This window comes from Rhinolophus sinicus, chromosome 4, assembly GCF_057876585.1.
Source record: "Rhinolophus sinicus isolate RSI-liver-muscle chromosome 4, RSI-T2T, whole genome shotgun sequence".
Classification (NCBI taxonomy): domain Eukaryota; kingdom Metazoa; phylum Chordata; class Mammalia; order Chiroptera; family Rhinolophidae; genus Rhinolophus; species Rhinolophus sinicus.
Genome location: NC_142504.1, coordinates 90180828 through 90325006, shown reverse-complemented (window position 1 = coordinate 90325006; position 144179 = coordinate 90180828).

Here is a 144179-nt window from a genome sequence, read left to right as displayed (position 1 = left end):
TCGTCTCCCTGACACCTGTATCTCACTTGTAAAGAGGACTTACTTATTGAGAGCATTTGTACCATTGAAACTTTAAAGGTCATATTTGGGATGTTTTAGATCGGCTCTGCTCAATAGAAATACAATGTCAGCTTTATCTATAATTTCAGATTTTCTCAAAGCCACATTTAATTTTTTTTAAATAAACCAGGTAAAATTAATTTTAATTATGTTTAATCCATATATCTAAAGTACTTTGATTTCAACAATCAATATAAAATATTAATGAAATACATTACATTCTTTTTTTCATTCAGAGTGCTTGAAATTACTGTCCTTTTTACCCTGACACTTACAGCAATCTCAGTTTGGACCTGCCTCATTCTGTGTGATCCCCTGATTCCTGGGGCTCACAGGTTCTCTATTAGACGGCACAGTTTCAGAAAATAGCTTCTAATGAAAAAAATGCTGAAGTCTCATTTGCCTGCTTATTTGTGGTTAAGTATACATCCATACATATATGTGCATACATACGTACATATATATGTACGTATGTATGTATGTATATACATTTGTTTTGTTTGATGTGTTTGTTTTACAGATTGGATCAATTCTGTGATTCACCAGTACATCACAGGTTTCAGTTATTTTTCTTTTAGTGTGAATAGCTCTGTAACTGTCCCTTTTACATTTTATTCCATCCCCACTTTTACCAAGGATTCCCAACAATGGCAGATACTGAATGATGTTTCCAATAACAAGAAAAGCAAAGGACAAAGGGTCTTCTACTATATTGAATAATAAACACTTTTCTTTCTCTCTCTCTCTCTCTCTCTCTCTCTCTCTCTCTCTCTCTCTCTCTCTCTCTCTGTCACACACACACACACACACACACACACACACACACACACACACCTCCTATTCTCCATGAATGGCAGAGAGGTGTAAACGTGTTATGAAATCCATGAACTTCTCTCAATTTAAACTACTGTGAGGCATCAACAAATGGTTTTTGAATATCTACTACATGCATAGTTTTGTGTGGGCAGCAAGCAACAATAAGCTGGGAGTTAGTAAGATGCTTTCAGATCGTTCATTGGGAGACAGAATTGTTTGTTCGACACTTGGTGAGAAAATGCATATTGACATTCAGTGCTTATGCTTATGGATCTGAGAACAGGAGCCTTAGATTCATTGCGTATTGTGGAATTCCAGGAAGCTACGAGGGCTGAGCTAATACTTTTTAACCACATATACTTTTAGCTTTGAGTGGCACTGCCAATCAATTGATCTGCTGGATACTACTACCATTCCTTTTATACTCGTTTAAGCATGGTGGGATCTAGTGTATCTATGGACAAATGGGAAACTAGACTTTAAAGATTTTTAGGGAATTACTCTAAGTGGGACTAGAACCCTGGGGTTCTTGTTTCCAGGCCTTTTTTTTTTTTTTTTTTTTTTTGTAACCATGTTTGGCGGAAGTACTTAGAAATTTAATTAGTTGATAAATTTAAGAAAATATGATTTTTTTTCAGCTGTCATTTCTCTGAAGGCCCCTCTTAAGTGAATCTTAAGTTGGCACGTGACTCCCATTGAGTGTCCCGTCCTTTGGCGGGCCTTTCCATGAACCCCTTCCCCATTCAAGAGGGTCTAATGATATTTTTACTGGACACTCATGAATGCACACTCCCCACCTGTCAGGTAAAGGTAGCCCTCCCTCTCCTCCACCGGCTTGAGAGTAAGTGCTGCGAACAAGCCACTTCTCTCCACAGCAATACTCAACTGTGCTCCTCGCACAGTAAAGTTCAAACCCGGTGTGGTTTGACTGACACTGATTAGGAGTCTGGGGAAATGAGGTTTCCATTTTCCAGTGACCTTCCAGTGGACTCAGCATGAACTCCCCTGCTCACTGCCAGTCCATTCACAGCCCCAACATGCTTATGTTCAGAAGGGCGTTTCATGGAACTTTCCTGATCTTCCTGTTCTCAGCGCCGCAGGAACGTGTATATCACAATTGACTCCAGCTTCACATCTACCTGTGCCTCTCCAACTTTTCTGTCCTTTTGCCTTTGCCATGAGACTCCTATTTCAGCCCCAAACACTGGGCTGTAATATGGTTTTTGACATAGATACAAGACAGGCATGTCAAAAGGAGGATGCCCTAAACACAGAGTATCTGGATTTCAACTCGCTATTCAGCTATAATTCTTAGATTATTTTATATAAATGTGAACTGGCTTGTCGCTAGCTGGATGACCACACACAAGGGCTTCTAATCAACAGATATGCATTAACTTGAAGATAGATCTCTTGTGGTCTGCAATGAGTTCTGCCCTTGGCCTTGACCTGTCCAACACTTCATCACTTTATCATTTGCAGATTGAATTGTCATTTGAAGTGTTTCACAAAGGTCATGGCCTCAGAGCACCAGCATTGCTTGGAGTTGTATAGTAAGAAGCAGAAATGGCACCAGAAGCACATTTTCTGAATCGGGAAATGGAAATTTTAGTGATTACTAACTGAATTAGACTTGTCCCTGCTGAGTATATCAGTTCAGACATGAGAAGGTAAACAGATGGCCCAGCAGGCAGATGTACCTGGATATTCTTCAGGTGGACAATATCACACCCTTTCATGAACATGCCTTGGAGCTGGATTCTGCCTTGGCTTTCCATATTTCACTCAGTGGTGTCATCTTTCAGACAGCCCCCCAATCAGACACCTGAGTGACACCCTCCTGTCTCTCCCTCTCCCTTTTCCCTGCATTCAACTCGACACACGTCATGATGATCAGACTTTCTCAATGTCTGACAAACCTATTTCGTACAACAAGGGTATATTACAGAATTGGGGCAAGAAATAAAGTTTGGAAAATCTCCACATATGACTCTCTGTTAACTCACCCACCTCCCTCAGCTGGGTTTAGAAACACAGTATTATGGAATGTTGTCTCTGTAGGGCCCATTCTTCCTTGGGTGAGTCAGTCTTTACAAACACATTAGGGTTCTGTAATAACAAGCTAAAAAACAAAAGAGACCTGAGGATCCACTGAAAACCTAACGTGTATTTCTATTGCCTCTGAGATTTGTAAATATGTTTGTAAACAGGAAACTATATGAGGGATTTTGAGCCCTCCACCCAATTAAAGGTGAATGTGAGCCCCCTGCATCTCAGAGGCGATGGAGTTTGGGAGTTCCTATCACAGTAAGAAACACCAAATGCAGCTTTTTCTCTAGTTATTATTCGCTTGTTGAGTTCCAATGTACCGCTAGGGGCTGAGGAGATTGCACAACAATGCAGATAATTTTCAAGGCCAACAACTGTTGAACTGTATAGACTTTGCAACAATTCAGACATCCAAAGAATGGGAAAAGAAAATGGCCTGAAGAAGTGATGTTAGAACACATAAGCTCTGGTGCCCATAGAAAGTAGAAAAGGATTTGGACCCTCCCGCAAAGTTAGGATCCGGAGGCCATCACTTACGTCACCCATCTTGTGTTTCTGGGTGGGCAGTAACCATGCTCCATGTCATATAATGGGCAATCTGGGTTGAGGAACAGCTAGCAGAACAGCTAGCAGAATGTACAAAGGGGTTTTGATGCTAGATTTGCAAATAATCACCCCAGTCTCAGGCCAACCTTGGATCTGCTGTTCTGACTCTTGAAAGTCATGCATACTTGACACACACTCAGTTGCCCTCTACAAATGCGGTTAGTTACACAACGAGATCAGGGCCTGCAGCACACAGAAGAGTCTATTTCCAGGAGGAAGTAGAGATCCTAGTCTTACCTAGAGGTCAGAGAAACCAAGCAATAACAAGACTCCCTTTTACTTCTGGGCAATACCCTTTAAGAATTAGAATTATAGCTTACTCCTGTATGCCTTGCAGAACACAGCTCCCAGTCCCGCTCACCAGAATATTTCCAACATTGGGATTCCCAACTCCACTGGAGCCAAAAACAAGGGTCCCCTACATCCCACACTCCATAGCCTTATGCAGCAGCTTCCATGGAGGGGCTGGTAGAGCAAGCCCCAAGCAAGGAGCGCCCAGCTAGAGTTTCAACATTCACCCATCTGAAGTCTTTGATCTTTTCCCAAAATAATGCTTAAAAATGCTTGAAATAAAATGCATATCGTTAGCAAGGACATCTATTATTTTTGAAATTTAGTTATATCCATGAACACTTTGGGAGCTTCAGAACGACTAGAAGGGTTCATGGCAATAAAAGAGTTCCAGTGGCTGAGATCTCCTGCCTATGAGGTGAAAAACCTATGTCTATGGCTGGCAGAGTGGCTTAGGACTCATCCACGCCTGGGGTGACCATAGATGACCATAGGTGTGCGTAAGGGGAAGCAATCCATTCAGCTACCTATACTTTCTGCATTCTAAGGTCACCAAGAGTTGGGGTGGGAAGATAATTGTGTCTGTATGTGGCCAGTTGAGTCCTTTCATGGGTAGAATTCTAACCTGTAAGAGTTCAAGATGACCATTGGGGGACCATTTGGCTGAGTGTAGAGGAGGAGGGACAACCAGACCTTATTCTTAATGTGGAGTCCTACTGCATCTATGCCATAAATAACAAAAGATGGAGGGTGGGGGTGGTAACTTTGGGAAAATAAGCCTCCATGACTAATCCTGAATGTCAAGTTAAATACCTAGAACAAGTCACACGCCAGGAGGTCCACCTCCCCACCTAACCTGGTTTATCCCTGTGGTGGATGCAATGATGGATGAACCCCTACACAAAAGTCACTACACAGCAGTGCCCCCATCTTGAGTTTTGTACAGAGGACTATATCAAACTGTTGGTATTATCTATTGCTTTGCTTATACAGAAACTGGGTCCTTGGTGTACATATCTTGGGACCTGTAATCTTACAATTGTTTGTAAAACCACAAATTCCTCTTCAAGAAGGGAAAAAAAAAAAAAATATATATATATATATATATTTTATATTATATATATATATATATATATATATATATATATATATATTCCTGTTATTTATTTATGCATTCATTTTGTTTACTTTAATTTCATGTATTTCTTAATCTGGTATTAAAGTCACTCAAAGCAAACAGGAATCAAGAAAACCTTCCTTTATCTTAGGAGAGATAACTTTGTTTTTCTAAAATAAAAGGCAGTCCCTTTACTATAAAGCCTGGCACGCACATATTCCTGAGTTCAGGCTTTGCTATGTATTGGAATGCCCTAAGGAAGCAGTCATCTACAAAACCATAAACAAACTCTCCGAACACCAAATACTGAGGATAAGCTTTTTGTTATTCTCCTTTTTTCTGTGGGTTTGGCTATTGAATTGCAATGACCACTGTTTCTTTTTTAATGCACTTTATGCTGCTTCCCATCACTGCTCATTTTTATCATCTCTTTTCACTGATAGAACTTTCCAAAGTCACTGCTTCGGCCCTTCCCTCAATTCTCTCTCCCACAGTGAAGCGTGGTGATTTCTCACAGTACCTGGTCAGAGACTTGGAATAAGGAGCTATTATAGCTTCAATTGGAAACTGTGGAAAAATAAGAAGAAGTCATTCTCAGATAGTTAACGGCATTTGGTCTGAGATTAAAGTGCGTGAAATGGAGCATTTGGGTCATTGGATAGATGTGGCAAATAGCAAAATATAATAAACAGACTCCAGTCTTCCCATCCAAGATTTTCCAAACAAAAGAAGTGCTTTGCATGCTGCTGCAGACACCCAAACAGGCTTTTTATTTCTAGATACGCTGATCAATTTTTCAAGTGCCCAGGACTTAGGGATGCCCCAAAACGTAACTGCCCAGTGAACTTCTGTAAACTCACATCTTCATTAGGAGTGATATAATCTATACGACTAGATTATATTGCAGATCCATTTACCCCTAGCCCATCATTGTTGTTTGGTAGGAGCTGTTTAGGGCCCCTGAAACTCTGAGCTATTTTAATTAGTCATTTAAAGCTTCTTTCTGTTTCTCTGCACAAACGAAATAATGCATTGAACTACAGGATACTCTCTTAACTGCCAGCTACTCTGGGTCCTGTTTTAGATACAAAGACCACACAGGACAAGTCACAGGCACACTCTTTCCGTGTTTCTCTATGTTACACCCTACTTGAAAAGAAGCATTAAGTCACCACCATTGTGTACTTTATTAAGCAGCAAAGGGTGACTTGAGCTGTGCTTTCAGTACTCAGCCCTGATCACATCTCTCCTGGATGGGCCCAATGATGAGGGAGGGAGAGAGCCCAGGGCTCTCCGTTCCCCCCCCCCCACTCCCTTTATGGGCAGAGGATTCCTCTGATGTGAAGCCTATGTGAAGCCTACCCTCTTCCCCCAACTATCAGTCATGAAGGATTTCTTTTGCTCTGTTGCTCTATCAGGAAATTACTTAGAATGACCTCCTTCTGTAAACTAGTGAAGCCCATAGAATACCTAGAAATTCCTGCCCCCTAATAAAAATATTTGGCATTTAATATGTCAGTCTTGACGCCAAGTCCTGTCTTGCTTGACCATGAGCTGGAGAGACAGTGCACCGCTACACTGGAACCAGGGACAGGTCTGTGGGTGTCCCACATGCCCAGCCTGGGGAAAAGACACTGGCCTCACCCCGGCAGACTCCCCACCACCACCCCCCACTGCAGTAAAGGAAAAGGTAAGTCTTGTGAATCCCTTTATCCATAGAGGCGACAAAGAAGAAGTGACCCCTATGGGGGAAAATGCTGTGGAAATGACCTTCATTAACTATTTTTTCCCTTAAAATATTTTTTTAAAGCTATTTGTCTAAAACTTCTGAAGGGAAATCAGCTAAACCGATTTCACTACATTGTAATCTCCTAAGTTACATATATTTTGATAAATGCCATCTTTCTGCCTGAGAGAAGTTTCCTATACACCATAGAACAATCTCCAGGCAGGAAAGGCTCTGAGGTGGTCACCATGACCCAAATTATAAAAGGAAACAGAGGGAAGGAAAAGTGTAGTTTCCTACTGAAGAGCACCCACGTCTCCCTGGGGCAGAGTGAAGAACTCCAGAGGGAATTCTGTGTTTAAGGAGCCGGAGGATAATGGGTGCAGGAGACTGCTGTAGAAGAGTTGCACTTCATGAAAATACTTATGGGCTCAGGAAGGCTGTGATGGAGTAAAACTGCTCAGACTGTAAAACCTGTGTTTGGTATCCCCCCTTTTTTATTATTTCTGGTCCTAGAACTGCTCAGCGTTCCATCCAGGCTCTACTTCCGGGCTGTGACCTCTCTTCCACCCCAGCTTTCACAATTGGTTCATGTTCATTGGCAAGAACAGGATAAGAGTACTCACTAAATTGTGCCCACTGTGACCTGTGGTTATACCAACACAGGCATTTAAGAAAATAAAATGTCAGGGTGAACTGTTTGCTCTGTCACACACCAGCTAGGACACTGGGGAGTTACTTAACCACAAGGTGGAAATTCCTGTTTCCTTATCTATAAAATAGGATGTAGTAATACCCACCTCAGTGGCTATTGTAAGGATTAAAGGAGATAATACAAATGTTTAGTAGAGTTTCTTGCATATCCTAAGCCCTCCATAAATGTGAACTACCATCACCATGTTTATTAAATGATTATGGCATTGTTTATGACATCTCTCAAGGGAATTTATAAGGATTTAAATTCTTGAACCCCAAAGTACTGGATTTCACTGGTTGATTTCCAAACACCTTGTAAAAGAAGTCTATGGGGATAGAGGTTCAGGTTTTGTGTTTTTTTTTGTAGTCACCAAATTATAATCCACTCTGTCTTTGTTTAACTTTACTAATGGATCCAGTGTCTAAGATTGATTTTTTTTTTTTTTAATTCCATCTTTGAAGACAATGTCTAGTTTTCAGTGTGACTTGACAATGTAGGGGCTCAGCAAGCGATGCCTCATCCCAGCTTTGAGCAGCATCAGACTATAAACAAATGCACTGAGGCATGTTACAAAAGGCAGGCTCCACATCTCATGAAGGGGCACTAATTCATTCTTATGCAAGGAAGTCCTTTTCCTATTATTAATGAATATTTTTAATTCTGAAAATATCACTCAGACTTAGTCACACATGACTGCACTCATTTTGTTTCAAAATTTAAAGAAATCATTTTGACTGAAGTTAATCCTTGCTTTTTTATTTTTTTTCCCCAGAACAAAGAAAGTGTAGTATTCTTAACAGAGGCAACTATAAAAATGTACCAACTATTTTAAACATGGTCACAGATAAAATGCCAGTGTTTTAGTTTTAGTCCATACATCTATATTGATCACCTTCAATATTTTCATTTATGCATTTCTTTATTAATTCAATCATTCTCAGTACACATTTGGCCTAGTAAGGGCTACAAAAAGAGGTAAACATTATGAATTGGAAAAGGAAATCCTTACAGAAATGCTTAAAAATTCAAATAATTCAAAATTTTAATAGAAAGAGGGTCATTATAAAAGTAATATCCAGATGGATTAAAACATTTTTGACACAGAAAGGCCAAAATCTATAAGAAAGTAGAAAAAATATTTGACTATATTACAATTATTGTTTTTGTGTGTTCAAATACACCATAAATGACAGCAAAACATAAATAACAGATTAGGAAAAATGCAGATGACAAGCAGGTTAATATTATATTCATGGAGTTCCCTTAAACCTATGAGGAAAAATAAAATTCCATTCAAAGGACTGCCCTTAGGTTGTTTTCAAACTATGTGAACCCACATGATGAGATGGTTCAGATATTTCTAGCCATCGGTCAGAGTGTCGGCAGCGACAAAGTTAGCATGGAGATGAGGTGAAGGAAAAACAACGTGAGCAGTCTAGGTGCTTGAGAGCCTGTATCTGTTTATTTGCTTTCAAAATGACTGATTTCTCCATTTTAAGGAAAATATTTCTTGTTTCTTTAACCTCCACCAATCCAGGAATCTCATCCGTTGGGACCATTCACGATTTTTTACATAGACATTGTAACCTCGTCCCACCCAGCGTCAGGCTTCACAGGGGGGGATATAGGTGCCTATCTTCATAATGTGAAATGCACTCCCTGCTGGGAAAATCCCTCCCCTTCCTAAAAGAGTACATTTTACTCCTTCTACGTGCCCGAAATATGAATTAGAGATGTGTTTGTTTTACTAGGCTCACTTAAATCATGAACCCTTGTAGGCTGACGCAGGGCGTCCATTAGTCACTCTAATCATACTGGGAACTCACCTGATCATATGTCTGTTAAATACCAGGCCGGAAGTGACTGCCTTGCTGGTAAAATTGTAAAAGATACTTCATCTTAAAGCCTGTGACACTTTTGGATGCCACCTAGGCATGCCAGGGTGAAGTGTCACGGAGGGAGACTTCCTACAGGGCAGCAGAATTTACTATCAGAAAACTGAAGGGTAGAAAAATGCCAGCGTATAAGAGGAGTATTAAATATGATATAGAAAAGAGACAAAAACAAATTGTACAACTCGGGTCTGTGCTATAAGACTTGTCCTTCCCCAAATCTCACTGCTGTTACCCCATCACAAAGTTCTAATCGCTCTCTGAGGAATGGTGACTTATGGCCAAGGAGAAACTAACCGTCAATGCCGTCTGGGCTTTGGAAAACATGAAAATTCTCCTCGTATTTGTGTAGTCATCATTTTCCAATTTCCTCTGATCCAAGTTATTTATGAGCTTTTTAGTGTGGCCAGCATGGGGCTGAGTACAGCCCCTAGAAAAATGTGGTTATAGACCTTGATGCCTACTGGTTAAAAATACACAGGACTCTTATAAATACACAGACACTGCCTCTGGTCACTCACAGAGCTATTATCCAGACTGTCCCTGCTTTACCTTGTGGAAGTCATTCTCAGATTACAGACTTCACTGTCCTTTCTCTGACCATGTAGGGAATATAAGAAAAAGGCAGAAGGAAATGAAAGTATGAAACCAAACTTTAGCCTCCCACAGATCACAATGGGCAAAGAAAGAATCATGTCCATGTCTAGTAGGACTAGGCGGTTGGCTCAGGAGGGCCAAGGTAGGGAGGAGTCAAGCTCGAGGAGGGAATGAAGCAGAATGGGCAGCTCTGGTGATACAATCAACGAAAGTGTAAGTGGATTTCTGAAGAGGGAAGAGTAAGCCAATCATAGTAAATGTGACTATATGTGAAATACCACCACTTCCCACCCTACTCTCTGAAATGTATTTGAATTGTTTGTTTGCTTTTTCCCATTTTATACTCCCATTCACCATGAAGAGAGTCAATGTTAAAGTGAATTAATGGAAAACTGATTTTCATCAAGATTGCAAGACTAAGATTTTAGCTTTTATAGGAAGTGGCAGCACCAGGTCTGGCCTTATTTATGCATGTGGGAGTCACACAGATGGACCTGGCATTGGAGAACACTGGCCTTTACCCAGCTCAGCCAGGAGCTACTGAGCAGTCCCATGCTGGGCTGATTTTCAGGGCAAGCATTGCCTAAGTGGAGCTCCTCCAAAAAAGGACATTTTACAAGGGGGTAGATAATATTTTGAGAAGGAGAAAGCAACAGAAATTCTTAATAAAGTGATTACAATATTCTGGACATTGTCCTAGACACTACGGATGAACTATCATGAACAAAAAATAGAAGACTTCTTGCCGTCATGTGGCATAGACTCTAGTGGAAGAGAAGGGGGTGACAGTTGATGATAAGTGCTATAAAGCAGTCACAGCAGGGTGAGCAGATAAGAACTGATGAGGGTGGTCACGGAGTCTCCTTGGAGGAGGTGACATTTGAGTGGAAACCTGAGTAGGATGGGGGTACACACTTCTGGTATTCAAGAGAGCCCTGCAGAAGGCTTCTTTCCCTATCCAAATTCAGAACCAATTAAAATGTGTGAAGTATCTGAGTGAGGACCCTGGCCAAGATGATGTGGTACCCTTAAATGGGTATTCAAAGCTGGTTTAATGAACGGACTATTAACAAAGGCATAGAATGGGTAAAGGACAACCAACAAAGTGTCCACCACCACAGACCTGACAAAGGCGGGAAATCACTACCCATAGGTCTGTAGGAGGCGGGCTGTTATTAGAATTGGGCAAGAGAGAGGATTGTTGGGTAGAAGCTGCGGCCTTCAGTACAGGGCTGTAACTGCTGCCAACTGGTAGCCCAGCAGGAGGAGGATGGGAGCAAATACCCCATCCTCTTCTTTCTCTCATCTTACGCTAGTGTCTCCCAGTTCTCTGACCCAATGGGGAACCAGTAAGCAAAGGAGCAAAGGTGAAAGTTAGAAAGTAGATCAGGACAAATGAAAAGTATCCAGTACGAACAAGGAGTAAAGCATGTAGCATTTGAAATACCACTGCTGATACTTATAATGCTGATATTAAAGAATGTGAAAAGGGAGGGATGTGGATTCTAATGGGGAGGAGAAAAGAGAGTTCTGAATCAGTGGGCAGGGGGCGCTAGTGCTGAAAGGGAGCATTGAGAAGGAGTGAAGAAAGAATAGAAACAGAAACTAAAAACAAACGTCATTTTCTCTGCTGGCAATGTTTTCTGGAGCTGGCTGGCTGAGGCAAGGGGAAGGTGGATGGTGACCGACCGCGACGTTATAAGCTGTGTTATTTCCAGCTGCCTCTGAAGCCATGGGGTTTATCTCTGATCAGCAGTGTGCTGTCATGTTCTGCGATTGTAATAATAGCAGCAGAGATAAGCACTTTTTGAAAGAGATCGCTCTGGAGATGAATAGATCGGATGGTTTCACAGCACCTTTCCCAGTTACAACTTTCATGTTAACTGCTTTTTCTAGTGCAAAATTTCCTTTATTTAAAACACACTGGGGTATCAAAAGAAAGAGAAAAATTATTCTTACCTGGACTTTGATTAAAATAATGAGTATATTTCATCTATTTCCACTGGCTAAAACAATTACATTTTAAAAAGAAACTTAGTTACCCCAAATTAAATGACTGCTTCTAATTGAAGCATATGGGCGCAGTTCAAGTAAGCCCCATAGCAATGACCTCAAACAGAACTCTTAATCCTTTCTCCTGTTGACTTACACAAAAGTTTTGTCAGCTAAGTGGTAACAAAACTGGACCTATTTAGGAAGCCCATGTGTTTTAGTGAATAAAGACTAATCCATACAATCCAGGCAGGCACTGGACTCTCACTCTGCCAGATGGGCTATTAACCCAATCCTAGACATTTATCAAATACTTACTGTGTATCAGGAGAAGAAAGGAAAGCTCAAGGAGTTTAATCCTAACTGACTCAGTTATTAGCATCCAGGGACAAGAACCTGGAAAGTCTCCATCTTAGATCGAGTTTTCTCACAGCACCTGACCACCTTCAGATTTCACAATTCACTACCATTCCTGAAGATTAATGGAGCACAGGTATTTGCCCCCAGGAGCCAGTCAGGAGATATAAATGTGTCTCTCAAAGAATAAAAGGGTAGGAATGGCGGGGGCCTGTGGCAAACTGAGGAGGGCAAGCCTTGCACTCTAATATGCACATTCAATTAAAAACATAAAAGAAATCAAAAAACCACTTGGTTGGCTGCAGCATGTCCATTGGCTGCGCTCAGCCTGGGATCTGCCAATTCACCCTTGGAATCCAGGCTCTCAGGAAGTGGTCCTCTTTACCTATTATTGTGCAAAATCCTAACTGAAAGCTTTCTCTCTTTCTTCTTGTATTCTCTTTCTCCTTTGTTTATTTAAATACTTCATGTTTCTTATCACTACACTTTTTTGTTGATATTAGCAATTTTTAAGGATAATCCATTTTCAAAATGGGTGCCAACATGATGACAGAAAGAGAAAAGTAGGATTGATTACGCGTATTTACATAAGGTTCCAGTGTTCTTGAAGTTTATGGTACATTTGCGTATGTAAAAGGATGGAGCCAGGGGGAAAATGTACGACTTAGTATCCCTCCTGAAGCATAAAATTCAACAAAAATGCAGTAGTGCCGTCAAGGGCCAAATATGCAGGTCATGTGTTAAACAGGAAGTAGTAGTAGTAGCTTCAGGAAGAAAACCAAATGAAACTTTAGAGCCATGCTGACACATAAACCCTAATGATTTCACACCTCTGCACTTTGCCTGTCTGCACTAGAGTACTACATCTAAGAGATATAGCTAAAGTAGGTTACAGCTAAATTAAAGTTTTGGAAATAATCAAATCTTCATATGAATATAATTACAGCCTTGGAAATTGTGTTTGTTTTACATGCCTACCGGAGTGATCAACTAAAACAGAGAAAGAATCAAGTGTTCCTTAGACAACTCACATCACAATAATAAATTGAAGAAATGAGCAACTTAGGCATACAGATGATATTTAAGGGACTAATCTTCAAGTCACAGATAAACACACTCACACTCACACACACAGCTATTGCTCAATTTTTCTGGAAATACTCAGTCTTTAAATTATACCAACTCTAAATTGAAGCATGGAATTTTTAAAAAGCTCATAATGTATGAAATTTCACCCTCAAACATTTTTAAGCAAAGTTTTTCACTGCAAATGCCTGGAATGTCTTAAACCAACATCCATATTTTCATAGTTGATAAATGCAAAATATTTATTGATTGTTGAACATACTGTCTGCTCTGAAGATGAGAGCAATGGTTACGCCTCAGTTTTGTCTTCAAAATGTTCACAATTTAGTTAAGAAGACTTGAACATAGTAAAATGACTACATTTATGTGTTTAATTGTTAAATGAACAGTATAAAAAATAAATTCTACAGGCATTCCGAGATAGAGTCTTGTGGACTAGCTCTATCTGCATTTATTTGAAAAGAATGTGTCAGATTTCCATGTTCCAGGGAGTATGTTAGGCACTGCAGTGATAACAATAAAAAAAAAATAATAATAAAAAAAAAAAAAAACAGAAAAACAAAACAAACATACAAACAAACAAAAAGTGCAGTACAAGTCTCCAAGAAGAAAGGAGGGTGTATAGTGGCTCTTGAAAGATGTTTATTATTTGGTTAACTAAAAAGAGGATGAGGAGGGCATTCTGGTGAACAGAACAATGGAACTAGGTCACAGATGTGAAAATTAATAAGTGAGATGGACTTGGGGAATTACATGGTTAGAGAATTTATTGGTGGGACAGGCAAGAGGTATGTTTATAAGGACTCAAAGTCATATTGCAGACGAGCTCCTTAGATTTGATACTTTTATCCACCATTTACCTACCAGAATCTTTTTTGAAGCCCAATTCATGTTCATTTTGCTCTTAACATCAGTGATCAGTAAAATAATGGTGATATTATTCATAATGAATATTGATAATGATGCGTATAGCACCTTTACTCTTTCAAAGGGTTTCAGTGCATTGTTTCATGTTGTCATCTAAATAAGACTTGGGAAGATGGATAGCCTGTTCAGATTAGTGGGGAAAAATTAAACAGAAAAGAAATAAAGAAAAACAGAATCATCTTGTTTATAGACGTGGGACCGAGTACAGATGGCTAAACTCCAAATCTAATACTTTATTTGGAGAGGAACACAAAAATCTCATGATAAGGAATGTGTGTCAAAAGAAACATATACATTCATAACCATCACTGATTTTTAAAAAATGAATTTCAAATTTCAAACTGAAAACCTTAATTTTATATATTTTTCATTCTCCTTTATATGGAATCAATATACACTGGAAAGTCTTAGCATTGCTCCCATCCCAGCAGCAGCCCTACTCCAGCTGAGAAACAAGTGAATTGTTTATTCTGAAAATCTCCACCCCAACCCCACAATCATACATCATTAGTTGGTTCTTATTTCTCATTGGGTTAATACAGTCTCCATGTGTGGGAGAGAGGTTACCAAACAGAAAAATTCCTTAAATTCTATCCTTGTTCGATCTGTCCTAGAATCCAACACTTTCCAAAACAACCCAACTAAGATAGTGAGAGGTGGGGATGGGAGGGAAGGTCCATATGACAATAAATAACCCTATCCAAACTGTGTTACAGGGTTGAGGTAGAGATTCATTGAGATACGTGTGTGGAATTACATGATACATTTCAATGTAGGAAGAATAATAGGGAATCCATACTTCTAGCTCTCTCCAAGGAAATAAGAGGATTGTGATTTCTAAATAATATAATGTAACCAAAAGTGACATCACTACTGCTAGAAGGAAAATAAAACTAGTTTTGAAGAGTCAAAGTTTCCATATTATGGAGTTCTTTCATTTCTTATTTTATTGAAAGGGGCGATATAAAAAGTCATCGGTGACTACATTTTAACTAAATATGATGTATTCTGAGAAAACCTGTTTGCATTTTGAGTGAATTAAAATCAGCCATTTTTTTTGTTTCTGATATAGAGACAGAACTGAAATTGTAACACCTGCCTTACCTTCAAAATAGAAATTTCAATGGATATGGAACCTAATTCCACCATCTTCAAAATCTCTCCATTAGTATTTGGCAAAAAATTTGAAATCCAGTTTATAAGAAACAAGGTGGTACCTAGGGACTCCCCCCGTCCTGTGATGAGATGTGGAATTTTCTCAGGAGGACATTCCTCCTGAGGAAATTGAAAGAAAGGGTCCTGTGCAAAAGAAAAAGAGAGGCAGAGAGAAATTAAAAAAGGGAGAGAGACAGAGACAGACAGATATAGTCCAAAGAAGAATAAACACACATGGACATCTGCAGTCATAGATAACTGCTCAGTAGGCAACCTGAGGAAACCTTGATTTCCTGATTCTAGGAATCCTTCCATAAACTGCAAAGGAGTTCTCTCTGAGGAGATAGCAGAGGAAGGCTCTCCCACAATGAGGTCATATACCTAAAGATAAGTTATTATTTCTATTTTTATTAACAATACTAAACGTGAAATTGTAATTTGAGGGCAGTGAAGAAAGATTTGGTTGGAAACTGAGTCACTATCGGTGGTAATGATTTGGTAGGTCTGTATTCATATTCCATACCAAAGAGATCCAAAATCAACCTATCAGGAATAGACCATCACTAACTATTTTCACCAAAGAACAAAATGGAAAACAGAATTCTGAATTATATACTTTCAAGAAGTCAGAATGAAAAGATTCATGTACACTGAAGCACTACAAAATTATACTTACTGAGGGTGATAGGAATAGTAGCTAACACTGAGTATACTAGGCACCGGCCTCAGGACTACCCATGAATTAACTCACTTATTTCTCACAAAGAGCTTATTTGGGAGCTCGGTTGTTATCCCCATTTTACACATGACTAAATGAGGTACAGAGATTAGCTCACATGCAGAATGAGACCCATCTAATAAGTGAATAAGCCTGGATTTAACGTACGTGGTTTGGCTACCTAAGCATTCTACACGCACGCCGATCTTGGAACTAATGGAAAAATTGAGCCCCTACCTGATGAAAAGAAATCTGGAACTCATCCTCACATATTACCCAGGCAACAGTTCCTGCAGAGTCAGTGCAACAATGTATGAACCAATGTTCACCAAACCTGTGCCCGCCAAACATTGCTGTCCAGTAGAACAGGAAGCCTGATTCCTCTGTTTGTCTTTGTTTTCTCATCGCCTTGCACAGGTAGGCCTGCTGTACATGTTTGTAATTCATGGAGTTGATGAATCAGTAATGTCACTGAATGAATCAGATATTTAAGCCGCTATAGTTTACCTGAAGCTATTATAGTGATAGAAAAGGGGTTTGGACACCCCTTAACTACCCATATCATTTTATGTAGAATACCATAAAGAAAGATAAGTTTCCCTATACTTTTCTTTTCCTTTTCCCTAATTTTATTCTAAATGTTCTGGAATGATCTTATTGTCGCCTTATCACTCAGAACAAGAAAGCCACAGAGCTCTCATGATTGTTTTGTTTTGTTTTCCTTTAGACTGTAATATGCTTATTGACTTGTAGACTAGCTAGATTTCCATAGGTAATCTTTTGCAAGAGTTGTATTTGCATGTCATCCACATAGGGATCCATTTAGAATCATCATGAATCGATTTGCTAGAGCTTACATTTTTTTCAGACTTTGGAATTATATCCTAGGAAAACAGAAAACAAATTCTCCTGCTGTATGAAATATGCAGGAGACTACTTTGGGTTACAATGCTCTTTTGCATTAGCACAGATGCTGAAAAGCAAATTCTCAGCTGGTTGGTCTCACTCAGAAGGTGTGCTATACTAATAACTGTGTATGGGGGAGCATTGCGGACTCACAATATAACAAGTTAAACTGCATGTTGTATTAGCATTATTCTTAATGCTAATGTAATGTCTATCCACTAAGGCAGCATTGTTAGATTGTTAGTACTGTAGATTGTAATGACAAAAGGAATTAGATGGGTTTTCTATGTTAAATCAATCATTAAGCAGTGCTATAATTATTTGCTGTTGGGAACGCTCTTTTTTTCTATTGTAAAATTGACACAGTCTATGAACGTAATTGCTGTGTTTTCATCCTAGGGCCCTTTAAGATTAGAGTCTGGGAGGAAGATGTGGCACTTCTAATCCTTCTGACATTTCAGAGGGACTATTCTGGCAGGAATAATATCACATCACCGTGTAATTAATCAGTGCATTTTCCTGTGGTCTGTGAAGACTGTGTTTCCCTCTGCATTTGAGAGACAGAGAGGTGGCATGTACGAGCCTTCTGCGGCTTTAATTACAATGTGATGTTGGGTCCAATTATATTCTTGGGCTATTTGACCTTTTCGGGTTGTATATATTCAGACCATTTCACTGATACCAGGGTGGAAATTTTTAGACACCAGTGTATGTGGGTTTGAGATCACTGGATACCCGTTTCCCTCATTTTCCTGTGAATAAGGAAGTCTCACAGAGTATAGCTGGTAATGATGACATTAAATTAAAAAAGACAAACCTTTATTAGCTGAAATGGCATCCCTTTATCTTACAGATGATAAGGCCAGCTCAGCAGGAACCTTTGTTAAGGTATAATCTCCCTCTTTCTAGATAGATAGACAGATAGACAGACAGATATATGTGTGTGTGTGTATATATATATATGTAAATATACAGAGGGTGCCAAAAAAATGTATACACATTTTAAGAAAGGAAAACTGTATTAAAATTGTAATTCTCAATATATACCTTGTTTCCCAGAAAATAACACCTAGCCGAACAATCAGCTCTAATGTGTCTTTTGGAGCAAAAATTAATATAAGACCCGGTATTATATTATATTATATTATATTATATTATATTATATTATATTATATTATATTATATTAAGACCCACTCTTATCGTAAACTAAGACTGGGTCTCATATTAATTTTTGCTCCAAAAAATGCATTAGAGCTGATTGTCCAGCTAGGTCTTATTTTCAGGGAAACACGACACTGATAACAAAAGATGAATACAAGTCACATTTCATTTCTGCAATTATAAGAGGTGCTCAAAGTGGTTACCATCAGTGTCCAGACACTTCTGATTATGGCAACCTACTGTTTGAGAAATGTTGACCAAAGTGTCCACTTCTATACGTTTTTTTGGCACCCCCGGTACACACACACACACACACACACACACACACACACACACACAAGTTCTTAACTTGTTGCAACAATGTTGCTAAACTTTTTTGACATCAGAGGGATTGTTCACTATGAATTTGTACCAAGTGGACAGTTAACCAGGTTTACTATTTGCAAGTGCTGAAAAGGCTGTGTGAAAAAGTTAAGATGACCTGAACTTTTTGCCAACAATTCATGGCTCTTGCATCACAACAATGCACCAGCTCACATGGCACTGTCTGTGAGGGAGTTTTTAGCCAGTAAACAAATAACTATATTGGAATACCTTCCCTACTCACCTGATCTGGCCCCCAATGACTTCTTTCTTTACCCAAAGATAAAGGAGATACTGAAAAGAAGACCTTTTGATGACATTCAGGACATCAAGGGAAATATGATGACAGCTCTCATGGCCATTCCAGAAAAAAAGAGTTCCAAAATTGCTTTGAAGGGTGGACTAGGCACTGGCGTTAGTGCATAGCTTCCCAAAGGGAGTACTTCGAAGGTGACCACAGTGACATTCAGCAATGAGGTATGTGGCACTTTTTCTAGGATGAGTTTGCACATGTAACTGTCAGACCTCATATATATGTGCATATATATATATATATATATATATATATATATATATATATACATATATATACACACGCACACACACACACACACACACATATATATATATATATACACACACACACACACACACACACACATACACACACACATCTATTTATCTATGTTTATCTTTTAAATAAATGTAAAGAACCTATGTTTTATGTACCTATATTTGGATTTAAGAAAAAATAACCTGTGTTTGCTCCATGGACAATTTATCCAAATGACTCAGCAATGTCATAAGATTAATTAACCACCTGAGACAGGTGCACAGAACTATGTGTGATTCCAGCCTTGCATGCAATTATTATCAATATTAATATCAATAAAAATGGAGGGGTACTTTTATTTGCACAGCAATAGAGTAGGTGCTAGGGGAGATACAGGAGAGGAAGACATTTCCGCTCCCCATCTCCAGATCCCAAAGAAAAATATGCAGGACTACATAGCTAGAGTAGAGAAGAAAATGTGATATGGTAATAGGAGTTGTACATATATGAATTCAGAGTAGAACAAAATAATATGTGTTGGGTATTCAGAGATGATTTCTTGGAAGGAGTGAGATATTTACCTCAACCTTGTTCTGTAAAAAATGAGGAACTAATGGAAGTTTTTAAGCAGAAGCATACTATGTTAGAAGTAGTGATTTTGTGAGATTAGCTTGAAGTTAATGATGATCCAGGGGTAGAAGGCAGAATAAATGGAGACTTCTACAAAGCTGCATTCTTAGTAGTACGGGTTACGTGATCATGGAATTAGCTGAATCTGAAAGAATAAAACTGCATGCTGACTGAGAACTGAGCGAGTACTCCAAGCAGATGCATGAAGCATGCTGAGTACCTGTCATTAGAAAACTCTTCAAAACATTAGCTACGTGTGGTAGTTACACATGTAGTTTACATATGTAAACTACAGACGGTACCAAAAAAACATATACACATTTTAAGAAAGGAAAAAACTCCATAAAAATTGTAATAGTCAATACATACTGATAACAAAAGATTAATACAAGTCATGTGTATACATTTTTTGGCACCCCGGTGTACATGAATAGTATATGCAAACATTGGGTGTATATGTGTACGTATCAGATACCACACAATTTTTTATGCATTTTATTTTATTCTCACAATTCTGTAAAGTGGTTAACATTAACTCCACTTTACAAGCATGGATAAGAAAATCCAGTCGCTCAAGTTCAAGAAACCAAACCAAACTGAATCACAGAGTGGAAGGAGCTCAAACCCAGGCTTTTTGATTCTGTGAATCATATTCTTTCCACTCACAGTTTCCAATTTCCAAGTCAGGAAAGGTAAATTTATTAAGTCTCTATATGCAAATGTGAAACTTTTCATTGTTAGTTATTTTTCAAATCTGTGCTAATGAGAGATGGGGAAGCAAAAATATGGGCTTAATTGCAGTTCGCAGGGTGAAAATGCATAGTGACTGTAAAGGGTGCTTGTCTGTGACAGGTGCTCCTTAATGATTCATCATCAATTAAGGCAAGACTGTGGAAATGTACAATAAGGCTGTGATTTTCAGGAATCATAATTCAATTTTTCAAGGAAACAGAATAGATGGTATGGAAACTACGAGAAATTCAGAAATATTTATGACTCTTTATTTGGTTGACTTTCATTTGATTGTTTTTCACTTTGCTGTTCCCTCCCTTCACCTCACAGTCAAGGATTCTCCATGCATATAATTTCATATGCCCATCAAAGGATGTCTGACTGGCCTTCCCAAGAGCAGGTCTCTGATGTCCCTGCATTGTGTGATTTCTTGTGTATCCTTAGCTCTCTTTTCGTTAAGGCCCCTGCTTTCCTCGGCTCCTCTGCGCACCTCATATCACCTGCAAATCTTCCTAACTGCAGTCGCAGCCCTACCCAGGGCATGAGTCAGGAACCTCAGGGCCTCCCATGGTGTGGTGCTCAAGAGAGAACTATCACTGCTATTAGGTCAACCTAGGAATTAGTAGACAAAGACTTACTCCCCGAACTCCCATATTATTCCTCAGGTCCAGTTCAACCTTACCCTGAAATGTCCTGGATCTAAGAATGGAGTTCCTGACCCTAAGTGCCCATGTCTAATGCCCTTTGTGGTCTTCATGCTCGGACTGACCTGCTTCAACTCATGTCTAGGATCTTATTATGTGAAGAACTGTGCTTTTTGATTTTTCTTGGGGAGCAGAAAATTTCTCATAAAACTCCCCATTGGCACAATGGACAAGGCGCTACATGCCCATGTGAATTCCTCTCAAAGGGCTGTAAAAGGAAGAGATATTGACCCTGAGACTTCTTCTGGTTTTGCCATAAGGGACACCCAGTGAAAACAGCAAGGAATGGATATATAAATATTTCACAATACCTTTTACGTGATTTCAAATTACATGAAATAAAACACCAGTCCACAATTTTACAACAATTACAAACAGAACAATACCCATTAACCGCAATGGAATTGTTGCAGTTCCTCTCTGGTAAAGCGTACAAAGAGGACTGAGAATGGGTGATAGTGGTAAAAGCCAGTCTATCAATCAAGAAATACCTGTTGTGGCCAGTGACCATAACATAACCTTATGTGAGTATCATGACTGAGTGGAGCCTCTGACATCTAAAATAACAAAACAGAAAAAAAAAATGAATAGTGATGATTTATTATTGTACTTTTTCCTAAATTTCAATTTATCTTTCAATTCTAATTCACCATTTAAAGCAGGTAAATTCATTCTGCAAATATAATCAAGGGATGTTCATATTGCATTAATAGATTGCTTTAGTTTTGTACTTCTCACAACTTAATTATTTAGAGCCCAATTCCCTTATTCAACATTAGCATATTAAGGCGAAATCTAATTTGCAGTAAGCAGCTTGAGGCCACAGAACCACAGAAGAGAGTAAATGGAGGAAAGTGAATATGTTGAATTTTTTATCTCATCAATGCATCCCGTAGCTGACGGATATATTCTCCACTTGCATCTTTTAGTATTTTAGTTCAGTAAAATAATGTGGATATTTTGGCAGGTTTGCTTGCATTTTAAGAACTTTTATTAGTTTCCCTTCTAAACAGGGGGTAGTGTCTGTCAGGCTAAAAATAAATAAGATAAGAAAGGAATGAAAACACAGGAGAAAGGAAATCATACAAGTGAAAATAGTGAATCACATTTTGCCCTGTAGATGACTGGTGAATATTTAATCATTTTATATTTGAATCATTTACACTTCTAGGCTATTTATTAGCTAGCAGTATTGAACTTGTCAACCTACCCTTTACCCTCCCTGGCCAAACTGCTGTGTGGTCCACTTCAGAATGAATTCTAAGACCAGGATGGGGATTGTTGAATTAAGTAAAAGATAAATGAATGAAAATTAGAAAACATCTCTACAGAATACCTATTATGGTCCTGATCATTCGCCAGCCACTATAGTTGCTAATAATTAGAAGAAAAATGTCAACTGGCCCTCCGCTCAGTGTTCTTGGGGTTTAGATAAGCACTATCTTCCACACATTAAATAGTAATATGACAATGTGTTAGTGTAGAGTTAAGAATGGACTTGTGTCTACACAAAATTCTGGAATTGCTAGAGGACTTAGAAGAAGTCAGGAAGTCAACGTTCAGGGAAAGTTTGCTCTCAGCTGCTAAGTAAGTAGACAGCATGGATAAGGCCATGGCTAGGCAAAAAGAATGGAATAACCCTTGCATTTGGATTTGGAGGGAGGGGTGTGGAGGAGAGATCAGCTTGAAACTCAAACACTTTATGAAGCCATATGAGTTTGGCCATTAAAAAGATAACACCCACAGATAATGATTGCCTCCTCTTAAAATGAGATCTGAGCTCCAGTTTGAAACTCCAGTGATGGGTAATTCAGTGGAAGCTGCCTTCGGCAATTTGCAAAGAGCTGTCTGCAGATACAGCATTGCTCTTCCTTAATGATAATATTTGTCTTTAAGAAGAAGAAATGAGTCATGGTCAAATTTCACAAGTTCATGCATTAGATTGACTGACTCATCCACTATGTCCAGTTTCTAGCCTCCTCTAACTCAGTTTAATTGACAAAGAAATACAGATTTTGAGCGATCCCAAAACAGATCACTAATGGGAAGTCTGGGAGACAGACTTGAAAGCAACTGTCATATTCCTATTACAAGAAAGTTTACAATCAGCAAGTACTATGTTTAGATAAGACTATTACGTGTTTTAAAAAGTGACCATGGTAGCTCTAGGAAATTGTTCACTGAATTCACACACTACATCTCTATCTTGGCTTTCAAAGCATATGCTCTTTCAGTCTTCACTATGGAACACCAGAAACAGTAATAGCTTTGGAGACAGACAGCCATTGCTTTAAATCTTTACTCTCCTCTTTGTCATTTATTATCTGTGTTACCTTGGACGTATCTATTCAATTGTTTGAGTTTCAGCATACTTATCTGTTACAGGGTTGTCATGTTTATTAAGTGCACTAGTATGCTTAACTGTTCAGCACAGCGACTCAAAGAGAGTAACACCTGAACAAATATTAGTTACAATCATTATTGTTGTTATTAGTATTACTATGTTTATCGAACATTATTGTCATTACACTTTTCTTCCTTGAAAGCAAAACCCCAATTTTCTGGGAAGTCCAGCTCTTCCCAGCATGATTCAGATAAATCCAGATAATTTAAGAAATTTGTCATAGTCCAGGTGACTTTGCCAAAGTCTAAGTTAGTGGTTTCCCCTGGTCAATGAAGAAGGAGGGGAGGTCACTTCCGGGGAACTTTTTTGAATGGTTCTTTGACTCGGACAAAGACACGTGAGGAAGAAATAGCTCATCTTCTCTTGCATGTTCTATTCCTACATATGACACTTAGGACTGAGAGAGCCATGCACGGCAGTAAAGGACAACGGGCAAAGACAAAGGCAACATGTAGAGAAATGGAAAAAAAAAAAAAGTAAAAAGAAACATGTAAAAGACAGAAGCAACCCAATTTACATGTCAACATGGAGTTACTGAGTTAACTTAGTAATAGAGCTGAGTACTTACTGTTTTTGAGAAACTTCTTTTTCTTCATTTTAAATGCTAATTTAAAGCATATTTGCTGCTTCCTGCATCCTCAAACATCCTAAATGATACATTTTTAAATAAATTTATTTTTTCTCTTGGCCCTATGCCTTCCATATATAAATGTGCATTCAAAGACATACATAAGTACATACACACATGTATATGTACTTATGTATATATATATATAAGACTGACACACAGGAAGGCCAGTCCCATGTCTGAACCAACTGAATGGTCAGCTTATTGAATAACAATTCCATTGTATTTTATTTGTCTACAATTGACTAAGAGCCTGCTATGGTAAATGATCACGGGTTGTACAAAGATAAATAACACAGTCTTTTCTCTCAACTGACTTATAGTCATGCACAGAGAATAAGAACATAAACAACTGTCATCCAAGGTTTGGTGTAGTATGTATCTTAGAAGAGGTATAAGGTTGACAAAGGTGAGAGCACAAGAGGTAGGTCATGATCTCTGATAGTGGAAGGATCCATGTGTGTGACAAATAATATGCATTCATGTTCCGTTTATTTGGTACTATAATCAGTACCTTTAGTCTAATAGAAATGTTGTCCCTTCTTAGGGACAGTCACCCACATCTAATTCTAATCTTCTCTCAGATATTTATCTTCCCCTCTAACTCATTTAATATTTATCAAGTCCAGAACAGAAATACTGGCTCCATACATTCATCCTATATCTATTGTTTATGCTATAGATTGAGTTTTGAGATTGAAAAACCTCTTCTTCTCACTTTGAGTTATGAAAATCTTAAAAACAAACAAACAAACAAAACTGAAAACCTGAGAATTGACTTTTTGGTCCTCCACTATTCTACTGTGTCTTCCCATCCCTGGGGCAGAAAACTTAGATGTGTCCTGGATACTGTAAGAAATGGAAGTGAGGTAGGGAAGGATCATGAGAACACAGGAATTTTGTAGAATAAAAAAGACATACAATAATGCAAAATACCATCTCTCAACACATAAACAAAGGAACTGGAAAATATGAACGAGTGGCAGTGGAAAACATCCTAGAGGAATTGTGTAGAGTAGATTCTTGAATTAAGACCGATAGAAAAGAAGACAGAGGCTAATCTTGGAAGAATGGGTAAAGGCACCAGGAGGGTGAATTTCCTGTGACAATCTGGGAGCTCAGTGGTATATAGTCTCATTTTGGGCAACCTTTTTGAAAATAGTTGCTGAATAGAATGTAAACTTGTTGTGCCTTAATTCTATGTAACAATACATCCAGGTAAAAATATTGGGAGGTCAACATGGCAGGATCTGGACTATATTCTATTATACAAACAGGGATCTGGTGAGACTATCCCAAAGCCCTAAGCAGAATGTCCTAATTGCATGAAGTTGACATGGTAGGAATGAGCAATAGATAGCTTTGGAATGCTATAGAGAATATCTAAAAAGGTGGAGTGAAGGCTGACGTACTTTGATTTGAACCACGAACTTATCTGTCCATTAATGTATCTAGATATATGCATTATCTTTCTCTGATTCATCTTGTCTGTTGTCTAAGCCAACTTTTTCAGAGATTTTGAATGCAGCTGTTTTTTGCCTCGGTTTTCTTCACTTCAAGATAGAGACACCCTAAGAACATGTTCCAGTTCTCTCTCCCAGGCTGCTACAGCTCTTTAAGTAGACATTTGAAGAACTGTCAGAATCAAGAGACAGAAAGCGGAAAGGGCAGACAAGGAAGCAGAAGGCAGTGCAAAAAAATAGGAAGTGCTGCGGTTGCTGGCCATTGTGCCAATTTCATGCTTTCACACCTTTGAATGAGTGTTCAAAGTGTTTCATTTTGGGAGCCTCAGACAGTGGAGCAGTGATTGCAATGGCTTCAGGCATTTCAGGGCACAGCTGGCCACTCGGCCACCCCTGTGTCCATGGCAGTTTTCTAAAAATAAGGGAAATAAAATATAGGTTATTTTCAGCTCTGATGGGTGAACCTCACTGTGAACGACTGCAGGATCAGTATTGTTTTTTTCCCCCCCTTTCTTCATTTTCTTTTTTCAAACATAGCCCAAGCCACATCGTCTTTGAGGGATACGATACTTCTTTCATATAGTGTGGAGGAAACAGCAAGAAAGACAGATGCCATTTAAGATAAATAATAGCATGTTCTGATTCTGGGCTATCCCAGTGGTCTAGCCAGTCCCAAATTTTGTCTTAAAGAAAGAAGCAAAAAATAAAAAATAAAAGCTGAAGAAGGGTCAGACAAACATTCTGAAAATAGCTGTATTAAGTCATGTATATGTTGATATGTTATACTTGCTAAAAAACAAAAACTAATAAAGCACTTTTAGATGAGTGGTTTTATATGAAATTATGGTTTGTTAAATATAATTACATTTTGATTAAACCTATTTAAATGTTTATCCACATTACCTTTTAGAATAATGAATGTGGCAAATAATGTCCCCAAACTGTCTCTTCTTCTATACTGTCCATTTCAGAGCTAGATGTCAGAAGACCTGAGTTCTAGACATAGTTCTTCTGCTTACTGGTTATTGTACTGGTATTGCAGTTGGCATGCCACTTAATTTCTAAAGGACCCCAACTTACTTATCAATAAAGTGAGGATTAAAATGTCTGCTTTCATAGAACATAAAGTCACAGAATTAGTTAAAACTTGAGGAATTTTAGAGGTCATTTAGTTAATTTATTTTATTTTACAAATGAGAAAGTTACCGGGTCACACAGCTGGTTAGTGGAATAATTTTAATGAGAACCCAGCTGTCCTAATTACTGACATGTGTATTTTATACATTATTATTATCATTATTTTTTGCTTCACACATAAATCTTCTATTCCTAGAAATCTGGTCCACGCATCCCTACTCCAACCATCAATATCACAACCCTTCTTATCTATTTCCCCACAGTTGGCCACCTTTTTGGAAATCCCTCAGGTATCGCATTAATATATATCTCCCTCCAGGATCAAACTAAGGACATACTCATACTGGCAGCCTTCCCTGACTGCCCTTGCAAACACCGTGTCTTCTCCTTTAGCGACTGCATAGTGCCTAACAGCATTATCACTTAAATCATCCATCTACAAATCAGTGACTAACCCACACAGCAGCATAGACATGACAGAGGACACTAACTCACACTTATACTTTGTGTTCTCAGCAACTAGAACTGTGTTTTGAGCTGTAATTTCCTTATATGCAAAAGGGGATCATAAAGGTATGTATATTATAGGAATTTTGTCAAGTTTTAATTTTATATGAACATATCAACTTAGAGCAGTTCTTGATACATTATATATTATTTGTTGATGATGATTATGCTTTGGGGTGGTAAAAGTTGTCTTCTGGAGGAGTGCTAACCAAATCTCCAAACACCATTCCTAACAGGAACATGCTAGAAAGGAAATAAATTATTAAGCTAAGTGCTTCTTCATTTTTCTTTAAAGAGTATTCCACTTAATTCCCTGAATGCTTGAGATTGCCTAAATTTCTTAGAGCCAAATTGAAAATACAATGGGATGTATATTTCTAGAGCAATTAAGCTTCCAATGCTTTGCCTTAGGGTTCTGATTTCTTATACCTTTGGTTTATAGGTAATGTGAGTTGAAGATCAGTGACATTTCCAGATCTTTTTGAAAGTACTTGATCCTCGTAAATTCTAAAGACTTCTACATGCACAGTTATAGGGGGAATATAGGGTTTCTTTTACATTTGAGGAAACATTGGTACCAGAAATTTATTTCCTCACACCTAGAGATGCTGGAAACTTTAGATACTAAATTTGCAGCCACAATCATGTATTTAGTTATGATGGGGGCACATTGAGAGGCAGCATAAAAAGTACACTCAACTAGAACTCAGGATATCAGAGTTTTATCAGAACTCTACTTCTGAGTATATGACAAACTCATTTCTTCCTTCTGAGCTAGTGTCCTCATATGCAGTGTCCTCATATTCTGGGGTCCACCTTACTTTCTAAATTCTAAATTCTGAAAAAAAGTATGTTTAAATAACATTTAATAGACTGGTTTCAGGTCCAATTAGGGCTAACTTTATGCTGCATAACACTGTAGGTTTTCCCAGTAATGGACCAATGTTTTTGTAGCATCAACCCTGTTCTTAGAATTATACGTTTTGAAATATAAAATTTTATAAAAAATGAAAGGAGGAAAGATATATCATCTTACTGCCCTCATTCTATATCTCTAGAGCATGACAAAGACATCTTTTGTGCCTAGCACCAGTTAAACAATTAATTCATCAACACAATGTGACTGAGTATGTGCAGGGACCTTAAAAATTGTTGAGTGTGCAAAAGGGTGACAGGAAAAGAAAGAAGTCTTTTTTCAGAAGGTATCTTGTTTGACAGAAAACACTTCAAAATATGAAAGTATATACAGTCCTTCATTCCTTTCTCTTTCTTTATATTGCAAGTACATTTTGTAGCCATAAGTTGGTTTAGGTCACTGGTGTAGAATAGTCTAATGCTTTTATATCATATTAGAGTGGGGTCATTTGAAGAATTGGTCTGTTACTACATAGTTAATATATTTTTGCATTTTTTGGAAACAGTCATTGATCTCTTTGTAGATATTTATTCTGAATATCTATAGCACTTCATCTATAACTCTCTTTAAAAATAATTTATCACTTTATAGTTATGAGTTTATATATACGACCTTCCCAATACACTAAATCAACTTTAAGGATAAGAAATAGTTCCATTTTTATGTATGTTCTCTAAGATCTACCACGTTATCTGATACATAAAGTGACCATATATCCCAATTAGCCTTAAAAAAGTACTGATGCATGCTGATGGTCCTAGCACAATTATAACTAGCACCTTCTTTCACAAAGAAGAAAGTTCTTGTTAGATGATAAATTGCTTTTGATTAACCTACTTATACATGTATGTTCCCCATAAATATTTGTAAATGATGAGTCCCCAGAAAGAGACCACCCCTTTTTTGAGTCCTGTGTCAACACTCATTTTCTGTCTTACAAGGTTATCATGGAGCTCCTGAGAGCAGAAGGCATGTGATGAGAGCAACCAAGAGAATTACTTCAGGAATTATAAATATGTAAAGTTTGATGCAAATTGAATTTGGAAGGCTTTTAATTTTCTGTTCAAAGCAGAGATTCTTCTACAGATTTCCCAAAGGTGGCCATATATCCTTAGCTATTTTAGGAATTTAATGTACGTGTGTGTGTGTGTGTGTGTGTGTGTGTGTGTGTGTGTGTGCCAGGCTCTGTCCTAAGTGCTGAAATGCAGCTGTGACGACAGCAGACATGTTGCTGTCATTCATAAAACATAGAACTCAGTGGAGTAGGCAGACAGTCCACAAAATCATCAAGCACATAAACATGTAATAGAATTATGATACTTGCTAGGACAGTGTCAAGGTGCTATAAGATTAAATATCAAGGCACTAATGTAGATGAAAGTGTCAAGGGGTCAGTGCAGGCCTCTCAGGGGAAGTAGCATTGATGTTTGGATTTAAATGGTCAATAGGATGAGGCATGCAAAGAGTGCGGAGGAGGAGTGTTCCCAGATGAAGGAATAGCGTACAGTGAAGTTCTGAAGTAGAAAAGAGCTTTGAGATTAAAAAACAAACAAACAAACAAAAACCTGAAGGATGGCTAACAAAGCAGAGCAGAGGCCAGTGATGGAGATGAGGGTTGGTGCAAAGTGTTATTGGAATGAAACTGAAAGGACAAAGCCAAGTCATGTATATGTGGGGCCACAGCTGTTTCTTGTAGCAGCCCATTCTGCCCATTCTCTAATTTTACCACAACCCTGTTCAAATTAATAGGGCCAGAAACTACGCCAGAGAAATACTCATATTTATAACTCACAGACTTTCCTCACCTTTAGTGTTTTCTTAACATTAAATATTCATTCACTCAAAGGGAGTGGGGGAAGGGGTAGGCACTTGGGAGTAGAAGCAGAGAGTCAAAAAGAAGGCCAGATTTATTATATCAAGGAAAACCACTCCCATCACTGGGACTATCTACTCATCCCTTGTTCCTCTTCTTCTTCTCCTTACTCTTCCTCTTCTTCTTCGTTTTTTTTTTGTGTGTGTGTTTTTCTTTTTTAATTAAAAAGGGCGTCTACATGTGAATTGGATCTTTATTCCTTGAGAGTCCTTCTGCTCTTGTAAACTCTTCCTAAACCTCAATCTCCAGCTTGAAACATCACTGTTGAGTGCAGTGGAAAGACAGTGATGTCACAAATGCGAGATTATGATTCCAGAAGGAAAATAAGAGAGCAAGACAGACAGTTTTAAGAGGCCAACATCTTTTATTTTTGAGGATGACTCTATTAATCAAAAGGGGAGAGAAATACCAAACACATATAGAAAATGACAGCAGAATTGTAGCTAAATAAAATGTTCTTCAAAATTATCCTGGCACTGTCACTTTCTCTTTAGAGAATTTCTGAGAAATGCTATCGCACAGGATAGGTTTGAGATTCTGACTCTCCCTATCCTTGGTGCTTGAGAAATACTTAGCCCTGGAGTAATCAAAAGCATAATCAGGACAGAGCTCTGCCATGTTTTGCCTACAGTATATAGTGTGATGTTACCCATGGTCCCTTGGTGAAGTTCTTTAGTTAGGTGATTGGAAGAGCTCTCCTCCACTCCCTTTCGCCAGTAAAAGCACTTGGTTCTGAGATGTATTGTTTCTTTTGAAAGATGTCAACTACAAACTCAATTTCTTTAATAGATGGAATACATTCAAGTAATATTTTTTTCTTTTTGAGTGAGTTTGGGTAGCTGTGACTTTAATGAACGGGTCCCTTTCATCTAAGTCATTGATTGAATTTATGAATGTGGTATTGTTCATAGTGTCCTCTTACTATCCTTTAATGTCTATTGGATCAGAAGTGATGTTTCTGCTTTTATCCCTGATATTGGTAATATGTGTCTTCTCTTTTTTCTTGATCGTACTGGCTAAAGATTAATCAATTTTATTGTTCTTTTCAAATGAATGGCTTTTTCTTTATCGGCTATCTGATTTTAGACCTTTTTTCTTTTCTAATATATATACATAAGGCCATAAGTTTCCTGCTAAGTAAATGTTGGTAATCTCTATTTTAGTTTTTATGTAATTCAATTCAAAAGCCTTAAGAACACTTTTCCTTTGATATTTTCTCTTTGTGCTATTTGTGGCTATTTAGCACTGTGTTGCTTAATTTATAAGTATTTGGAGATTTTATAGATATGTTCCTGTTATTGACTTCTAATTTAATTATACTATATTCTGAAAACACTTTGTGTTATTTTTATTTTTAAAATTCTGTTAGGTTATCTTGGTGGACGTCCCCTGGTCATTTGAGAAGAATGTATATTCTGTTGTTGCTTGAGTGTTCTATAAGCCTCAATAAGATCAAAGTGGTTGATAGTGTTTTTAGGTAATATATATCCTTTCTGATTTTACTGTTGATTTGTTCTACAAATTATGGAGAGAGGGATGTTAGTCTTCATCTATAATTGTGGATCTGTGTACTTCTCCTTTCAAATCTACCTGGTTTTGCCTCATGTACTTTGCAACTCTGTTGTTTTGTTCATAGATATTTAGGATTATCATGACGTATTGAAGTCGTTGTAATTATACGAGTATAAGCCCTTTTCTCTCTCTCTCATATTCTCTCTTGTCCTGAAGTCTAATTTGTCAGAATAAATACTCCCACTATCTTTTGTGGGGGGGTACTGAATAAGAAAAATAAACGTTTTTATTTTACCTTCACTTATTCCTTCTTTGATGTTCTTTCTTACTTTATGTAGATCTGAGTTTCCCACCTACATTATTTTTCTTCTCTCTAAAAAATCTTGTTTTAACATTTCTTGTAATGTAGTTCCACTGGCAACAAATTCTTTCAATTATTGTTTTGTTGTTGTTGTTGTTGTTTTTTTTTTCTGAGAGTCTATTTCTCCTTCACTTTGGAAAGATAATTTTACATGGTACAGAATTCCAGGTTGATGTAGTGTCTCTCTCAACACTAACTATTTCATGCCACTTCTTGCATGCAAGTTTTCTGAGAAGTTGGATGTAATTCTTATCTTTTTCCCTTATCGGTAAGGTGTTTTGTATTGTTTTCCTTTCCCCTCTATTTTTATGTTTTATTTTTTTTTTGTAATCTTTGTAGCTTGAAAATGATATGCCTAGATATAGTTTTGGGTTTTTTTCTTTCTCTTGGTGTTCTCTGAGTTTCCTAGATCTGTGGTTTGATATCTGAATTAATTTGGGGAAATTTCATTCTTTTTTATTTTTCAAATATTTCTTCTTCTGTTCCTTTCTCTCTTTCTTCTTCTGATATTTCTGTTATGCATATGTTACACTTTTTATATTTGCCACACAGACCTTGGATATTCTGTTCTTTTTTCCCCAGTCTTTGTTCTCTTTGCTTTTTGCTTTTTGAGGATTCTGTTGATATATCTTTTAGGTCAGAGATTCTTTCTTCAGTCATGTCCATTCTATTAATAAGTCTAGCAAAGTCATTCTTCATTTCTGTTACAGTGTTTTTCTTTTTTAGCATCTCTTTACTTTTCTTTTTTTTTTTTTTTTTTTTTTTTTGGTTCCTTTTTTGGATTTCCATCTCTCTGCTCACATTGCCCATGTGATCTTGCATACTATCTACTTTATCCATTAGAGCCCTGAGCATATTAATCAGAGTTGTTCTAAATTCTCCGTCTGATAATTGCATCATCTCTGCCATGTCTGGTTCTGATTCTTGCTCTGTTTCTTCAAATTATGGTGATTTTGTTGTTGTTGTTCCTGGTTGTTTTTTTTGTTTGTTTGTTTATTGTTGTTGTTTTTTTGCCCTTCAGTATTTCATATATATATATATATATATATATATATTTTTTTTTTTTTTTTAATAGTCAGACATGATACATTAGGTGAAAAACAATACTGTAAATAGGCCTATAGTAGTGTATTGATGAATTGTGGGAGGAAAGGAAGAATTCTATAGTCCTATGATTAGGTCTCAGTCTTTTCGTGAACCTAGACCTGTAAACTGTGAATCTCACTAGTACTTATCAGTTTTCTCCCCCCTTAAGTGGGACAAGAGGGCTAGAGTGTGCTTGAGTTGGGTATTTCCATTTTCCCACATGGTACACAATGCTGACTAGAGTTGGGTATGTCCCTTCCCCCAGGAGAGTTAGACTCTATAATACCTCTGCAGGTTAGGATTCAATTAGTGAGTTTTCCCTGAGGGTAGACCTTGCTAAGAAGAACAGAGTGATATGGCATATTTCAAAATGGTTCCTGTTCCACTGCCCCTGCCAGAAGCATGATGGGATTTTCTTCAATACTTACTGTACAAACCTTGTCAATCTCCTTGAAGTAAATCTCACAGTATAGTGGGGCCCCCCATGACTGGGTCCCCCTGGAGTTTTTAAGTCTCGGACTTCTCCGTACTGATCCTCCACAATACAGTTAAGGTTTTCCTATCCTGACATTGGATTCTGTGATGGTTCCCACTTCTGAGTCTCTGTTCTGAGACGCCATGACTCCTGTATTCACCTGTCTGTCTATCCATCTTGGGAGCACGAGTTTGCCCTGTGTCCTTTTATCATCTTCAGGGTTTAAGAAAAGTTGTTAACTTTTTCAGTCTGCAACCTTTTTACCTGTTAGAATGGAATGGTGACTTCCAAGTTGCTTACCTGTGGAGCCAAAAAACATGCTTATCCCTTTATATTTTGACTAGTGTTGTCGTGGTATATCTTTCTTCAACCTTTTACTTCTAGATTATCTATTTCTTTGTACCTGAGGTGGCTTTTTGTACAAAGTAAATAGACTGTTCCAGCTTTGGCTATTGGGAACTTTTTCAATGGCCCTTTTGACATATCCTCACAATCTTTGTTTGTTCATTTGTTTTGGCACTTCTTTATATTCTGGTACTCCAAGATGTTCCAGGCTCATCTGGTGTATTTCCTACCCATGTACTAGAATCAGTCATTTCTTCAAAGAGCCCTGTTTCCTTTTATTGAAGAATGGGATTGGAAACCAAGACCTGGGAGCTAGGTGTGCATGATGCTACCAGAATGTCTTTGTCCCTAGGCCTTTTTAACTGATATAGGAAGAAAATATATGCCTATGTATATACATATAAATATTTCTATATGTAAACATCTGTTTCTCTAGTAAGTGAAACACCAGTTTATACTGATGTATATAACTCTAATCCATTGCCAAATGGTTTTTTTCTAACATTCCTTCCTTGCTTATCTGTAACTTCCCATTCTAACAGTAAGAAACATAGATCCTATCATCTGTCATCCATTTAATTGTTCCATTACAGTATAGTAGTTTTAGAATTGTTAACTCATACCTCTGATGGACACACATTTGTAAACTAATACTGTATTTATGAACAGTTTCTTTTGCTTTTATTCTAATAAACTCCACTCATTTCCAAAATTACTTAGGTCAGGACCTTTTCCCCCACTACCTTTAGCCACATTGCTTTATAATTTTATTTTAAAGGAACGTTTATCAAAATTGAGAACTTTCCCTGTATTTCTATGTTGCTAAGATTTTTTTTTTTTAATCATGAATATGTGTTGGGTTTTGTGAAATCTTTTTTCTGTGTCAATGGATAAGACATTTTTCTTCATTTAGCCTGCTGCTGTAGTAAATTTCAGTAATTGATTTTGAATGCTGAACCAGCCTTGCATACTAGATTGTGGTGTATAATTCTTTGTATACATTGTCCGATTTTATTTAAAGGTTATTTTCACTAGGTATAGTATTCTGGGTTGGCATTTTCATTTGACACTTTAATTCTATCTCCTCTTACAGAAGTTTTTACAACAAGTTGCTATAATTATTATCCATTTTCTTCTGTAATCAATGGAATTAATTAATGTAATCAATCACTATCCTTTTCCTTCTATAATGCATTAATTAATTAATTAATTAATACATACATACATACATACATACATACAACCTTTCAGGATGCCTTTAGGATTTTTTTATTTATTTTAATCTTTGCTTTGCAATAATTTCAGTAAGCCAAACTTTGGTATGGCTTTTTTGTTAGTTATTCCTCTTGGCATTCTCTAAATCTTCTCGAAACTGTAGTTTAATGTATGTTATTGCTTTTGAAAAATTCTGGGCCATTATTTCCTGTTTTTTTTAACTGTCTCTGTTCTCCTTTTGGGATCCCAGCTGCACATATATTTCACAGTCTGGTGTAACATAATTTTTAGAAAATGTCTTTTGGTTTTTTTCCTGTTCTTGTTTTACTCATATTTCAATTAGTAATTTCTTTGACCTATCTTCATGGTCTCTGATTCTTTCTTCAGATGTGTCAAATCTGATGGGCCTATTGCAGAAATTCTTCATTTATCTAATTGTGAATTTTGATTTGTAGCATTTCTATTTGAAAGCATTTCTATTTGATGATTTTTTTAAATTTTTTTATAGATTTCATTTCTCTGCTGAAATTACTTATCTGACCTTACATGTTGTCTCTCTTTCCTATTCAGAGTCTTTATTCATTTTAAATTCCCTGTCTGGTAGTTCCAATATCTTGTCAATTTGAGTCTTGTTCTAAAGTTAGTTTTATCTCTTCAGAGTGTGTTTTTTCTTGCTTTTTTACATGTCTCATATATTTTTGTTGTTGTTGTTGTTGTTGTTGTTGTTCAAAGCTGGACATGTTATACAGAACAACAGATACTGAAATAGTTTTACATTTGGAGTTGAGCATATCTTTCCTTCTGTTAGGTTTTTAGTGTTGGGGGTTGTTTTAATCTAGCCAGGAGTTGGGCTAGATTTGAGATTTGTTTTTGCTATGAGTATTGTCAGTGTACTAGAGTCTTCAAATTTCTCTAGTGACACTCTGTTTTTATTTCTCCATCTGACTTGGGTTCTTCCCTTTTCATTGCTCGGCAGAGAGTCTGTGTTTTCTATTTTTCACAGCTATATCACACTGTTATTTTTACTAAGTGCTTATTAGCATATAGTGGTGGTGTGGGAGAGAGCACATTATCTAATATTTTGATTAAGTCTTCATTTTAGGCTGATTTTGTGAACATGTTCTTGGGAATGTAGTCTTCACAAATGTTCTTGTACCTCTTCCAGATGCAATGGTGGGCATAGCATTTATTCTGCCTTATCTGCAAGGGTAGAGACTTTTTAATTTTCCTTTCTTTGCCATATCCCACCCAGGTGAAATGGATTTCCTCCAGTGACCCCATTCTACAATTGTGGTACCTTCCCTCATGTACAGTAAGATTTTTTTTTCCTTAGTTGCAATAGAGGAGGTAGACCTGGAAGGATGTTTCACTGGTTGCCTCCATTCCCCAAATTCTAGCTGCTACGGGGTTCCACAAGTGTCCTTAGGATACAGTAGATGATGTTTTCTCTGTAGGTTATGGCTTTTGTTCCTTAGGGACATTAGATAAATGAGTCTGGATGCATGTTTAGTGATTGCCTTTATTCACTTCCCCTCATTTCCATTGACCCCACCAGTGCTCTCAGGCTACATATTTTGATACTCTCTCTGTGTGTATATCAGAGCTTTTGTTCCTTAGAAAAGATAGAGGAGATAGATAGACTTTCATGTCTAGCCTTCAGTCCCCTTTCCCACCAGTGCCATATGGCTATAGGTTTTGATGCTATTTCCACTCCAGATGAATGATTTTATTCTTTGGGGGAGATAGGTGAGACAGGTCCTGGCAGAGTTTTATCAGTTGCTGCCCTTTCCTTTCACTGCAGACATCATTAAGGAGCTTCCTCAGAATTTTCTCAAACCTTTCCTCTATGTACATGGTTGGGGGGGGGGGAGGGGAGGTTCAGGGAGGAAAATCCTACCAGAATGTGAATCCCTGTGGTCTGTGCTCTATGTCTGTGGTCCTCATAGGCTCTATACTCTCACGATAGACCATGCTCTACTTTCAGCTATAAATTGTTTCAAAATTTCTATATAAATTGATTTACAGGTTGATATGTTGTTAGGTGGAATCTGACCCAGGTAAACAAATGCTCAATTGTTTCTGCTTCTTTCAGGTACCCATTTCTCTCTCTATTTTATGTGAATTGTGTGCTCTACAATCTCAGCTCTCTGAAGGTTTCGATAAAATTCATTAATTTTCTGTTTTCCCAGCTTTTTTTCTTGTTGTAAAGGTGAACATGGTACTATTCACAGCTCTTTATGTCTAAACTAAAACCAGAAGCCTCCAAAACTGTGCTTGTCCTCTAACTAATTGAATGAAAATCCCTACTGCTCACCACCAAAAAAATCACATAAGGTTTATATACATATGACTATGTGCTGACTGTTGATTTAAGAAAAAACAAACAAGCAAACAAAAAAAATAGGTTTAAATGTTTTATCATTCTCTCCAGATCAGCTTTTTTGGAACTGTTTTTTCAAATTCATTACTATAATATGAGCTCTTGGCTTTGATGAACCTTGATAGATGGACAATGCAGTGGGACAAAAATAATAAAAGCCTAAAATAATCCTCATATTATGAGAATCATTGGGCATTGGAAAAAGTAGTTTAAATAGGAATATTCATCACTCAAGCATCCCCTCCTCCCCAAAAAGAACATTCAACACAAGAACCACTTCAAAAGAGCTGATAGAAATGTATGCAAAAATGTTTAGCTAAATGTGGGACACATTCTAAAATCAGAAACCAATTTAGGATTGGATCAATTAACATGTTGATAACTTAAGATTCTAGAATAACAAGATTTTAAATATCATTAATTAGACAACAACAGAAAAGCAACAGCAATACTAACTACAACAACAAAAAATGTTATTTGGCCTCTAGCCCAAATCTATTGGTTTAGCTGAGTTCAAACATAAACTCTTTCATAAAGGCTTCCTTAATCTTAACCAAAAAGAAATAATTGCTTTCATGACTAAAGTACTTATTTTCTTTACTGCACCTAATCCTAATCTGAATCTAACTACATTGTGAATTAAAGGTGCAGAAATAAACACAGACCAATTAAATGAGAACAAGCAAAATCTATTTATTTAGAGCTTGCTATAACAAGGTAGTCAGCCACCATCTCTTGGGTTTGGCAAAGACTCAAAACTCAGGCACATCAGTGAGAAAACTTTATAGTAGAGAAAAGGAAGGTTTCAGGTAATTCCTGGTTAGAGGTTGTCAGCATGGAAAAACGGCACGTGAGGTAACGACAAGTAAGGCATCCTATGTGATTGGTTGGGGGTGCATATTTGCTTTCTCTGGTTGGTCTTTAACTAGAAATCAGGACAAAAATTATAGCTATCAGTTATTAATCAAATCCTGGCCACTCTGGGCCAATTGTGATAGGAGTTATTTTTTTTGGCTTCCTGGATTGGTACTAGAGTTAGTGGTCTGATTTCCTACACGTATGAACTATAGATAGATAGCAGGTTGGTTTCTTGGTTACTGTACATAGGAGGTTGGTTTCCTGGGCTGGCTGTCACAGGTTATGAGTCAGAGTTCTATTTTTTATATATGGTGTGGTGATTGCCTGGTTGCATATTCAGTCTCTCAATGGTAAAGAAATAAAAGGCCCAAGTCCCGAGATCTGACCTGTTCAAAATTACCCATCCCTGGCCCTCCTCCCAAGCAATACACAGCTCCAAGTCTCAAAATTAAACTTGAACCAGAGTCATACTCATTAGGCCTCTCAGTCTTTGCTGAAGAAATGGCGTGCAGGAAACGGTTTCAAGAAGCCCTATGTAAGTCAGAGGATCTGTATACTCATATTAATAACAACGTTGTGTTAGGAAAGTACTTCACATTGGTTAACATATTACTTAAATTAGCTATTTTCCTAACTTTTAAATCTTGGATATTTGACTTTGAAAATGAATTTACAGAAGATCAGTAGTTTTGCATTCAGACTCTACAAAAATTATTGAAAATCCATTAGTTATTTTCAGTATTTCATGTAGCTTAACAGAAAGAAATAAATACTGCTATCAAGCTGCACAAGCTAATAAAAATAGTACATACCAATCATTTTTCATAATGCATTAATTATACATGATAAGCCTTTGAATATTAGTAACTTAGATAATTCTTCATAAATATGGAAGATGCAAATTATTTCAAATAAGGAATCTCTTATGTAAAAGACACAGTTGTCACCTAATAGTAAACAGTGAAAAACCTCTTGACAAGGAACTTTAAGGTCTATTATGATTTCCACAATTTTATGCCTATAGAAGATTAGTGGTTCTAATATTTTTTTTAAAATATGAAATAAAGAGAACCATCTTTAGTGGGATTTATTAAACACAATTAGAAAATGCAGTTAACTCTAAAGAAATATAATCAATCCAAACACACATAAATTTCAGTTTGAAGTTGTAAAATTTGAAGTTGTAATGCACATGAATTCAAAATATTTGTCTTAAAGGAATAGAGAAGTAGCCAAAATAGCATGTTGATTTCTTTTCAAATAACTCTTTTAGGAAGCTACTTTAATGAAAATTTAAGATCTGTCATTAGGTGTCTGAGTAATAAAATGGTTGCTCTAGAGAGTTTATCAATTGTTTCACTCCCTGATATTTAAACATTCTTCTTAGATTGAAATTTTAGTATTGATTTGATCATTATACATTTTGCTATTAGAAGGCTAAAATGTAAACTTCCAAAAATCATTGTGATTTCCCAACAATGAAGTGCGGAACGACAATGCTCAAAATGCATTTATTTGTTAGCATAGTACACAGACTTCCCATTTATGATGCTATATTTATTGAGTTAAAATGTTAAGAAATAATCTATGCCCCTCCCTCCACTCCATTCAACATTTGGAATTAACATCCTCCTTCAGGATCTTTTCCACATGACCATAGTCAAACGAGATTTGCTTTGCTCTCCTTGAGCACGGAGGAGAGAGAATCTGGGAGGAACCCTTAACAGAAAAACTTTCAAGCTTTAAGCCATTGTCTCTTATGATGGCCCCAAAGTAAGTGACAGAAATGCACTGAATGCTCGCTTTTGCACATTGAGAGAATGGAGAATACAACTTGCAAGTTTCTACCTGCCACTATTTTAATAATAAAGTTACATACAACTTTTGAAACCATAATCAAGAAGAATTCAAGACCTGGGGGAATTGATTTTGTAAAGGTGAGCTCCTTTTTCCTCTGTAAGATCCAATAAAATGCCTTCACAGAATAAAATGACACATTTCCAGACACAAACTGCAATATCCAATTGTACGTTATCATTTCATCTTCACACTAATGTTACCAATATGTTAACAAAAATAAAAACCCTCAAGACACAAATTCCTCCAAAATGGATAAAGGTACTACACAAATAGTGATTACCTTTATTCTATTAGCTCTGAAGATGTTCTTAATGAAACCTATAATTTGGGGCATGAACTGTAGTACTAGGCGACTTTGTACATATGATTTCAAAATATAGTAATTCAAGGTGATCTTGTCATTGATTCATTATAGAAAACAAGAAATGATTAAGTGATATAACTTGTTGGTGTGTGTTTTACTCTGTTCATATAAACCAGTGAAGCAAGATCAATTTGTTTCTCGGTTGAATTAGTTTTCTTGTAGGCACCTCAAGCATACATTGAAGAGCAGTTTCCAAGAAACAAATTTATTTTCCTGAAATGATGGTCTTTATTGGCAACATCTAGTTCTTTTAATTTTACAGTTGGTTTCCCAGTTATGATCTCTGTTTTCATGAAGCATGAGAAAAATCCTAGAACAGTTAAATGTGCTTACCATATAGTTTATGAAGTAGTTGCTTCTTCAAATTGGCAAAAGACATAGAATAAAACTGCACTCTCCGCAACTCAGTCCTTCTTTTCCTGACTCTCCCTGAATAGTAAACTTATTCGTCTCACATGCGTCAGAGCTTGGTCATGGCAGGTAATAAACTATCACTGATACACACACACACGCACGCACGCACGCACGCACGCACACACACACACACACCAATGAGAGAGAGTTAGGGAATCCCAATTTTAGTCCTGCTTCAGACACTAATTCATTATGTATCTTACAGATATCAAGATATCATGTAAATGCCCTAAGTCTTGGGTTTTGGGAAACTCAGAGATAGAAACACACTTTAAAAAGGTAGAGTATGTATTGACCATTATTTAAGGGAGTGCTATTTTTCTCTCTGATATTATAACATTAAACAGCTCTGATGAAACTAAGACACCTGTGGGTTGTATTTGGTGTTTCTAACAAAGGAAAAATCTCTCTTTTTGGTGCCTTTTGGCTGCATTTGAAGGAAGGAAGGAACGCAGGTGCATTTTAAATGACTTCCAGCTCTGTCAAGAAGGGCTTGCTCAGCCCGGGAGGAACTGCCATTAGTGAGTAAGTGAGAAGTGACATGTTCTGTCTCTCAAAGGGTTTCTTGTGTCCACTTTGGTAGCTCTCATTACATTGCCTGAATCCATTAAGACAGAAACAAGGTTATCCCATAAAATGTTTTTGTGACTAAAGAGGACATGCAGTTCTTTAATCAGTGACAGAACATCTCCTCTGACAAGACTGAGTGATACAGTGTGTGTGCTCTGCTCCCACCTTTGCCTCAGAGATGGAATACCCCTTACAAGGACAGACAATATTCTCATTAAATTGCTGTTGGTTGATCTATCAATGCTTCAGTGAAAATACTTATTCTGAATATGTTTAATGGAAATATCTATGTTAAATGAAACCTCATCTTATACTGTGTGGATATCTGATCCATGACAATTCAGCTAACACCTTGAAGTTATGAGATAACTGGTTACAGATTTTCATGGAGTCAGGGTGACATTAGAGTATTAGCAAGGCAGGTAGGACCCTTTCTATTCCCAAAGTAAACGCTGAAGCTGCTGGGTGAGGAGAGTGTGATGTCTGCCACCTCATTTCTCAGCAACTGTCTCAGATGGGAACTAAAAGAATTCTGTAACTTAAGACCCTAGAGGAAAAATGGCCAGCAGTGTGTGGCTGACCTCGGTGTATTTAAAAAATATATATGTGTGGGTGAATATTAGTATGATACATGAACATGGGTAAAGTGTTATAGAAGGAATTAATCAGTAAGGAAATTAGCTGATAGTGTTGGCTTTTGCACATATGTACTAAATTGGGAAAGAACAAAACCTGGGTGAATGTAAAAATGAAGTGGAGCTTAGAGTTTTTCTATTGTAACCAGCTGGTTGGTAGATTAAAAATACTATGTCCAGAGAACTGAAATGACTAGCCCAGAGTTGCACCAAGAGTTACTATGTATGTCTAAAATCCAGATCTCTGCTTCTTGCTTGAGATCTATGACTTTTAAAACCCACACCACAACTATCAATAATTTATTCTGAAAATACACTATTCGTGAAGCTATGGCTCATTGCAAGAAATGGCTGATCATTAACCGAAAATTCTTCTGCTCTGATGAACCCTCGTCTGCATAACTGTAGACCATCAACATGTCTCTCTTTCCCTCTTCTCAAGTATTTCTCAAGACCTCAAGGGAATCTTAAGTATGTTCCAGAATGGGCCCTCTCCCTGTGAGGGTGGTGGGTCCTTGAGATTAGCCCTGGTTATTAGCCATCAGTGCTTTCCTGTTGGTATTCTGCTGGCCTGTTGCTGTTGCTGATACTCACAACTTAGGACTTTACCAGTGCATCTCAAAGCTGAGGGACGCTTAAAGTGCTTCATTACCTTCTACCACCATTTCTCTCCATGTTAGGTCATCATCTCCAAGCCCAGAGACTAGAAAAGGGGCAGATGCTATCACATCTCCTTCAATTCCACTTCTCCTCTCATCTCTTTCAGCCAATGGGTGAAATTCTACATATAAGATGACATGCAAATAGACATCTGCATAGGTCAACAACTCCTGCAGAGAGAAAGGTTCTGAATCTTAGCCATGGCTCAGATAGAACTCCCTGTGCCTCAGTGACAGCTCCTGCCTGCCATCACAAGTCACACAGTCCCTTCAAGTAATGCTTTCCCTGTCTAGGACCCTTATTACATAGCCTGACTCTTACCTGACAAAACTTATTTCTGTTGAAAACGTATTCTCTCTTCCTCATCTGACCTGGGCAAAGAGGACATTAAAAGTCTCTTCAACAAATGGCATTGGGAAAACTAGATAGCCACATGCAAAGGAATGAAATTGGATAATTATACCATAATCAAAAATCAACTGAAAATGGATTAAAGACTTAAACATAAGCTTGAAATTTTAAAATTCCTAGAAAAAAATGTAATGGAAAAGCTTCATGACATTGGTCTTGGCAATTATTTCATGAATATGACACGCAAAGCACAGACAACAAAGACGAAAATAAAACAGTGGGAGTGTATCAAACTAAAAACCTTCTACACAGCAAAGAAGCAATCAACAGAGTGCAAAGGTAACGTATAGAATGGGAGCAATTTTTTACTATTCATATATCTGATAAGGGGTTAATCTCCAAAATATATAAGAAACTTCTACAACTCAATAGCAAAAGTAAAACAAAACAAATAAACAGACAAAAACCCTAATAACCAATTTTTTTAAATGGGCTTAGGACTTGAATAGATATTTCTTCAAAGACATACAAATGACTAATAGATTCATGAAAAACTGTTCAGTGTCACTGATCATCAGGAAAATGCAAATCAAAACTACAATGAGTTATATCACCTCATACTTGTCAGGTATCAAAAAAGAAAAAAAGATCAACCCCCCCCCCAAAAAAAAAAAAAAAAAAAAAAAAAAACTGTTGGCAAGAATATGGAGAAAATAAAACCCTTACACATTGTTGGTAAAGAAAAAAAAAAAGATGCAGCCTCTATGAAAAACAGTATGGTGTTTCCACAAAAAAATTTAAAGAAGAACTACCACATGATCCAGCAATCTCACTTCTGAATGCATATTCAAAGAAATCGTAATCAGACATTGGCACTCCCATGTTCATCGCAGCATTATTCACAGAAGCCAAGATGTGAAGACAACCTAAATGTCCATCAACAGATGAATGGACAAATAAAATGTGGTATATACATACGATATAATGATATTCAGCCTTTTAATAAAAGGAAACTTTGCAGTATGTGACAACATGGGTGGAACTTGAGTTGAAAAAAACCCGTCACAGGAAGACAAATACCACACGATTCCCCTTACATGAGGAAACTAAAATAGTCAAATTCATAGAATCAAAGATTGGACATGTCAAGGGCCTGAGCAGAGAGGGGGAAATGAGGAGTTACTAACCAATAAGCAAAAATTTTCAGTTAAACAAGAATAAATTTTAGAGATATGCTGCATAACATTGTACCTATAGGCAAACACAATATATTGTAAACTTAAAATATTTTTATATGGTAGATCTCATGTTGTATTCTTACCACAATAAAGTAAAATTAAAAAACAACAACACATAATGTAGATTTAAAAATGTCTTGGATTTTGAGTTTCTATGTGCTCTCTACAGATAAATGTTAGTTGAACTCTTTTTCTCTGATAGAATCAATCTATTTAGGTTTGTTTTCTAAAGCTAGATTAATGGGGACAACTGCCTATCCAGTGTGTTTTTACTTGTGAGCTAAATGGGTGCTCAGGCCAAGAACAGGGGGGAAAAAAAAAAAATCCTTGTACTACCCATTATTAGTCAGTCTTGGGTCTTCCCAAAGAGTTCTGGTGGATGAACTAGAAAATGCTGGGTTCCCCAAGTGACTAATCATCCTTCACTGAGCACTTACAGACCCTCTGATTTTGTTTTGTTTTGTTTTGCTTTTTCCTCTCTCAGTAGTGTTCATAGTAGTTTTGCTGAATACTAATATTTGGCTTTGGAGAGAGGAGACTTGCTTCATGTGCGAAAGGAAAAGATCCAAGGATAACATACGTTTCTGTGTAAATTCACTCTTGTCACTACCTTGACTCCTTTTCCAATCCCAGACCACGAAGTTTCCTTGGAGGAGACATTCACTTGAAATTAACTCTACACCACACTATTACTATTTACATTTTGTCCTCCCAATATGCACTTCAGTTTATTTTGCTTTTACTGTGTGTGGACTCTTCAAAATGACACCCATAAAATATAGTGCTGCTTTCTCAAAACTGTGGTATCTTTGAATGCACAAGGTCATAAATAAGATCGGTGGTTAAACTTCTGTGTTTCAAAATGTTGCCTCTTTATCTCTGTCACTGCAAAAGGCCTACCTGGTCTGTTTTCTCTTGTACCTAAAATAAAATGGTTATGTGATGGCAATCAGTCTTGCATCCTCCCCTCCTTCCTATCCATTTATTTTTAATTTCCAAGTTTCAGACAACAACTACTTTGGGAGTTCTGAGATGCCCACTTTTGGTGTTTCTAAGGCCTCTGGAAATCAGAGTTGAAGAAGAAAAGTACTGAGGCCGTCACTTCCCAGGTCTGCTTCATTCCTGTCCCACTTTGCTAGTGGGACAAGTGGTCTCACTCATTTTTCATATATCTCCTCAGAGGATCGATGCAGTTGTTCCCCACCCATTTATCTAAGCACATTTTGTTAAATCCAATGAATACTCCAATTAGTTGTATCTACTTTAATCTAATCATTCCTATTACTTCTTGAGTTTGCACATTTCTTTATTTGGTCAACATAGCTTATGAACATTCATCTCTTGCAAACTCCTATAACTGCAGAGTCTCTGTCCCTTTCTATATCTATTTTTAATTTTTCCTTTGTCTTACTTTAACATACTAGTTAGGGTCTAATATTGCAAGAGCAAATACAAAATAGAGGTCATATTTTAACCTTTACCTTTTAATATTCAATAATTAAAGTATTCATCTAAGGAGCCTGTTTCCCTATAAACAATTAGGTCATTATTTTTTCAATCCTGAACTTTTTTAATAAAAAAAGAGAAACCATCTAGAGACAGATAACTTACATTTTCTAAGCCACAGAGGATTCAACTATTCTTGGAGTATTATAAGAACTGCAGCCAATTCCATATTTAAATATGATAATTTCTTTCAATAATAAAGCATTTCCTAAGCATCACATTGTTTTATATCATATCATCACAATTATCCAAACATGAAAGTAGTCAATATATTGTCACTCAAAAAACAGAAGCAGCAACAGGTATCAAATGGCTATTGATACTACGAAAACAAAACCTAGGCTCTGTCCTTGCCTTATGAAAACCTTGCGTATTCTATAAAGAATAGACTAGGAGAACAATACATATATATTTAACTTAATTTCCTGGCTATGTAAATAGAATCCACAATACAAGTAGCTGGAGGATATGATTGAGTGAGTGATTGACTTGTTTTATGGAATTTTCATAGAACATGCTAACTCTTGCAGCCTTATGTTCTTCAAAACTCTGCCATCTGTCTTCCTTTCATTCCCCCAAATTTTCATAATTGTGAAATACATTTAAAAATATATGACTAATTGAGTCAATAGAAAAATTTACTTATGGTCATTCTCCTTAGTTTCCAAGAAAGAGAACACTATATATTATTGACTTATATAGAGATTTTTAAACCAAGAGGATAAATGTTTTCTTCATAATAAATCTCCTTTACAGAGCACAATTCACCAATTATTTTATACAGTTTTTCCCCCTTTCCAGTTGCTTCAAATTACAAACATAATTTTCTCAACAAAGTAAGTAGCCTCTTATAAGCCTTAACTGTATTTTCTCCTTAGTTTCCCCAAACTGCTGGTACACTTTTTTTTTTTTTTTTTGATCCCAATTTAAACCTTAAAAAAAATATTTCAAAGATTCCTGTGATGCAGAGCAACTGGAACCCTTTTGTTGACGGTTGGAGTAGAAAACAGTGCAATTACTTTGAAATACTGTTTGTCAGCTTCTTATAAAGATAAACTTACATTTACTCTATGACCCATCAATTCTACTCCTAGTTACACATACTGAAGATAATTGAAAATATACATCCACACAAACTTTATGTCAACATGTTCACAACAGCTTTAGTCATATCACCAAACTGCAAACAATTCATATGTCCATCAAGAGATAAATGTATAAATAAACAAAAGAAGTATTATTTAGTAAAATACTAACTGGATATAAAAATGAACTAGATGAATCTCAAAAACATGAGCACCAAAATAAGCCAAACGTAAAAAAGGACATAGTTCATGTTTTCACTTGCATGAATTTATAGAATTTATACCTCTAATTGATGTTGATAAAAATCAGAACAGTACTTGTTTCAGGTTGGAGTTTTGGTACAGTATTGATTGAGAAGGGGCAGGAGGAAATTTTCTAGGGTGATGTAAATGGTCTTTATCTTCATAGTGTTGTTAGTCACACAGATGTATTTATTTGTCAAATTTCATCTAACTATACATTGCAACTTCCTGCATTTCACTGAATGTAAATTATACTTAAATTAAAAAAAAAAGTGATCTGCTCAGCATGTAAAGGATATGGAATCTTTAGGGGAAAAAAAGAAATCGCCCCCCCCCCCCCCGCCCCACACACACACACAAAAAGTATTATTCACTCATCAGGACAATTTAGCTACTGTTATTTATGTAATTAAGCAGAAAATACAATGTAATTGAAGAAAACAAAAACTAATTAATAGGGGCAAAATTCAAGTATTTTAATTCTTCTTCAAAGTAAAAAAAGGAATTGAGTAACAGATTTTAGGTGAGTTTGCTTCTATGATGGCTCATTCACATGGCTATTGACAAGAGGCCTCAGTTCCTAACCAGAAGAACCTGTCCATGGTCTGCTTACTTGTCCTCACAACAAGGCAGTTGGCTTTCCCCTGAGCCAGTGATCCAAGACAGCAAAGACAACGTATCTTCTATATGGCCTTGGCTCAGGCATCACACATGCTTACGTTTGTGACACCCTATCCATCAGAAGTTGTAGGGGGACAGAGCCAGGAGTGCCGTTTCTAGGCTCTCGGCCTCACATGGAAAGGTGCTGGCTCAGGTGGTAAATAGCCATCAACTGTGATTGCATGGCCATCAGCTGTGGTTAGTTGGCCATCAGTTGTAACCAGTAAGCCATTGGCCACTAATATAACTGCTGTGGCTACGCTAGCAGCAAAGGGGGGCTAGCAAGAAGATGGTAGGTGAGCTAGCAAGTGGCGGAGTGAGGGTTGCGGATCGTGTGGCTCCTGTTTCCTGCTTCTCCAACCCAGCCTCCAGCGAGACTATAGTGGTATAACTCCCCTATCTATGGCTCCGTGGGTGTTCCTTTTTGGCCTCACCATACCCTGTGTTCTTATGTGGGAGGCAGGACCAGAGACCCCACATGACACCCTGCGTGACAAGCTGTCACTAAGTACAGCCCACACACAGGGATAGAGACATAGGTTCCAATTTTTGAAGAGAAGCGTGTTGAAAAAGTTTTGGTCATATTTTAAAACCAGCACACACAGTGAGCATCCTCACCCTTCCATATGAGGTCGGACAATTAAGTTCGCAAACTCATCCTAGCAAAAGTGCTACATACCTCATTGTTAAATATCACTATGGTCACCTTCAAAGTACTCCCCTTGGGAAGCTATGCACTGATGCCAGCGCCTAGTTCACACTTCAAAGCAATTTTGGAACTCTTTTTCTGGAATGGCCATCAGAGCTGTCGTATTACCCCTGATGTCCTGAATGGCATCAAAATGTCTTCCTTTCAATGTTTCCTTTATCTTCCAGTAAAGAAAGAAGTCATTGGGGGCCAGATCAGGTGAGCAGGGAGGGTGTTCCAATACAGTTATTTGTTTACTAGTTAAAATCTCCCTCACAGACAGTGCTGTGTGAGCTGGTGCATTGTTGTGATGCAAGGGCCATGAATTGTTGGTGAAAAGTTCAGGTCACCTAACTTTTTCACGCAGCCTTTTCAGCACTTGCAAATAGTAAACTTGGTTAACTGTTTGTCCAGTTGGTACAAATTCATAATGAATGATCCCTCTGTTATCAAAAAAGGTTAGCAACATTGTTGCAACAAGTTTGCAAACTTAATTGTCAGACCTCATGTTTCTGACCCTTATAAAGAAAAAAGAAAAAAGACGGCTTACCCTGTAGAATCTCAAGAGTAAAGTATTAGTCTCAACAATAAAGCATTAGCATTTGGGCAAATTAACTGCAGGCCATAAAGGAAAAGAAAAATCATTCCCAGGACCAATACCGGGTGAGGCAAGTGAGGCAAGAGAGATTAATGAGGTACTTGTCTCAGGTAGAGATTAAGGCGTGCAACATTAATATGGAATGGTTGTTTTGCATTAATTTTGATTTTTAAAAAATATATTGTATTAGAATATTAATCTTGATCACTGAATTTTTTGACTCCGCTTAAAGCTTGTACCTAAGGCAAATGCTTCCCTCCACTTGTTTGCCTGACCCCAGTGCTGGCCCCATCCTCCCATACTTTGTCCTCTTCCTATTTTATATATAGGAACCTTAAAGCCAGTTACTTCTAGCAGTCTGAAATTAGTGGGTCTTCAGACTAGAGATAGCACAAAACAGTGGGAAACTACCGGGCTTGGTATCAGGCAGCTTGGGTACCAGTCAAGCTTTAATTAGTCACAGGAACTTAAGAAAAGTCATTTCACCTCTCAGTGCATCAGTTTCTTTGTGACAAATTTGAAGGGACCAAACTAGATATTTTCCAAGGTCCGCGTAAAGGACTAACATTTTGATAGCAGAAAGTCTTAGAGTCCAATACAATGCTTTTCCTTCCTTTGAATCCATCAACTATAGCTAGAGCCCTGAAATCCATTACTCTTCAGGGTAAAGCCAATGCCTTTCCTATGTGATTGTTGTTTTTAATTTTAATTTGGAATCATTATTTTTGCAGTCATTTGGCAGGTCTGCCCAATCTTGCTCTGGGGTAGTAATCAGGGCATGCTGCAGTATTGGTATCATTTTCTATTTTCATTAAGGTGCCCTAAGGACTTCCAGCATTGGATGCCAAAAAATTTAAATTATTAATTTTATTACAACAAGAATTCTATAATGGCAGAGTAACTGAAATGCTTTTTAAATTGGTTTTTAACTAGAAAAATGAAGAGAGAATTTGGACATTTGGGAAATAATGGAAAAGTGAGACAGCATCACTATTGATTTAAAGTCAGGTAAGGGGATTTTTTTTCTAAAGTTCAATATTCACACATCATTGTACTTAGATGAGATACAAATGAGAGTATTCAACAACCACATAGGTATGTAATAATAAAGAAGAAACCAACTAATAAGAAACAAAAACTGTGGCACTGACATGTAAGAAACAGGAGACTGGGCTCACTAATTAATATTCTTTTAATTGATTCTACTTCTTAATTAAAAAAAAGACTGTATTTCAAAATGCCTAGTTAAAAACCTACTGTAAGCAGGAGACACATAATCAGCGACGAGGGATGGACTCACAGTTCCATTGCTGAATGATCTGGGGTAACTAAGAAAAAGCAATTTCAAACTGTCTTCACCTGAAAAATGGGGACATTAAAACCCTCACACAGGGATTTTTGTGTGTCTCAAATAAGATATTGTGAATGAAAACAATTTGTAAACTGTGAAATACTCTTCTCATACAGAAAATTTATAAATTTGTAGATATTTTTCATTTCCGATTAATATAATTGGGGGTCCCATGAAGGTGGTAAGGATGAAGGAATAGTGGAGTTCCAATGTGACTTTATCCATCAAATGACACTCAAATTGACCCTGAAAAATACAGATGCACAGATTTCACTTTCATTCAGAGTGATGTGATACACTCTGTGATAAACGATAGTGTCATAGAACTTTAAAAATTATTGTCATTATTTGTGTTTACCAGGTACTTAAACAAGAAGAACCTCAGCTGGCAGACACAACCACCAAGAAGTACGCAGAATTCATCAGGGTTATTCTGTGTCTGATTTGCCACAATCAGCCCCTCTTATGATCCCTACTCAGTTCTATTATCACCCCACCACCCATCCCCAACCCCAATTGTGGATCATTCTGAGAGTGGAAAGAGACTTCAGCTGAAGGGAAGATCTAGATTGGGACTGGAGCCATATCCTTGGTGTAGGTACAAGAAACCTGGAGTTGGCTCTGTAGATGAGAAAGTAAACGTCATTCTGGGGGGAATTCAGGAATCTAATTGCTCATGTATCGTGTTTCCCCAAAAATAAGACCTAGTGGGACAATCACCTCTAATGTGTCTTTTGGAGCAAAAATTCATATTTTACTATAAGACCTGGTATCATATCATATCATATCATACTGGGTTTTATATTAATTTTTGCTCCAATAGATGCGTTGGAGGTGATTGTCTGGCTAGGTCTTATTTTTGGGGGAACACGGTAGAAAGAGAGTGAGTGGCTGGTGTAGGAAGTTGCAGGAGGGTAATTTGAAAATTAAACAAGGGTATAAGTTTGGTGGAAACATTCATTGGTGATTGATGAGGCAAATGCCATAAAGATGGACTCCGGGACTAGAAAATGGGAGGGAGAGTGAGCAGCTAAAAATGGGCAAAGTAGGAAATGCAAACCCAGTCACATGACAAATGCCATCTCTTCACCTTTTATCCTAAGGAAATCCTGAAGTAAGAGAAGTCAGAGAGACACAGACAATAGTTTAGAGGTTATCAGAGGGTAAAGGGGTGGGGGGTGGTAGATGAGGGTAAAAGGGATCAAATATATGGTGATAGAAGAACTGACTCTGGGTGGTCAGCACACAATGTGATGTATAGATGATGTATTACAGAATTGTACACCTGAAACCTATGTAACTTTACTAACAATTGTCACCCCCAATAAACTTCAATTTAAATAATAATAATAATAATAATAATAATAATAATAATAATAATGTCAGTGAGAGTCAGAGCCATACCTTGGAGATAGGGGAAGAACATTCAATGTTGAAATGGTGTTCTGACAGTGTGTTTGAATCTTGTTTGTTGATGTTGTCGATTCAGGCCCCTGCTAGAGCGAAGGGCAGGAAGGCATCCTACTCATTGTTCCTACAGGACAAGGCAATAGACTACTGACAGGAAAATTCATCTCTCTCTAACATAACACTACTCAGAGAGCATCCCTGAGAGGAAAAGTAATGTTTGGGTGCCATGATTGCTTAGCAGGTCATCCTGTAAGAAGAATAGTAGGTCCATATAGTATCTGTCCGTGAACTAAAATCTGAGAAGCCATTTTCATATTCACCTTTGCTTTTCTCTGAGAATCTAACTAGACGGAAATGAATATCAGAGAACTGTTTGGGATAATATAATAACCACGATTTATTGAGGGCTAATCATGTGTCAGGCTCTGTGCTAACTGCTTTCCATTTATGAGCTCATTTAAGCCTCATTTCAACCTTATGTAGTAAATAATATTATCTCCATTTTTACCAATGAGGAAATGGAGTCCTGTAGCCAGCAAGGAGTAGAGAGAAACTTGAACACTACACTTTGTAATATCACTACAAAACCCCACTTTATAGCACCATGCTTACTGTTTTGTTCTTAGACTTATGGAGGAAAGTGGATGATTGTGTGCTCCTGGGGAGTGTGTGAAGTTTTTCTGAAGGTGAGAGGTGGAGGGTAGATGGAGTTTCTTCTTACAGAGGGTCTGGCTGATGGGGCAGTTCACATGAGCTGGTCTACAAATTAAGGGAAGGAGTGAAGGGACCACACAAAGCTCACCCACTCTCCTAAAGGCTAAACTCTGACATACCTTCCTTGAGGAGGACTAAGGAAAAGGCAAAGCTAACTAGATTTTCAAACTTTGTTCTTCTTATACCATATTTCTCTTCTGACGGCACTCTGCACCTTCAGTAAAAACCTGCCTGATAGTCTGATAGGCTGGACTGATAAAAGCTAAGGAGACAGCCCAGGCAAAGAAGAACTGAGTTGGCCTAGTCCCATTTCCTGGAAAGAAGGTAGTGCTGAGTTCCTGGTGAACCTCAAGAGAAAACCCCAGAAGGTCTTCCACATCCAAAATTCCAAAACATGGGAACACAGGAGATAGCCCTTACTAAGAGAAAATAAAACCAAACTTCTAGGTTAATTAAGGGCCCCCTTTGAAATTACATTCCAACAGCCTAACAGGTTACTCTTTGAGCAATTTTCTGGTTTTCTTCTGACTTTTGAGTATCCATCTTCTATTCTTAAAGGAAAAGAGGGCAGTCGCAGCTGACTATTTCATTTATTTCCTTCTATAGTTTAAGCCTCAGGTTCATTTTTTCTGATGGCTGCTGAAAGATCTCTCCATGCTTCCTTCTCATGGGAATGCCCATCTGCCTGTGCTCCATCACTTCCAGCTGGATTTGACACAAGTTTGTCAATAATAGCAAGTTCTTTTTTCTTACTTTCCCCAATCCTAGACTAAACATCTGCCTTGTACATTGGCAAGATTAATATATTTCACTTGAGCGAATGCAATATGGTCTCTTGGTATCACTTTCAAGATAGGATTTGGCTTGCTAATTGTGATCATTGTGCCACCTTATACCAAGGCAACGTGTACATTCCACACTGGGTGAGGTAATGTGCAAACCTTCATATATCAGACTCATATTACTGAACACCATCAGTGAGATACTCTGGGAGTGACATAGGTGTCTTTCACCATGTCTAAGAAGAAGACCAGTCATATTTGTCTTCCTGTGACACAGGAAATTTCACCATCCTTATTTCTCTTGTATCAATACATCTGTAGTTATTTTCATAATATTTCATTCCTGTAGTCAGAACCATATTATGTATGTATTGTGACCCCAGTGTCTACGACAGTACCAGGGATAATATAGCCCATCAGTGGATATTGATCAAATGCATAAATAAACTTTGTCAGAGGCTTCTTAAATTTTAAACAGATTATAGTTACTAATACTCTTCCACAAACCTTACTTACAGATTTTCCTTCTCAAAAAACCTTAGAATATCTCTTGATTTATCATTAGAAAAATCACATTACTAGGTATAAAAATGTAAGTCTAATTCCACAAATTTATAAAACTTGTCAAAGTCCAATAAAAATGGAAAGTCTCCCCTAAAGTGAAGGTCATACAATCAGTATTGTGATGTGGATCCAGAAGGTGATTTTTAAATACAGGTAAATTGATCCCCATCCCCCCACATCCCACGTTCGAATGCCTCACAGCTCCCATCACATGAAGTAAAGAATTTCTGACCTAGAATTGATGGGCAAACTTTACATGTTCAAAGACTCTGCTCCAGATGTTTCTGCTATGACAGGCTTCTCCTTAAGTTTCCACAACCTCAAAATTCTAGAATTATGGAAGGTTAAATTGAATTTTGAAATTCAGACTATAGAGATAGAAACAATCTTTCGGATGCTAATCTAAAATATGACCATTTCCCAAAGCTCCCGATTTCATCTATTTTAGAGAGCGACTACTCCTGGGAGAAACACAAGTTACATGATATTGCTCTTCACACACAAATCCTCTCCATCACCAACGTGCCCTGAATCCCAATGCCTGGCCAACCCCATCAGTAGTAATCAACCATCATCCCAAGAAGTGAACATAATCAAAAGCTAAATCAAATAAATATGTCTTACTCTCTGTTCTGACGTCGGCCAAGTTCCATTTCTGGTGGGAGGCCAAGGGGAGCGGGTGCCAAAGGCATATGGCTGCGGGCACCATTGTGCCAGAAAGATGTCAACACATTGGAAAGGATTCAGAGAAGAGTAGTGGGGGTGATTAAGGGGCTGAGGAATTTACTTATGAGGGAGATTAAGAGAGCTAAGTGTGTATACATTGGCTAAGCAATATATGGGAGGCAGCGGAGTCGGAGATAATTTGAAGTGTTGACAAGTCCACACAAGGAATTAGTAGCATGGGAGCCAGAAGAAATACTAAGGCTTGGAAAAGAGTGGTAAATAAGAACAAAAAACAGAGTGTAGTTGTCATCAACATTTCTTAAGAGTACGCTGATTTAAAATAAGAACATTTTACAGCATCAGTTGTAAGACTAGTCATAAATAAAAAAAGAGATAAAAACGAAAACATGAAAATAAGCCAGGTTGGCCTAGGACAAAAGGCATAAGAAACAAAGTATGTCTTCCCCAGACCCCCCTTTTTGGAAAATCATTACTAAGAATGTGTGTACTCCCTGCTTTCAACTGCCCAGAGTTCCTCAGCCATACTCACAAAGAATGGTGGCCCAGGCCTCAAGCCTTCCCTCTTCCCTCTTCCCATCAACACTGTCATCTCTAACTAATTTCCCCAGTGGGTTGCCTAGTACATGTCGAGCATTCAGCACAAGATAGAGATTTTTAACAGTTTTGTTGAAATATAATCCACGTGCTATATAATCCACTCATTTTTAAGGGTGCAAATAAGTGTCTTTTAGTTTATTTACAGAGTTATACATCTACCACTATGATCAATTCTGTAATATTTCTATTACCCCCAAAAAAAACCTCAAACCCCTTAGCAACCATCCCCAAATCTAATTTGTAAGTCTAACTCCACAAACTCTAGACGTTTGCAAAGCCTAATTAAAAATGAAAAGGGGTGCACTAATGTGATGGCCACATCATTACTCTGATGGGGATCCAAGAGGTGGCTTATAAATATGAGTTACTTGATTTTTCTCCACCTTTGAATGCCTCACAACTTCCATTGCATAAAGTGAAGAGTTTAGAATCTCACTCCCTCCCCTTCTCCAGCCCTAAGCAAAAAGTAACTTACTTTCCATCTCTATAAATTTGCCTGTTTTGGACATTTCATATAAATGCAATCATAAAATTTGTGCTCCTTTTTGACCAGCTTCTTTAAATTAACATAACATTTTTTTTCTCTTCATTTTTATTTTTCAATTACAGTTGACATTAACTATTATTTTATATTAGTTTCAGGTGTATAGCATAGTGGCTAGAGACATATAATTTACAAAGTGATGCCGCCCAATCAGTCTTGTACCCACCTAGCACCATACCTAGTTATTACAATATTACTGAATATATTCCCTATGCTGTATTTTACATCCCTGTGACTATTTTGTAAGTACCAATTTGTACATCTGAATCCCTTCGCCTTTTTCTCCAAGCCCCCCAAACCCCTCCCCATTAGGCAACCATCAATTTGTTCTCCGTATCTATGTGTCTGTTTCTGTTTTGTTTGTTCATTTATTTTGTTCTTTAGATTCCGCATTGAATGAAATCATACAGTATTTGTCTTTCTCTGTCAGACTTATTGTACCTCGCCGCATACTCTCTAAGTCCACAAAAGTTGTCACAAATGGTAAGATTCCATTATTTTTTATAGCTGGGTAATATTCCACTGTATATATGTACCACTTATTTATCCAATCATCTATTGATGGGTACTTAGGTTGGTTCTATATCTTGGCTATTGTAAATAATTATTTAATGAACATAGAGGTGCCTGTGTCTTTTCAAATTAGTGTTTTGAATAAATACCCAGAAGTGGAGTTTCTAGGTCATAAGATAGCTCTATTTTTTTGATGAAACTCCAAACTATTTTTCATAGTGGATACACTATTTTGCAATCCCACCAACAATGCACAAGGGTTCCCCTTTCTCCACATCCTTGCCAATACTTCTTGTTTGTTGATTTATTGATGACAGACATTCTGACAGGAGTGTGGTGTATCTCATTGTGGTTTTAACTGCATTACTCTTATGATTAGTGTCATTGAACATCTTTTCATATGTCTGTTGGCCATCTGTATGTCCTCTTTGGTGAAATGTCTATTCAGGTCCTCTGCACATTTTTTAATTGGATTGTTTAACATAACATTTTTAAGTTGAATCCATGTCATGGCATGAATCAGTACTTTTTTTCTTTGTTATGACCAAATAATATCCCATTGTATGGATATGCCACATTTTGTTTATCCATTCATCAGTTGATATATATATATATATATATATATATATATATATATATATATATATATATATATATATATATAAAACTATTAGAGAATAGCAGATAATTTCCCTCCCCTTGAAAATGCCTGGCCATTTCATTTAATTACACGATTCAACGTGGGGCATTTTAAGCTGATCCCATCGTCTTTCACAGGCAAGAGATGCATTGTCAACAATCAAACAAATCAATAATGTTGGAATTTAATGTCCTTGTCAGGTTTTGCTGGAGATAACATATGACCAGTTAGTTCAATGTATAATGGTTTGGATATATTGTATCTCCAGGTATCTAAGAATGCATGAACACAGTCTCTCTGAATGAACCTTGCCCTTCAGTTTTTCCCCAAAAAGATAAATGATATACACTAGCAGAAGTTGGTGAAGCCTTCTCATTCCTACAGCAACAATGAGATGAGCTTCCATGTGTACTCTCTGGGTGCAAGTTTCCTCCTAAGAAAGCAGTTTGAATAGGATGTTTTAGAATGTCCTAGTGATGGGCTCAAAACCGTACCCCAACCCATGCTAGTGCTGTGGCCTTGGAAATGTTTTTTAAAACCCCTGAGACCAGTTTATGCCTGGAGACAAAGAATTAGAGGATCACATGAAGCAAATCAAATCAAATGATGTACAAAAATATCTGGCACATAGTGGGGGCTCAATACTATTAGCTGACTTTAACAAGATGTGATCCTACGAGTAGTAGAGGAGTAATGGTGTATGAAGGCAGGACTAGGCTTACGGGGATTTACAACAATGTCTCATAATGCCATATATATATATATATGGAGAAAAGAACAATAACAGCTATCATTCAACAGCTCCTGTTATGCCTGGCACTGTTCCTCAGTAATGTTCATGTATTAACCCTTGCAAAAAAACAAAACAAAACAAAACACACAAAAAACTGTGAATTCGGTATTATCATTGCCCTCATTTCTTAACAGAGAGGTTTTGCCAAAGGTCACTCTGTGAGAGGTGAGATGTGCACGCAGGAAGAGTGCTTGGGGAACAAATGCCTCACCATCACACCGTGCTTCTGAGCTCCATATTGTTCTGTGAGTAGCCAGGTCAGGCATATTGTGCACTGAGGGTATAGTCAGGTCTTAGATGTAAAAAAACCTTGTTCACCAATCATGAGTTGCCTGAAGGTCAGCAGTGTAACTTTCATTGTTAATTTTAAACATATTGTTTTAAGTTACTGTTCTTTTCTCCCTGTGATAATTTCAACTTTACAACTCTCTCTTTCACCATGTTAAAGCCCAAGAAAAGACCTTGGTAAAAATTGAGCTGTTCATCTCTTTCAGGGTTGTCTTTTGTATGCCATCTTTCATTGCTATAAACTCGCAAAGAGAAGCAGGTGGTGAGGATAAGAATATGTTAGTACTCATATTTCTAGCCAAAAGTCACCTACGTTTCATTTGAGGCAAATAGGAAACAAACAAAAATACCTCCTTTCTATTCCTAAGCCATCTATGTCCAACAGCCTAATCAGACCCTGATCCTCCAATTCTGAATTATTGCCACATATCCTGTCTTCTCACAGACTTTTCCTTTAAGCCCTTCATATATACTGCTGCCAGAAGAGCCTCTGTATGATACATCACCTCCTCACCCTTCAAGAATCTTCAATGTACCCTTTCTGTTAAACAGATCCAATTTTGAACCCATGTTCTTCACTTTGCCCTCTCAACATATTTCTTTGCTTTAGTCAAACAAATCTCTTCACTGTCTCCCGAGCTTGGTCACCTTCACACATGTTCAGATACCATTAGGTATGCTCCCTCACTACACTCATACACACAAACACACACACCACACAGAGTGTGCAGTGGTAGAAAGAATGGTAAGTAACCAGTAAATATCAGCACTTGTTGTCTCTTCCTCTCCTTAGCTCTACCAATAAGTCTTTGCTAACTTCCCCAACCTGGAATACTCACTCTGTCTAAACCCCTACCATAACTGGAGCCACTCTGTTTCAAATTTGACTGTTCTTTAGTTATAAGTCATCTCTATGACTAATTATTTCAGGCACTGGGTTAAGCTACATTTTCAATCCAAGGCTGTGTATTCAAAAGGTATTCAACATCTTTCAATTAATTGATTGGTTTATCAAACACATATCAATGGCTGAGATCAAATATCATACTTTTCTGCAGTCTTTATGTATCTCAATCCAATTCTTACTACCCTCAGGGAAAAAAATAATTTCTTTTTATGCACTCCCCTGGTAATAGGAGTTATATATCATTCTACTACTGCAGAAAGCACCCTATATTCTGGTTATTGTAATAGAGCTATTGCCCCCAAATAGACAATGCACTTCTTGAAGGCATGAGGCACCCTCACCTTCTATCCCTAGCTTTTCTGTACCTAATACTTAATAATAAGTTGCTAAACAAATTGTCTGAATTTCACTTAATGAAGAGAGCAGAACTCTGAAAGAAGAGGATTAAATGTGTTGAAATGGGCCCAGGGGTGAAGAGGTTGGAGTTGCTCAGATGCACAGGGTGCTTCTTCTTTTCATATATTTCATTAGATTTGCTCTTTATCCAGAACCCACTGTGCCAAATCAGGCTTGTGATTAAGATCGTCTACTGGGAAATCAACAGAGAATTGGAGAATGTTTGAAAAGGACCTTGCTGTCCAAAGTTTGCAACTCTGACAAACAGCTGTTATAGTTCTATTGTTTTATTTTTGTCTCCTTTAAAGGACCAGGTTTGAAATTCAGGGAAGTTATAAAAAATTAAAAAATAAAATAAAACAGTCAGTACAAAGTGAACACTCCAGGAATCCTTTTCTCTCGAAACAAGGTGAGTTGCCAACTCCATAGAATCCTGTATGTATGGTGGCCATGCCAGCTTTAAGGGCTGTTTAGTCCAAAATCACCTTTTTCACGATGTGAAAAATCCTACTCTGCCCTCAGGCAGGACTGTGAATGTACCGGCTCTATTTCTGAGAACCACACTGATACACATTTAGAGCCTTACGAAGAATGTGTCTCTCATTCTGTGGCGAACAGAAAGTATTTCCTTATTGGATCAGAGAATATTAGGGCTGGAATACACCTTAGAGGTCATCTAGTTTAAATTTATTTTATTTTGTTTCTTCTGGTTCCTTTTTTTTTTTTTTTTTTCCTTTTAGGGTGGAAACCAAGGGTAAGAAAGAGAAACCACACAGCCAGTTATCACAGAGGGAAGGCTGTGATGTCAAATTAAGTTCATTCTCTGCCACACCTCAGAGCCTCTGTTAGTGTTTATTTCTGCACAAGTTCACACTAACCTGTTAAAATGATCTATCCAGAGAGTTAATTTAATAAGTCAGTTGGTCTCAAAAAGGCAAAATGCTACCTAATTTTATGCCGAAGCCCTCACTTTTTCTATTTATGTAAACAGAAGTTCCTGGACTTTGTTATTCAATTTGAGTATCTGGAGGAGAAAAGGGAAGTTTGGAACTTATACTTAAAGCTCTGTTCATGCATCCAGGACTATGAGTGTGTATGTGTGTGTATTTGCATGTGCTTATTTGTAGGGGCCTGGTGAGGTTAAATAAAGGTAAAGGACTGGTGGGGAAGATAGGTGGGTTGGGTTTTTGACTAAGAAGGCAACATATTTTCCTAGTATCCAGTGATTACAGACACATTGGCAAAAGAGAAAGAAGACAAATGGAAAGTTAAGAATTGAGGGAGGAGCACATAAGCATCCTTGAAGAGTCCTGTCTCTCCTGAAAGGCTTCCCTGCAGAAGAGCAAGCGGCAATTCTGCAGTGATGACTGGGATTTACACAGTGTGAAGTCAAATCGCTAATGCAACTACTTACTGGGGTTCCACCTGCCTTCTTTATGATTCTCTACCCCCGTATAGATGCTAAATAGAACCAGTTAATATTATAATGCTCTTGAAACAACTGAAGTCAGAAAGGAAAAATCTTTTGGAAAATGTAAAGGGATAGTTAAATGGAAGGTATCTGTTATTTTTGACTGCAAGTATAACATCTACATAGATGTAAGAGTATTTCTCCATGTATAGATTTGGCAAGAACTGGTATAGGTTGGTCTAAAAATAGGCCACTCACAGACATAGAAACCTGCACAGGGAAAAAGGGAATAAATAACGACATATGCATTTCATTTAAAATGCGAACCACTGGGTTCGGACACATATTCCAGCTTACCTTGGGGCGACTCTCTTTCTAATTAGACACAGGCACTAGATAATATTGATAAAGATCCAAGTCTGTGTCTAGATAGAAGTTTTCATCTTTCAATCAAATCAATATTTTATTTTTGAACTTCTTCAAGAAGTTCAAAAATCTTTGAAATTCTGTGATTTAGTCATAAAACTAAGTTTGGTTTAATAATGTTGCTAAAGAAATTCATAAAGGAAGAACACATCTAGGGATTCCAGTTGTGAGCACCATAGGTGTCTGTGGTGCTCGAAGCTCCTTCCTTTCAACCAATCACATTGTATCTTCAGCTCAGACCACTTTATAACTTTAATTAAACAAAATTAAAATGAATTATTAATGGAAACAATTAGATGAATTAGCTAAGGTGACCTGGTATGTTTCTTTTTTGTTGTTGTTGTTATTCCTTGTAAGGTATCACTAGTATACTCAGCATGAAAAGAATTTAGCTTCAACGGTGCTGAATAACAGCAAAGTTCTTGCCCCAAGGAGCTTTCCTTCCATAAACAAGTCAGTGAAAGACAGATCATAACTCAAGGTGTAGCTGACAGAGCTGCTACTTCAACAATAAGAGAGTATCAATGGCAAATTCTCATCAAGTAAAGACTTGAAACGTGGTTCTCTAGAGAGTCTAAATAAGGGATCAATTAATTCATTGACTCAGGTTTTATGAATATTTAGAAGCACCAAATGGAGTTCTTCCCTCAAGATAGCTCCTTCTGAACTCTGGGGCTAACTTAGTTCTCTTAAAAAAAAAAAAGAAAGCACAAAAAAACAAACAACAACAAAAAACCCTCGATCTCTACTGTTAATTAAAACTGCTTTGGTCACTGCATCATCACAAGCTGAATTTTGCTTCACGTCTCATTTAGTGTTTTATTTTGTAAACCTCAGGGATTTCTTTCATATCTTTGACAAGTATTACTTGAATTATTTTAGGGACCAGGCACTACATGATTAGCATACAATGGCAAGTAGGACAGATGTGAGGAACAGATTTGTGGAGAAAATTTCATAATGCCCCCTGCAAGGAAGTGGGGTAGCGGTGCTGCGTAAGTTATGAGGCTGAGGTCTCTGAGCTATATGATGTGATGGCTGTAGGCAGAATTCACTGGAAGACAAAGTTGAATAAGACCAGGTTGGAAGGAAGACTTAGAGCTTAGGTTTTAATCATGCTCCATTTGTGGTACTAGTGATGTCTAAAGGCAGGGTTAGAGAGCAGTTCCGTGTATGGGTTAGAATGCTGTGGCTAAGTCTGAAAAGATCCTATTTTGTTGTCATGATAATAATGATAATAGCTAACATCTATTAAAATTGTTGACTGGTAGCTCATGGTCACTGAATGTTTATTGCAGGAATCCCTGAAGTTGGCCAAATGCACATGCTCATAGAAGCTTCACTTTTGCTTCTAATGGTTGAGCAATGCCCATTTGGCCCCATTTCAACGTTAAGTTTACCTTGAAGTATTTTTAGAAGATACAGGCACATCAGATTTGAACCACAATCGACAAACTCACAGTGGATTATCTTGGCATTACAAACCTCAGGGTAGAATATTATTTCCTCTTCCGTGCAGCCTCAAAATGAAACTGAGAGGGTCTCCTTGCTGCACATTCCTACAGAATGGGTCTACTTCTAAGCCTTTGGGGTTTCCTCTTTATGCAGAAGGCACAGACCAGTGTTGTCCCTTAGGCTCTAGGCAATGTCTCCTCCCTTGCTCTCAGATCAAAACGGAAGCACAGGATACCAAGGTCCACCAAAAGCCCATTTGTGAGCAAACTTACTTTACTGGACTCCAGGTTGCATTTTGCTTTTGGCTTCTAAACTTTCTTGCCAGCTTAATAATGCATTTGAAAGTGCATTTTAAAAGATTATACTTATATATTATTCAATTATTTTGTTTTGTTTTATTTTAGGTGGCATAGTTGTTCAGGGTATCTAATTTGTGATATTTTGTTGTTGATCATTTACCAAACATTTGCTATGTGACTTATATTCACTGTATATTCTAATCCTTAAAGCATCCGCATGCAGTAGGTATTCTTATCATAGCTTCAACTAAAGAGGATTGAGGTTAGAAGAAATAAGTAAATTTCCCAAAGCGAGGGAACGATTCGTGTTTTAGGTATTGAACACACAGCTGCTTGGCTCCCAAGCTCATGTCCATAGTGATTGTAGATGCTGGGACATTGTGAGAACACTTAGGTCATTTTACCACCTGCTCTTTTGTCTGTTTTTTCCCACAAAAGTGTCTTGTTTTCTTTACCTCCCCAATCATTTGCTTCATGAGTCTTTTCACCTCAATAAACTACACCACCACTCATCTAATTGCTTGGACTAAAACAATCTATAAGTCAGCCTTGATTTTTTTTTTTTTTTTTTTGTCTCAGCATTCACAGATATCCTTTTGGTCCATGACACAATCACAGGTTGCCTGGATTACTGTAAGAATGCCATTACTTATATCCTTTCTTCCACTATTGAATATTTAGAGTCCATTTACCCCAGCAATCAAACTGATCTTCTTAAACAGTAAATCATATTAAATTAGTTCCTTTACTGAGTAATGTGATGGCTTTCCATATTTAAATAATATTTCCCCTTCTGGTCATGGCCTTTTAGATTCTACGTAGTCTGGTCTTACCTATTTCTCCAGACTCTCTGTTTTGCTCTCCATATTCCAGCATCACTGCCTCCTCTCTGTTCCTCAAATATACCAAGACTGTTCATTTTGTAGAATTTATGTATTTGCTGTTCCTTCAAGTGGCATGTTTTTGCTTAAAACTTTACATTTCTGACTCTTACTTATCCTTCAGACCTAAATCAAATAGCATCCCCAATTTTCATTATATCTATACATATGTTTCACGTGTATAAAACAACATAATTATTAGCCATATTTACCCCTCACAAAGTGATAACACCAAGTCTCCTATCCATCTGATATAGCTATTACAATACCATTGTCATCCCCAATTTAAATAACTTCTCTCCCGCTACCTATTACATCACTGTGCTTGATTTCCACTTTGCCATGTTTCTCTGAAATTGCACTATTTATTTAGAAACATATTTTATTTTCTGTTTTCCTCACTAAAATACAACTGTGTGTCTACTTCATTCAAAAACATATAATAAGAACCCAGAAAAATGTGTCACTTAACAAATTCATTGTTAAAAAATAATCTGTGGGATTGGAAAGTATCTAAATAACATTATCTATGAACACAATTCACCAATTTGGGGGACTTGCAGCATGGGGCCAGAAAGGGTTCATCATCACCAGCCTGTGAATCTTGGCCAGCAGGTAGGGTTGAATTTAGATAAATAAAGCAACAAGGAAGAGAATAAAGGAAGTGTCACTGGTGCTATTGAGTTCAAGAACATTCCTCTATAGAGATGATCAAGGAATTAGAAAGCCAGAAAAAGGAAGCCACTGCATCCCCAACTCACTAAGCTTGATGGTAATGATTGAACACTGGAATAATTGCCATATTAAGACCACTGGTCCAACTGTCTCCTAACATGCATGAAATTAGAGACATAACAGTCAGATACTGCTTCAGATAAACTCCAACTTTACAGCCTTGCTAACTACAAGTAACAGGCAAAGCAGCAGTAAGACGGCCTCACCTCACTTCTGCTTCCCAAATCGTGCTCAAGCGCGTGTCATCGGAAAACAAAAATTTCCCAATAACCTTACCTTCTAGGAAATCTGGGATATATTGTCCTTAGGTTTTGGGAACCTGTACTATAGACAAGCACATCAGAAGAAAGAATGAATGAATGCTGAACATCAGTTAACCACAAAACAGCACTATCCACATCACCCAATGCGTTCACAAAGCCCAGTGTGCCTGGTGTAACTTCTCTAAGAAATTGTGCTGAGTTGGACTGAACATGTCTGCCGTTCACCACATACCAGTCATTGTACTTTGCTACATAGATAACTGATTATTTTAGGCAGAACAACCCTATTTTTATGATCTTATTCATTAATATCTTCATGGTAGGGTAAGCTGCTTTCTGGAGCATGAGTCTGCAACACAGGTAGTACTGAGCCTCAGGCAACAGTTCACGGATAACCCAATTATTTTCTTGAGTGAGTGAGAAAGTGAGACTATCTATTCTTGCCATACTCACTGGACTTTACCTGGGTCACTGATGGCAAATCTCAGGGAAGTCAAAAGACCTTGGGTTATCCAATGAGGAAATTAAATGTGTGCAGGGAATCGAGAATATACGATCCACTTTTAATAGTATGGAAATGCTCAGTGCTTTTCCTAAACAAAATGAGATGGGAAGGGGCTATTTTAGGGAGGTTATTTCTTTTGTCTATAAAGTTTATTAACTATAAACATCCGTAGCAGCTGTCTTTCTTATAGCTAAGGGAAGTCAGGTTAGGTTTTGTAAAATTTCTCCTCAACCAAAGTTTCTTCCAAACCAATAATAAAAATAAATAAATAAAAATGTTGATGTCCATGCCATTGACCTCAACCAGAAGTTGACCTCATTGTTTCCTTCTTAATCTTCTGCTTCCATTTTTTTCTCTGTTCTCTCCACTGTTGATTTATCAATCTAATACATAAACTAGGTGGTGAATCCATTAGTAGATACTGAATCAAATTCTACATCATCTTCCTCAGCTTTAGGAATAAGACGTGAAGATTGTGATTTGACCATGATACAAGGGTGAAAGCAACAAGAAACACATTTTCTGCCTATATACATCAGCACATAAATATTACCAGCGCCGGCATGATCTAAACATGCCTCCACTAAAATATATTCATACATATGGGCCACATATACAAACTGGCACAGAAGAAATAAAGGAGATTTCCTTTCCCTTCATTCTCTGCCTCTTCTCTTTTTCCTTACTTACTATAGTTGATCCCCGACTTACAATGGTTCAACTTAAAGTCATATGCATTCAGTAGAAACCATACTTCAAGTTTTGAATTTGTATCTTTTCCCAGGTTAGTGATATATGCAGTATGATACTATCTCATGATGCTGGGGCTGGGCAGTGGCAACAAGACACAGCTCCCAGTCAGCCACGTGATCATGAGGGTAAACAACTGACCCTCTATAGTTTATTCATTGTGGTAGGTGATTTTGTCCAACTGTAGGCTAATATAAGTGTTCTGAACACATTTAAAGTAGGGAGACTAAGCTATGGTGTAGGCTCAGTGTATTAAACGCATTCTCCACTTCTGATATCTTCAACTTACAATATCTTAATTGATATTTGCATATCAACTGATATCTGTGCACATATATTTTCCTTGTAGAGTTGTGTGTACGTGTCCCTGTGTGTGTGTGCGTGTACCTGTGTGTGTGTGCACGAACCCTCTCAATTTAAAGAATACATTTGATTCAATTCAATGATTGTGTGATCACCACAAGCAGAAAACCAATCCTGTGCTGGAGGATTCAAGGCATCAGTCACCCCTCCACTGCATGGGTGAGCTGATGAGTAAGTGAAGACACACAACTTTTTAAATACAACACAAGACCAGAACTGCTGGAGCAGAGGACAAGTGAGTCCCTGAATTGTGTGGAATTTGTGAAGGGCAAAGCTTTCACGGGAAACATGAGACTGGCTGTCCCTTAGAGGACTGGTCAGATTTAGTTGGGCAATGACCTATAATCTGAATACTGAAAGGGAAAGGAACACTCCCAAGAGAACTTTGTAAAGAACATTCTGAGATCTTCTCTTGTGTCATCCCAACACACAGGACGGATCTCTAAGAACAAATGATGTGTATCCCTTATTTACAGATAGCTCATTGTCAGGTCCCGTTGCTGGTTGAGTGGTACTTTATGCACTACCAAATTAGCCCCACTTGATTTGTGCATAGAAGTGTTTTCTTAGAGGTTGTGGCCAGAAAGGTACATGGAGGCACTCATACATCTGTATCTCAGTCCCAGATCCCTTCCCCTCCTTGGCCTTTGAATCTCAAGTAAACTGGGGCAGCATCTGACAGACACAGAGTGCTTATCAGTGGCAGGCAGGCCTAGCTGCCAGGTCATATGTAGTACAGACCAGCACTGTCCAGTGGAAAGATCCTGAGAGCTACACATAGAATTTTAAAATATTTAGCAGCCGCATTTAAAAAAAGTAAAAAGGTAAAGTTAATTTTAATGATATACAGAGGGTGCCAAAAAATGTATACACATTTTAAGAAAGGAAAAAACTGTATTAATTGTAATACTTAATATTCTGCCAATAACAAAGATGAATACAAGTCATGTTTGACTTCTGTAATTACAAGAGGTGCTCAAAGTGGTTACCATCACCGTCCAGACACTTCTGATTACAGCAAACTAGTGCTCCAGTATAGATAACATCTCTTAAAACGTGTACACAATTTTTTGGCACCCCTGGTATATAATTGAATGCAATATATCCAAAATAATATCATTTCAATGTATAATCAATATAAAATTATTAATAAGATATTTGTTTTTTTCTTTATAAAAAGTCTTCAAAATCCAGAATGTATTTATACTAGCAGCACATCCCAATTAGACCAGCCACATTTTAAATCCTCAGTAGCCCAAGATCATAGCAATGTTTGTCAAACCTAAGCAATATAGGACCTTTTTTTAAAGGAAAAAAAAAAAAAGAAAAAGAAAAAGAAAAAGAAAGAAAGAAATATATATGTATATACTGGGGGTGCCAAAAAATGTATACAAGTGGACACTTTGGTCAACATAGCTCAAGCAGTAGTTCGCTGTAATCAGAAATGTCTGGACGAATATGGCACCGAAAGTGAAGAAGGAAGCCCATACCCCATCCAAAGCTGAAGTGAAAGCAAAGGCTTTGAAGGCAAAGAAAGCAGTGCTGAAAGGCATCCACAGTCACAAAAAAAGAAGATCCACATGTCACCCACCTTCTGAAGGTCCAAGGCACTGCGGCTCTGAAGGCAGCCCAAATATCCTCAGAAGGGCGCCCCCTAAAGAAACTATTTGATCATTACATCATCAAGTTCCCCTAACTACCGAGTCAGCCATGAAGAAGATAGACGACAACAATACATGTGTGTTCATTGTGGATGTCAAGGCAACGAGCACCAGATCAAACAGGCGGTGCAGAAGCTGTGACATTGAAGGGACCAAGGTCAACACCCTGATCAGGCCTGATGGAGAGAAGAAGGCATATGTTCCACTGGCTCCTGACTATGATGCTTTGGATGTTGCCAACAACATTGGGATCATCTAAACTGAGTCCAGCTGGCTAATTCTAAATATAAAATTTTTTCACAGGAAAAAAAAGCAAAAAGTGTCTGGACACTTTGAACACATCTTGTAATTGCAGAAGTCAAATGTGACTTGTATTCATCTTTTGTTATCAGTATATATTGAGTATTACGATTAATATGGTTTTTCCTTTCTTAAAATGCATACTTTTTGTGGCACCCTCTGAATATATATCATGGAATTTCACAACCACAAAATTAGGTATAAACTTCTTATACCTTTAGGTTGTGTGGAATTATAAAATCAAAAATATATTGAAATACATAAAAAGTAAGTAAAATGTAAATTGTTTCAACATGTTAGATGATATTTTGCTGAAGCTAAATCGTCTTTATGTAAAATCAAATGGCAATTTTAGGTTTGACCCACTGTAGATTTTCCTTCCCACAGAGACATGAAAGGATTTCATTTGGCCTTTTCTCAAAACGAATGCCTCATTTAAAGTCTCTATTCTCTTCTCATTAACAAAAATCAAAGTACCAATACTTAGCATCAACATTTTTTAATTGCAGAGCCAGTGTGATCAAAAATGTAAATGCAAAGGTGGGCACTGAAATCACACATATCCGTGCTAATCATACATAATTATTGTTAAATATTTTCACATACTTCCCTACCCTCTACCTCCTCCCCCACTCAACTCCCTCACTGGCATTCTTTAAAATAAGTGTACTGACTTTTTTCACTTCACATAATATCGTCAGCAAATTTTCCCTGTGGCCCCATCATTTGCATGGCATTATTTTTAATAAATAAATAAAATACTTCATCAAGGATGTGTCACCAATATCAGCTGACTGCTGGACCCACTGACTTCTCTCTCCTATTATTAGATACTAATGAAAGCACGGCCCACTGCCCATCAGCTCATCCCTCTTGAAAGTCTCTTTTCTCTCATTTTCCTGAGCACCTTAGATTACCGAGTCTTATCTACTTCCAGATTGCTAAGTGCCCACCTCTTTTCCTGGGCCTCTAGACTGAAGTATTCACAAACAGCCCACGTCATCTCTCCTATTCCCTTCCTCCCCGAACTCACCTTCATCCAGGATTTCAGCTCACTCCTTTATGCAGATACACTCACTCCCTCTCTTCAAGGCTCTAGCTTGGCTTTTTTTATTCCCTACAAAGTATGTCTACCAAAGCATCTCTGAATCAAGGCAAATGCTAAACTCTACTCATTTTCTCTGTTCCCGTACCTTCCCATCACAAAATCGCCAGCACTTCTGTTAATGATAGCCCCATTCTACTATAAACATGGGATGAAGACTTTGAGTTCATGCATAGCTCTGATTTTTCTTTTGTCTATTGTAACAAAGCACTTGCCAAGACTCCTGTGAGTGACGTTTCCTGTGTGATATTTTCACTGTCACCCTTCCATTGTTTCTCACCTAAGGCATAGAAAAGGTGACTTAGATACATTACACACACACATGCAGGCCCTTACCTCTGTTCCTGAAGCTACATAGTGCTGCAAGATTAATTTCCTTCAAGCAGTCACCTGATCCTGAAAGTCTGCTCTCAGGAAACATCAGTTTTGCACTGACTGACCCAATCATATGCTTTTAGCTTACCATTGGAGACATTTCCTTTCTGATCTCAGAATATTTTTGAACCCTCACCTGACGAGTGAGGCAACTTTAGATTTAGTAGACATAAAAATGTCTTCTCTCTCCCATAAGGCTTTAAATATTTAGGTTCAAGGATCATGTCTTATTTATACTGAATATCCAGCAACATTCATAGAGTGACTATTCAACCAATAAACAAACATTTAAAAAAAACATTTTCAGCAATTGACATTCTTTAGCACAAATGATTTCATCAATCAATGGACAAAAAGATTGTGGTGCTAAGAAGTGGTGGCAACTGCAAAGAGGGATATGTCAGGAGGACAAAAAGCCAACCAGTGTAGGCTGGTCTGATATACAAAATAGAAGACTCAAGATAGGAGTCCTTGGACACCAGAATCAGAATCTGAGAGCCAGAGGGACCATTTAATTCATAATATTATAGATTCATTGTACAGAGAAGAAAATGATCATAGATTTTAAAAACAGTCTGTCACCTTTTGCTATTCCATTACACTATGTCTCCTTACCAACATAACTCCAAGTTGTACTTACTACAAAATTATCTGTCCTGAAACATTAAGTTTCTTATGTGGATTTTCTAATCTTTAATTGATCAGACAGAATCCAAAACCAAGTTTCGACTGCTTAGAGGCCTTCCCGAAAGAAAAACTTTGCAATGACCACAGATAAACTTTTGTAGAAGTAATTAACATCTGTTTAGTACTTTTGCTGTTTCTCATTTGAAAGGCATGGCATTCTTTTGAAAAGGTCAAGCAATTATTATTATCTTATTTTACCGCTGATAAAATTGAGGCCTAGATTGCTTTTGTGGCGAAATGTCATAGTACTGATGTGTCAGGGCCAGCAGTAAATCCATTTCTTCAGTCGCCTGGGCCTGGGCTCGTTCTACTATTTACTGCTCACTCATTTTCTATTTTCCCAATGATTATACCTGCTTGCAAATAATTGCAATATGCAGCATTACAAGTATCAGATACATATCTCCTCTACTGCAATGTATTCTCAAATAAGCTGTCGGCCTATGTTTTTCTTTAGGAAGTTTCCATTTTGATATTCACAGAAAATACTATTGTTCCTTGAGATTACTTGGAAATAAAGATCTTTTAAATAAAAATATTTGTTTAGTATGAATTAATTAAATTGTAATTTTCCACTATTTAAATTTTTCTCCAACTTTTTTCGGTTTCCATTATGGATTTCTGAGCAGTTTATATACAACTCAAAGTTTATATTACAAGGTTTTGTGTTTTAGGGTTCTATGAGCATTTCCTCTGGGTTGGTTATAGCTTCAATCAGATCAATTGAAAGTTAGAAACCTACACTTAAGAGACTCGCTGCCTAAAGGCAGATGATTTTGGAATAAATAAAACTTTGGAATTCTTATCTCAATGAGGAGACTCACAGATTTTGTTCCTGTTATTGTTGCAGATTTTCAGCTTTCTATTTTATAACATAAGGAGCAGCTGAAGTAAAACATGTTTTTATTTTCATTTTCAACTTGCATATATTAACAAATTAAAGGCAGATCAAGCTGCAAGCGCAGTTCAAGTTCTCTCTCCCTTCCCCCAACTGCATTTCAGGAACTTACAGTAGGACAACCAGATTTTGTTCCCTTGCAAATCTAGGGACACATATTTGCATATCTGTTTGCATGTATTTGAATTTTAATTTACATAAATTTGCATACTAAGTGTAAAAGCTTCAACTACAAGTATATAAAGTAAAATAAAATTGATTAATTAGTGCAACCTACTATAGTTGTACCCAATCCCATTAATCTGGTTGTGCTGGAAGACTTGTAGTCAATAATGGCCTGAAGGCTAGGGAGCCAGATTCCCAGCTGTTCCTTACACTGGGGCCAGCTCCATAAACAATGAATTGCAGGAAATGGGAGAATCAGAGTTAAAACTGTTCCTGGAAGCAATACACACACACACACACACACACACACACACACATTTTTATCTTTAGCTATGGATCAAATTAGGGTATGGTACTGAACTAGATAAGAACACAAATTTTGTTGTCTTATATGTCATTTAATAGTGAACAGCATAAAGCTTCTACCAGGCCCACAGAAGTCACTGAACCCTGAGTTAGTCCACTTAGAGGTGCTTGGCAGCTCACCAGATACACTTAGGTGAGTGTATCTAATCACTAAAACAAAGCCTCCCTACCCATTGATCCCAGCCTCACCAGTTTAGTCTCACACTCCTTTCAACATGAAGTTATCACTCCTAACTCCACAACATTCTCCTTTTCTTACCTTTCTTTCCCAGTTCTTTTTTAACTTATTCCTTTTCTCATGCTAGCCATCCTGCCACTCCTTTTTTCCTCACTCATCAAAGTTAGAACTTCAAGGCTTAGCTTAAGTCTGTCCACGTCCTTAAAAATCAATAAGAACAACAATAAAAATAACCATGACAAAAACCATCTTCCCTATTTTAGGCCATAGATCTCCTTTTCCTGAACCTCAATGACATCTATTCTCAGTATGACTCACCTGAGGCTTTAACGTGCTTTATGACAGCATTTGTCTCCTATGTGTATGGCTTATCTTGCAAATAAAGTTGCAAGGTCTCGTGACATAAATACTATGCATTTAAGCATCTTCCAAGTATCCATCATAATTCTATGGGCGATACCAGGGGATCACTATATTTGTGCTGACTGAGTATTCATTATTTAAATAAAGAGTATTACACAACATAGGAGGCAGAATGAGATAGAGGGAAGAGACTGAGATACAGAATCAGTTAATTCAGTTTCCTAATGTGGGTGGGTCCTATCTGAAGTTTGCACTTCGGGCTTGTATGGCCTTAACAGTTAGGAAAGAGGCTAAAATGTACCGAGAGCACTTACTATGTGCTGTCCACTGAAGTAAGTGGATTACATGCAGTGTTTTATTTAATCCCCACAACAACCTGATGGCAGAGTGACCATTTTAATCAACATTTTGCAGATTAGAAAACAGACATTAGGTGATTTGTCACAGTTTATTCCTCTGGGTAATTTATCACAGTTCACTCTTCTAGGTTGCAGTAAAGATGGGACTCACGCCTAATAGGTCTGACTCTGACTCCAGATGTTCTGTTTCAAACCACCAGACTAAACTGCTTCTCACTTAAATGCTTCTTGCTTCAGGTTCCTCATTTGAAAACGCATATAACAACTTCTACCTCATAGAGTATGTGACTCGAATGAAAATAGAGAGGAAAGAAATGTGTGAACTATAAAGAGATACTGGTTATATTTATAGGTACTATAGACAAAAATATTTCTCTCCTAGTCCACTCCCTGTCTCATTTTAGATACAATATTTCTGGCAATCTTAAAAATTATAACTTATCATTTTTATTCTGATTCAAAAGAACCCTCCAAACTGGTCACTTGTCAGACTTATGAGAATCCATTTTGATAGCAGCAGGACATATAGCTGGGGTCACATCCCTAGGTTTCTCCAATTACATAGCTTGCTTCAAGGAGCTGAACCAACCATGAATGTCATCCCATTCCACACTGGTGAGTGGGGTGCTATCTCTTCGGCCCTTGGCATTTAACCATGTTGAATTATGAATGTACTTCCAATCACACTGTTTGCCTTGGAGCTGGTTAGGATGAATGCAGTACCTTTTGGGGGAATTAGATTCTTAAAATAGATTATGCAATTTTTAAAGCAAAGTTTATGGAAAAAGCCCTGGTTATTTCAAGATTTGCTGGGTTACGGGAAATGGTATTGATTCCTGGATGCGCTCATGGAGTGGGTCTCTGCAAAGCCTATGGCTTTATTTAACATTGAACAAAACTGGCTGGCCAGGCCAGGGTGGGTCCTGTAAAATCAAACAAACAGCTGACATGTTGGTCCCTCTCTCTTTTCATACAAAGTGCTTCAGGAAAACTTGTGTCCTGGTTTTGCGTGAGATGAGACCTCTCCTTAGATGAGCATGAACCTTATCTTCTAACTATCGAGGAAAATATTCTATTCTGCCCAACAGGCAAAAATTAGCAAAGTGATCTATTCAGAAATGGGTATTTTAAGTTGTTCTCATTTTATTTCAGCATATATATCAGTTTGTGAGGGTTTCATAGGGATAGAATAGTGATGAATGGGATTCCAGGTATCGGGTTTTTTATCCACCTTCGACCTCTTCATGGTACATGGGAGAAGCCAGAAAAAAGGCAATGAAGTGGAGATAGAATCTATGCACACTCTGACAGGAATGTATAGACTTTTGTAAAACTTCTCAGTCCTGCCCACAGTTTCTTCCTTACCTTGAAATTGAAGGAGTTAGAGTAAATTTTAGGTTAAAAGAAAGAACACTTTTGTGTCTCCACTGCAGTGGAGCTGTGACTATTTTCACCTGTTCTTTTCAAGGGTTCAACAGATAGGTAAGCTGAGGTTACACCACCTCTCCCAAGAATAAGGACTCTCTTAAATCAGGTACTATGTTTTGCAGAGAACCTTCTATTCAAATTACCAAAGAAGATATATGAATGGCATATAACCACATGAAAGGACATTTAACATTATTAGTCATTAGGCAAATGCAAATTAAAACCACAATGAGATACCACTTTATACTTACAAGAATAGCTATAATCAAAAAGACAATAAAAAGCATTGGTGAGGATATGGAGAACCCTCAAACCTTACCCTACCATTACTCTGATACTGAGAATGGTTTGTTTAAGATCCTATCCTCACTGGGGAAAAATGTCATCGAGAACTTACTATATGCAACTACTTAATTATTGGATATTTTTCAGTTCATGGAGAGATTTGAAGTGTTCACTTCTCAAAGATGAAAATAAAAACTTGTTCTAATTTAATGATTTTGAATAACTTTCTACATGAATTTCCAGAACAGGAAACTAAATTATATGCCAGATTATTGCTAGACAAGGTTCCAAATAGATACCCATTAAAACACTCTAAAAAAATACAAAGTGATTTACAAATATAAGTTAATATCATATGACTAAAAATATCATATTGCATATTTCTAAAGAACATAAATATAGAACATAGTGAAGGCCTTATATGTAGCATACATTAGCTTAATTTTCCTCTTGCTATATTGGAAGCAAAGAATCCTGATTGCTTTAAAATTCTATAAGCTCTTGGTAGGATGTCATTAAAAGTTATCCTTAAGTTAAGTGGTTATAGAAAATGATATAAAAACCACTCTAACCTAATCAAGCCACTTCAACATTTAGAGTAATTTTTCACAAATGAAAACATTTTTGACATTTTTGATGAGTGTTTGGCCATTCAACATTTTTTAATGTTGAGAAAGAAAATGATTAGTGTAAGACTCCGCAACCAATTGAAATGTTACTACCTCCACGAACTGGGAATAAAATACAGGTGGTACTCCTCATTTAGGAAAAGCTAGCATATGGAAATACAGGTTTACAGAGCAGACACATTGGAATATGATAGTTATCATCACATAAAGTCTTTCCACATAAGAAAAGGATTTTCCTCAGGGTTTTCCCTAAACAATAGGCTCGTTTACTTCATTTAAATATGACTCAATTTGCACACACATTTTTAAGAGCATATTCATAATGGAAAATCAGGTATACCTGCATAATAGCATGCATCCAGCCATACATTAATTCTCAACACCTAGCACACTATGGGTGCATGAAGTAATCTGTGAATTGATTAATGAATTAATGAATGAATGAATGACTATTACATAACCAGAGTTCTCTAGTCCACAAGTATCCATTAGAAGTCTTTCAGTGCCCAATAAAGTTTTTGAACAATATGAGGAGGAGATAGGGTAGACTAGGAAAGTAACGTTCTTTATAATTTTCAAATAAATCACATCTTATAGTAGGTTCTCATTATTTAGTGAATAAACTAATAAACTTAGTTAACAGACATAGTTTCATCATCAGTTCCTTTTTGAGATGTTTCTTTTTTTACTGAGGTAAAATCGACATACAGTATTATATTAGTTTCAGTTGTACAACACAATTATTTAATATTTGTATATATTGCAAAATGATCACAAGTCTAATTAACATCCATAACCATACATGGTTATAAATTGCTTTCTCTTGTGGTGAGAATTTTTAAGATCTACTTTCTTAGCAACTTTCAAATAGGCAATACAGTATCATTAGCTGTAGTCACCAAGTTGTACATTCTTAATTGTATACCATCATCAATTCTCGACTGAGAACAAATCATGATGTGATGTAGGGGAAAAAAAGAAAAATCAACAAAGGCTATCTTTCTATAACCACCAAACAAATGTTTGGGGTCTCCCAGCTGCTTTGTTTGATGCTGACCCTGAAGTGTTCAGGCCATTACCTGGGACAGCTTTGTTCATTCTCTTAGCCCAAGCTTTACGCTGTTCAGTTATTACTACCACAGTAACAAAAGCCAGCTTTTATAGCTTTTTCTTTCCTTTTACCACCCCTCAGACATAAACAAAACATCCCAAACTTCCCTTTCTCCTCTGCAATATTCAACTCAATGCTCCAGCCCACTAACCTGAAGCCACAGATGTCTAAATCCTGGGTGAGGACGCCCTTTACTAGCTCACACAGAGGCGAGTCAGTTAAGCACATGAAGAACATTCTCCAAGGAGAGGCCTCAGCCATCACATTAACACCACGACTTCTTCTTGCTGAGAAGCTTCTGCTGCTTCAATATTTTTAGGCTGTCCCAGATTTTCCCATTCCTTGGCATCTTCCTTCTTGCCCTTTACTCTGGTTTCCTTACATGAAATCCTTCCGTTTTCCTGGTCATTTATTTATTTATTTACTTTGGGTCAACACTCTTCTCCCTAACAACTGAAACTACAGTCAACTGCTTACTTGAAAATGGGTTTTTAATTCAATGAGGGTGAGGTCAGAAGAGGAATAATAATTGAGGAGAAAATGGTTTGTGCAAGAAAGTTAACGAGCTGAGGTGATGCTCGGGGAGGGACATGCAGACTCGGGCTATTGCTCTCCTCTCAGATCAGGGCTTGGATGTTCCTCGCTGAAGATGTTGGCTCCAGGGCACAGGCTTTGTACTTCAATAAGAGAGGTAGGTAATAACAGTCCAATGACAGTGTCTGCAGTTCCCCAGAGGAAGCCAGATACGACAGCGTGGTTGCCAAGTGGCATTTTTCTCCATCTGCTCGCTCAGCTCTGGCCCAACTCTTAACAGACCTCTACCAATGCCCTCAGGAGGTAAAACAGTCTGTGCACTAGAATTGGCCTTCTAACTTTCTAGACCCTTCATTGTCCACGGAAGGTAGTTCCTCTGCAAAGGATGGGGTTATAGACCCAGACCCACTCTTTCAGGACTGGGACTGCTACCCCCACTCCCCCATGGTAGTGACTATGGTAACTACAATAGAGCCAGCAGCAGCTCTCCCCATGGGCATACCAATGCTAGTGGCTGCTCGGGGGGCCAAGGACGTCCGCATGGATATGGGGTAGTGATCACAACAGGCTCCACTGAAGTCTCTAGAGCAGGTCAGGAGTGGAGGCAATCAGTGTTCTCAGCAACATGGATGGGCTTTGAGGGTACCTACAGAAGGCTGTCCACGCTGAGCATGGTGGCCAGCAGACATTTAGGATGTGTCCTGACTAGAGAGGTTGGATGACCCTCTACAATCCTGTGGAAGGCCAGAGTATCTCCCTCTGTTGAAAAAGGGTAGAAGCTTTCTTCCCCAAGGTCCACTGCTGAAGAAGAGGCTCTACACAGAGGTTCTTGTGATAACATTAGAATCAGTGACCATTGGATGGCCATGACTTTTCACTTCTGTGTTACTGCAGTGCCAGAGGATTATAGGCAAACATTTTTAGGTAATAAACTAATGGAGCTAGTAGAGAATGGCCTACTTGTGAGCATGTCTTACATCTTTATCTCTTTGTTCCCCCATTAAAAAATACAAAACAATTACGATTAATTCATACACCATAAAGGTTTTCTTTTAAAGTGCTCAATTCAGTGTTTTGTAGTATAGTCACAAGCTTGTATAACCATCACCGTTATCTAATTTCAGAAAAGTTTTATAACCCCAATAAGAAAACCCATATTTCATTAACAGTCATTCCCCATTCCAGTTCTACATCTTTATCTGTTGGTGCATATATATATATATATATATATATATATATATATATATATATATATATATATATATGAGAGAGAGAGAGAGAGATTTATGTTAAGGAATTGGCTCGTGATTGAGGAGGGAGCTGGCAAGTTGAAAATCTACAGTGCAGTCTGGCAGACTGGAAATTCCATCAAGAGTTGTCTTTGAGTCCAAAGGAAGGCAGTGTGGAGACAGAATCCCTTCTTCCTCAAAGGACCTCAGTCTTCGCTTTAAAGCCTTTAACTCTTTGAAGGAGGCCCACCTATATTATGGAGGATAATCTCCTTTACTCAAAGTCTATTGATTTAAGTGTTAATCACATCCAAAAATTGCCTCATAGCAACATCTACACTGGTGTTTGACCAAACAACTGGGCACCATAGCCTAGTTGACACATACTATTAACCCTTACGAATACAATAAAGACCAAGAGAGAGTAAGGGACCATGTTTAATTGGAGAAATACCATCTATGCAGACTACTCCTGTTTTCTCAACCCACCTGCTGAGACAGCTGTGTGGTCATATGTCTGCTGCTTCTTCTTTATGTTTCTAATTGGCTGCTAATACTGACAATTGTTAGATTTGGTTTAGGACATAGATGTGCTCCCAGGATGCTGCGCAGAGCACGGTTAAAACAAACAAACCCCCTAAAATATTTGCCAAGAGGGTCTAAACATCTCCCCATTCTTTAGTCTACCACTTTCCTTGGTTACTTTCCTAATTTACCAAGTTCTGCTCACCTAGCCTCTGTCTACTCCTTAGACATAGCCAAATTTCAAAGCCCAGCAAGTCCACTCTTTTCAATTAGCCCTCCTAACCTTATCCCTTCCTTCTCTTATACTGCTCATGCTTATTTGAATTTCTGCCCAGATGTAGTGTTTACCTGCAACATAATCAAGTATTTTACCAACATCATTTCTATGGTCCCTTATGGGTCTAAAACTCAGTATATCTCTGCTTGGCACCAAGTAATTCTTAAGAGTTGACTGCTTCCCAGTTAAAAGAAAAAAGGAGGGGTGGGAGTGGGGGTAGGAAATTGGAATACATATCAAGACTTCTGAAGTAAAGACTGATTAAGAGGGAAAATATTCACATGGGTGTAGAAGTTCTCTTGCGTTTATTTAAAGCAAACAAACACAAAAAAATCAACTATGCCAAAAATTCCTATCACCATATGGTACAAACTCCTAGGCCATAGCATTGAACATAAAAGGTCTGTATGCACAGGAGGTGATTTAGTGTTTATTTAATAAATGAATAAAATAAAGAAATGCTGCAATGAAATTATTATTATTATTATTATTATTATTATTATTATTTTGTTTGTTGTTTGTTTTGCCAGTCTCTCAAATAGAACATTTCTAATGTCAGGGTTTTTTTTTGGGGGTTTTTTTTTTTGTCTCTCCCTTTTTAATTCTTTTGAAAAAAAAAAACAAAAAAAAAACAACAAAGAGCTTCAGGGCTTATGAGTAAAATATAGTAGATCCAAATCATTATTGACTGTTCAAAATGAGCTGCACTTTAGCCAGGATGTAAGAGAAACAACTCCTTGGGGAGGCTTTATTTGATCTGAAAAAGTTGTACTACTATTACGATTGTAAGAAAAATTGGAATGCAATTTAATTGGGGACATAACCAACCAGATGTGAAGGAATAGAAAAGGAAACCGATATGAAAGGCTGTGTTTATTGAGAAAACACCCTGCAAGCATAAAATATGATCCAATTTTGAATTTTAAAAAACTGGAAATGTGAAAATCAGAGAAGACTTTAAATCTATAACGAAGAATTTATAATGTTCTGTCAGTACTACCAATAACTTAGAACACTTTTCTAATTTCAATCTACCGTCGACTAGTTTGCTTTCAGTATTTTGTGTAAGCTCTGTATACACAGGCACACATATAAGCTATTAACTGGTTATTCCAAGCTGTCTAACCATGTAGATGAATCAAAGTAAAGCAAAACCTACCTGTCCTTCAAATATTAGAAATTGGGATGATAATATTGGAAAACTATTATTCCTTTTGCTAGTGATTTCCTTTATGCAGAAACCCTTTAAGAGAAGATGAAGTGCAGAACACAAAGAACCCACAGTACAGACACAGGTTTCCTTCTACTTTAGGTTAATGGTCAAATCAAGCTAAAGACATTCTAGCATTTATGGACACTTAATATTTGCCAAGCAAAATGTCAGGCACCTCCACATACACCACCTTCTTTAAAACTCAAAATCACACTGCAAGGCACGCAGACCATATCCTCATTTTTTCAGATCAGGAAACTGAAGCTCAAGAAATATGCAACTGATTGAGCTGGACAACTCTTTAGTGAAATATTCACCTTTAAACTCAAGTCCCTCTCACTTCATTGTGCTTGTTCTTCAGTGGCTCTGTAGGGTGATTGTATTTATCAGCTGAGAAATAAAAACAAAAGTCTAGCCTGTTTCCGTACACCGCTAATTTTGAGAATCAGTATATTCATGCAACTTAAATCATATATATTGTTCAAACTACTTTCCCAAATAGAAATTCTAGTTCCATGCTTTTATATTTTTAGACTTAGAAGAATCAAGATGAAATTTGAATTTTCCAATAACTCCCAAAGATGGCTCTATGGCTTTCCCATTGCACTCTCCTTTCTCTTTCTGTTCTGTGCAGTGCTCTTTTGTCATCTTCAAATGCTGCACTACTTCTCACTTTAATTAAACTTGTCCTCAAAGTCAGACTTTCAAAAAAATTGCAACTTGTTGCTCTTCCTGTCTGCCCAGAGCTCCTTGGTGTATCTCTCCCTTCTATATTAGATTAGGTGATATTGTTCCATAGATTATTGAGACTACTAACTTTATTATTTCTTTAAATATTGTCTTTTCTCTTTTCTTGTATTCAATATGCTATCAAGTCCATCAATGATTTCTTTTTTTATTTCAGACACTATACTTTTCATTTCTAGAATTATATTATGTTTTTAATGCATTTATTTCTCTGCTTATATTTGTGCATCTCTTCATTCCTCATTTTCCTTTTTTTTAAGATTGTAAAGAAAAAATTTCTTTAAGATTTTAACATTTTTGTAATACCTACTTTAAAATCTATGTCTGCTAATTATAACATCTGAGTCATCTTGTAGTTGGTTTCTATTGATTGTTTTTTCTCTTTACTATATCTACTATTTTGTTGTTGCTGTTTTATACCAGACATTATGATGACAAATTGGGGATATTTGTTTATTTTCTATTATCTTTTCTGAAGGGAATTTTTCTTCTCAGAGCAAATTCCTCTTCTGTTCAAAAATTTGCAATGACCATTTTACTTGAAAGATTAACAAAAATTGCAAACAGCATCTGAAACATTTCAAAGTTTTTCAACCCAAGTTTTAAAAATTTTAAATCCTACTATGTTCTGATTTATAGCCTGCACTGGAGTCACATTTGACCATTTGACTACCTGCCTTAATTTGATTTTTTTTTAACTCCCCCATGTATCTGTGGCAATTTCTTATCCTTCCTTTGAATTCTATATTGATTCTTCTTCAATTAAATACCCATAGCACTTTCTTTGATGTTCTCTCGTGGTATTTACCACTTTTGACATTTTTTTAAAAAATGTAATTTGCTGTTCCTATTATACTCCAGTGGCCATGTCTTTCTCTTTTTTAAATCTTTCTATAGCATCTCAAAGAAATAATTTCTCATAGCAGAGACTTTATAAAATTAATTCAATATAGTTATTCCAATGATTGTACGTCTTAAATTATGGGTGAGCTTAATCAGCATCATAGATAATGCAGATCTTAAGCTGGCCTCTGAAGGAAATATAATTATTGGATTGATGGAGGGAGAAAATGAGAGCCCTCCTACTAGGCAACAAGGACCCTTTAACTCAAAGTACAGAAAGAATATTTCCAAAAGAAAGAGGGTGCACTGAGATAAGAAAAGTGTAAAGGTTATGTCTTGTTGCTACAGTTTCCTGGGAACATAGATTTAAAAAAAAAAGAAAAGAAAGAAAGAAAGAAAGAAAGAAAGAAAGAAAGAAAGAAAGAAAGAAAGAAAGAAAGAAAGAAAGAAAGAAAACAAAAAGAAAAAGAAAAAGAAGGAGAAGTACCTCAACTCATAGATCCTGTCTCCACTCTCTTGGGTTTTGGACCTATTCATTTTTATACTGTGAGCCCCCTTTGATTGGAAACATCAGACTATATTGGGAAGGTGATAAAAGGTTCAACATGCAGTTCTACCAAATAAGACTTTGCAGAAGATGAACAGAGGAATAGAGCCTGGCAGCTATATAATTGAAAAGGAGGGAGGTGAATCAGACATTGTATGTCCTAAGGAATCACATATAGTGTAAGCAGTTCACTGATCTGTATCAACACATTAATGATTTATGTAGCTTTTAATTTACAACACAGACATATCTAAAATAATCAGGTAGAAGCAGGCATTAAAAATTCACTGCATGGGTCATAAAATGATTAGTTATTCAAGTGACTTCAGATTTGTATTTCATTAAGGAATAATTTTAATTTACTTTTAAACAGTTTATATACAGAGATTTAAGAACTCTTGCAAGACGATTATGCGTACTCCAGCTTTTATGTATCCAATATATTTGAAACACTTGCATGTCCTTTTTTTTTTCTCCTTGCAAGCAGTATTAATTTGTTTGAGAGCACACATCCAAAAAATATGGCCCAATAATTTAGCAAAAACAACTTTAATTTACAAAAAATGCTTGGCATTTCTTTCATTATTATTTCTATTATGTGCAGTTTATATGAATTTCAGACTGGAAGGTGTCTCTTTCTGCTCTGTGAAATGAAATTATCTAGACATCCCTACATTTCCTGGTCACTCAAGGTAAATACTCAACCTTTTATGTCACAAATTTATCATCACGGTTTAAGATTATTCTTGAAATACACCTCAGAAATTATTTGCTCCAGTTTGTTCATTTATAGTTTAAAGTTGGTCCCAAAAGGTAAAATGGCTTAAGTGCTCACAGGTGGATGGAACTCAGGTATCCTGCTTCTTAACCTATGTTCCATCATATCTTGAGTTTCATTAGCTCCATCTTAGCTGCTAAAGCTATTTCTGCTGTTGAAAAAGCCAACTTGCTGGTTCACTGAGAGTGTTTATGTTTTGCCTCCTTCCTGATCAAATACTGCGGCAATCTGTAAAAACATAACCAGGCTAGGGGCAGTTTAACTTGAAATTAATCTTATCTAGGCTATTAAGCACCTCGTTTCTCTGCTTTCTGCAATTCTATCACAATAAACATTTTGGGATGCTGCTCTCCACTCTGAAAACTAACACAATTACATAAGAAGCTCAGCCATTATTAAACTTATCTGGGAGGCAGTGTAGCTCACCATATCTGCAGCAGCTCTGTCCTCAGCTTTCTTTTTCTTTTTTTTAAAAAACTAGTTCTTTATTCACTCCCATGCTCTACCCTGGATCTCCTTAGCTCTTGCCTTCAATGGACGGCTGTCATGTGGAACTTTATTGAGGGCCTTCTGAAGCTCATGATAAATCATGCCACATGCACTGACACTGTCAACCTTGTCTGTAACCTTCTCAAAGGCAAAGAAGTTTGGAAGATTTCTGTTCTTGCCTAGATGAGGTTTTTCTCTATCCCCGTAGAAGATGATAAGTCTTGTACCTTGTACGCTGAACAAAGTTTCTATTTTTGACACAAGTTATAAATGCCAAGTTAAATGATCCAGTGAACATTTACTTAAAATATGTAACTTGTGATACATAAGTTATCCATGCCAGGTTAATGTTCTCTTTCTTTGTCTGTCAACTCCACATATTACATCGAAAATCTCCTGCTTCAGATCCCCATTTTTGTCCTTAAAAAATATGGATAGCAAATGACAATTTAAACATTGAGTTATACATTAACACATTCAGTGGTGTGCCAACTAACCCAAAACCAGACTGGAAAGTCTCATAGCAGTTATTGCCATCCCTCTACTCTTGCCATCTGGAGCTCATCATGCCGACTTTAGTGATCATTCTGGGAAGTGTTCTAGAACTCTATTCTCGTGAAAAAGATGAAGAAGCTAACTTTTTGAAAAATCATTTGTTTTTTAAATTCAATTTCTTGGGATAACATCGGTTAATGACATGATGTAACATTCAGATGTAGAACTTTATAAAAGGAATCCATATACCCCACTGAGTGCCCCCCACTGAAGTCTAGTCTTCTTCCATCACCATATATGTATATGATGCCCTTAAAACTAACTTTTGCCCAACCTTATAAAAATGGTCTTTTTATTTAGAAACTCCAATCGCAGCAGTTTGCTTTTGTTCACTTAAAATTACTGTGAGAGTTATGTAATGACTATTTTTATTAATTTCATTTAAAAGGTATGTTTTTCAAAATTTTAGAGCTTTTTGATAGCTCCATAATATTCCTCTTTATGGATGTACCATAATTATTAAACTAGTCTGCCATTGATGGGCATTGTGTCTGTTTTCAATTGGAAATTTTTGTTTTGTTTTAACCTCACATCTGGCCCTGTGTCTCACTTCTCTATTTTGTAGAAGCTTCCCTTTGCAAATACAAACCAAGCCTACTTTCCAGGACACTCTGCAGTCTGTACTCTGACCTCCCTTTGTATATTATCTCCTACCTGACACCCAACTAGATCCCCTGCTGTTATCTAACGAGCCACTTTATCCAACCAAGCCTTATACTTTCTTATTGTACCTGCTTTGATTAAATTGTTCTTTGTCTGGCAGTCTTTAGGCGTAACTTCCTTTTTGTGTAACTCCCACTCATTCTTCAAGACCCAGATAATTTCTTGCCATTCACTCAGCTGTCCTTGACACTCCAGCGTGTGATTATTCTGCAGCCTCCTCCCTCTCATTCTCTCTCATATGCTGAGTTACATGACAAGAGGGACCCGGAGTCACCATCCAGGTGTCCCTAGAACACTATCCTGAGTGCCTTACACTTAGCAGGGGCTCAGAAAGTATTTTTTGATTGAAATAGCATTGAGCTGATTCTGTCTTCACACTTATTTAGATAATACATGTGCTACTACATGTCTTTAACTGCATTTTGTGTGTGTGTATGTGTATGTACACTCACACATATGACGCATGCACATATGTTTACATCCACTGTCCACTTCTAACTTGTAATCTCATCAAGGGCAGCTGCCAGGACTTAAATTATTTTCTGAGACTAGCCCAGTATTCTACACATAATAATGCTTCACAGATACTTGGTGAGTGGGCTTTCTAAGGGTGATATTCAAAATACTTAATAATCATAAGGGATGCTAAACCAATCAAAATAAAACATTGCTCATAAACATTTAGTAAAACCTTACCTGTGTGTACTGGCTCAACCAGCCCTGGCTGTATCCTGTAAAAGAAAAGAAAGCCTATATGTAAATTAACTATAGGCCCAAAATATCCACGTTGTCAAAATAAATTTAGATAAAAGAAAATTTTCAACATAATGAGAAGTGAGATTAATTTCACATGCACTTATTAAATATCATTTTATCTTTTTAGTCTAGAAATAGACTACACTCTTTCTGTTCCTATAATATGTGTTTTTCATTCTGTTCTCTTTATAAATAAAGAAATTTAACATGGAAGGAAAAGACTAAGATGATTTGCCAGTTTTCTGAGTTGCTAGAATTATGGAAGAAGTTTCCCTGCAGCCTCTGATCCTGGAACGCATTAGGAATATGCTATTATTATGAAGATTAAGGGTGCCAGTTAAGAAAACTTGCTCAATTTTCCAAAATTTCTGAGTGTTAAAATCTCCTCATAATGGTGAACCAGGGAGGCCCTGTTGATTTTAGTTCCAAGCTGTAATAAAGACTGGTATTCTAACCAATGCACTTGTAGATGAGCTAAATCCAAGTGGAGACATTAAAAACCAAGGCTGGGAGACAGAACGCCAATGCAAATGCCAAAGAGTAAAAACAGAATTTTTTACAGAGTTGGAAACAGGAAAGAGACAGGTTCAAGACTGAGAAACCTGGCAAGACTGACCAGGCAAGTACCCAGGTCATAGCCCTGAAGCATCTCTCATTTCCATTCTACTTATGTTTGGCCGTGAAGTTTCTAGGGGTGACCTGTATTCAGGGAAGACTGGAGCCTTCAGTTGACTTGAATTTCAAAATGAGAAATGCATCTATTCCTTCTTCTGTTATTTACTTTAATAAACATTCTTCAGTTCTTCAGAGCCAGGCCGGGTGCTAGGCAATGGGGACTTAGTGAGAGAATATTAGATAATCTTTTACCTCAGGGCTTTACTAAAATGAGAAAATAGATATAAAATAAAGAAATAAGTGAGTAAATGATAAATTTTAGATGATAATGTGTGCCAAGAAGGAAATAAATAGAGCATGGGTATGGAGAATGAGGCTGGGCTCAGAGAACTATTTCTGAGCTATTGAAGTCTGTCTGAAGAGGTGACCTTAGAGCAGAGAGGAATAGAGCCATGAAAGTACCTGGAGGACACTGTACCAGGAAGAGACAATGGGAAATGTAGGGTTTCAAACTGGGAATGAACTGGTCATGTGGGTGGAATAGCAACAAGATCAAGAACAATAGAGTGATTCAGGAGACTCTGGCCAAAGGTGAGGTCACAGAAGTAGGCAGGGGACAGCGCAGGGCTTACAGGATATTCCAAGAGTAACGGGAAATCGTTGTAATGTCTATGCAAAGATGTACAGTTATACAATGTATGTCTGAATGTGATCACTGATTGCTATGCGAGGAAAAGGGAGATATGACCATTAGTGGAAGCAGGGAGAAGAGCTAGGAAACTATTTTGATAGTCTGGCTACAGATGATGAGAACTTCAACTTGGAGCTGGGGATAGGGTCAGGAGGAGGTGTGTAGAGATTTGGTCAGATTCAGTGTATATTTTAAGGGCAGAGTTGACAATATTTGCTCATGTGTTGGACATAGGGAGGGTGAGAATTGCTCTTTGCTTTTATGACCAAAACAACTGAGTAAACAGTAGACGAAGAAGACATTGGGAAGAACATGTTTAAGGGAGAGAGATCAAGAGTGCGGTTAGAACACATTAAGATTAAAATGCCTATTAAACATGTAAGTAGGAAGGATGAGTAAGTGGCTGGAGGTGTGAGGCTGGAGCTCAGAGTAAAGTTTAGGGCAATGAGCATTTTTTTTAAATTACTAGTATATATAAGCACACACACACACACACAAATATTTTTTTTAAAAATAAAACAAATATATAAAAAACAAAGAGCAATGCTCACCCTCCCTATGTCCAACACATGAGCAAATATTGTCAACTCTGCCCTTAAAACATACACTAAATCTGACCAAATCTCTACATACTTCCCCCGTACCCCATCCCCAGCTCCAAGTTGAAGTTCTCATCATGTATATGATATATATATATATATATATATATATATATATATATATATATATATATAGTATGTTATCTAGAGCATCTGAAGTTGTACTTTTATATTGCTTTTTCTTACTGTCCTTCACCCCTCACCCCCAATTAATATAACTTATTCTGTTACCTTTCTCTCCTTTGGACCTTATTTACGTGCCAAGTTTATTCAACATCTTAAAAGTCTTTATTGAATACTTTTTGTGAGAATGATTAAGAAAGCCAATAAGACTCTACTTTCTATATTATTGTATTTAAAATAATGATGAATGGTTGCTATAATTTCGGCGTCTAAGTTTTTAAAAGTCCTGGCAATCCTTGAGAGGTTTAGCAAAGAGTCATGTGAGGAACGAAGACATTGAAAATTAAAATTCTATGTAGAGTCAGAGCAGTGATTCTCAACCCTGGCTGCATATTAAAGCCAATGGGATGTTCTTAAAAAATACTGATGCCTGGGTCCTACCCAAGACCCATTAAATCAGAATCTGGATGATTCCAACAGTGTATAGCCAGAAATGACATCCACTAGTTCAGAGGAACTGGTTATCAACTAGCCAATTGAGAAATACTTAAGAAGTTTCTATTCCTATAACATACTATAGTAGATATTATTAGAGACATATAATTTGTAAACCTTCTCATAGGAAAATCCATATTCTAGTTGCCGAGGCAGACACTACCAAATTATTTTATTACAGTAGAAGGTAAGACTGATAGCTAACACTTATACTAGTGCTTACACAGAAACCAAAGAAAATCTCAATGAAATCACGGTGGAAATTTATATGCAATTTTCAAAAATGCTGTTCCTATGCAAAACGTTTCGAGAACTTTACTCTGGGAAATGTGTCATATTTGCTAGAATATCCTCTATGCTAAAAAATCTTCATCTAGTAGGATGGATTTATTTTTGAGAAACATCCAAAAATCATTTTAAAGACAAACTTGGAAAACTTTGGTAAAAATATTTTTTGAGGAGGGAGTGATTCTGGTGTACAGGGTAATAGGATAGTGCTTTCTTCTGTGGTTCACAATGTGGTTCTGAATCCATCCTCAACCTATCTTGAGGATGACAACATCTTTAGAATGAAGCACATGTACTCTCAATGTGATGAAGTTGGAAGACAATACCCATCTGAATACAACAAGACTGAATTACATCTTTAAAATAATCAATGGTCATTCTGTATATTTATATCTCATACTGGTCAGTATTGACTATTATCATGCGTTCAGGACACACTTCTAAGTTTAGTGCAGCGACAGTCAAGAAGGAAAGTCAATGCTAAATATATAGTCTTCCCTCTGCTTTCATAATAGTCAGACAGGCAGACAGGGGTCTTTGGAGGCTTCATGGGCAATGTGGTCTGGAATCTGATATCTACCCTTTATTGTCCCTCCTCCAAAACCCCCACCACCAACAGACAAGCTCAATGTGGATATGGAGACCCCAGACAACCCCATCAGCTGGAGGGACCCTGAGTCCTACGTGCAGTCTGGGATGATGAGCCTTCTTCACACACCTGAGCTGGGAATGTGGATCCTGGTCCTGAGAACACAGGGTCTATAGGCTGTTTTAGGGCCTAGACAACATGGAGAATCTGGGACAAATGAGGTTTTAACCTCTATTTGGGGAGAGTCTGAAATGGCCCACCTAAAGCTTTTCTGTCTTTTTTTTGTGTGTGTTTTTTTTTTGTTGTTGTTTGTTTGTTTGTTTGTTTGTTTGTTTTAAGAAATATGCCACTTATGTTACTAAGCATGGATCCAGGGTGGTCCTTTGGAGAATCACCCAAAAGGTGATTGTCTTATCCTTCCTCATTACTTGGTGAATATATAGCACTTAAACATTACGGTCACTTAAAAGCACATTTTATTTTAGACTTACAAATTCTTCCTTTCACTGAAAGGTTCAAATTCAAGTCCCTTCTCCAGAAAGGACTCTGAGTCATCTAACAGATGAGTTTTGGAGAGTATAGTGCTGGGGTTAAGGTTCTGTAAAAGTAGCATTTGCCTTGGCTTTTTAATAAGTCTGATAAACTAACATTTGCTTGATTGATAGGTGTTTCTGGAGTTTTTTTTTTGGAAAGTAGACAATCGACAGAAAATTTGTTGAAAACACATAACATGAGCAATATGGTTAATAATAATAATAACAATTATAGTCATAAATCATTCCCAATCAACTCCCTCATGACATCTGGACACCGAACCAGGTAAATTCTGAACAGCTCCGTCTAGCTCTGAGAATCTGTGAACCTTTTCTAGCCTGCATGAACAATGTCTTGGCTTGGCATATCTTATTTCCTTGGATATTGGTGCATGGGTACTTCTCTGACAATCAGTTTTTGTTTTGTTTTTAATTAGTCAGTGGCAATTTTGATTAGTGTTTTGTTTGTTTTCCATTTTCTCCCAAATTTTGTGTCCCTTAATCTTACTTAGAAAAGATTACTTTTTCCTTTTTGGCCAGAGATTTGTATCAGAGTTAGCATTATTGATAACTAGGTGTTATCAGTGATGATGTAGCTTTTAGCTCACTTTATGCTTCACATTTATGATTACAGAATTTTCTATCTCCCAAATGTGTCTAGGAAAGTGCATGAGCTCACAGGTATAGAAATGATGTAAAAAATGGAGGCATACAGATGCAGTGATTGGGTGTGTGCTTGTTTGTGAGTACGTGCAAGTGTGTACTCCAAAATCCATAATGAATTAGGTACAGAGAAGGAAACTGAAGTCCAGAGAAGTTAGGTAACTTATCTAAGGTCACACAGCTAATAGGTAGCTAAGACAGGATTCAAACAGTTTCAGAGTTTCTTGGAATGTTTCTAAAAAGTATATTATTATGTCTATTATTAATTCTGTTGTACTTGTGTTTGAGGCAATTGACATTTTTAGACCTTTAGGAAACACTTATATACTGTAATTTGTTGATGTAAGTTAATTTGATACAAAAGAGACCATTAATGGTAATAAGGATGGAGGGTCTTTACAGTGAGACTGGCAGCTCAGGAGACGGGTTTAGTCTGCAGTTGAAGGGATCCAGGAGATCCAGTTGTTATGAAGTAAGGAATATGGAGGGAGAAAAAAATGTCTCTATTGAAATGCAACATATGCATAATTAAAAAATTGTGGGCTGAAGTGTCTTAGCATGTTCATTTGGAAAGGACTTTTGAAGTCATTAAATTCATATCAATGGTAAGATACAGACACATCAGGCTACTAAACATGGTATCAGCAGGCCTCCATGGCACTACTGGTCGGTACAAGTGCAATGAAGGCATAAAGACTCTGATATATAGTGAGAGGATCTGTATCTATGTCTTTATCATTTTAGCCCAAGAAAGGAACTCAGAGTTCTGCAAATCCACTCTGTTCATTTTCCAGATGAATCGACAGAGCCAGGGACTTAGTCGACTGTTTGGCTGTGGTTCCCAGGACAAGAACCCAGTTGCCCTGGCTGCCCACTCCGTGCCCTTTCCATCTCACTGTTCTTCTGCTTTACCTCGGTGGAAATTTACCCTGAGTGGCGCTCCTGCTCCAGTCTGACTCTGGCATCATAGCGACTGCCTTCTCCGTGTGACACGGTTTCCTTCTCAAGTGCGGCGCGGCACAGAGAAGAGCGTGACTGCACACCTTCCCCATGAACAAGGAAGACAGATGCTCTCTGAGGAGGTGTCTGTGAGTCCTTCCACTGCTTGGCACCCAAGCACCTACAGGGTGCATGCACATGCAAGCGGAGTCTCACTTTTCCCTTGCAAACTCTGAGCTGTGGTTTCCCTTGCAAACTCCACATGCTAAGAATAGCATGTGGTGAGACCTTTCCCTAGAGGCTGTGATTCTCCCAGGTGGCACTCACTTCTAAAACCAGCCCTCTGCTCTGCTTTTCTTCAGGGGAAAGCTCTTGGGAAATCCTGCTTAGAAGGACATTCAGGAACAGCAAGTAGCAATAGCTTCTTCAGCTCAGAAGACAAACTAACCTCAGTCCAAGCTAAACAAAGGAGTGCAACCAGCACACACTGGTTCAGTCAGGCTCTGGTTAGTAATGCCATGGGCTGTCCACACACAACAATTTAAGTCATGCTGGTTTTGGGTAGACACACAGGATTATAGCTAGTATTTGTCAACCATTTCGAAAAGCGAGTAGAGTGGCAATAGTTGATCAGGACATAGGTTTTGTGAATTTTCTCATTTAAAACCACAGACTTACAACAGGAGCTGGGGAGAAGCATGATGTGGTGGCAAAGCACTAGACTCAAAGTTATTCTTTTATTTAGCTTTGTTACTCTGTATGTCAATTATCTCTCTGGCCACATGTTATCCTGTTGTGAAATAGGGACCATAACTTGATTTTGCACGTTCTCTGTGCTTTCTTTGAAGTATCTCATTTAAACACAACAATAGGACTGATATTATTAACCTATATAAATGAGAAGACTAAACCTTAGAGAGATTGCCTAACCTCATGAAAGTTGCTCAGTGTAGCAAAGGGATCAGAGCCCAGGCCTTCTAATGCCTGGTCCAGTGGACACCTAAATATACCAACATCATGATTCAAACAGAGCCCCACCACTGAGCAGTTGCCTTGTACCACACAGCTGGGGTCCTAATGCACCGGCTGCCAAGAACATTGACTGAGCAAGTGGGCACAAAGTTGTCCAATGAAGGGATTAATGGCACCCATGCCGAAATTAACTTTAAAATCATGATTAGAAGTCACTGTCCCTTGTACTGAATTTGGCTTAGGAAATAGAGAAAAGAGGAGCTGTTTAGAGAAGTGGTTAAAAGCTCAGGATTTTCAGTCAAGCTGCATGCTTTTGACTACTGGGTCTGACATGTAGGAGCTGTGTAACCTTGGGCAAGTCAATCAGCCTTTATGTAGTTCTTCGTTCCTGAAGTGCGGTTAATAATAATACCTACTTTGTGAAATCATGATATTCTTAAATGGCAGTGCATATAATAGGCTTAGCATGTAATAAACGCTCAATGAACATTTTTCCTTTCTCTTCTTCCCCTCACCCTTTTTCTTTCTGCCACCTCCCCTGGAAACTAGAACTCTCTCAGAGGTGGTGCTGATCACGTCACCACAATGCGAAATACGTGCATGATATAGGTTAGATTCCGAGATGGTCACTTATGACATTTTCAAAGCATTGGTTGGGATTCCAGAATGAAAATCATCCAAATGCCTGTGCAGTGCTTGACTTCTGTAACAAGGCATGATTCTGAAAATGGATTTGTCAAGTCTGACATTCTGTGCTCAGTCTAAATCAGTCTGGGTCTTACAATTTCTGCCACATACCCACAGAAGGTGTCTTTTCTAGTTATCTTTGTCAAAAGACACAATGCACTAAAATGTATGTATATATAAATGTATAAATATATGTATATATACACTCCTGGATGTGTATACACACACATACATGTATCATGTATAGTAGTTTCATAGATACTGATTGATCGTCCCAAATCTCAACCAGGTAAGTGGAGGTTTGCCCTTTTCTTAAATACAGGACTTAAAGCTTGGAGATGTTAGGTCCACGTTAGGATTCGGGTCTCTCTTCATTTTGACATCCCGCCACTTTGACTAGGAAACCCCTGGGCAAATCTTCAGTTCTGGGAACACAGCTGGGGAGCAGGCTCTCCAGGACATACCTGCACATGCTGTCAAAGAGGAACTTCTTGATGACTAACCTTTTTGAGGGATCTGTAAGAAACAGAGCCTACTTGAGTCCTATTCTTCTCTTGGTTGCTTACCCTTGATGAGGGCACGTGTAATCCCAAAGATGATTCCAGCCTCTTTCCACATGGGAACATTGTCACCAAATTTGATAGCACCACCAATTCCACAAACTACGTGATACTTGACTGTACCAGTACCGGAACACAAAGAAGCACATGTTACATCTACCTCTAATTCCAGGTAAAAATATCACAGAGAAGAAGCTTTAGCAAATAACACCTGAGGGACATTTTGCTCCAAAATTCTCATTTTACAAATGAAGACAGAGAGAGAGAGAGAGAGAGAGAGAGAGAGAGAGAGAGAGAGAGAGAGAGAGAGAGAGAGAACTAGAAAGATTAAAATAAATTTGTCCACAATCAAAGTTTCACTCATTGGTTTTAATTGTTTCTACAATTTCATGTCTGTATGCATTTCCCCATAAGGAAGAAAACAAGTAGTCATTTTCCTTTCATAAAGGAGAGAAAGAGGGGAAAAAAAAAGACAGAAGCAAAGCAACAGAATTTATCTTTATGAAAGCAAATTCTGTAGATATTTTGCCAAAAAGGACACATAGTGAAAATGGATTAGTTCATTTGAGTGGTTTGTGGAAAATATATATTTCCCGAAGCAGGTGGTGCTATCAAAGTGAATAGGGAGAAAAATGTCGTGCATGAAAAATATTTTTTTCAAAATGCTATTTTTCAAGTCGAAAGGGAAGTGACACAAAATCCTACCACTGACTTTGACAGCATATTCTAATGGGTTCCGGCTATATTTTAGAGAAACACACACCCACATACAAACAGAAACAAACATTTTCAAAAAGGATATGTATAGAAAACCCTGGAGGTTTTACATTTGTTAGATGGAGGAAAAAAAGAAAGACAAACGGCCTGCCAGATAATGAGATGAGTGAGCAAGTAAGTCATTGGAAACTCACAAAATGCACTTTTTTTGAAACATTTCTAGTACTGTTGACATACGTAGAAGGACAGGGATCGAATAAAAACCAAACCATTGCCCCCTGGACATTTCAGCAAAATTCCAAAATTCAGCAAAATTCCAAAGGTAGCTCCATGGATTAGCATGCAAATCAATTTGTTTTTAGTATATTTCTATCTAACTTTCTTATTTCTCTAGTTTTTTCTTTTCCTTTTTTTGTTTTTATTTTTAACGAGTAAAATTTAATTCAACAGGCATTTACTAAATTCTGGTCACAGGATATAGTTTGAACCATAGTGGACATTTCAGAGTATTTGAGATTAGAAATGGTGGGGAAATGCGCTAATTCATCCGGAGAATTAATCTATTCCATTAAGTAATAAACGCTATGGGCATCTGTAAGTGTCAGTCTCCGCTCTACTGAGAGACTATTGTAATTCATCATGCGCACTGGGATTTTGCTTTTTTTTCTTTTTTTTTCATCTTTCTGTTGAAATATAATACACATACCAAAAAGTGCATATGCATATATCATAATTTTACAACCTCATGCCTCTTTCTTTTCTCCTCTGTTCATGGTCTTAACCAATCTGTTTGTTCAAAAGACCTACCTACTTTTCTTCCATCTCACACGGGTGTTCTATGTAACAACCAGAGTAACAGCACCACTGTCCCACTTCCATTTGGAGAGGTTCTGTTAACAGCAAGCACCAAGGCACAAGTATGCAGAGAGTCATGGCCAGGTTTCCTGCCCAGGAGTGCCCTGTTCTAAGGCTCTGTTTATCCTCTACCCCTGACTGCCTTTGCTTGTGGGCCTTACCTTTACCCAGGAGGCTGCTTCCTACTTCCAAGCAGAGTGAGAACTAACTCAACTCTCAACTCTTGAGTGAAGCTTCTCCTAATCCGGCACCCCTCCAATGAATTTCCTCGATTTCCCTTAATTCTTTTAGTTTTTACCATATAATTTAGTACCAACAGTGACATTTTCTGGTCACTATTGCTTTGTAAGCGATTACATAATGCATTTTGTAGCAAATAATTAAGTATTTACTGACTGAAATCTGTACTTGAACTTGTCTCCCAGGCTACATGGTAATGTTGCTGGGACGGAGGGGTTAGATAATCATCCTGATAAGTCTGTGTAGGGCCTTCTTCCTTATTCCTCACACGAGTAAGACATTGCTATCTCAAGGTAGACTATGTGGAAACAGCACAAATAATTTCCCAAACCTCATGACTAATACACAGAGGCATACGCTTGTTAGTTAGATATCTTAAATCTACATTGAATGTGTTTCCTCACCATCATTCTTAATACCCTCTCCTGGGACTCCTGGATTCCTCCATTCTTCTGGTCTATTCTGGACCACTAAAAAATGTACTTATGCCAGGTGCTCCTACACTCCAATCCATAATTCTCACCATTTTGTAGCCAGTAATACCTTGTTAAAATGACAATGAGGAGTGGCCAGATGGCTTAGTTGGTTGGAGGGTGAGCTCTCAATAATAAGGTTACTAGTCTAGCCCCACATGGGATGGTGGGCTATACCCCCTGCAACTAAAGATTGAAAAATGGCGACTGGACTTGGAGCTGAGCTGCGCCCTCTGTAACTAGAGTGAAGGACAACGATACAGAGCTGATGGGCCCTGGAGAAACACACTGTTCCCCAATATTCCCCAATAAAATTTATTTAAAAAAAAAAAGACAGTGAAATTGATCCACGGCCCTAATAGAAACTTCTAATGGTCCTCTTTGGTGCCAATTCCATGCTATGGCATTCAAGGTCTTCCGTGATACCTTACCTTGAATAGGCATTTACATGCTCAAATGCTTACTAGATTCTGATCAGAAAGTAGAGCTAGCTAAACTTGCTGGTTAACATCTTGGGGAGGCAATATTTCAGACTAAATGGCTTTCTCTCCCAGTTTTTTTACTGAGCAAGCGGAAACAGACTCAGTTTATGGCAATAAAGGCATTAATTAAGCACAGTCTAGGAAAATGTCAATGAGAATTGACAGCTGTGACTTCTCATTTAAAATATTAAGAGTTGCCTGCGTTCCTTCCTCCTCCACCCTTTTCTCCTTCTTGCTCTTCTAGTATTTGATTAAATGCACTAGAACGAAAACATCAATTTACTCTTGTTAGAGGGCAAGACGTTGTGAATTAATGAAGTCAGATCTGTGGGCAGTTTGATTCAATTCTATTACTTTCAAGTACTTATGATGACTGAACCTTACTCTTCCCAACATAGAGATCATTAGTATCATTTAGTGCATACGATATTGATCAGCTAAAAGGCATCTGTAACTAGCAAATATATATATAACACATACTTATGCATGTACATATATAAACATATATGTGTGTTGTGTTTATAGCAAATCTATATTTATAATTATTGCTAAAAGTAATTTTTAACTATGTATGTGTTTGTGACTGTCTTGGGGTTTCAGAGCTTATTAACTGTTAACATTTCTTAAAATACTTTGTCCCTTTGTACTTTTAAGGATGCTTTCTAAAACCATGTCACACTTTTCAATCTCTCTCTCTCTCTCTCTCTCTCTCTCTCTCTTTTTTTTAAGTCAAATTTCAGTCCTACCTCTTCTCAATTCAGTGGGATCTGAAATTAAAAGCTTTTACTATAAGGAGTATCAAGTTAAAATAATGATGATATTTATTGCAAGAGACCTACAATGTGAGTCAAATTGCTTTCTGAGCTCGAAGATAAGAGTTTGGAAGCTGCATATTACTGGATGAAAATCTTGAGAGCAACAATGATACAAGCTTCATTACCTGGTGCCATACTTGTAACAGTGAAGCTTTTGGTTTTAAATGGTATTTATTGAAAGGTAACCAAATTGTGAGCTTTTAATTGAATATATCAATTTTCAGGAGACCAGAATTGTTGTGTTTCCTCAGAAGCTTGTTCTAGAGCATTTCCCCCACAACAGTAGAAATATGTAATTTATTTTTTACTTTTTTTTGGTCTGAAAAATGCTTCAGGTAAAGTTGTAATTTGCTTCTGCAATCATATCAGTTACTCTGGCAAAATGCAACCCCCAGATCTCACATGACAGTTTACAAATTAAAACCTGTAGAAATAATTAAAAAGGAGATATGTACAGGAGTGTTCTGTGAAAACGTAGAGCTTCAGCAGCCAGCTCAGCTGAGTGATAACTAGACGTGAGGTACAAACTAATTGTACTTAACTATTTCTCATGGCAAAATATCATGCATGGAGGCTCTACAATGGGAAGGACAAAGGGTGTGTGCAGTATTTTGCATCTTAAAGGTTCACATGATAAAAGAGAACCAATACCAGGAAGAATATGATGGAGGGATTGTTAACATTTGGATAGTAAATAAATTATTGTGGATGTTTTTATTACCTTTTACATGGTTTTATCCACCCTTGCTTCTTTTGGATTCTACCTGATGTCTGCTTCAACAAAAGAGTTTAGAACGACCGTCTTGTTTGAGGCACTGTACTTTGATCTGTCACTTGCTCTCCAAACTGGACTTCTAATTCCCTGCAGTCAGACTCTGTATCTTGTTTTGTGTTTGTTTTTGTCCCCCTTGTGTCCACATACTACAGAAATTAGCACAAACCTAGGCACATGTTATACATCCAATAATTATTCCAAAGTAAATTAAAGGGTAAAGGAGGTAGATTTTTTTCTCATCCCAAAGATGTTCTAAGACGCTAGCTCATAGCGGCCTTTTTATTTTATTATTTTTTTGAACAGATCTTTACTGCAAGTCCAGATACAACTGTTAGGTATCCCAGTGAGATTTTTCACCCTAAGGGTCTGGACCCAAACTGGAATAACTGTCAGCAGCAACATTAATTGCCCCCCCTTCTTGGCAGCTGGGGTGTGAAAATTGGTGTGCAGAAAGAGACTGAAATTTCTATTCATCCCAAGAGGTAGCCGCCAGGGACCCGATGCAGCCCATTAGGAGGACAGCTGTGGAGAGGCAAGTTTCATATCTGTCTGAACAGCTCCTACAGTCTGGGTAAATAAATACCTTAAATCCCTAGAGCCGGCAAACTTCTTTAGGATTTTCTCCTAATCTTATGGAGCCTGATTATGTCTGGGCCTCAGGCATTTTCTAATTGTGAGTAATTTACCTTCAGAAGCTCAGAAACCTGCATCTCAGTGAGCCGACCATTTAAGGATTTCTGAACAGAACTGCTCACTCCCACCACCTTTGTCCCTTTACAGGGACCCGTTCCCCTTCGGGTAGGAACTCTTACCTTCCCTTTAGGAGAAGATAAACAATACTCATCCTTTAAGGATCAAAGCACAAAGCCCATCCGTCTCAACCACCTGCTTCCACTGATTACTTCCTCTGAGCTTCTTCAGCTTGCCCACCCACTGACTATTTCTCATATATTGCTCAGTACCTTCCACCGCATTTGTAATATGTCCTTTCTCTCTCCACCTGCACTGTAATAATTCAAGTTCAGAATTCATGTTTCTGTATAGTGTGTAATGCAATATAAGATATACAGAGAGTGTTAGTCCATAGCGTGGCTTGGTTCTAGTCAGTCTGCTTCGAGCCAGAAACAGGCATAGAAACTAGGCTCCTCATGCCTCCTTCCCTCCTCCATTCACTGTTTGCACATATTTGCACATTCAATAGCTTTTCCCTGGTAGTGTGATTGTTAGACTTTTATCACTGGAGTGAACTTCCTGAAGGCAAATGTCTTAAGATTTCCCCGACAACATAAGAGAAGACTCAAAGGGAAAGAACTACTTGAGGAAACGTCCTAAGCTGAGGTAGGACTTGATCCAAGGTACAGAAATATGAAAGTGGCTAGGTCAGAGACTAATAACTACTTTAGTCTAAGTACCCAACAACAGAGTGGGTCACCTGGGAAAATATAATTTGAGATGAATACGTACGCAGAATCTGGATGACACTCATTCAAGGAAGCAGAGGGATACCTGTCCTAAGTGGGGGTTTAGACTGCATGCTCTTCATGTCTCCAGTCTTTTGAGACCTTGATTTTAAGGTCAGTGTGATGGTTAATTTTATGTATCAACTACACTGGGTCATGGGGAGCCCACACATTTGTACAGACATTCTTCTGGATTACGTCTGTGAGAGTATTTTTGGATAAGATTAACATTTGAATCAGTCTACTGCTTAAAGCTGATTGCCCTCCCTAATCTGGGCAGGTCTCATCTAATCAGTTGAAAACCTGAATAAAAAGGCTAATAACTGAAAGGAAACTTTCCATGCCTGACTAAGGAGTTAGGATATTGGTCTTTTCTGACCTTTGAACTTGCACTGAAACATTGTCTGGGGGTCGAGAGCCTGCTGGCTTTTCCATTGTTGGCTCTCCTGGTTCTCAGGCTTTCAGACTTGAACTAGAACTATACCATCAGCTCTCCTGGATTTTCAGCTTGCTGACTGCAGATCTTCTTGAGGACTTGTTGCCCTCCATACTCACCATAATCACATGAGCCAAATTTTTCTAAGAACTCTCTGAGAGACAAGTTACATGCACATGTGCATGTGTGTGTGTCATATAAATACATAATATGTAAATACATACACACACACACACACACATACACACACACACACACACCCTATTGATTCTGTTTCTCTGGAGAACCCTGACTAATACAGTCAGCATTGCCTCTTATAGAAAGTGCTGCTTTGTGCCTAGAGGAGATCAAGGCACGGGGAAGCTGGCTTCACCCCAGCCCAGGCCATCAAACAATGCCTCCAGCCTTCCAATTGGACTCTTCGCTTCACTTGTTCAAAGAAGAAAAATAAGTTTTGTCTTTTCCCCTCTCTGTTCTTACCAATCTGTCCTTTGTTATTTGGCAAGAGCTGGTAGCTTTTCTTGTGTTCTGACTGGATCTGAAAATAACATGGTTATTTTTGTTTAAACGTAATAGCAAAGAAGAACTTGAGCCTATATGCAATTTAGCCTTATCAAGCCCAGACATATTTGTTTGTATACAATCAGCACGCCTGAGTGATGTCAGAAGAGCTCTGAAAACAATATATTCTGAAGTCAGAGTTCTTAGTGGGTGGAACACTTCCAAATAATAGGCATTGTTCACATGATGGGAACTAGAATGAGTTACTTAGTCCATACAGCATGCCATACGACTCAGAAACAAAACAGGAAAGGGGAAATCAATGAAAGCGACTGGGATAAACATGAGGGAAATTGTATATCTGTGGCTCTCTATAGGCACTCAGTTAATAGTTGTTGAGTGAATTATAACTTTGAAAATAATGAAATTACATTTATGCATTCATGTATATATGTATACAGATACCTAGAAAGATGGCATATTGGAGATATTACAAATATATTCTTATAGAAGGTTGGTGTTGTTGATAAATCACCCTACACTGAGATATTTAGGATGCCCTAAGAGACTTGTTAGAGTCTTGGTCTTTCTCTCTTTTGGTAGTGTTTTACCTCTGCATTACACTGGACTACCCTGAATTCTCTTCATTCTGCATGTACTCCAATCCATCAACCTCCAAGCTACTTCCACTCAGATGGGTACTTCCAAGCATCATGATGGTGATAAAGAGTACTTTCTGAACTTGTTCTCAGAAAAAAGGACTACCCATATCCCAGGAACTGTGTTTCTAGTAACATCACTAGTTTTATTCCAAATTGCCTTGGCACATATATATAAAAGAAGTTACAGAACAGTTGACATTAGAAATGAGTACGTGCTCTGCACATGAAATGACCTTTGCCTGTCGATAGTGTTAGCAAAATATAATATTCTGCCACCTATGGCTTCCTTCCCCAACCTCTCACCTTTAAACATGCCCCAGGGATTGATAGCTACAGTTTAATGTATTGACGGATGTTTAAGGGAGGTTTTATCACTATTTTATAGTTACTCCATGAATGTGACACTTGCAAATGATGAAGGAGTTGGGAAATTAATAAACTAAAAATTCAGAAAGTTTGTTCTAAGAGATAGAGCTTCAAAGAAGAAAGTTCTGTCATAAGCAAACAAAATATAACCACCCAGATAGGTTGTCTCGATTGTTGAGTTTTCTACACCAGTAAATTTTGAAATAGAATGTCCATAGTTAGGCCTTGCACCAAAGATCTGATTCATCAGACTGCAGTGGGCTCATGGGTATCGGAATTTTAAACACCACCACCACCACCAAGAAAAACCCAAAACATTCTGGTGAAGGAAATCTGTAAAATCACGCTTTGAGAAAAATTACAGCCTTGTTTTACTCACTTTCATTTACAATTGACTCAATGAATTTCTCCTAGGACAAAGGATAGAAAACACATCCTAAAATTTTTAACCAGAAGATTTTTGGAGTTATTTTTAGAAATTCTAGTATCAAGTCCTAGCTCTTCATTTGCTGACTCCTGCTATGAGATATTCCCTTAACCAATCAGATCTTAGTTTCTTTATTTAATTATAGAGTAACGACACTATCTAGCAACCATGGTTCACACATCATTCTGATAAATAATGTTTGTAGAATTGCTTAGGAATTTGTAAATGACTGTACAATAGTAGGAAATTGCTCATGTTATGAATGTAACACTGGTGACTCAAGGAAGGAAGCATCCAGAATATACATGGTGCTTACTACCTTCTCAGCTGGCACAATAGATAGTAGATGGGGTGAAAACCTTCTCTGATGAGTTTGAAGGCCAAGACACAATTAAACAGCCATGAAATAATAGTAACATTGAAAGGCAAAGTGTATCATTCTTAAGTATTTCTAAGAAGGGAGAGAATATTGAATTATGATAAACAGTATAATATATGGGAGAACATCTTAGAGGAACTTGGCTATATCATGTTGGCCTTCCAAAAAGGGTGGATTTGTTGTTAGGTAGAGAGTGTTAGTGGAGACATTCCAGGTGGAAGATAAAGGTGAAAAGGCACAGAGATGGGAACCAGCACCTCCAGAAGCATGGAAAGAGATTGAAAATAGCAAGACAGATGGTTTGGATCTCAGGGAATCAGAAAGCTCACTCCATTTAATTCCTTACTTTGAATATGTTCAGGCTGTACCCAGTCTACAAAGCTTCCTTATCTATTTGACTGATAAATTTGCAATCTATAGGTATACATGTCTTTAGTAGCAGCACTTACAGCAATATAATGCATCATCCATGGAAAACCCTCCCATACAGGTTGAGTTAAGTACAGCCCCATTAACATCATGGATTTATTGATCTATTGATATGTTTAAAAGCTCTTCATTGTAAAATTAGTGAATACGTAAATAGTACTAACCTGAAGGAAAGGACAAACAGATTTAAAAAAAAAAAAAAAAGTGTCCTTGTTATCAGATTCACATGCTTCTTTTCCAATGTGTGACATTTTTTTACCTCCTGGTAATTTTTTTTTTTTCAATATCTCTAAACTTTTGATACAATTGTCTACCAAAAATGGGGGGGAAAATCCATCAGACACTTTAACACTTTTTGTACTTTTCTGTACTTTACACAAGAGCACAGAGGGATATTTTTCTCTACTTTGAGAATAACGATTTAATAGACTTTTAAAATAGAATGTCAAAAACAAAAGAATAATTTTAGTACAATGGCATGAGAACTACATGTATGGATTGATCCTCTGATAGGCTATTTACTCTCCATCTCCTTCTCATGTACTTGTTAAGTGATTCATGTAAGTGGCCAAAGTGTTAGAGACCCAAGTTCCCTACTTTTCAAATCAGCCCTCCTGCCTCAGCAATCCAGAAACTATTAATACATTGATGGCTATTCTTGTGTAATCTTTATTTTTTTCCCCACAAAAAAGACAGTGAGTTTTTAATGACCGTTGCAGGAAGTAAGGTGCTAGATTAACAGGTGTAGATGAGCTGAAAAAGAAGCAGAAAGCTTTGGGGACTTGACATCTGATTGCAACATTCAAGGTTTCTTGCTGAATTTTATTACACAAGTCCCCACCGAACAAAGAGTTTCTGAAAAGATGCTCAGATCGGAGGAAAGAGCTATAGGCTGGTGTCAGGAGATTGGGGCTCAAGTTTTGAATCCTTGAACCAGTCATTTTACATTTCTCTGCTTTGTTTTCTTCGTGGGTAAAATGAAGTGCCCATGTCATTAAAATATCCCAGATGTTGTTGTATGAAGTTTCAGAGTAAATTAACACTGGGGTTGTGCTTGCTGGTCATTAAGCTACTGTCTCTCAGCTCTAAACATACCTTCCTACTCTCCCACAGGGCACCTTGAGGGGGACATAAAGGATGGAGGGAGATGATCTAGCTTGTGTTTTTGTTCACAAATGCTTCTTACTCTGGCAGCATCGTTTGGTTCCATTAGCAGTTGATTCCAATTTGAAAAATTTTATCTGCACTCCCAGGACCAGCCCAATTGTGCCTCCTCAGAGAATCCAGCATTCCACAGAGGACTGTTTCTGGCCGTACAGGGCCCCTCCTTGCAGTTTCTGAGGCAGCAGCTGCACAGTGATCCCTCCTGGAAGTCTGGTTTCAGTTCTGTAGGTTCCTACAAGGTTCTGGGTTCTAACAACACCAAATGCTTTTCGTGGGGCATAGGGCTGAAAGCTGCTTCCTACAGTGTCTACTTCTGTCTTACCTCAGTGGTCTTTTGTTCATCTTTCAGTCCTCCAATATTTACTAACTTGCTCTATTACATTCTATTGTTGAAATAACTGGTGTGCTTTTGGTTTTCCGAATTGGAGCCTAGTCAATTCCGTGACTAAAAACAAGTTGAAACATTTATAATAGTACACATATTTTCAAACCAGCTATATTTTTTTCTTCTCCAAGATCCTGACCCCATCCCCTTCTCCATGGGCATGCTTTCGATAAGATGTTATTTGAGCAGAGGCTCTGTCTCTTCTATCATGCAGCTCCCACCTGCATCTTTGCCATTGAAGCCAGCCCATTGCTAGAGCTCTCCCCATACAAGGTGTTTCTTCTATCTGCACCATGGAAGCAGGTCAAATAGTCATATTATGAAGAGTTCTAGTAGATTAAATCATAGTTACTCTCAAATCAGGTCCAACATGAGCCATAATCTCTTTTCTGCTTAATTGTGGTAGTTTGTGGATTAGGGATGTTAAGCTGTGGGCTGACATTTGCAGGCAAAACTAACCAGGTAGCTATTATATCTCCAGGCAGGAATTATGTGCAGCAGTCAGCAAACCTGCCTTACTGCAAAACAAAAGCCTTCTGAAATAATTGGCCTCTTCCCGCAGCCCTGCCACGACCCATAGACAAGGAGGCATATGGGACTTGGTCGGCCTGGGAACACAGATGCTCCCCTTCTAGTGTGGCATTATTCATGTGTCCTGAACATTCCATTCTGAATGGCAGGTGACAGTTCAGGAAGATAATGGCCTCTGCCCAGGATCTAAATTCCTAGAGGACAAGAGGTAGCCCCACTGGGACTTCATTATACCGCGTTTCCCCCAAAAAAAGACCTATCCGGACCATCAGCTCTAATGCATCTTTTGGAGCAAAAATTAATATAAGGCTCGATCTTATTTTACTATAATATAAGACTGGGTCTTTAATATAATATAATATATAATATAATATAATGTAATGTAATATAATATAATATAATATAATATAATATAATATAATATAATGCAATACAATACCAGATCTTATATTAATTTTACTCCAAAATATGCATTAGAGCTGATTGTCCAGCTAGGTCTTATTTTGAGGGAAACACGGTAAGTTGGTCCTCTTGTAAGTTTCTGCAGCATGGAATTGGGAAAACTTTCCACATAATTGACAGGGACTTCAGTTCATAGCTTGTGTCCGTGTTGGAAACACACTCTAGCTTGATTCATTCATACAGTCCGTCTGACTGTAACTGAATATGAAACGTGGGGCATAGATCCTGAATTATCACAATGTCAATATTGTTTTCTATTAACTTCATAAGCCATGATATGTCCTATAAATTTAATTCTGATGATTCACGTTCCAGAGCCCCCCTTAGCAACTGGAAGGGGGGCAAACATCATTTGTCAGGTCACATGTCCAAATATTAATTTCAGAGAACATGGTGGACTGAATTCCTGGCATCATTTACTTCTTTCTAAATATGAAAGTTTGGTTAGGGAGACAATACAAAAACAATGAAAGTTAAATCACAATTCAGATATGACTAAATAGCCGGCATAGGCCAGGCTTTATCAAAGCGGCTCAAATTTAGCACACTGAGTTTTGAAAGATGGGGGGAAGACTTTTGCTGTATTCAAAAGAAAATTTTCTAAAACACCATACCCCTTTCTGTCTTTTAATACAGTTAATTTCTCCTATCTTAAATACTCTAGACTGTAAACTCTTAGCTACAAATAGCACTTGGATTAAAGTAAGAGAACTAGGAGGTCGTCTTTTCCAGCCACTCCTTATGAGCATTTGGCCCTCTATTTTACCTTCACTTAAATATTATGGAGGCTCAGCTTGAACACTGTCCTACTGTGGAATCCACCAACCAATAAAGCAAACCATCCAGTGCCTTAATGTTGCTTTCAGAAGGAAAGAATCTAATCACTTTGTCTATTACAGAAGTTCACTTTAATGCAGTCATGAAATATCTCGGGAACGTTGCTTCAAAGAACATTCTGTTTCTCTTGTGTTCTCTGTCAGGCTATGCTTGATGCTCTGGCATCCTGATCATTTTTCTTCTGAGGAATTTCCCATTTACTAGTGTCTATATTTATTTGTCACTCCTTATATTTAATGTAACCAAATATTACTACAAACAACACTAACTGATTTATTAAGAACAGATCATGTGTTGGTCACGGTTCTCTCCAGTTTACCACATTAACATTTCCCAAAGTGCCATGAGCTAAGATGTTTGGGTCCTTATGTTTAAGGATGGGGACATGACATTGAGAAAATGGCAGGAGTGGCCGGTTAGCTTAGTTGGTTAGAGCGTGGTGCTGGTAGCACCAAGGTTGCCGGTTTGATCCCCGCATGGGCCACTGTGAGCTGAGCCCTCCTTAAAAAATAATAATAATAGAGAAAATAAATAAATAAATAAATACATTTTAAAAAGAGATGGGAAAAAAAAAAAAAAGGCCCAAGTCCAGTTCCTGGCCAAAGTCATGCCGAAGCAAGGATAATGTGACTCTGAAGCCCACGCATGGTGCTGGAGTCAGGGAAGCCAGGCACGCTCTGTCTAGGTGTAGTCTAACCTGTGAGCGTATATTAGTCATCTTCCCGCCCTCCTGGCAACTGGTTCAATGCCTTGAATAATACATCTCCTTGAATGAGTGAATGAATTAATGAGTGAATGAGTGAATGAGTAACAGTGACAGCACAAACTGCCTCTTCAAGGCCACTAGCATGCAGAAGAAAATTCAAAAGGATTTAAGCAAACAAACAAAAGGCTGTCTTTATTATTGTCCTTCTTCCCGAATTCCATATACAACTGCCTGGCTTACATCTCTATCTAAACGTGTCAATTAAAACTCATAATTTCCCCCAAAACAGCTAGTCCGCCTCCTTATTCTCTGTGCCCTCCACTTTAGTTCTTTACAAAAGGCTCAATTCTGGTTCTCAGTCACTCCTTCTTCCTCGCTTGCCACATGTAATCAGCCCATCCTGTCCCTCCTTCCACCATATCAGCCCTGGACATGCCATCTCCCTTGGATGACAATAGCTCTAACTGCCCCCTCTCTGCCTCCTAGCTCTGCTCTGGGTTCTCACAGAAGTGTTTATTTATAAATGCAAATTTGATCTTGCCTCTCCCCCTTTAACACTGCAGTGACTTTTTATTTAGTGTGACTCCAAACCTGTCCCCTAATGTTACCGTTTTTATTTCCAATCTCATGTGCAGTATTAGCCTTCTCCTTTCCTACCCTTTCACTGTCTTGCTCTCTCTGTTCCTGCCTGGTCACACTCTCTCCTAACTTAGGGACTCAGGAGCTCCCTCCTTATATTTTTCTTTGGTTCCAACTTACTTGTTACCTCCTCAATGAAACCTTTCTGGACAATCCATCTAAAATAAAATTTCTATGTGTCTACCTCCTTTTGCGCAATCAGAAGTCCTATTTACTAATTTTGGGGTTTACGTATCTTCATGCCTTCATGGCAAATGTGTGTTTGCTTGGTTTTTGTCTGTCTCATCCATTAGAGTGTGAACTTTAACAGGAGGAAAATTGTGTCTGATTTTTCATATATGTTGATACATACTAGACCTCTTTTTAACTTATTTTTCTTTATGGAGAGATCCACCTTGACACAATTGCTAAAGTTTCAGCTCTGCCCATTCTAGGTTTCACTTTTTCGCCAACAGAGCATTGAGGGTGGAGAAATGCTCAGCACTTTGCCCCGCAACATTCTCCAACTCCTACACACACTACTGAGTGCCTCATCTTTACAAGCTTTGCCTGATGATGCTGTTGCCTCTGGTTCCCTGCCACCTCCTCTGTTATAGTTGGTGCTTCCATAACCCCCCACCCTTGAGAAGGGTCACTCAAAGCAGTGCTATCTGGACTCACCAAGGTTATGGCATCTACCCTGAGGTCATTTCTCCCAAGGCCAGAATTCCTGAGAGGCTGAGTCACTTTCACTCTCTTGAAGAGGGCAAGATGGTTCCCTTCTGCTCTGAAATGCTGTCTCTTTTAATGTCTCCCTATCTCCTACCATTTGTGTCCACCTCAAGGTTTCCCCCTGTACTCTGGTTGGCAGATCATGGATCTCTCATAAGTCCCCATGTGGGGTAGGCAGACTCAACTCCCTTCCTTTTATTAGTGATTCTAAATATCCACATTTTAACATATCCATGTTAATTTGCTCATGCATGATAAAAGCAGTAACAAGTTCATTGCTGAGCAACAAGATTACATTTTAACAGGATTTGTCTTCTCCAGATAGTACTTCCACCCAAAGTTTAATAATATACACTTTGGATAGCAGTAGGTTGAGAAATCTTGGGCAACAGGAACTTAGATAAGCCAAAAATCCCATCTCGTGATCTCCATAAAATTTACCTATGCCCAGAACCACAAGTGGTACTTCATTCTTTTGCCTATTTATGCATAGAAAATGAAACAGTGTGCTTAATTTGCTCAATTTTAACACTAGAAAATCATATATATATATATATATATATATATATATATATATATATATATATATATATATATATATATGGAAAATTTTATCCAGAGAATGATCAAATTAGTTAGAGCCTGAGGTAAATTCATATTTCCTTGAACCAGTATTGAGAAAAGGACATTTTGGGAAACAAATCAGCAGATAGTTCTTTATGTTGAGGTCTTTTCGTTCCTAAGAAGTTTATAAGAATGGAATTGATCTGGAACACAGTGTTGCATGACCTGCCCTCATTTGTGGGTAAGTCAAAAGGCAGTTATTCTTGATTCCAAGTCAAGCGAGGACCACTTTCAGCTTTATCAAGTAAACTCTCTGACCTGGAAATTTAAAAAAAATATATAGCCTGTAGAAGCCAAATAAGGGTGCAAGTTGTTTCATTGATGTACAGAAAATGTATATCACTAAAAGCTTTAATTAAGCAATGAAATAGCTATATAAGTGTTTATATAAACCTCAAGAAATACTTAGAGCTTGTGAATGTGTATATTCTCTTTCTCTCTCTCTCTCTCTCTCTCTCTCTCTCTCTCTCTCTCTCTCTCTCTCTCTCTCTCTCTCTCCCTCCCTCTCCCTCTCCCTCTCCCTCCCCCTTTGTCTCTCAACATATGACCTGAGTTAAGCAGCAAGTTATCCTGACATTTCACTTATCTTTCCATTCATTTTCTTTGCCAGAAAGGGATTTGCCACACTTGCAGGGAACAAAAGATAAAACCATCTCATCTTCCTGTATCTTGCAGCATCCCTGGGGAAATGTGTGAACATGGTCAAATGTTTGAGCTTCTTGAGCTGATGGGGAAAAGAAAAAAGAAAAAAAAAAAAAATGTTTCTTTCAGGTGCCAGGGATTGTATGAAACCATGTAACTATTATTACGTTGCAGAGGTTGGTGGAGAAGATGAGACACATGTAAAGCCACATAAACAGGAGAACTGACATATGCCAACGAGAAATCGAAAACCTATAGCATGTATTCTTTTTTAAAAGGTGTGGGAATGACTGTTTCCTTTTTTCTTTCTTTTTTCCCAACCTTAGGAAATTTTACCTTGCATATTTTTGGAGACTTTAAAATAATGTTACGTGTGAAATGAATGTTGCTAATATTCCTTAGCAGAGAAAAACATGACAATCCATCACACTTACACATATTCCTACTTCAAAAAGTTAAAAAAATATATTTGGAAGAAAGAGATTATAACAGTATTAAAGCCATTAGAATATTTAAATATTTTCAAATTCGTACCAGTTTTCTATTTAACATTGGTATGAGATTAAAGCAGAATATTGATGTACTAACACATAATAAACTTGTGAGTTTTTACTTAAAGGTTGTTATATTGAGTTTGTTTCTTAAACTGAAATATGCCATGATTCAACGTGAAGCATAACAACTTACTATAGTGAAAAACTTCTACAATCTAGTTGACTCACAACAACTAATTTTTTTTCTCTCATTTCATGTGTTTATGTTTTATTTCCATCTAACTTATGCTTCTACTCTGTTTAAATCACTTATGGTGATAGTGTAGTTCTCAATATGGCATCTTTTAGGCGCTCCATAGTCTGTGTTAGTGGTTTATTAATTTATCCTGTGCCTTAGTACCAGCCTTAGAAATATAAATGTAAACAGAATTAGAATTCACCATGCATGAGATTGCTAATTGTTTGGCATTCCTAAAAATGGATATTAATAAGTTTTAATTACTTATCCATGACATATCTATAATGTGCTAATCATATGAAACATTAAAATGCAACCACTGATTTAAAGACATTCCATTCAAACCCACACACTTTTGCTGTTTGGATTATCTGTTTTAACTTTTCAGTAGAGGAGTCTTAATTCAGTAGAGGAGTTTTAATTTTTTGCACATCTCTATTATTCTGGGATTTGAAAAAGATTGAGTAAAAGCTGGAGCGTAGACCCTCTGTGATTCTCAAGGGAAAGATTCAGTGTCTAAAATTGCAAATCACATTGAAAAAAACATGCTTTTGCAAAACGTCCAAGGCAGCTGCTAGACCAAACAAAGACTAGAGATGATCAAGTTTAAAATTTTTTGTCTTTTGTTTTTTTTTAGAAAAACGTATAATGAAATTCAGTAACTTTTTAAATGTGTGGTTTAAAGGACACTTATATCATTTTAGGAGTTATATTTATAAAGAGATGTAAAAGTAGTGGCATTCCAATCAACAGGGTAATAGCTACGTCAGACAAGCCATCGGGAACTGACAGATGGAGCCCCCTTCTAATTCTTCAGGACATCTAGGTGGCCAGGCAGTAATACCAATACTCTAAAACTACCCAAATGTCTAGCTTGAAATAAACTTGAGATTTGTGAGATTTTGAGTTATTTTCTATATTTACTGCATGAAAATTTCAGGTCTATTCTAAGAGGAAGCCATGATTTTAGGCTAACAGTAAGATAAAGTGAATTATTCATTTTATTAGATGACTGCAGAGAGGTTAATCAATACAATATTTATCTCATGGGTTTCATTTTCCAGAGTGGTGGTTGTGGTGAGTAAATAAACTAAAAAGTTCACCAAACATTAATCAAATAATCATTAATCAATCAATATTAACCAAGCAGTGCTTCAAAGGATTCTGTACTAAGCACCAGAAGGGATACACATAAATAGCAAAGACTTTGAGCCTGGGCAAGGACTTGGAGTCCACGGGCTAGCAGGGCATGCCAACATGGAGTCTGCTCTCCCATCCAGACCTGCTCTGGATTCTGCTGACCATGGAATTCCCTTTGCAAATGGCTCTGTGTCTGCTTCTAGGTACTGCATGGGACTTTTCCCAGGCCCATGATGCTGGATAGTATTGGGGGTATACAAACCCCTAGACCGGAAGGATAACCAAGGGTCATTTAGGGGGAAAGGTTCTCAGAGGTCAGGCATAGGGACTGGGGGATTCCCTTACAGTGTGAGGCTAAGAGGGAATGGGAAGGAAAGGCAGGTGGATGACAGCCGAGGCTGAGGCTACTTTCCCCACACTTCCACGTTCAGACAGAGCTCTGAGGAGTCTGAGAATTTTAAATTTGATGCAGCCTTCCAGCTTGTTATGAAGGCACACTTGTCCAAGTAAGCTATAACAATTAATTTACTACTTCGTTAGCTTCATTTATAACTTTTAAATATACATAGTAGATATTAGGTATGTGGTACCCTTGCCCTTGGTCTAAAATGTTTAGGATGATCTAAAAGTAGTGCCATTTTCTAGAAGGAGTTTACATTTCAGGGGATGAAGTAAAACATATAAAATATTTATTATGCTTCTGAAGGAGCATAAAATCTGAGTTCTTTACATATTCATTTGTTCTTATTCTTTTAGCATAGGTAAAGCATTCTTAGCATGTCATGTAGTTTACTTAGGTCCTAAAGGAATATTTTGTTCAGGGGACTGGTTCCTCCTGGTTTTCTTTTGAGGATATTCCAGGATTAGCTCACTACAACGTCTTTAGAATATATAATGCTAAGTTTGTGTATAGGTGTGTGCATGGATTAACATAAAAATCTTAATTTTTTCAGGAGTTTGAAAGTAATGGCTGGAGAAATAACTATGTACACTGACTGTCTTGGCTAAACATAATAAATATCAAATTCATATTTGTTATTAATCAGTATGTATGTATAGGTGTGTGTGTATGTGTGTGTGCGTGTGTGTGTAATTAAACATACTACATTCATAAATTTGTGTTTAGAGGTTTGGAATAACTATAATACAGTCTAAACACTTTTGACATTAAAAGAAAAAGAAATAATGAATATTACTGAAATCTTGTACTTTGGGTATGGTCACTGACCCACAGCATAAGCAAATATGATTTTATACAGGTACTTTTTATAACAGACTTTAATATGCAGAGCATGTACGCCTACAATCTATGTTTACACGATAGAGAGAACAGAACGAAAAGTAGGAGATTTTTGCCTTTAAAATGTTTTTCATTATTAAAAAAATGCATTTAAATTGAACGGGTCTAACATTCAACTGTCTCCTAATGCCTTTACCTAGTAGGACAGCTGTTCAGGCCTTGTAGGTAAATAACTAAATGTTTTAAAAAATCACACAAATACATATATAACCAATAGACTGGAACAAATAGAGCCTCAAAGGGCCATTTGAAGCTGGGGACAATTGGAATATTATTGAGCTGGCAGCCCACTGTGGCTCATGTTAGCATTTTAGAGCAGGTTAAAAAATGCTAACCTGAGTTCACTTTAATGAAAGCCCTTAATGTGCAAGATTAAAAAGTCATAATGTAACATTATTACAGAGGGGGCAACCTGGATTAAAAGCAGTTTGGGTAATGTTTGTTAAACATGCCGTAGCACACACAAAAGAGGGAAAGCTTAAGATGTGTTTTATAGCAAAATAGAGGACTTTTAAACACTTTTGAGCACGCAGTTCCAATTTATGCAGATGTATTTGTATGTATTTATTTATTCATTTTTACACTTATTATTTATAAGTACTTCAAAATAAATTGCGTAAAGGAGTTTAAAATATTGCTGAAAAATTAGACGTTTGGTTTCTGTTACAGATTATTCGTTTTTATGTTTATGATTAGCTGTTAGCCTCTCAAGGGACAAGGTATGCTTAGAGTAAGTTTCTTTGTTAATAACAATAGAAATATATCCATAGTGAAATAGTCATTGATAATTTCAATGTTTGGACCCATTTTTGAAAATCATATTTGATTAGCCTCTTTCTGTTGTCCCTATGTGTATATCTAAAGAAGACCATGAACGAGGCATGGAGATTTCAGTCTCTGCATACATCACTGATACTATCTTCCATCTGCAGCTACTCTTCAGGAGTTATTTTAAGCCTCCCATCCATTTTGTGAAATTTAGCTTAATTAATATAAAAAGTTTAATAAAATCCCTTAATCCACAGAACCGGATAGATGTAAACCATAATTCCTCACCGTAAGATGGAAGGTAGTGAGGCATCAAGGAGGTGTCCACCATCTGAGTCTCACAAGCTCCATTTTTCCCTCGGGGCACATCACTTACTCTATATGACCTGTGACCACCTGCTGTATGGACAGACTGAGCAAACAAGTGGCAATTTGTATAAAAATATCTGCAAAGCTGATTATCTTTCTTTTAATCAACTGAGATGCTTACAAAATGAGGTTCTATATTCTGCACCCCTCTGGACAGTCTTGTATACCTCCTGCCATACCATTGTCTTTGTTGTGGCTATTCCTATGTATGGGTGGAACATCTTGAAAAGGAAAAGGAAATCCTATACATGAACGAAGCTGCAAGCGAATCCCAGGGATGTCTTAGATTAAGAAACTGGGCAGTTGAAACTATTACTTTTCACTAACTGCCCTGGTGTCCTTTCCTTCCTGGAGTACAGGGCTAGCACCTTATACAAAGAGTGCATCTCCAGGGAGCACTGCTCACCTCACTGTCCTGGAGAATGGTGCCACCTGGAAGAGGACAATACGCGGTCTGAATGGCTTTCACGGTGGCACTGTCAAACAAAACAGGAATAGAAGCCTCTTGCAGGCAATCAAAAGCCTACTACACAGGGCCACTTTTATTAACTCACATTTATTGAGCACTGACTGCATGTAGAACTTAACCCAGAAAATGTAACTCTATCCTCTCCATATAACTAAAGTTTATGTAAATATGGCATGCTTGTCCATGAGGAGATTAATTTTTGTCCCAAATCCACTTGATATTTATAGTTTTGAAAGTAAGTGTGCAAAGCATAAGGGAGGCCTAAAGATGGATAAAATATAGTCTCTCAGTGGGGCATACGAATAAGTGACAGTAAGCCAGAGCAGAAATCAATCAGTGTTACACACAAGCCCTCTGTCACCACTGCCGGAAGGGCAGGCTCTGTGCTTCCTGCTGCTCATGCTGCAGCAGGGTTCAGTGCTTCAGCACTACGATGGGACAGCTCCAAGACCATGGCACCTTCTGGAACAACGGATGTTCTGTAGAAGGTTTGGGGGGACAGCAACAAGTACTTCAAAAACCTTTTCATATCTCTCTTCTCAGAGTGTCTCAATCACTCCAACAACTTGACTTTTTCTTAAAATGTGTCCCCTTTAAAAAAACAAAAACAATCCCTTTATTGTAGGGAGGACCTCCTCTGTCCAGTCCCGCCCTCGGCTTGCATATCTCACTCAACACAACAAAATGGTGATGGTTTTGTTCATCAGGACAGCTCTTGATGGTGTCTGTGTTGGAACACGGAGCCTGGACTGTCCTGAGATGGAAAATGTAATGTTTATCTGGAGAGTTAAGACAGGTTTCAGGAAAGACGTAGGTCTGGTCTAAAAAGTCTATGAAAAGGTCTCCATAAACTAGTAGATTTGCTTTGTCTTATACTTTCTCTACTGAGAACAGAACCTACAGAAAAGGTCTCCAGTGCAATAATTATTCCCCAGAGGAATGCAGAGGCAGTATGCGCAGGCCAAAAGGAGTTGACAGTTGAGTAATTATGTGAGAATTTGATCAAGAAAAACACTGTAAATGTACCCATTCTCAGGCCTTGCATGCACTGGCAAATTACGCAAAAAATGGAGAGATGCACTTATCCGGATAATTCAGACCATCTAATATTTTATATCAACTATTTGTTTTAAGCAAAACACAAAATATACTTTGGCCTAGTTTACTTGGTTTTGTTAATTTTATTCTCCCTTTCATTCAGATGATGTAGACCTGGCATCTTTAGTGACTTGTGTGATTGCCTCAGTTCTCCATCCAACTTTTTTCTTATTTTTACTGTGGAGATGAAACCTGGAAAGCCTAAGCCTAGAAAACAGAAGATTTTGTGTTTCTAAAGCTTCTATTTAAGATGTGACTCATACACCCTCCTTCTGAGAGGCCAAGGACAATCTCGATCATGTGGCCAGTTCCCAGAGTAATTGCAAAGTAGACACAGAGTCTTTAGAGCACCTCTGCCCAGCCAGCATGCAGCAGGCTCTCTGCCCTAGCTTGTCCCCCCATCAGGGCTATTTATCCTGCCTTGCTCTCCTACAGGGCTCTGTTCTTCTCTGGAAGTCCCACAGTGGAAATCAGTGTCTGAAATATTTTTAGCTGTGGTGTTAATGGTTGATAATGGCTTGAGGTGCTAAGTCTCTTCAGAATAGCCACCTCTCAATAGGGGGGTATTTCCTTGCCTGGGAAACCTTTGAAACTTAGGGACTGTTTCTAAAGTTGTAATGTCAGTTGGCATGTCTGGCAGTAGGGCATCATTCCTGGACATACTCAGTACCTTCAAACTCTATCACTAGTTGTCTGCCTAACCTGAATATGAGTGGTGCTGGTACTGCAGGCTTAAAAAAAAGGGAAAGAAAGTTACAATGTGAAAAATTGTGGTACAATCTGTCACTATGGAGAGACAATCTGCTAGTTTCAATGAACTGCTGGCCACAGTGGCAAAGTTGTGTCAGCAAAGAACAAAGGATGCAACAAAGACCAAAAATAAAAGGGAAAAGATGCTTTCATTTTCTGTGTTCATACACATTCTCTATGCTAAGGGTTTTCGTGGCTCCGTGTGGCATCAATAATGAAGTAGAACAGGATTAAATGATTTTAAATCATATTTTCAACTTATCCACTCATTAGCATGAAATGTTCTATAGATGATGATAAGCCAGGGCCTTCTGAAATCTGTCAAACCTTTCAGAAATATTCCCCATGGGGAATTTTGGACACTTGAATTTCTTCAGTTAAGAGGCACTGATTGAGAACTACAGTTGTAGTAATACTAAATTAAACCGAGTATTTTAAAACAAAGTTTTGCCTAATTATTTTGCCTCAACCTCATGTACTACCCATTTGCCGAAGTACTCTAACGTTAGCATTGGAATAGACTAAGTTTACAGGATGCATTGATTTTCCTTTCTGATTAAGAATCATTGTCCCATATTTTTGTCTAAAGATAGCTATTAGGCAGAGGAGCCTATGGATGCCATGCATTAATTCATTTTTTCACTCATTCAGTCATTCAGTCTACATTAATTAATGTTCCAATCTTATGAGGTAAAAAATGATAATAATATTATAAAATTATATTTAAGAGCATGGGCTAAGGAGCAAATACACCATTTTCCACTCATTGATTTATGTACAAACATACTTGTGTTGAGACTTACTATGTATCTGAAACTAAGAGTCATTCATTGAAGAGGCATTCATCTCATCATGGTTGCATTCATTCATCTAACTCTTGAATTCTAACACTTATTCAGCAAATGAAGAACAAAAGAGATGGTCCCTGCCAGTAAATTATTACCTTGAGGACACAGACATTGGCGATATGAAAAGATGAGCAATAAAATGATTGTATGTACTGGTGCAGTGTGAAGGTAAGAGAATCATCTGATTTGGCCTGGGGCAGTCAGAGAAACAAAGATACATCTTAAGAGCTACGGCGTAATGAGGGCTTATGAGGTACTATACCTTATAATACGCACATATTGCACATTACACCTTATTTAAACTCCATTGCCTATGAGGTAGGTATTAATATTATACTAATTTTAAAGATGTAGAAAACTGAGGTGAAGATATACTAAATAGCTTGCTCAAGATTTCCTAAGTGAAAAGATTCAAATTTATATTTGTCTAACACCAAAGTTAAGCTTCCTGGAGGGTATACTGGTCACAATATTGCTTACTAGTATCTCAGGTAAATCAGTTAACCTCCCCTTTTCTCCATTTCCTCATATTAAAAAAAAATGATACTAACTAAAGGATCTCTGGATGCCTTCTGCGGCTAAAACACAGAGACGGTATTAAGTGTAAACTGAGCATCTCTCTCATATGAGACATCTGTATCTTTGTATATAAAATCCCCAACATTAGTGTATTATAGTTGTCCTATTACTAACAAAATCCCATGATAACTTTTGTCCTGTTAAATAAAAAGCTGAATTAAGGTTGCATCAGATTCGGTGAAGAAAAAAAAAGTGTTTCTTTCACTTTGATAATGTGTTTACATATTTAAAATATATATTAAGTTACTGCTTTCCCCTCAATTTACCAAACTAAATAAGTCGTTCTTGCCTGGCATTTTTCTCTTTTAACTCCTGACAAGCCCTATTCATCTTCCCAACACAGAGAAAAGAGACCACAAATTATTCAAGTCAACCCTATGTTGGTAGAGAGCTCTTTCTTGTTGGCTCCTTGGAATAAAGCAGTAATCTGCAGGTCATGCAAAGAGTGAACTAGAGAACTGGCCAAATGTCTTTAAAGCTATAAACTATTGGTTCAATATCTTTTCAGGGAAACATCCACGTCAGAAGAACAAACACAATATACAGGATCATGGATGATGAATGACAGGGCGACTTGCCTCACAGTGTATGAGTTGGATTATGCTTGATGATCTCTATATTCTGACAAAGAGCAAACAGATTGACAATAATATATACACCAACTAATGCTATGGAACTCTTGGATTAAACCCTCCCTCACTTTAGATTAAAGAACTCAGGAGAGAAGTAAATTTACTAGGAACATATTCAGAAGAAATAAATGGTGTCTGTTGGGTGAGAAAAAGAACAGGTTATGTGGCAAGCACCAACTGTGAGGCAGCATATCTGGAGTTTAATTCTGTCTATATCACCAATTCTGGGTGAGGTTTTGGGCAGACCTTTCAATGACTATGACTCACAGTTCTCCTGAAACAGAAACAGACACAAAACATGGAGCTGCTATAGGAAAAACATTTATAATAGCACTTAGCAAAGACACTCAGATTTTAGCTATTATTACTATTTGTTCTTCAAGCACTATTTTTGAGAAGAATTTGAAGATGCCATTATACCCAGATTGGGAATGGGAAAAGGAAATATTTTCCCAATATCACATAGAAAAATAAAAGATGGAGACTTCACCAAATTTCTAATTTCTGACACTAATCTTTCCCCCATCTTCTGACTGTCTTCTCCACAATGTGTATCACCATATTGAAAAGATGAGTACTGCAAGAAGGAAAAAAAAAAAGGTTATTATTCAGTCTTTCTATAACTGACACTCTCTTTGTGGGGTTAGACTTTATTGCTTTCTGAGTTCATAAAGATTTGAAGCTTGTTGAAGTTTCAGATCTTCCAGAAAAAAAAAAAAAATGCAAAAAAAAAAAAAAACTGGTAGCTGCAGAGGTGAAAGATACTTCTCACCAACCCCTTAAAATTTCAAGTTAAGATAAAAAATACTGAAATAGCGAACAACTTTTTAGGTGATAAAAACTTTATGTTATCTGTTTTAGTCTAAGTGAGTTAATGGCTAAACTTACAGAGCAGCTAGAGATGCCTTGACTCATGTTTAGAGGCAATTTAACCATAAAATTGTCCATGGAGAAGTATATTTTAACATGTGGACAGTAAGGAATGCTCAGCCTAAGGATCCGTCGATGATCAATGTTTTTTATTTTAATGATGGTATATTCGAGTACAGCATCTGAATTAGCCAGATGCTATACTTGAGGCACATGACATTCTTCAAAGTGGTAGGTTATTGAGTAAATTGGCCGGAAACTACCATTGCTCACAGTGGATATTAATGGTAAATGGCCAAAGGAGACTAGTAACATCTTAATGTCTAGTGACTGTAGGGTTCCCATTCATATCTCCAAATTCTACCTAAACCACTTACTCATGCCTTAAATCACATTAAATAGGGACAAAGCCTACGATTGTATTAGAATGAAAAAGGCAGTGGGTATCGTGGAAAAACATGCACAGGAGATTCAATCAGATGTACGGTTGAACCCTGACCCACTGTCTTACTTGCTGATTGACTTTTTTTTTTTTTAAATGGGACAACTAGTATTCCATTTATTTTTGCTGATTGATTTTTGACGGTTACTAAGCTTCAATTTGCTTATCTACAAATAGCAGATGATAGTTTATTAAAGGCATTAAATTAATCCACATATGTAGAAGTACCTGACATAGTAGATACTCAATGCATCCTACTTTCCTTAGTTTTGTACTATGTCATTAAGATTTTGCTTGGCACTATTGTATTCATTTTTCTCATTTTTTAGGTGACAATATTAAAGCTCAGAGAAGAAGAAGAAATTTTTCCTGTCAAACAGTAGGTTGTCAACTAATTCAGAATTATTTCCCAGTGTTTTTTTAAATCCTCTGAAAAACGTTTTATTAACCCCAATATGCCATCTGCCAAATAACAATAGGGACAATATGGCATTTGGTGACAAGTGATAATGGTAGAGACAACAGGAAAGAGAACTGTGTGCTTTGGGCAGTTAAGTCATTTCTGAACAGCAGTGGTTTGAAAAAAGTCCTCAAGATGAGAAGCCCATCTCTTTATGCCATTCATTCATGTTGTTATAATATGTAAACACATAAGGAGATATAACAACAACCAAGTCATAATCCCATTCTGCTAAACAGCTCCCACATAAGAAAAGGAGGAAGGAAGGGAGGGAGGGAAAGGAAAAAAGGAAAGTAGGAAGGGAAAGGAACGAAGAGGCAATATGAGTACAGAAAGATATAAAGTGAAACAATGGCATTTTTCTTCCCAGAAGCAGTCACAAATAAGATTGCTCTGAGTTCTTCAGAATGAAAAGTTGATGTGCATCTCTCTCTCTCTCTCTCTCTCTCTCTCTCTCTCTCTCTATATATATATATATATATATATATATATATATATATATATGTGTGTGTGTGTGTGTGTGTGTGTGTATATATATATATATATATTAAATATGGCATGCACTTAAGAAGTAGTATTATTCACACTGTTTTGCACATTGCTTTTTCCCATCTACAACTATATCCAGGTAATGTGACCATAGTTCTACATACAAATCTCGTTTCTTTTGTGGACCACAAGGTATTCAAATGTAAATATTATTACAATAAATTTATTCAGTTTTGTCTCGGTGGACACTGTGATTTGGGTGTCTTTCCTGAGTATACCTGTAAAATAATTTTTAAATGGTACCGCTATGTCAAAAATCACGTGCATTTTATATTTTGACAACCCTTGGCAAATTGCCTTAAAAAATAGGCAAACCAATTTGCGTTTATAAAAAGAATATAAGAATATGCCATTTTTAGGCAAAAATTTAGGTAAAAGAATGGTTGCAGAGAGGTGTGTCAGATAGGGTTATACACAAAATTTTGTATCACTGGGTGATTTTGGTCAAATCAATAAAATATTTAAGTTGTCAATTGAATACTGCCTCTCCACCAGTAAATCAATGATGTTTGTCTGTCTAGCCTAGTATTTCCCTGTTTAGGACCAGGGAAGTGGTTGAACAACTCTAACCTATTTTTACCATTCATCTTCATTTAAAGTTTTTAAAGTTATATTTCTTTATCTGTTTTATCTCTTTCTTTTTTTTCCTGAAAATGTATTCTAAAATGGTCTCAGAGGCCAAATTCTGACTTAAAAACTCTGCCAAAACAAAAACAGTAATACAACACTAAACCATTTTTTTTTTCTTTTCTAATTTATGGTGTGAAGAAAAATGGGTTAGGCATAGTCCATTAGTCAATATTGCTGCTGAAAAATGTTGCATAACAAACAATACTAAAATTTCATTGGCTTACAATAAAAGTATTTTGTTCTTCTAGCTCCTGAGTCGCTGATCTCAACTGGGCTTGGCTGGACTCAGCAAAACTCATTTAGACTTGGCTCCAGGCTGCAAAGTAAATACAAAATTCCTCCATATGCCTCTCCGTCTCCTTGTACCAAAAGTGACCTGGGACATGTTCTCAGGAAGGACCACGGAAACACAAGAGATCAAAGTAAAGCATAGAAGCCCATTTAGTGTCTCTGCTCCTGTGAAATCTGCTAACATTCCACAGGCCAAAGTAAGTTACATGATCTTACTGACCATAGACAGGTGGGAAAATACACTCTACCTCTCTGGTGGGAGGTACTCCAAAGTCACACGGCAAAGAATACGGATATTTAATTCTATAACAGAGGAACTGAAAAATTTGGAACAATAAACCATTCTGCCAGATGGAGTAAACTTGGGAATGATTCTAACCACATATCCTAAAACCAGACTATGTCATACGTACTGCTTTATTATTCGTATGGTTTATATAATTCAACATAGACTGTTTTCTTATAGGTCAAGGGTCTGACCACTAGTATACAGCAAATGTTGGTTAAACTTTAAAGGAATATATAAGTAAAATGATTCCAAATAGCAATTGTATAATCCCAAACCCTCAATTATGTACCTCTGTAAGAAGAAAATCTCAGGAAAAAAATAATAAAATATTGGCAACTCCTTTAAAAACATGATTTCAGGTCTAGCCTGATTTATAAACAAATTAGAGGACTGCCTATATGACATAAATTGGAGGTAGAATGATGCACTGCGTGGCCCTTCTTTGCTTCATCCATTACTTGTTCATAGCTGCTTGCAATTACGTATGTTTTATATAGGACAAAATTTGATTTCATAAATGCCCAGGTATCAAGGGGGAACACATTACTTCCTGATAACTGAAGTTTTTTTAGGCAGTTTAGTGTAGCAATGCGTCTTGAAACACAAAGTTCAACAAGAGAAACAGAACCAGTGGGAGATACACATTAGAGATTTATTTAAGGAATTTGTTTATGTGATTATGGGGCCTGGCTAGGCAAGTATTAAATCTAGACAGGTGTGTCAGGATGGGCAGCCTGGAACTCTAACCTGAGCTGAAGCTGCAGACCACTGACAAAATTTCTTCTTTTTCAGGGAACTCCAGTTCTGCATTTAATGCTTTACAAGGGATACAATCAGACCCACCCAGATTACCTGAAACTGTCTCCCCTACTTAAAGTCAACTGATTATGAATTTTAATCATATCCTCAAAGTACTTTCACAACAACACCTAGATTAGTGTTTGATCATGGAACAGTTCCATAGCCCAGCTAAGTTGATAGATAAAACTGGCCCTAAGAAGGAAGAAGAGGGCTGTGAAAAACAAACTTTACCGACATCTCAGCTTTGCCCAAGGCTAACCAGATCTGATTTCTAGATTTGGATTTAAATATAGAAGTCATTTTCTTGTGGCTTTTGTCACCACTCCTAAAGGCACTTTGTCATAATCAAACTGAAAACCTGCCTCCTTAGGAGCTTGTGGGTAGAGTTTCTCTGAGATGTGCTTAATTGAAATCACACTTGGAGATTTTATCTTCACTTTCTAGTCTCAGGATTTGCTTTGTTTTTAAACTGTAGAAGAGAGGATGAATGGCTGGTATATTTGATGATACATAATCACATTAATACTTTATTGCCACATTTGTCAATATATTAGTGCAATATGTTATCATATACATTATTAACTGATGCTGTTAAATGTTTTATACTGATCTTTTACATTTTTTATTTCGATTGTGATAAATTTGGATCTAAGGGATCTTTTTTCTTTCAGAACAAGGAGGAGCAAAAATATCACATTAAACGAACTTAGGAGGATTGAGTCCTGTCTTGCAAACAAAGAAGGCGGGTATTTTCCTCCCGCAGCCTTTTTACCTGCCCTTTCTTTGCTCAGCGGCTACAGGTATTAGAACTTAAAAGTGGCAGATTGACTGGTACTACACAGAAGAAACTGGATAATTCCCCATCTTGGGCAACATCTCTGTAGTTCATCGACAGAGGTTCCCACGTTGTGTGATGGTTGTGCGGTGGCCTTCGATAAACCTGGATTTACAGCTGAGACAGCCTCTTCCAGTGGAGTCTTATTTCTAAATGTCATCTCTTGAAGTTAGGATTATGTTCTTAGCTATAATTATAGAGTGGTGCCATAGTTCCTGAGCAGAGACCAAATATTAGGCTGATTTGACACGTTCCAATCTTATTTAGTGTTGTTTTTTTTTTTTTTTTTTTTTTTTTTATTGTTGTTGTGTTTTTTTGTTTTTTTTTCCTTTTGGGAAGGTTAAAGGAGAAAGAAGGAGAAAGAATATATTATAGAATTGGGATTTCTTTAATTATGGTGACTTTCATATTTCAAAGATTAGCAAGAGAGTGACAATTTTGCATCATGAGTTTCTTCATGTTTGCCTCACAGAATATAAATTGCTTCCTACATTCCCAAGACTATCTAAATTTTACAGAGTTACTACATTCCTAAAAGGTTTTATGTAACTAAGTTTTCTGCATACATATGGTGAGTTTGCTATTTAAAGAAACTGTGTCATGCATCAATTTGTAAAAAACAAAAAATTATATTTTGTTTTTATAAATTATGATTTACATATATTAGTTTTGATTCATGTAAGAATCACTAAGCTTCTGTGATATATATTAAAATTGGTCATTATAGGAATAGGAGATCTAGAAATTTCCTTTCTTCATCTATATCTATATCTACCTATATCTATAATGGAAGTATCCTGTCTAAGTCACTCTCCCATTGCAGATCACCACTAACTTCAGTGTTACGTTACTATGTTGTTTGACCATTGAGGAAATGAGGCTTAGAGCCCCTCAGTTCTTTCTAGACCTCAGTTTACTCAGTTATGAAATAGGGTAGCCAACAAGACAACCTCTAAAGTCATTTCTGGTTTGGATTTCTTTGGATTATCTCTTCAAAGATACTTTCCAATCCCTTCCTAGCAATAATTCTGTGTCTCAAACTCATATTCATCCCCATATCAAATGATCAAAGTGATCGGATATATTTCATTTCTGTCAATTCACTTATTCCCTTAACTCACTCTTTGAGTTCTTTTCATGAAAACTGTCTTTACAGGATGCATAGCCACTCTTCCATAACATACAGATCTTCCTAAACTAGGCCACTGTGCCAATCCAATAATTGCATTTCCAATGATGGTTTTTGCAATTGTTGGGTATACAATTAAACAAAGCTTAAAATATAATAAGTATTTCATAGATATATGATATATGAAATATATATATACACATATCCTATATATATCATATATATACATACATGGTGTGTATATATGATATATATATGTCATATATATGGTGTGTGTGATATATATATATGTCACACACACACACACACACACACACACACACACACACATACACAGAGGGTGCCAAAAAATGTATACACATTTTAAGAAAGGATAAAGGAAAAAACTTGTACTAAAATTGTAATATTCAATATATACTGATCACAAAAGATGAATACAAGTCATGTGTATACATTTTTGACATCCCCAGTATATCCAGTATATATATATATATATATATATATATATATATATATATATATATATATGGCCAAAAAATGTATACACATGACTTGTATTCATCTTTTGTGATCAGTATATATTATTACAATCTTAGTACAGTTTTTATCCTTTCTTAAAATGTGTATACATTTTCAGCACCCTCTGAATATATACACACACACATATATATAAAATCTTATTATATGATTTAGCAAAATATGTTCATAGAGAAAGAGGCAGATTATGCCCAATATATCTGTAAAGTGGATTGGATTAGAAGAAATAGATCCTTATATAAGGGTCACATTGGTCTCCATTGGACGTGCTGTGGTTAGCAGACATCAGAGGGGCCAGTGTACTCTTACCTCTATCACTGTCTTTTTTTTTATATAACTTGAGAGAAAAGGAGATCTGGATATGGTTTATGAATTCCATTATAGTGTTATAATAGGACAAGACAAATTGTTTTTCTTAAGAATCTATCCATTGGTATAACGTGAAAAATGACATTAGTATTTTTTCCTGCCACTCATCTGTTATTTGAATACCACATTTCATCAGTATATCTCTACTTTTGTTTAATAAGGTTATTTTATATCAAACTTAAAACCCAAGCTTCAAGGGTTACTGTCATCCTTTTAATAGAATTTAATCCTATTGTAAGGATCAATATCCATAACACTATTTGAGGCATGTCCTATATTACATGTATACTTTTATACCCATTTTACATGTGAAAAGGAAAAGTCTTCTCAGGGCAGTTAAATAACTTCTTCAGTTTGTTAACCATTAGAGGGTAGAGCTAGATTTGAAACTTAGTTCCAAATGTCTGAAAAATCATCAAACTCTGCACTGTGATACACCATAACTTCCTACCTAGGACATGGGAGTGTGTGAGGCCAGGGCCAATGGTGGAATCATTGTGTCTGGCATGGAGTATTGTCTATTAGGTAGTTTTGAATTGCAGGTGAAATTCTGGGCATTCATTTCATGACTTTATGGCCTCCAAACACACTGCTGTTTTCCGTATGTCTCTCTCTTTCCTATGTAAGTATTCCTTATAAATAATACCTCAGTCATTATCAAGCAATGATTCCCTCAAACTCTTGTTAATTATCTACATGTCCTTTTCCCAAAAACTTTCTAGTTTTTCTATGTTTATGTCCTTTCTAGCTCTGCTATGTTTATGTTGAGAACAGTGACCAGAACTGCATGTGAGATCCCAGGAGATTCAGGACATGATGTTGGCTTTGGGCCTTATCTTCTCTGGGCCTCACCAACAGTAGATGAAATTTTGACTTTACATTGACACAGATTGCCAAGATACTTGACTATTTAGTCAATAGTCTTGCCATAATGAACATCCATCATAATTAGCAGAGCAACAGAAAAGGAAATGTTAAAGAATTGATTATTATTTTATATCATTGATTCATGTTCTATATTCTTTTCCCAAAAGACTAAATATTCATTTCCCCTTCTTCTATTAGTTATCTTTTAAGTGACAGAAAAGTAGCTCAACCTCGCTTATATAATAAATAAAATAATGTTCCATGTGACTTTGAAGTTTAAAGGTAGATCTAAATTCAGCATGAGTTTGTAGAGATCAAAAGATTATGCCCAGATTGTTTCTTTTTCTCTCCCACTTTTGCCTCATCCTCTCCAACTGCATATGATCTCTTCCAAGTATCTGACTGTGGCCACAACTGAAAGCTTTTCATCAAAAACCCATTCTCCCATCTTCTTGGACACAGTGTGATATGACATTTCCTGGCCCTTACTGTAGTTGAACATGGCATGTGACGGAGTCCTGGCCTATTGAATGTAAACAGAAGTGTGAGTGCCATTTCTGGCCAAGGCTTCTAAGGAGATGTGCCCCCCACCCAACCCCATACACACTCCACTTTCTGCTTTCTTGCCCTACCTCTGTCTGGAGGAAGATAATACAGAAGCCTTAGGGGAATGGTAGTATTACGAGCTGTAAGGGGCCTTGGTTACTGAATCCTCAAAAGAGGAAAGCTTCATGCTGATTAGCAATACCCACTCGAACTATTAAAGCAGCAAAAAATAATCTTGATATATATATATTCTTTTTATTTTTAAAATTTAAGCATAGCTGGTATGCAACATTATATTAGTTTAAGGTTTACAATCTAGTCATTTGACATTTATTTACCTTATGATGTGATTACCACACTAATTGTAGTAATCATCTGTCTCTGTGCAAATTTATTAGAAATGCAAATTCTCAGGCCCCAGAAATGGCTGACCAGAAATGCTTTCGGTGGGGCCCAGCTGTAGATTGAATCTGAGATATGTCCTAGTTTAAGTACCACTGGTCTAGGCAGTGTTTTCCAAATCCGATCATCAGAAATACTTGGGGAGTTTTCTGAAAACAAATTTTTGAACTCCACTACTACTTCCAGTTTCTAATCCAGAAAGTCTGGGGGAAGTCAAGATACCTTTTTATTTATATATTTCAAAATTCTAAAGAGTTTCCAGATTCAGAGACTACCTTGAAAATACATTCTGAAAAGAGCACCAGTTTAGGAAACCTGAATTCTAGTCCTGCGCTGAGGAACTAACTATGTGACTGTGGCTAGCTACTTCTCCCCAGTGCCCTGGATCAAAGCTTCCTCACCACCACTGCTGACTCTCACACTTGGCGGGAAGCTCTAATGAACATGAATGAGGTTTAAAGCTTCAAAGCTCTTATAAATGTGAAATATTACGATCATATGGTCTCAGAGTGTTCGAAGAAGATGTTTCCTACTCTACTTCTGCCTACTGGGAGACCATCACCCACTAGCATGGCCCTTTCATTTCTTCTTTAATGAAAAACCTCCTGAAGGACACCTTGGGCTCTGCTATCTTCTTAACTTCCATAAAATTATCTAGAGATAAGCTTTACCCTAGGAAACTCCTGTTGTAACAATACCTCTCTGCAGGTTCCTCTCTCCTTTCCTCACCTCTCTTTGTCTCTTCCTGTTCTAGAGAGTGTCTGTCCATTTCACCCTTTTTCTTTTATTATTATTATTAAATGATCATAAAGGGGAAGTCAGGTTGCTGAGCTTTCTGAGACAGATGAGGCCAAGTGGTCCTCTGGGAGCACTCGGCACCAGCGTCGCGCAGTATCCCAGCATATTGAGCTGAATCTCCAGGCACTGACATTAACACTCCTGCTTCAGGTAACTCATTTAGCTTTGGTGTCATTTTACAATAAATATACCATCCACCGACACAAATTAGACAGCTATTGAGATTAATTTTGAGGCACTATCGGCAACATCTTAAATCAAAAATCATTCTTTATTAGCATGCTTGGCGGTATAGTGTGCCTGCCCTCCCCCCTCCTGATCCCTGCCACAAGAATAAATGAGGCCCCATGGTTGACATAGCGCATCAAGTGTTTTATAATAGTCTAATTGTAGCTAATGGTTTGTGCAGCTAATTAAGGCCCTATGAATTACAGTAATCAGTCAGGCTCATCCTTTAAACCAGATAGTTCTATTCAACCGTTCCTTTAGTAAGAAACAAAATATATAATAACTATATAACTATAACTACACACACACACACACACACACACACACATATACACATACACACAGGCTGTAATGATTGGCTAGGTTCATTTGAGCACAAAAAATTAATAGGACTGATTTTTTTCTCTTACTTATTACAAAATATTTACTTAAAGAGATACAGGTTTTCCACAACAGCTATAGTCGTCCCTGAGGGTGGAGGAAAGGTGGAATGTTCAGTGTGGCATCTACCTGAAAACTGAGAACTGGGTTGATGCCAAATGTAGTACCTCTCACCACACAACTCCCTTAACCCATCCAGGTCACAGCCAGGGGTTATCATATACTTGTTATGTTCCCAGAATCCAAATACCCTAGAGAAATGGTGACAAAGAATCCACCTGAACAAAATGGTTGAAAATTAGAAATGGATAAAATTCCATTTGTCAGCTGGGTGGTTGACAAAGTTGTCAACGTGATTAGGGTTTTTGGTAATAGTGACCAAAGAAACGGAGAAGTTATTAAACAGTTCAGGGAAATTTGGTTAAGAGGAATGGGATAGTTTGCATTTGCAATGGGCTTGTTTTGAGGAATATGTTCTTTTTTTTTTTTTTTTTTTTTAATTAAAGTTAATTGGGGTGACAATTGTTACTAAAGTTACATAGGTTTCAGGTGTACAATTTTGTAATACATCATCTATGTATCACATTGTTTGTTCACCACCCAGAGTCAGTTCTTTCATCACCATATCTTTTATGCCATTTACCCTCATCAACTACCCTTCTCCCACATTACCCTCTGGTAACCTCTAACTATTGTCTGTGTCTATGAGTTTTTGTTTCTTCATTTGTTTGTCTTGTTCCTTTGTTACTTTCAGTTTTATACACTATATATCAGTGAAATCATATGGTTCTCGACTTTTCCTGTCTGACTTATTTCACTTAGCATAATAATCTCAAGATTTATCCATGTTGTTTCATTGCAAATAGCATTATTTCATTTTTTCTTATGGCAGAATAGTATTTCATTGTGTATATACACCACATCGTCTTTATCCAATTATCTATCGAAGGACACTTTGGTTGTTTTGGTTGTTTTCACGTCTTGGCCAACGTAAATAAAGCTGCAATACATATCGGAGCACGTATATCTTTACGGATAAATGCTTTCAGATTTTTTGGGTAGATACCCAGGAGAGGGATTGTTTGGTTATAGGGTAATTCTATTCTTAAGTTTTTGAGGAACCTCTACACTCTACACACCAATCTGGACTCCCACCAACAGTGTATGAAGATTCCATTTTCTCCACAGCTTCTCCAACACTTGCTATTATTTGTCTTGTTGATGATAGCCATTCTAACTGGGGTGAGGTGATAGCTCATTGTGGTTTTTATTTGCATTTCTCCGATAATTAGTGATGTTGATCATTTTTTCATTTGTCTGCTAGCCATTTGTACGTCTACTTTGGAGAAATGTCTATTCAGATCCTCTGCCCATTTTTTAATTAGATTGTTTGTTTTCTGTTGTTGTTGAGAAAGACTTATATACTGAAAACTATGAGACATTTTTAAAAGAAATTGAAGAAGACACAAATAAATGGAAAGACATTCACTGTTAATGGATTGGAAGAATCAACATAGTTAAAATGGCCATATTACTGAAAGCAATATACAGATTTAATAAAATCCCCATCAAAATCCCAATGGCATTTTTTAAAAGAAATAGAACAAAAAACAATCAGATTTTTATGGAACCACAAAAGACCCCAAATAGCCAAAGCAGTCCTAAGAAAAAAGAACAATGCTGGATGTATCACACTCCCTGACTTCAGCTTGTGCAACAGGGCAACAATAATCAAAACATCATGGTACTGGCAGAAAAACAGCCCAATAGACCAATGGAGTAGAATTGAGAACCCAGAAATAAACCCACATAAATATGGACAGGTAATTTTCAACGAAGAAGCCAAAAACATACAATGGAGAAAAGACAGTCTCTTCAACAAATGGTGTTGGGAGAATTGGAAAGCCACATGCAAAAGAGTGAAACTAGACTGCTATCTCTTACTATGTAACAAAATTAACTCAAAATGGATCAAAGACCTAAACATAAGACCTGAAACAATAAACTGTATAGAAGAAAACATAGATACTAAACTTATGCACCTTGGGTTCAAATAGGATTTTACGAATTTGACTCCAAAGGCAAGGGAAGTAAAAGCTAAAATAAATGAATGGGACTCTATCAAACTAAAAAGCTTCTGCACAGCGAAAGAAAACATTGACAAAATAAAGAGGCAACCAAACAAATGGGAGAAGATTTTTGCAAACAATGCCTCCGATAAGAGGCTAATAATATCCAAAATATATAAGGAACTCATACAACTCAACAACAACAACAAAAGAACATATTCTAAATAGAAGATCTATTAGATTACAAAGGAGCTCCCAAAGGCCCTGAAGGATACTTCATTTCTTGGTTTATTTTAAACTTGACATAGCAGGAAAGAACTTTGGAAACAATTCTGTAAGGCCTCTGGGAACAGAAGAAGGGAGCAATAGGTCTTTTCCAGTGCTTGTATCTATGATTCTTTGCAAAGCAGAAAAAAAAAAAAATCTATAGAAATGTCGCCAGCATGACCTCTGTTGGAACAACATGTGCCCCAGTCCCCCAGGGTCCCATTGCCAATAAAAAGTGGGAAAAGAAACAGGGTTTTTCATGAAGGTCATATGTTTTCATCCTTTCCAGCTCAATCTCACAGAATTTGGGTAGGACCTTGAAAGTTAAACCAGTTCTTCACGTTGATTTTAGGCAAGATTAGATTTAACTGCATCATATAGATGGTTGGAGAACCAGTTCTATTTTGTAAAATGTATTCCTGTGGCATATTATTACTGTAGATTCTCACTTTCAGAAACCACTTCCTTCTCTCTGGTCAAATTTTTCTTACTATAATGACAGGTAATTTCTTGATGATTTTAAAGGAAATGAGTCAATAGCCCTTATAAATTCTTGCCACTCTGTCTCATTTTCCAGGTCAAATTATCCTTGTTTTATTAACCTCTCCTGTCCCAAAGATATTTTTAGCTCATTGTTATGGTATAGTAGAAAGCTCACTGGTCAAAACAAAAACAAAAGCAAACAAATCTGCTGCCTGCCTTATAAGTAAAGTTTTATGTATTTGATTGTTGGTTATTCATCATATTCTCCCCAAGATTTACATTTATATGGGGCCACTTAATCTGCACCTCCATTTTAGACAATTCAGTGTAATAGAGATGTTAGGTGTAGATGTTTTCTTATTGCTGAAATGGTGGCTACCAAACCAAAACGCTTACATGTATGCCTACCTGCTTAATAGAAGTCAGTGTAACTTGTTTATAAAATATTTATTTATTTATTTATTTTTTAATTAAAGTTTATTGGGGTGACAAGGGTTAGTAAAATTACATAGGTTTCAGGTGTATAGTTCTGTAATACATCATCTATATATCACATTGTGTGTTCACCACCCAGTTCTCATTCCATCACCATATATTTGATCCCTTTTATCCTCATCTACCAATGCTTTTTCCATGGTTATCCATGATAGCATTAAAAGTTTTGTTTCTATCTACTATGTACACCTTGTGAAAGCATTAGCTGCATGTGGACATTTGATTACACATACTTCAAGGATTTTTATGAAGTGTTTTCCCTGGAAGATGACCAAATGTTGGAGGAAATCAGATTCATGGAGATCAAGAGTGTGATTTGCCCAACTATCATCACTACGCCTTTATCTTCCTCATTCTGCTCTTGCCGTACCTTTTCCCCCTGTAATGGTCCTTACACTTTTTGTGGGGCTTAAAACTCAGCTTGTGTAGAGCCACGTAATTTTGAAACAGGTACTTCTGGTTCAGGCCACAAAATACCTGTCCATGTTTGGGAAGCTGGTAGATAGAGTCTGGGGCTTTATTTATACTTCACCCAAACAGAAATTTTGGTGACAGCTCTCCCTCACCTGCTGTTTGCCTCCTTCTGCAGGTCGCCATCCACAGCCCTTTCAGCACATGAAATGACTTTCCTAGTCATTCTGGGAACAACTCATATTGCTACTACTTCATCCTTTCGATTTTGGGCAACATATGGGGGTGTACACTCCATTCTCACCACACCTCACACCCTAAATTTCCAGCATCTCAAAAGAAAGGATGATGATACCTTCATAATTCCATTTATCCACCATAGCACTCACTCAATCCCGTACACATATAAAGTACAAAATACCCCTTTAATATGTGAAGGAATGGCGGCTCCATCTAAAAATATGTATATTTGCGTGGCTGGAATTCCAGGGTATTCCTCTTGAGCAGACACTCACCTATCTAGAAGTGCAGATCTTGGCCAGCTGAGACCCAAAGGTCCTTTCACCTTGGGAACTCTATGATTTCCTGACTCCACACGTCCATTGAATGAGGACAACAAAGCTAGGATTGCTGTTTACTGCAGAGTTCAGTCAGCCATTTTTGGTGGACTTAATGTTATTTTTTTGTTTTGTTTGATTTCACTCCAGAAAGTGGACACCATATTAATCATATTTATAAATACTGTATGCACCAGTTGCAGAACCATAGAGCTCATTTAAAAAGAAAGATTAAACACATGAATTATTGTAATGAATTAAGCTGCCAACTTCCTTTACTCTTAGCACGCAGAGTATCTAAGGACCCCAACCCAAATCCAGGGATGATATGGCAAAGAATGGACCATGAAAAACACCTACATATCCTGGGAATGTTTCAGAAAATCGTTTAGCATGTGAATCCAAGTTCTGGGTGACTCAAGGCTTCGCTATAATAGAGAAAACACTGAATTTTCCTGCATTCTACACGTTGTCAGCCTCTACCTACTGCATCATCCCTTTATTTCAGAATTCACAGGTATGAGCATTGATTACCAATATGAACCAAGGATGGATTTACCACTGCTACTGCTCATGCCCACAACAAATTCAAAAGTATTATTGCATTGCTTGGTTCAATGTGAAAGATAACTGATTCCTGCAATCCAGATTTTTTTTTTTTTTAAATTTGAAAACTAAGCTTTGGCCTAGATTAACAGTATTATTGCTAAAATGGAAGACAACTCTAAGTAAAAAGAATATGCAATATAAACTTCTCGATTATATTATGGAGAGAAACAGTAGCTTAGAGAAATGTATAGGCTCGAGTTACCTACTGCTTTTCAATTGTGGCCACGAGCTTCAGCAGCCCAGTTGTCATACAAATGTCCAGGAAGAATGTTCTGCCGACCTTGGGTCTGTCCTCTCTACTCAGCTCCCTTTCTCAGTTTTCCAGAATCTAGAGCCTATCCACTTTTCAGGATTTGCTGTAAATCTGGATTCCTCCAGGAAGCATTCCCAAATCATGCCAGATTAAGTCACCTCTTTTTTTTTTTTTTCTGAGCAGGAAAAGTCTCTTATTGTGCTGGCTATTGTAGAGTTTCCTCACATGCATCCTTGGAATTGTTTACCATTCAGGTTGTGGCTTGTGTAGGCTAATGTTGACATTAATTCACTCTGGGACATATACCAGTGGACATTAGTGAAGGCAAGAAGCCTAAGTAAATCTTGGGGGGAAATGAAGACAAATTTTTATGAAAAGGGAGAGATGACTGAAGTTGGAAAAATACAATAAGGGACAATAAACTGAATTTAACTCAACAGTTCCAGGAAGGTAAGCTTGTCTACCAAGGAATCCAATGTATAGGTTATTTGAAAGCTGGCTCAAATTAACTTTAAAAAATACATTTCTAAAGTAAAATATACTGGAAATGATTATCAAAATACACTTAATGATTACACTGATTTTCATTTTGAGAAGCAGTAAAGCACTTGTAAAGCACAGAGTCTGGAGCCAGATGTTCAGTTTGTCTCTGAGCTCTGCACTTAGAGCTGGGTGACTTTAGGAGTGCTACTTAACTGTTCCGTGTCTCTCTTTCCTCATCCATAATATACTAGTAATGTGGACATCTACTTCATAGGGGCATTATGAGGATTACGTGGTTAAATGTGTTAATGTATGTACAGTTCTCAGAATTTTGCCCATCACATAGTAAGTTCAATATAAGCATAAGATGTTAATATGCTTTAAGTAGTTGAATGATCTTAGATATTATTACAAATTAGAAAAGGCACAGGTAGAAAGTGGGCTGGAACATCTCTATCTGAGTTCTAATTCACATTTCCCTAAGTACATATCAGCTCCGAGGATGTGTTCTGTTATTTTGTGGGATGAGAAGTTGAAATAAAAAAATCTGATCCATTTTCCAGAATTGCAGATAGAGAGCTAGACATTTAAACAGAGAATTTCATAATGTATTCAATAAAATGAAACGCTATAACTTTCCATTATTATTCACTATCTACAAAATTGTGATTACTGTTTGTTAAATTAACAAAAGTGACAGGCCCACTTCTGTGCCAAATAAAATCTGATGTGGGAGACTGGAATTAAATTCATTTTGATGTGATTTGGATCAAGAGCATAGTAATAATCAGTTTTGTCTTATGGCCATTTTTTCAGTTTTCTGCCATTTGGACTTTTTAAAACGAAGTATAGTCACCTTTGGATGTTGCAGGAAAAACAGAATTTTAAGAACTGATTCTTAAAGAACTGATTCTCTATGCTCCTTGCATGCCTCATTGTCTCCATCCAGGAAATGGACAGAATCATTGGCCTAAAGTTATGGGAACTCCAGAGCAGGGGTCAGTTCTTAACTATCCGAAGTTATATGTAAAATCTCCATTTTTGTTATAACTCTCCTTCTGTTTCCATAAATATGGTTTGGAAAAACTCATGTAGTCAGAGGTTGGTCAGTATTTGTACAGAAAAGGCAATACAATCTAAAGGAAGGCACTGTGACTGTGTCACAGTGACTATTGCCACATTTTCTCAACTATATACTGGAACACATAATATGATACATATTTAAAGAAGAGACCAGATTGTTTGAAACAGACGTCTCTGAAAAAGAGTAAATGTACAGATAACAGGCAACTCAAGTTGTATGTGTGCGAGCTTGTATAAAAGAGGGGCTGCCATGCAAATAATAATAATAACAACAACAACAACAATATCAATCACTTAACATGACTGTGTGCCACCCACTCTTTCAGGTCTTTCATATGTATTAACTAATTGCATGTTGGGAACAGCTTATGAAGTAGGTACTACTTTTATTCCTGTTTTACGGATGAGAAAACTGAGGACCAGAGGTCTTAGCCAGCTGCTCTGAGTCATTTGGAAGTCAAATCCGGTCACTCTAGCTCCTAGACTTCTTGCTCCTAACCACAACTGCACAAATTCTGTACGGGGGATGGCCAAGTTTTAATTAGAGACTCCATCAATCAAATACTTTATTTCATTAAAGAAGCAAATTTGTGTGTGCCAGGCTTGGGGATACAAAGCAGACCCAACCTTGCCCTCAGGAAATATATGATATACCATGGACTCAGGGACCTCACACAGTTACTTGCTTGACTCATCCAAAATGTGAATAATGCCCTGCAGGAAAGTATCAGGGGCACAAGTAAGCTTTAGAGAACAAAACATTTCAGAAGGCGTAGTTGCTTACAGTCTACTAATTGTAAGCAACACATAAACAAAACTATGAAGATGTTAAAGTCATAAAGGAAAGGGAAATTGCCTATTTTGTCCCATTCTGTATTCCATAGCCTCACGCTGTGCTTATCCTCGAGTGGACACACTCACAAAGCATCTAGTGAAGAGGCAGTGCTCTGGAGCAGCTAAGACAGACAACCCAGAACAGAAGACCAACAAGAGCAATTCCCTCTTCTCTCATGCTCCCTGTCAGAGCACGATCTTATATAAGCGCAGAAGCTTCAGCGTCTGCTATCCCTGTAGATCCAGGCTGACCCAGACACATGCTCCTACTGCCTTTCTAGGCGTTGCTTGTATTATCAATGGGCATGTCACTCAAAATCATCTCCCAAGTAATCCCTGTACAAGTGCCATGCTCTGATTGAGAAATTCCACTATTGCCAAAGCCCGAGAGGGAAATACCATAATCCAACACTTGCCTGGTGGTTTCGGCCAGGTGAAATCTCAGCAGAGCTGATTCCCCTGCACGTGTCCACACATCTTTGTATTCAATACCTCAGACCCAGCAGGGGTTCCCGTAGGACCTTATGAGAGGCACCCACTGCGGCTGCTGGTGCATGGACAGCAGCACAGGTATGAGATAAGGAGACACTCTCTCCTTGTGTCTGTCCCCAGCTTTATATAAAATGAGTCTGTGGCTTTGTAGGAGTGAGGGCAAAAATTCCTTTCATCATGGAAGGTGCTTATTGGCTTCCCCACACTCCCCCGATACTGGAGTAGTTTCCTACACTGACTAAGCCAACTTTCTTGAGAGAAAAACTTACAACTATGTTGAGAAGTTTCACTGCCTGGAAAAACGTTTCTCTTTCTCTCTTTCCCTTCTTCCCTCCTTCCCGCCATCTTTTTCTTTCTTTCCTTTTTTTCTTTTTCTTTTTCCTTTTGAGAACTGTGATTCTCTTTTTCCTGCCTTTTTCATACACTTTCTGGAGTTTGGGGCCTTTAATATTTGGGAACTTTACATGACCTGGCTCTGTAAATACCAGGGGTGCCAAAAAAAACATACATGTGACTTGCATTCATCTCTTGTTATCGGTATATATTGAGTATTAAAATTTTAATATAGTGTTTTTCCTTTCTTAAAATGTGTATACATTCGTTTAGTACCCTCTTTATATTGGGCAAACTACTCAACCTTCCAGTGGGATTTTAAATGTCCATATAATACAAAACTGCCCCATCCTCCACATCTTAATGATAACTATTCACTTTAGGAACTTCTGTGTCTTGCCTAAAGTTAGGGCTACTTTATTTGTCTTTGTATTTCTATTTAAACATGTTGGCTCAAAATATACTTCCAGACACGAACTGTTTACTCCAGCCTAACTAGTCTCCTTCTAAGAATTGAGGGCTCTGTTCATGGTAGAAATGCCCCTAATCTCTTTTATTTCTACCTGACCACAATCCACTCTCTAAGAAACGTTGTATACTGACAAGACTGGAAAATCATATTCTTCCCTTATCCATATCATTTTGCGTCTCTGTGATGTCCCAACCCCTCTAGGTGCCCCGGGCCAGCATACTCTTCCCTCTTACCATCTCTTCTGCGATAAAGAAAAGATCTAATATCAATAATTATACTTCATTGTTAATGTAAATTAATGTTTTCCTACTCCCAGCGGTATCCTCGGGCTAATGATAGACTTTTTTCACAGGTTAAAAAAGAAAAAAACATGGAAAATAGGAGAAATTATACTAATTTGATTGAGCATCAGCAGTTTGTCAGAAACTATGCTATAAACTTTATGTAGGCTAGTCATTTATTTTCACAGTATGTCTCTCTCTATTATTATTATTATTATTAGAACCATTTTTTGGATAATAAAAACAAAATGTTTGTTCTTCATTTTTAGTTTCAGAGCTGAGCCAAAATTTGAACCTAGGTCCATATGTCTTTGCACTCCCATATGGAGTGTGGTACTCCTTATCAGGGCAATGCTTTCTTGCATTCCAGTTGCAGGTCAAGATCCACCAGGTTTTCTGGAACCATCTCTATTACATGGTTTCCTTTTTCCTTGGAATTCCCATAGAAATAAGAGTCTGTGCCACAAAATTATAATTTCACTGTATATCGCCACTATGTTACACTGGTGGTTTTATCTGCACTTACCAACTTTTTGAGACTATAGGCTGTTTCAGACAAAGAACTGCATGCCTCGTCTTTAAAAATATACTCAGACACCATGGATTAGAGATTCACGCAGAGCAACTATTTAGTGAATCACTGACATTCTGAAGAATGGTTAGATAGGATAGGATGAGACTAGATTTCCAGAGAGGATTGGGGAGAATAAGAAGGAAGGGAAACAGGTTCCAGAACAGGTTTCTTATCGAGGGTATTTGGGAAGTCCCTAATTAACAACCCTCTATTTTATAAGCCTTATATTAAAGCAGCTACTTGGGAATATCTTGTTATTTTCTAACTACCACATTTTTTAATGGCACCTCCTAGAACTGTGCAGTGTAGAGATGGCCCTGTCCACCCCCAGTCCTCCCTAATTGTGGTCAAAGTTTATGAAGATAAGCCTAGTGCTTGGGAGAGGATAACAGAACAGTAAAAACTTGGAGGCTTCACCACGTTCTGCCTTTGGTTCTGCCAGCACTGACACTTTTCATCGATACACTGACTTAAGATAATTCTCACATAGGATAGTTGGGCTACTCATATCAGCAAAAGAAGTGAACGGAGAAATAGTGTTAAAATTATCATAAAACTCTTTACTTTATGGGTAAATGAATGTTGACTTGTGTCTTGTTGTTTTACACATTATAGGCCCCAGATGATGTTTTTGACCAATCATAACTCTTCTTTCTTCTGAGCCTTTTCCACCGTATACTCAAAAAGTCACTTTCAATTTTCATGATTAAGGTAACTTCTTAAGTTATAAAGATGTTCTCTGACATAAATGTGTGCCACAAAAGTCACAGTGTATAAAGTATCACAATATGTATATCACTAATGGGGGCATATCATCATCAAGGAGTATATATTAGTGGATAACGAAACAAAGCTGCGGTTATAGGAAATAGATGCCCAAAAGTGTCCAACTGCCTGTGGCTATCTAGAAACGCCCAGTATTGTGATAAGTGCAGCGGATAAAAGGAAGAACAAATCATGATTCCTACACACGGGAGGTCATTACCTAGGCAAATGACAGACACATAAAGAGATTATTTAAATGTAACGTAGCAAGTGCCACGACAAGGTGTACAAGAAGAGAGAAGTAGGCCCAAACTGATTGTGATGAGTTAATCTCAGGGAGTTTTTTTGGATTAAATCCCCTAGTTACTCCTGAATGTAATTAAGGGGGAAAAGAGTGGGATTTTGAAGACAGGATGCTGAGAAGGGCATTCCAGACAGAGTTACAAAGTAGACAAAGGCACACAGGTATTTTTAGGGCACAGTAAACAGCTTGGTATTATTAGATCTCAGCCGGCACATCCTTGTTGGGGGACCAATTAGCTGGATCTCACCACTGGACTGCACACCTAGAGAATAACTGAAGTTCAATATAGGGTTCAAGATAAAAGAAGTTGAGACCAAAGCAAAAGTCTGATCTTATGAACTGAGCCAAACAAAGCAATGGCTTAAGGGGGATATGAGAGTTATGATTTCAAGTCCTCAGAGTACAAGTCCCAGAACTGATTGGGGAAGAAGCAGATTTGAAAAAAGATATAGGAGACCAGTAGTCATAATTAGAGCAAGGGAACTTAACTAAGTCCCGTTAGAGGATTTCCTGACTCAGTTAAATTTCAATCAGTGATTTGAAATGGCTCTGAATCCACAGATTGTGGGCATTAGTTGTGAGAAGCTGGGAAAGGTGTACATTTGGAGAAGATACTGTCCATTCTTCTGGGATCTTTAGAGGAATCTATGGAAGACCGGGCCATCCTCTTAGCTACCATAACTATTTGCAGTGTGGATTTATTTTTGTATACATTATCATGAGAGTGATTGTAGGAACTGGTTATTGGTTGATCTTTAATCTCAGTTCCAATCTCAATTCCATCCTCAGTTCATACTTCAGATGGTTATAAACCTCTTAAGACATATTCAGATTTGCCTGCATATTTCTAAATAAAACACTGATAAAATCTTACCAGAAGATCCATAAAATCAATCTAAAAAGATCTTATTATTTGCTTAAAGAAGGTACAATTCCCAAATGTTTAAAATCTGCTGGTGTAAACACAGGGAGTCTTATTTGCTATCCAGAAACCATACCCACTATTTCTTATAAGATATAAAAAATAATAGAGTTAAACGGACAAATGAATATATATGCATTATTATTGAATGAAGAGTCTGTGACCATGCTTTTTTTTTTCCTGACCATTATGCTTTTATTTAATAGGTCAGAGCACTGTGGAAGCAGGGTGGACTCAAACTCTACACTAACTGCTTTGAAAGCATCTTGGAAAACCTTACTGATGGAGCACTTGCTGCGTATACCCTGTTGACATTTTGCTGGAAGGTTTCTCTCAAAATGTAAATTTGACTTGAGGATTCATAGTTTAGTTAATTGGGAAGAGGCCTAGGACAATTGCTTGTAACTTAGGCCTAATGGTCCAAACCAAATATAAATCTCAAATATTTTGTGCTCTGGGAAACAGATCTCGTTACAAGGACAAGGAAACGTCCATTTGAAATTATGTCTGGAGTATCTGAGCTCAATATCGCTTCATTGTTCTCTCATATTCAAAAACCCACATTGTCAGAAATGCCCTCAACCCAGTAGTTTCCAGAAATAAACTAGCCGAAAGTACAATTTCTAGAACAGTCAGATGAAAGTTGTCTCTCCTCAGTGCCATCCATACAGGGAAAGTCTCCAGAATTACAGGTGTTGTGTCCTAAGTTATTTATGGCACTTTTCCCATTTTCCATGTTATTTCTAGGAATATTTGAGATTTATCTTAGTAAAGACTGTCTCTCCACCATATCATAGAGCTAGACTCCTTCACAGTTCATAATCAAGGCAAAATCAGGAAAAATTATATCCTTATTTTTATATAAGATGCTACAAGGAAGCTCTCTGATTAATAAAACATCTTTAAGCATCCTTAGAAGGCCCAGCATTAATCATATTTTCCTTATCTGTTTCTAAGGCCATGAGCGTATCCAGGTAAGAGGTGTAAGAATGAAGTTTAGAAGCAGAGACTGCCATCTCTGGGACTGTTACTGCATATTTGGTCAGGTCAGAGACAGAGTGGGGTCTTTCTAATAATCCTGGATTTGCCTAATTGAATTCATTTAAATGCAAGTAAAAAGTACTGCCTTCCTATTAGTAGGGGACACATTCACACATAACTCCATTATTATCATTTAAGGAGACATGAAAAGTGTCCACGAATGGAATAGAAACTGAGTGTTCACCAATACTTGGGTTTCTCTTCTTCCAAACACACAAGAAGACTCACTTTGGAGACTACTCCATCTTATTATTTGGGTAGAGCCACACGTCTGTTGGTGGTCCGTGGGTTGTGGATGGAATTGATGTGTCACTTCCAGACCAGAGTACGCACGTAGTTGTCCATGTGAGATCCTTTCTGCCAAGTCAATTGTGGAAGCACTTATTGATATGGAGGTGCCATCTCAAAAAGTTATTCCCTAGATACTGAGCCATCACAAGAAGGACAGTGCCCAGGAGAGTGGCCCAGACCCACAGCAGACTTCTCATGAGTGAGGAATAAACTGTTGTGTGTAGCCACTGACATTTTTTTGTCTGAGGTATTAGCTTACCTTGACTAAAACAGAAGATGTATTGTGAGGTATTGTTTACAGAAGGATTTTGATAGTGGATAGTTGAAGTAGGAAAAAATTTTTTAAGGGAAATAAAAGCATTGGGTAAAATCATAAATAGTGGAAAAGTGTAGTTTTCATCAGCGACAAAATGAACAATTAAATTTGACAGGAATGAAGTGAGCAGTAGATAATAAGCCAGAGGACATAGATTAGAGTGTTAGCACTGGATTCATACTTAATTCTGTTGGCAACAGATAATCATCTGTTGTGTGAGGTACATAGAAAGAAGAAAAATTAAAGTGAGAAGAGACTGGTGAAAAAAAGGTTGTTTTTTGGGTTTGTTTGTTATTGTTGTTTGAAGATTCTAGGTAAGAATAATAGCATCTATAGCAAAATGGATAGGAGAAAAGGAAAGGAGGAAATATATCGTAAGAATATTGAAGAGCAAAACAATTGACTTGACTTGGCAATAGCCTGTTGGGGTGAAGGAGAGAGGGTGTCTCAAGAAGCTAGTGTGAAGGCTATTACAGCACAGGGAATACACTGTCAGTGAAATCAGCTTTGTGCGCCAGTCCGCACACCTAACATCTTGTCTATGATGAGTCCACTTGCTGAGTCCCCGTCACATTGTCTCCTCTGTGTTCCAAGCAAATAACTGATTTTGGAGTATAACCTATTTCTAAGACAGCACTGTCCTCTCTGGAGAAGATAGATTTGATATGCCCCTAAGCCCTCACTTTGCCTCAGCCTGTCCTCACAATATCGATCCATATTATATTTGGGATAATCTCAGCATAGCCCGTATCAATCCACGTGATTCATGTCATTTTGTCAGACTATCTCATACGCCTGGAGAATTGACATCTGGTTCCCACACACATTTGCCCCAGGTTAGGATGTGCATGGAGCAAACATGCAGATCTTCTTTAACTCACAAATGTTAAGGGAACAAAGGAGAAGGATGTTGCTGGAAAATAAAGACTAAAAGTTCTTTTAGAGCCATAATATGACTAAGGCTTAAAGGAATGTAGGAGGAAAAATGAATTAATGGTTAAGAATATAGAATTTGGAGATAGGCATCTCTGATTTTGAATCCCTGATCTGCTACGACAAGCCTTTATAAACTTTATTTTCATCTTGGAAAAAAATATGATCCACCTGTAGTGTAGGTAATGAACTTGGATGTTGCTAGAAAAGTCCTTAGCATAGTATATTTTCAAATAGCCACAAGAGTGATTCTGTTTTATGAAAGTCAGATCATGTCACTTACCTTGTCAAAATACACTATCTGCCTGGCAATGTCCTATGAGTCCTGAAATGAGCTGGGGCCTTGCTACCCCTTGGACCTCATTCAGACCACTGACCACCCTTACCCCCACTTGCTGAGTCCCCGTCACTCTGCTTGCTTGTTGTCCTAGACACACCAAGCTCTTTCCCACCCAGGCCACCTCACTTGCTCTCCCCTGAGGCTCCTTGAAAGACTTTGTCTGTGCTCTGAGGCCCTCCCTCCCTATCCTGGCTACACCTAATACTCCCCATACCTCTTCTCCTTTATTTTCTCCCATAGCACTTTCCAGCCTGTCACTCACATCTATTTTCTTATTTACTTTGCTGTGCATCATCCCTTAATAGACTATAAGCACTACCAGGGCAGAGATTTTGACCTGCATTGTCCACTGAGGTGGAAGAGTGCCAAGCACATTCTAGACTCTTAATAAGATTTGTTGAATGACTGAATTTCCAATATCATGATAACAAAAAAGATAATGCCAACACAGGATAAGTGCCTTATTTCTTATCCAATGCTCTGTTCTATTGATATGAAATCCTTCACATGTATCCAGTCTCTTCCCAGCCATAGTCTCTGATTCACCAAATCTCTCCTGGACATGCATTTTATGGGAAAGCAGTGCTTGGTCCTGAACTACATAAGCAGGTTAAAATAAAACAAACATATACTCCAAGGTTCAAATCTAGGTAAAGAGAAATAAAAGTTGAAGAGCATAAGGCAGATACATGCCAGAAGAGAGAAATTGAGTGAAATTCTGATATTTCCAGTTCCTTCTGACTTTTTCCACTTAGAGTTTTCTCTGTGCAAAAGACTTCATAATAACAATAATCCACTCTTATCTAGCTCTTACCATGCGCCAAACATTGTTCTCACTCTTTACATAGCCCAGCAATTAAATCCATGAGGAAGGTACTATTATTATTCCCATTTTACAGATGAGGAAACAGGGAAAGTGAGTGCCTTGCCCAACATTACATAGCTAGTAATGAATGGAGCTCAGCGGCACTCCCAGGCAGCCTGACTGGAGAGACTGTGGACTTAATTACATTGCACTAGACATATAATACTCTTTTCATATGTGAGTCAGGTGAGGCATAAGTTAATATTTTTCAACTGAATCCTAAGTGCCCATTTTCCCCTTCCTTGTACTGTCATCATGTGTGAATGTGACAGTTTGAATTGAAAGTGATAGAATAAAATGAATATAGAGATAGAGCTACGAGATAGGACAAGCCCTTTTTTAGGGGTCTGGGATGTTCCTGCCAGGGGATACCACTAAACAGCTATGTGACCTTGGTCTAATACTTCAGCATCTATAGGCCTCGGTTTTCTCATTATATAAAAATGCTGCTATTGAATGCAGTAACTTTTATGGTCTCCTATAGAATACAATCTGTGGTTCTATAATACCACCAGTAAAGCCCGTGTTGTTTGGCAGCCAGCAGCATTAATTTGAGAGCAATAGGGAATATGGTTAAAGGATAGAGTCATCCATATTTCACTTTAAACTCAGATCAA